Source organism: Diplotaxodon limnothrissa, linkage group LG20 (assembly GCF_057381915.1).
Source record: "Diplotaxodon limnothrissa isolate DT_005_m linkage group LG20, D_limnothrissa_male_GT1.1, whole genome shotgun sequence".
NCBI classification, from domain to species: Eukaryota; Metazoa; Chordata; class Actinopteri; order Cichliformes; family Cichlidae; genus Diplotaxodon; species Diplotaxodon limnothrissa.
The window spans coordinates 2529330-2652759 of NC_140615.1; the positions used below are offsets into that span (position 1 = coordinate 2529330).

General features: G+C 42.9%; 3 protein-coding genes across 3 annotated transcripts in view; 2 read left to right on the top strand and 1 right to left on the bottom strand.

The window, feature by feature from the left end:
- Window positions 1–7866, bottom strand: part of csrp1a (cysteine and glycine-rich protein 1a) — an 8980-nt gene extending 1114 nt beyond the window's left edge. The window contains exons 1-5 of the mRNA XM_085343954.1: window positions 7591–7866; window positions 5160–5269; window positions 3389–3557; window positions 3178–3307; window positions 3002–3098 (exon numbers count right to left, since the gene is read on the bottom strand). Coding sequence (XP_085200080.1) covers window positions 3002–3098; window positions 3178–3307; window positions 3389–3557; window positions 5160–5268 — 505 coding nt within the window. The 5' untranslated portion in view covers window position 5269; window positions 7591–7866. The remainder of the gene's footprint in view (window positions 1–3001; window positions 3099–3177; window positions 3308–3388; window positions 3558–5159; window positions 5270–7590) is intronic.
- A 6425-nt stretch (window positions 7867–14291) lies between these two features.
- On the top strand, window positions 14292–97053 carry nav1a (neuron navigator 1a). Its single transcript, XM_085343809.1, has 31 exons — window positions 14292–14351; window positions 18680–19551; window positions 20104–20195; window positions 32724–33548; window positions 45122–45224; window positions 46684–47010; window positions 74192–74330; window positions 79225–79528; window positions 82734–83553; window positions 83646–84167; window positions 84947–84988; window positions 85244–85392; window positions 85504–85686; window positions 85799–85875; window positions 86261–86338; window positions 87214–87297; window positions 88169–88277; window positions 88365–88486; window positions 89423–89607; window positions 89699–89861; window positions 89946–90144; window positions 90232–90320; window positions 90417–90512; window positions 90634–90805; window positions 91565–91830; window positions 91920–92071; window positions 92164–92235; window positions 92321–92526; window positions 92627–92745; window positions 92845–93033; window positions 94497–97053. Exons 2-31 carry the CDS (start codon window positions 18686–18688, stop codon window positions 94590–94592), a joined length of 6846 nt encoding a protein of 2281 aa, XP_085199935.1. The 5' UTR covers window positions 14292–14351; window positions 18680–18685; the 3' UTR covers window positions 94593–97053.
- A 266-nt stretch (window positions 97054–97319) lies between these two features.
- mybpha (myosin binding protein Ha) lies at window positions 97320–116615 on the top strand. Its single transcript, XM_085344539.1, has 13 exons — window positions 97320–97605; window positions 99881–99946; window positions 100867–101001; window positions 101424–101591; window positions 105245–105333; window positions 105457–105652; window positions 105963–106102; window positions 107450–107609; window positions 108007–108143; window positions 110598–110784; window positions 110948–111004; window positions 116092–116125; window positions 116290–116615. The coding sequence occupies exons 1-11, from the start codon at window positions 97320–97322 to the stop codon at window positions 110980–110982; spliced, it is 1599 nt and encodes a 532-aa protein (XP_085200665.1). The 3' UTR covers window positions 110983–111004; window positions 116092–116125; window positions 116290–116615.
- The last annotated feature ends 6815 nt before the right edge of the window (window positions 116616–123430 follow it).

Sequence of the window (123430 nt, forward strand, 5' to 3'; positions counted from 1 at the left end):
AAAGTTTCTTCAGGATTGTTGGTAGAAGGACTTTTGACTTCCCCCTCAAATGTTTTTTTTATCCCATGCTGTCTTCTGGATCTACAGACTCACAGATTGAGTTAGCATTAGCTCAAGCTGGTGTGCACCACTTAGCAACGGCCTTAACAAATAAATTTTACATATGAGCAAACTAAAGAATATATTGCACCACAGCTCCCATGCTGGTTCTTCTATATACAGACTATTTCATTTGTGCGCCTCTAAATGCTCAGTGTTACCGCTCAAGTGCAGATTCTGTGGCGTGTTTCGGCCCTGAAACATGATACCAGCGTTAGATTTACACCTTTGCGGCTGTTAGATTGCAGGAATGAGTAAACACTTTAATTCAGCAGTTTAATTCTGAACTTTGTTTGCTGGGTCTCATATTCCTCAGCTACATAGCCCATACTGAGTACCTGAAAAACGTGTTTCTCTGTATGTGCCTATACATGGGGCTGGGTTGTCCCAGACACAATAAAGGGGTTAATGTGCCCATATAACAGAATATTGAGCTGAAAGGTGTTGGACCCTGGGAGCATTGATAAGCTCCGCTATTCATCACCAGTGGGTTCAATTTACAGTACACACCTACAAGGTATTGTGACAAAATAATAAAAACGAATATGAGCCTGTGATGTTGTGTTAACAACATTGTTGGATTATACACTTGCCGGCCACTTTATTAGGTACACATGTTTAACTGGTCGTTAATGCAAATGTCCAATAAGCCAATCACATGGCAGCAAGTCTGTGCATTTAAGCATGCAGATGTGATCAAGATGACCTGTAGAATTACTATGGGGAATTTCAGAAACTGCTGATCTACTGGGATTTTCACACAGCGATCTCCAGGGTTTACAGAGGATGCTCTGAAAAAGAGAAAATATCTAGTGGGTGGCATGTATCTGGAAGAAAATGCCTTCTTGATGCCAGATGTCCGAGGAGAATGGCCAGACTGTTTCAAGCGGATAGCCAGGCAATAATAACTCAAATAACTACTTGTTACAACCAAGGACATCTTTCTCTGACTGACCTCTGTCTCCTTTGTCAGCTAATAACGGCACTGAGTGTCGGGATCCTGGGTCTTTTTGACCCAACGTTTTGAGTTTTACTTTATTTTGATGTTTATGATTCATGTTTAAGTTCATTGGGTTTTCTAAGTTCACTTGTTTATTAGTTTCCCCTTGTGTTTTCAACCCCTGTGTTAAGTCTCTCTTGTCCTTTATATGTTTCATGTCCTTTGTTGTCAAGTTCACGTTGTCACGTCTGCGTTTCATTATGTTTCCTGTTTTATTTTGAAGAGGTCCCGTGTTCCTGTGTTCAGTGTATTCAGCTTTATGTTTCCCCTGTGATGTTGTTATGTTCCTGTGTGTCAGCTGTTTCCCCCTGTGTTCCCACTTCCCTCATTAGCCTCCTGTGTGTATTTAGTCCGTGTTCTCTCACTCAGTCTTTGTCAGGTCATCTGTTGTTTCACCGTGTTTCCAGGTCTGTTGATATCAGGGTTTTTCATGTTGTATTTTAGTTCACCTGTTTAGGTTAATGTTTAGTTTGTCTTTGCTCATTGTTGTGTCTTTTTGTCAGCCTTATTAAACGGCTCGCCTTTTGTTAATATTCAAGTTTTGTTCCAAGTTCGTTCATGTCTGCATTTTGGGTCCACTCTTCACAACACATACAGTCTGCCTCAGCGAGACTGTGACACTGAGGCTACTATGTGCAAACATTCAAAATTGGATGATAGAAAATTGAAAACATGTTGTCTATCCTTAATTTCTGCTACAACGTTTGGATGGCATGGCAGGGTCAGAATTTGGTGTACATCCTGCCTTTTATCAACAGTTTAGACTGCTGATGGTGTAGTTGTGTAAGAGGTAGTTTCTTGAATCACTTTGGGCCCATTAGTACAGCTTGAGCACTGATTAAACACAAACAGCCTACCCAAGTGCTACTGCTTGTCTTCAGATGGCTTCTTTCAGCAGAGTAATTCACCAGATCATCTCAAAGTGGTTTCCTGGACATGACAGTGAATTCACTCAAAGGGTCTTTACATTCACCACATCCCAATCTAATAATTCAGTTCATTTTGTTTATGTAGCACATTATCACAAAAACAGTTACCTCAAAGCCCTTCTTACTATAGTTAAAGACCCTACAAAAATAGAGCACTTTAGGGATGTGGTAAAACCGGAGATCTGTGTCATGGATGTGCAGCGGACAAATCTGCAGCGACTGCGTGATGCTGTCATGTCAGCGTGGACCAAAATCTCTTTCCAGCACCTCGTCTAATCGGTGATGTGAAGAATTCAGGCAGTTTTCAAGGCAAAATTGGTTCAAGCCATTACTAGCAACGTGTACCTAATAAAGTGGCTGGTGAGTGTTTGCTGGTATTTATTGAAATGAGTCAGAAAGTAATAGATAAAGTTATTTTTTCATTTAGCACATAGCTTGATAGCTATACAGTGCATAGTTTGTGTAATTAATTTATAATAGGCTTACAGATTTTGATGAAGAGAACCTTTCGGAGTCATTGTTTAACTTGTTGCAGGCATGAACTTTGAATCCCAGGTTTAGAGTTCAACTGAAATCATAAAACTTCTATTTTTCTGAGTAACTGCACCCTCTGTTGTATTCTAGGGTTTATTACAACTCATTTGGCCATTCTTATAAAAAAGGAGTTCGTTTTTAACCACAAGCCTCATTTATAAAGACTTTTTTTTCTTTCAGCCCAAGTTATATATATTTAGTGTTCCTATCACCTATATTATCTGTTTCAGATCCTTCCTGGGCCTGAATGGGTTAGCTTTCCTAGCTTTGCGCCCATGGAAACACATCTTAATTGTGACAGTCATTGACCCATGGGAAATGTTTGAAGTTTGGACCCAATGTGGAGGTATGTTACACCTGCATTCTTTTTAAAGGCCAGCAGGTGGCAGTAAGTGCTGTTGTCTGGTTCTATAGAAGTCTTTGAAAGAGAGAGTTTTACCTTTGCAGTAGATTTCCCCTTCCTTATCAGCTAGTGTGGTTGATTCAAGGCTCTTCCCACAAGTGGCGCATGTAAAACATCCAGACTTATGCCATGCCTGTAAACATATACAAGCCTCGTTTTAAAGCAGTTGTGTTTTTCTTGCATGCGCGCATATATGCTTGTGTTTTGCTTACACTCCCAGCTCCCATCACTTTCTCAGCAGCGTAGACAGACTTGCCACAGCGAGGGCATTTGTCTGATCCTCCAAACTTCTGAGCTAGCTTGGAGGGGTTTGGGTTGGTGGTAGGACGATGGGGACCGGGTCTGACGGGTAAAGAAGGCAACAAAATGTGGATAAGGAGCCTTAAAACCATCAAAAAGTATGCTTGCCTGTGTGTTACTCACTCTTCAGGTTTAATTCCCAGGGACTCTCCTTTGTCCATGCTGAGGGTTCCTGCTCCTTGGCCATAACCATAGCCTTTTGGCCCATATTTCTTACCATAGCATGCCTTGCAGTAGACTTCATCCATATGAACAGCAACAGTTGTGCTGTCCAAATTCTTCCCACACACCACTGTACAAAGAGACACGTTATTATTGTTTTGCATACCTTTGCACTTTTCGTTGAGTACGTTCATGTGTTTATAAAGGCTCCCAACTGTTTGCCTTATAAGGAACATTTTGTTTGAAGGAACATGTTCTCATCTAAATTCCATCACAGGAATGTTTGATTGTGATGCGAGAACACAAATAACTCCTCCAAACCCCATGAACCCACATTTCTTTCAAGATATCTAATTTATCATTATGAAAGATTTACAGTACACAAGAGATGAATACTTGTATGTGGAGTGGTCAAAATGTTTTGTCTGATGTTTCCTTTTTGAATTGCTGTGAGCATTTTAGCAATCCTGCTAGATTGTATCACTTCCATGAAATCCTGTTTCCATTACTCGCAGATGCATATTTGCAGTTTTACCAGACAGCTCAACAAACATCAACTTGTTGACCCAAGCTGACCTAAACTACATGTTGGGGATCATAACTGGTGAAGACAAACCCAGCAAGTCAGTGTACTCTTAGTTCTGGGCCCAAGCTCGGACAGATGGGGATGCATGCGTCAGGATGGGTATTTGGTATAAAATCGTTGGCAGATGAAATATGCAGATTGTCAAGAATTATATTTTCTGGGTTAACAACTGCTATCGGTGCAAGGCCAGTAACTATAGTACTTTTGACTAGGATAGGGTTTGCAAGAGTTCAGGAGAGGTGGAGGCAGATGATTGGCTATGGCAACACCTAAAGAGAAAAGCCAAAAGAAGAAGAACAACTAAAAGAAAGCTCAAATAGACACTAAACAGTGGTCTTCAGTGTGAGAGCCATCAGTGTCCAAGCCAGAAAAAGCCAAAAACAGGAGCACCACTAGGAGCGCAACCTGAACCAAGATGGCACCCGGGGTTTACTGGGTTCTCCACCTTAAATTCATCGCTGGTAGTTCTACCATCCTGATGCATATTAAGGAGAACATTCAGCATAAACAACCTGAAATGTGCTGCTATTTCTTCCTAGTTTTTGAAGTGGACTTCCAGGGAGTGACGCAGCGATAACAGGAATGGTCCCAGAGGTTTACAAAAAGCAGGAAACCAATCTAGAAGTCGATAGAGGCCAGAAATACACCGGCGTCCTTTTGGTTTTTTCATCGGCCTAGTTGCAGACTGTTTTAATCACATTTTATAAAGACACAGGACTCCTCTAGGTTAGTAGACTTTTTGCTCGTGCGACTCCTTGGAAGATAAAAAGGTTTTGTAGTGCTAACACATCAATGTAAATAACTGGATTTTATAAAGATACAAGACTTTTATATGAAACTGGCTAATCCTGAAATGTGTTGATATTTTTTCTCTCTGCAGCTCATCTGAATAGACTCTGACAGGAAGTTAGAGCGAAAGGGGAACTGATCAGCTTAAGGCTCAGTTTCTAGGAGACACACACACACAAAAATTAATAGACCAAGATGTAGTTCAAATATAGCTCAGCCAGACTTATACACCATTTTCTCTTTGTCTGCACATACAGACGGCTCATACACATTAGGTTAATATTACATGTGCCTGTAATACGTGCCAAAAGTTCACTGGGCTCCACAATCACAGGAAACAGCAATCGGTTAACTCACTGCACAGGAAGCAGGATCTATGGAAGCTCCGCCCGTCACAGAGAACCTCTTCTGCAAAGTAAACCGTCTTTGAACAGCGGCCACACTTGTTTCCTCCTCCCAAAGGCATCCTTTAGTAATCCATGTTACACAGACACAAAAACAGACATATTTTGATATGAAATGAAGCTTTTGGTAAAACAGACGGTAGAAACAGCTGGAAATGCACCAAAAGGACCTTAAAGGTGCTTTAATTAATGAGTGGAAAGGGCCCTGAATAGAAAAACAGATGAATCAGTGGACTGTTAAATAGAACCATCATGGAAACGCAAACAGTTATTGTTTTAGGAAACCTATTTAAACAGCCTTATTTGGTTGCCTGTACATCTGGCTTTGTAAGGCTAGGCTAGTAATTATGTTCCTGCCAGTTCTTTGTGGTTTCTGTAACGGACAATCAAGCCAGAACTGCAGTGGAAAATTCTAGAAGAGTTCTTTTCTGTAAAAGGGCCAAAAACGAAAGGTCTCTTTCTTAAAAAAATAGTGGAAGTTATGCGTAAGCATGATTTTCTGAGGAATGTTAAAGTCGATGGCATGTGAAAACCCTGCCATCCAGTCTGTTTCCCTCCCTGTCCATTCTTGCATATCTACTTCCACATTCCTGACCGTGTAAACCCTCCTCCCCCTTTTTCATGGTCATGTCTCACATTTATCATCATCTACAGCTTCAGCCCGTAACCACACAGCACCTAACACCTGCAGTTGTGTTTTATACGGCTCAAAATATGTCAAAAAAATTGACAACTCCATCAAGGTTAGCTTGCTTTTTCTAACTTAGATTACCTAAGACTTCTGGGCACAATATACAGTATGACTCACTCAGAAATAACAGGCGGTACCACATGGCCTCTGACTCTATTTGAAAATGTTAAAAATAACTTAGTACTTATACTTACTGTGAATATGAGCTCATTTCACTATGATACAGAACCATACGCTGCCTTTTTTGTCACTGTAAACGCAGTTTCTGTTAAGGGAACTAATGCAGTTTTCTTGGATGTAGCTGAGCCTTTAGAAAACTCTTATTCCAGTTTATAAATTATACGAGTTATTTATACATATCGTGTACAGTCACATGGATTCTTGTGTGTTAAATTATTCTGCACCCTACATCTTTCATGTAGAATTTAAAAGTGCTACTATCAATGAAAATAATTATAAAAACAGGGCTGTGTTGCTTGATAATCACTGATATTTGGCTTTGCTTTGCAGCTTTAAGTTGAAGCTCAGTCATATTGTCTTGTATAGAAATTGAAAAAGTCACAGTTACAACTCACAAAGAGACCACAGGCACAGCCACGGAAGTCTAAACTGTAAAGTTTAGGGAAGCAGTGGTGAATGAGAGTTTTGGATGCATAGCTCAGAAGAAAGTGAAAGGTCTGCATCGTAAATGTTTATATGAGGAAGATGGAGACTAGCTGGCATTTTCAGTATCCGCTCATAAAGGATGGCAGTTTGCGTAGTTTTACAGTCTTGGAACATTCCTCAATCCCACTTAAAGCAGAAATGCTGGGAATGTTTTTGGACCAAGCAGTGATGGAAACATTTTAGAGTTTTCCAGCTGCCGACTTTGGAAACTATGACTTGAAATCTCAAATAAATGTCTCAGTCTTCCATGTCATTTTGGAAGGGTGACCATCAGCATCAGTGGTTAAAAGCTTTTGTTGTTAGCAATGAGCCCGGCTCCCAGCTTCAGGACCGAGTATGTAGATGAGAAGGTGAGGAAAATGCTCGTGGATAATCAAGGCTATCAGTAATTGCTTAACTTTGTGTGGTGCTGTTGTTGATGCTTGTTCACTGATAGAATGGGACTGAGTTGACAGTCAGTTTGACCACAGGAGGGGAAATTCATAGAGAAGTGGGAGAATTGTCACTTGATGGATGAAAAGGTTACTGGAGACATTAGTTTTCCTTACATATACGTTACATAAATATTCTGTGTATCTGCTAAATTATTTCCATCAGGACGAATTCGAGCTCATGCTGATTGTGGTGGCTTTGCATGTTTAGACCTGCAAGGACACGCAGATATGAGAATGCTTTAGGGAAGGAGCAGTAAGGACTGGAAACTCCTACAAATCAGGAAGTCCACTAACAAATTTAATGTGACAGCATGTGATATCTGTGTGATTCAGGCAGAGCGTAATGTTGGTGAAAGTTAGTAGGAACTTGCTGTGCTGTATTTTCTTTATTGTGCATTACTATTCCTCTCTTGCGTTAATGTTTAGCTGCTCACTCTGAAACACTTTGCTGTAACGGAAACATAAAGGCACCCTGTGGTATTGTGGTATCATAAGTGTTGCAAGTGTCTTTCCCATCATGCATCAACAAAATAAGAAATTAGACAGAAGCAAACAGAATCCATCAGAACTCAAAATAAAAAATCTTTACTTACTTGCAGCAAGTAGAAGCTGTCAGTGAGGGATGATGGGCAGGAAGAGCTTTCACAGGTCAGAGTAGCGTAAATGGAGCTGTGTGGTATGTTCAGGAAACCAGCTGTCCACAGTTAACTTTAAGTATGCAAGAAAAATAAAAAGGTCAGTCCTCTTAAAAACCTGATTTGAACAACTTTTACTGTGTTGCTATCCTTCAGGAGAGTGTTGGTGCGCTCCTCTCCGCTTTAACACTGTTCCAGATGTGTCGAAAGGGAGGAGCTTCTGCTGTTGCTGCTTCAGCCTGTAAACTTAGTCTGTGTGGAGGATCAGGGGAGCTTACTCTCCAAGTGAGAGCAGACGCAGTGAGAGCGAGAGGTGGGGTTGAACAGGAGTGAGCCGGGCTTCAAAAGCTGTGTGCTGGCTCGCACAGCCGAGAGATTTTCTTGTTGATTGCACTCCGTGTTTTGCAACTCTCTTGCACAAGGGCTGCCCTTCAATTTGTCAGACAGCCGCCAACAAACACTGAACCGTGATACTAAACTACGTGAACTTCACACTGCTGAAAGACTTTTATCATGCATAAACATTAGTGTTCCAAACTGTGATCAGGGAGGATATTTTTTCTTGAAATGCAGACAGAACACAGGGCTTTCCTAGATTTCTTTAAGTTGTAATAAGAATGTGTAAAAGTGACCTTTGAAATAAATGCACAGAGAATTCGCTTATTCGATTATTGTTAATGTTTTAATACGGTGCTTAGCATTTTTATTAGACCAGCACCCAATGTCAGGTTTACCCCACAGCTGCCCTAAATTAACAGTATTATTATTATTGAGATGTTAAGTTACAGTTATTTACGTGTATTTCTGAACAGAAAAGATTTAGTTTTATTGGTTGAATGTTATGCTTGTCAAATTTCTGACTTTGCTGAGAAATGCAGTTAGCTGGCTCAGATTTATGCTCAGATTTGAGCATAAAACCATGAATTCGTTTTGTCATTTGCCTCATAAATAAAAATGTACGTTTTAGCTTCGTTTTTGACAGATTTCTAAAGTATTTGTGTCTTCGTGTTTTTGTGACATCTCATCTTAACAAGCTTCACAATCAGTAGACTTCTTACTCTGTTCTACTACCTGCTCACAGGTTAACCTTTAACAGCTAATCAGTTTGAGTTCAGCTCTCAGCGTGATGTAATTTCAGAGTGATTCTATTTTATTACCAGAGCATTTAATGACCTTTAGGCACGAGCAGCAAAAGGTCACCCTGATATGCTTAATGGATGAGAAACAACAGAAACAGATGTGAAAATGTGTATATGAAGCATCCAGCTTTAACCTGACTTCACGCTACTGCCATCATGTGGTTAAGATGGGTAATATCAGCAGGATGCATTCCTGATTTTAATGTTAGATGCTTTTTGGAAATTTACTGGGTAACTTGTGCTGTCATTTTCTGGGAATAAGAAGAAAAGGAGAAAGTTTTCAAGGCTTTTTCAAAACTAATCGGCTTGTTTATATGATACCCTTCAATGCCCGGGTGGCACGGTGCCTGTGATGTTGTCATTGTTGCAATAAAGTGTTTGAGTTCATTTAATAAAAGTTAAGTAGTACAACCAAGTGTTTTAGAGTACCACGGCTGACAAACCTAATAGTATTTTTCTTATTCATATGTGTAGAGGGATTTTTGAGGGCTGCAGGTGTGAAAAGCTGCCCTTTAAGACAGTCACAGCATCGCTTGGAGTTTAGAAGTGACTGACGTAGATCTTCATGCTATTTTAATGGCTTCTTTTTTGCCCGTTTTTCACAGAGAGACAAACAAACTGCTCCAATTACATTACCTCTTCCTCAGCTTTCACCTGAGCAGATTAATAATAATAATAATAATAATAATAATAATAATAATAATAATAATAATAATGTGGGCATTCCCTCTTAATTATGTGCTGAGATTATACATGGCCTAAAGTGAGAGTGTACTAATTTGCAGAAAGAAGCAAAGCTCAGTGGAAGCCACTTGACATTAAAGTGTGCAAGAGGAGCCCTTTAATGAGCCGTTTTCTGTTGGTGGCATTTGGTGCTGGCAGATTCAATGACAGGCAGTGTTGATGAATGCAGTCAGATTCTTTCAGTTCCCCTTTTCCATCAAGCTGAAGTGAAATGGGATTAGCTCGTGCAGCATGCATAGAATAAATGAGACTAATTGCAGTTCAGGACATCAAGTGACAGATTCATTATTGTCTTGTTGTGTGCCGAGTCAGTGCTCACGTTTTCATAGTGCCACTGACTTCAGGGCAGCCTCGCATCACCACATGAGCAGCATTCTGCAGTTTTCTATATGTCATTTATTATTTGCTTCATCGTTTGGTCATTAACATGTAATACAAATAAGGACAACTGCTGTCTGTGTTGTCCCTTATGCTAAGTTTACCCTGACACAAACAGCTAACGCCTTCAAGATGAACCCAACAGTATTCAGCGATCTGCAGAGCTGTGACTTCTGGAAAGTGTGTGCATGATGTTGTTGTATCTAACCTAAGACTTTGAAGGTTGCAGTAATGTTGCAACATCCACTGATCGTTGTCTGTCATGTAGTGAAAGAACAGCCTTCTTGTTTGTTGTGTTGTGCAGCCTCAGTCACTTCAAGGTTCCTTATATTGTAAGGGGAAGAAAAACATGGAGACAAAAGCTATAACGTGCCGAATTTGTTCAGTGAGATCACAGATCGAGTGATCAGTAGAAACTTTCTCGTACAGATTTAGTGTAAAACCAAAAAAGTGGTTGGATATTAGAAAGATTTTAGGCACTTCATTCTTGGTTTCATTTTGTAGACCCAGAGGGAAAGCCCAGTTTTTATATGCAGACTGTGTAACTGCAGTGATCAGTGTAATGATTTAGCTTTCATTTTTACAGCACCTCCTTTTTTATTTAAGTATTTCAGAGCTTCTTATTTTTTCTTGAGACATTAAATAAATAATAATAAAATATAGGTAATGCATGTCATATTTATTACCATATTTAACAATAAAACATAATATTAGCAGGTCTGCCTTGATTCTGTACCTTCACTAAACCTTCTGGCGTTGTGATTTACAGCTTTTCCACCGGTTAGACTTTGCTTGAACTTGCTGGTCTCAAACTAACATACTGTAATATGAAGATGATACTCTGCCACCATCTAGTGGCAATCATACATTCAGACAAAGCAGAGTCATAAATCCAGTAGGAACAAGCTCAGATGCTGAAGCACTGTTCTAATTAGATGCTGTGTACACTTTCACAGAGAACTATGAACTTCCCCTCAGCTGCAATAGCTCTGTTTTTTGTTTGTGCTTCCTTCCTTCTTTTGTTTTTCTTAATTTCATTTGTCTCGGTCAAGCTGCCCATCTGAGGCTCCGTGTTCCAGACAGCACGGGGTCAACATGTTAGAGCGGGGCCCCCCTTCCACCCCACCGTATGCCCCTCAGGGTGACAGTGACACAAGTGTCTCATTGTCATAACAGCGTCTGTCAGGGTCTGTCTCTCGGGGGGGGGGGATACATGCCTTGGGGAACGTCAGAAGATTAGCCGTGACATTAACCCCCACCCAAACACCCATCACACACACACACACACACACATATGCACGCACACATGCATCAATGCAGATGGCTGCACACTCCTACCCATAATCCTCAGTCACAAGTCACTTCCCGTTTCACGATGAGACAAAGCAACAGATCATGTGTTTGTTTTTTTCTGCTTTTGGCTGACTTTGTTGGAGAAGTTTCGCACACTTTAATCTTTTCTCTCTGTAGCTGGAAAGCAAAGGAGCAACCGTGGCATTAAAGTGAGTATTTGGAGGTCAGCAGTAAAGTGATTGTGGTCGAAAGCATGAAGGGAATGCTGTAGTATGTGCCTGTAGTAGGAGGGAGGGGGGATGTGTGCAGTATGCATGTGTTCTAATAGCAAACATCCAGTTATTGTGCTTGGTTTTCATTGTTTATGCATCTCTCAGCATGCAGAGCCAATTCTTGATCAATATGTGATCAGCCATAGAAGGCTCAGGTTGTATTTTCCTGCCAAAACAAGACTATAAACAACCTAACAGACCCCAAAGTCTCACCCATAGTTAGAAACTCTTAAGACGTAACCAATAACTGAAGCTGATCCATAAGCTACTTTGTAAAAGGGAAGGATGGGATTCTGAATTTGTTGCATGTCACAGTCTTCATTAAATATGCAGCACTGGCTCTTATAATAGTGGCTCGAACTCTTGGCCAGCACAGCAGAAATATGAGCAGAGATGCAGAGAGAGGCACAAATGTGGCCGATGATTACAAAAGGTAACAAACGTAGAATTATCACAATAAGAAGTGCTTTTTTTGATAAATTCATAAGAGTTTGTGAATAAATTGTAAAGATGACCAGAGAGATGTTGCCCAGCAGTAAAATGACATAAACCAGCAGTGATTTAACCGCATTTGTCTCTCTGTTGATGTGATTGTTTAATTCAAGTAGACCTCCTAATGTCTGATGAGATCTTTATAGTCCTCATAGTTTATGAGTATTGAAAAGTTTGGAAGACAAGCTCAAGGTCAGGTATCTGGGATGTTTTTGTAATGTTACTCCGAGTGTGTCACCTGGGAAAAGATGCGAGGAAAGGGTTTACTCTGCACATGCTTCTTTCTCCATCACACCACCTCCTGCTCTTCTTTCCTCGCCTTCGTTTGCATCACTTATCTCTCACTCTGTCTCGCCTCCCCTCTTTTCATTAGAAGCGTGGGACAAATTAGAGGAGTGATGGATGAGCTGCCCTCCTTCACGATGCCGGTTCATTCAGGCATGCACACTGATATATAAACAGATACAGAGGGCGGATGTGTGTCTATGTGTGTGCCCGTTTGTGTGATTATGTGTGTTTATAGTGACGTGCACATTCTCATTTGTCGTCAGAAAATCTGTCATTAAGGTGGCACTTTTTTTTTTCCTGTCATCCTGATTTCCATGACCACCAATTAGGTCTAGAAAGCCAGATGATGGGTTTAGGCTTCTCACATTTGTGGCTACATCTGCTTAATTACCATGTATTACTCACACTATAGAGGCAGCCGTGATTGCGCTCGCACAGACACACAAACCGCACTCATCCGGCTAATGGACCAGCCGGGTCTTTGCTAGCTGGGCTTATATTTCACTCAGGGAGAGGGAGGGAGGGAACGAAGCCAACAGGTCCATTATTGAGAGAGAGCATCATAGACAGACAGGGGGAGAGAGACCGGGATGAGGGGAGGAAAAAAGGAGGAGATGGGGATACGGCTGCAGGCGTACTGCGGCAGCAGCAGAGCGGCATGACGTGATAGGGGAGTAGAATGACGGACACACAAACACACACACACACATGCTTGCAGCTCAGAGGCCAGCCAGAAAAAGTAGAAAGGAGCTGAGGCAGGGATTGAGCCAGCCACGCTCTGCAGCATACAGATCCGACTCCAACTGGAGACTGAGGCAGGTGAGTGAAGGCTCGTGTTTACTTTAGCTAGTTAATATTTCAGATCCTTCTCTAATTCTAAGTACATTTTTGTCTTGTTTCCTGATGAATCTGTGTCTCTTGTTGAATATATTTCCTGTTGATTCTAAAAGCGCAGAGTTACTAAACTCTAATACGAGGACTATGTTCATGGTGCTGTGACAGTTAGAAAAATAAGAGAGAAAAGATGGGCCAGTGAAGACGAAAAGAAAGAGAGCAGCAGTATCTACAGGATGAAATGATTGGCAGTTGACCTGAGTCAGCAGCTTGGATGTATGACTCAGTAAAGCATGTGTGGTATACATATTGTAGCGTGTGGTACATTTGGTTGATATTGAGAAGAATGGAGGCAAACTGCTGCTCCCATGGTGATATTTATATTGCCAGTAGTCGGGTTATATTTTCTCCTGTTTACTTTGTGGGTGCGTGTGTTTGTACCCTGGCTTCTATAATAAGAGCATGTGCAGAGGACGTGTTAGACAAAGATCTTTTTTTATTTAAAGGAGTACAGCAGCTATCCTCAGTACATTAAATACTCACACAACCCATTTTATCACACCAGGTCCCAGCGAGGCTCATTTACTTTACTGTCCCAGTGCAATTTGGAGACTCGAGGTTCGGAGATGACTTTGTGCTGTGTTGTGGGATTTCTGATGGTGACACATTATGTGTCATTTTGGGTAACTTCATGCCAAATACATTTCCATTTTGGTCAAATGAGTCATGATAACATAAACACTCTTCAGTTCTTGTGTGTATGTGCGTGTGGTCCAGGTAGTACTCACAGTGTGTGAGCTTAACCCTGTTTACGCCGTCACATAATGATGGTGTGTTTCTTTTGTTTTATAATGGGGACGAAAGCTGTTCCCCAGAGTGTCAAACACGATACTTTACAACGAGAGCTTGCTGTTTAGAGTAAGCCTCCAGAAAATGAATCTAGGTTAGTGTAATGCCCTCTGAGGTCGCAGATACGTGACTGTGTTCTTTGAATCTATGTGCCAAATGACTTTTTTTTTCCTTTTGGCGAAAGGTTAGAATCAAAGAAAGTCACTTTGAAAATGAGTCACCTCGAAAGAGAGGCCCCTGATTGGCTGAATGTGTCATTCCTGTTTGTTCAAGCTTCCTGTCTTGGTGAGGAGCTGTGAACCAATGGGAGAGCAGTGGTGAGGATGCAACTGTGATCCAGGAAAAAACAGCCCATTGTTCCTGGGACGTCAGAGAAGTGTGACCTGCTTCTGGCCGGCTCCGTCTGCTTAGCCCAACGGCGCACTGACAGGTAAGACTTTCGTGCGACACAGCAGAGCCTTGAAATTGACTCGTATGTTCTTTTTGAGCTAAAAATATTGCCACGTTTATCTTATGATGACTTTCTTTTAAGAAAACTGCCTTCCCAGGAATTTGTTGTACCACTGGGTGTCACTAGCTTCTCTGCTCCACGGCAGGACTTTACTGCTGTTGTTCTGGCTGCTGTCATAGTGGAGGTGATTAATTCAATGTACTGTAGTTTCCAGCCTGTGTGACACACAGGCACTGCTGATGCCCTTCACAGACAGAGAGGCCTGTGTTACCAACTCATGTATTGATTTTGTGATGAGTCAGAGGGTGTTCATCACGAGGGTGAGTGTGCATGTCTGTGAGAGAGGATATACACGCTTTTCTCATAAGATATAGAGTAACTCAGGTCAGCCACAGGCCGCCATGGGAAAGCTGAGCGAAATCAGTGTAATGTTATTAAATTACACTGTTAACATGTAGCATAATGCTGGCTGCAACGCTATCCTTGTTCTTCTGTCCTTCAGGAGATAAACCTGATATGGCTGATGTTTCTGATAAGTGTAAAAGATGCTATTAATAAGCCTGCATAATTCACCTCGCAGCTATAATTAATGATAATACGGGACTGTAATGAATGAGACGCTGTGCTCCTGCAGTTGCAGACAGTACCCAGTAGATGTCAGCACCACCCTAGCAGAGTGAAGGAGAGACCGTAGTCGGTCCATGCAGTAACCCACACAATAACTACACTGATCTGTAGCAAAACCCCAGTTTCTCTGTAGGCTTCTGTGCTGTGTTTGCGTCAGTGTACAAACACGATGATGTCCTTCAAAACCTCAGGGAAAAGGGTTTTATTTATTTCAGCTGGTTTAAGTATGAAAGCTAAATCATGATGTCAGCCCCGAGGCCCGGGTCTGCAGAACTAAAGACACAGTGACTGATAGTGATGGCAGACTGATTTATGATTTAAATTCAAATCAAAAGTGATTGATTGTTCAACTATTTTGTCACACAATAAGATATGTAATTATGTTTTTAGCTATTAAAGTGCTGTTTGCAAATACTATGAAATATTAAACTAAGGTGAAGCTTTACAAATATGTACAATGAAGCTGATTCTGATGCTAATGAAGCGCTAACTGTCAAACTAATGAGCAGCAATATAAACATGGCTTCATGTTTTTGCGTTTGCACGTGCCTCAAACAGTAAAAATAAAAACGCTTCTTAGACCAAACTCATTCCTTTAGACACAGACATCACATGGAGTTAGACGTACAGTGAAAGGAGCCAACAGACGGTGTATTGTAAAGTTTTTTATGTGACAGGATGATACAGAACAAACTTTGAAGCCTGTAAGTCTGAACACATGACAAATACAATGTATCCAACACATGTAAGACGTTTGTACTGCAAACTATCCTATAATAACATAACTGAAAGAAATCAAACTAAACTAGATTATTTTCCCATAACTTACAGCTGTTGGTTTCAGTCACCTTATTTGTATTTCCTTCTTTTACACACACACACACACACACACACACACACACACACACACACACACACACACACACACACACACACACACACACACACACACACACACACACACACACACAGCCTGCTTTCCCTAGCCCCGCCCAATAAACCTAACCCTGAAAAATGAATGCCTAAACCTTACTCTAAACCTAACCATAACCTTATTGTAACCCTGACACTAAACCACATTTTGACTGTGGAAAAATGCCTTCAAACTTGTAGGGACCAGGATTTTGGTCCTCATAAGTATAGTAAACTTCCCCTTTTTAAGTCCCCACAAAGATATGAATACACACACACACACAAACACACACACATCACCATCAGCAGCTGAGCCCCTGTATGTTCTTATACAGCCTGCAGAAGTGTTGGTGTGACCCCGGCATATCCCCAAGGGAAAATCAAATTTTCATACAGATAGACATCGAGTCAGCCCACACCTGTGCTCCTGGAAATCCTAGCAGGACCTACAGCAGACAGAAAGAAATTCTGATGCTCATTTTCTGTCTGGACCTCCCAAGAGATGGAGTGTGTGAGGAAGACATACAGAAACAGACAATGAGGAGGGGGAGGAATTTGTAGGGAGTAATAGGGGAAAAGGAGGATGGATGATCACATCTGTCTCTGTTTACCTACTGCTGCATCACTGCAGCTGTACGCTGCTGCGCAGGCCTACATTAGCATCAATCAAAATGCTGCACAGCTCTTAGTTGCTTGTCTTAGTATGTCTGATTCTATAAGTAGGTGGAAGGAAGGCCTCCTGCAGAGAATCCGTCCTTTTTCTTCATCGGAGTTTCAAGCTCAAGCAGTCACTCTTTCTCCTGCTTTTCTCAGACTGCTGGAAATGTGTGTCTGAGTGATCCACATGACACTGTGTGCAATGCTGTGACTAGATGCACTGTCAAATAATCCAGCACTTTATCCTTGTGACTTTGACGGCTTAATTTGATACATCAGTGCTTCACTAAAGACAGCTTCCCACAGAGTCTTCTGGCAGCAAAAGTTTTGCTTTTTTAAGACGGGGCAAGTAGGGTTAAGCATTAAATCTCTAGTATATTTCTAAGTATGTCTGCGTTTGTGTGTGTGTGTAATTATAATACACACACTCAGACCATTTTTTAAGTGCAACCAGGAAGAGAATCTAGAGTGAATTTGAACATTTCAATATATGCACTCACTGGACATTTTATTAGGTAAACCGTGCTAGTATTGAGTTGCACCCCCTTTGGCCTTAAGAACAATCGTCAGTCTTCCTCTTATAGATTCAACAATGTGCTGGAAACATTCGTCAGATATTTTGGTCCTTGTTGACATGATAGCATCAGGAAGTGGCTGCACTGTGGTCCTAAAGCGTGGTCAGTTACAATACTCAGGTAGGCCGTGGTTTTAAAAGATGCTTAATTGGTATTAAGAGGCTCAAAGTATAACAAGAAAATATCCCCCACTCCATTACACCACCAGCAGCCTGAACAGTTCATACTAGGCAGAAGGATTCATGCTCTCATGCTGAGTATGCCAAATTCGGACTCTACCATCTGAATCTTAGAGACTTATCAGACTAGACATCATATATTTAATCTTCTATACTCCAATCTTGGAATGTATGTGCAAGTTGTTGCCTCACGTTCCTGTATGTAGCTGATGGGAGTGGCCACCAGTGTGGTCTTCTGCTGCGGTAGCCATCTGCTTCAGGGTTTCACTAGCATCTCACATTCAAAGATGCTCTTCTGCTTACCTTAGTTGTAACGAGTGGTTATTTCAGCTACTGTTGCCTTCCTACCAACTCAAAGCACTCTCTATGACCTCTGCTATTAACAAAGCTTTTTTTCCTGCTGCTCACTGTATATTTTTCTTTTTTTGGACAATTCTCTTGTAAACCGTAGTCCTAGTTGAGCAGCAGTTTTGAAATGCTCAGACCAGCCCGGCTGGCACCGAGAGTCACGCCACATTCACTTACAGCCGCTTAAATCACCTATCTAACTTCAGCAGGCCGTCTTGAGAATGTCTACATATTAGAGGAATTGAGCTCCTGCCATGTTGTTGGCCGACACTTACGTTAAAAAGCAGCTGTACGTGCACTTGACGTTTTTTCCGCCTTTTTTGCCCTCCCTCCCTGCCTTTCTCTCAAACTCACTGCCTCCCTTTCCCCTCCCAGCAGAGCAGCACGAAGCAGCAAAATTATATGAAACGTTTCACTTGATCAGAATTAGCATAGGCGGGCTCACAAAGCTCAAGCAGGATTTCGTAGTTCTTGGAGGGTTTCTGTCATTCTGACACAGAAGAGAGTAAGAAAACCAAGGACAGTCAAAGCAAATAAGGTGAGCAACATCCTGTGCCTCCTCTGAAACTGTTATATGTATGCATTGTGCCGGGGTAAGTGTGATGTTGTATTGGAGTTCATTTTCAGTATTTGTTTTTCAAGAACATAAGGATCTACAAGCGTATAAAAAGCTGGCACGTGTGTGTGTGTGTGCATGTGTAAAAAGCTGGTTTTGTGTTTTTAACTCCTAGCAGGCAAATCTGATTTCTTAGAAACTCCATGCTCCGCTGAAAATAAGTTCACCTCGTGGTTTACCATGACTCATTTTGTCATATGTACTTGGCTCACATTGCACAGCTCTGTGAAAGGAAAAGCAAATTCTCAGCCTGATTAGATTAGTAGAACTTTAACACTGACTCTTAATGTATAACCAAACCCTTTGGGAAGGCTTTTAATGATCTCATGCTATTGTGAACATGCACTCACCTAACTTTTTAACCTTTTGTTGTCTTTATGTCTTTTGATTTAGGTCACAATGAGTGGGGGGGTCAACGTGAAGTCAGTTCCCCGTGGGCCTCCCTCATCAGGAATACCCCTCCCTCGCAGTCTTCTGCCTTCCTCTCCTAAAACAGAACCACGCCGCCGGGCGAGTGACCTGCCCAAGCCCTCGAAACAGACCCCTAAGCACACGCCAGCGAACACACCTGCACACTCCCCGTCACTTTGTCCAAGAAACTCCAGTATCCCTGGGCCTTCCTCCACAGATGCCCTGAGAGATGCCTGCCTTAAAAGTCAGCTCTTCCAGCGAACCGGAGCTCTTCCAATTCCCCAGGTGTCAAGATCTGCCTACAGCAGCCCGCTGACCCAGCGCCGAGTACATCCGCCACACTCCAAAGACACGCTAGACCTGGGAAAATCGCAAATCCTCTCCCAATTACCCCAGGATGGCAATCGCAACAGAAGCACCTTTGCAAATAAGAATCAAGCGTATGGAGCCGGCAACCTACGTCCACCGCTCAGTTTTAGCAGAGGAGACAATTCAAACATTGTAACCCAAGCAACGGCTGATGCGATACCAGGAAGGAAGGAAGAGCCTCCAAAAAACCATCCAGCCAAATCTGTCATACTCAGCAACTGTAACATTCGGCCCACTCTTCTTTACTCAAACCAGCACACCATCAGAGATCATAGTGACTCTGGCAGCCAATCAGATGAGGAAATGGGAACTCCTGAGGATAGCAGTCCAGCTTCCTCTCCTCTTCCCTTACCGCTGCCAGCTATCACATTTACCATGCCAGTAACATCCAAGCAGGTTGTTGATACACAGGATCGGGAGGCAACATCTGAAGAGACACACATACCCAGAGTCAACATGGCTGCTGTGGCTCCCTTCAGTCACAGGTAAGGGGTCTTTCATCACACAAGCACAACTGAAGCAAGAGTTATAAAGCCTTCCATTATGAGTCCTTTACCACTGACCCCCCCTGTAATTATCATGTGATCATTTTCTTTACACATAGAAGTCATCCTCAGGACACTAAAGACCTGCCACAGAGGCCTCAGTATCTTTTCCTGCAACACACACACTTGGAGATTTTCTGGAGCAGAGCTGATTGTTAAAGTGTCTTCTTGTAGCCCCTGGGCTGACACCGTATACTCCCATGCACACAGTTTTTTATGTTACTAGAAGCACAGTGTACAAAATCTACATTTAATAAAACATTTGAAGTTTCTTTTTTCTTTATTAATGACAGGATTATACACAGTTCTTTGCACATAACTGTTTCAGCATTTTTCTGTTTATATGATTTGCTTTTGTGGAAATAATTGAGATGGTCATCGCCTCTCTTCTTCTACTGTCATACACAGCAGGTTATGCATTTGATTGTAAAGGATATGATTTGCATGTTCAGTAACAGATGTGTGATGGCTGTGTTTGTGATGTGTTGACAGGCTGCAGGCACAAGTGAGTGAATTTTCTGTGGACGAACTGAGTGACTGCTCATCTGGATCCATAGAAGTCTGCTGTGATGACCTGACACCAGGTTAGACTCACACAGCAGTAACACACATCTCCTCTCCTTTCTCCCTTCCCTTAGCTAAACAAAATTTGGTCCAGTTTTTTCTGCCTCGTTAATATTAAGGCACCAAGATGCCAAGAGCACTTCTGGCAGGTACGAGTGATGTGTGCTTTCTGGCAGCCAGACGTTTACTGCGACAGAGTCATAAGTGGCGTCAGACACAACAAGCCAGTGGCTGACCTTTGGCTCTCATTGTAGAACCTGAATAGACTCAGTGAAAGGGACAACCAGTCTTTGTCCAAATGTATGTCTGTCACGCTGCAATTCATCAGTCGTCAGGAGCCATGTCTGAAGTTAGGTGGTGTAGTTTTCTGTGTGCCTGGGGTTCTGCTGAGTACCGTAGTCCCTGGATGAAGAGATGTGCTCAGGATGTTAGGATGAAGGATGTTGACACTGGTGATGTGGGTCAGTAATGGGATGAAATGGGGCACTTCTTAACTTGCTGCCAGGCAGCATTATATGCACATTGATTTCATATTCATCCAAGAGCTGTTGTAGAGTTCGAACCCATTCTTCCCTCTCACAGTTCCTCTTTTCAGATTTCGTTGACCTAAAAAGCCACAGTCCCAGCATGACCCCATCCCTGTCCTGATCCTGTGGCTTTTGAGTAATGGTTTGCTCTGTACGCACGGCTATAGTTACGCATTGTAGTGGTCAGTCTGAGCCCAAGAATGTCAACGTGCTTCTGAGAAATGACTTTTTCAGTGGCTTAGTGAATCATTCCTTTTGATGTGGTGTCAGTTAAACGGAAAGAAGATCAACTGCTTTTTAGTTATTATATGTATGTTAAAATATGCACAGTGTAGTCCGAAATAGTTATACTGGGTTTACATATGCATCACACTGTGCCATATATTAGGTGAATTACAGCTGTTTCTATATGTAATGTCTACGTTCAGGGACAATATAGCACAGTGTCAATTAATTAATAACTTAAACCTGTAAAGGTACAGTCAGTCATTAATTAGTGGAAAAAGAAAGAATATTGAATTCATAAATCTGAGCCTTTCTTATACACTTAGAGTTAATCCATAAAAAATGGACAGGAGTGGGTACTGGTTTGTGCAAACCGCCATGCTGACCCGCCATCTTGAACACAGTGGCTGACATGGAGATCGCTGTTCTCCTTACTCATGTTTTATTTATGCAGCTTGAGACTGGCCACATAGATAGTAGAGCAAAGGCAGAGGAGAAGATTATTTGTAGGCGTTTGCGTGCTGTGGAGGCAAAATCTAATCAGTGTCTACACCTTCAGGCTCAAGATATGAAGGAAATGAAAATGCAAAGCAAAGATGCGACTGGTATCTCTCAACCTCTTCCTCCTTACCCCAAGCCTCATTAACTGAACTGAAGTTAGAGCTCTAATGCACAAAAGTGCACAAACATGCTTATTTATTCCCAATATTTTTGCCTTGTCTGGACAGCTGACTAAATATTGGCTAAACAACAATAACAGCTGGCTGTAAGCTAACAATATGTCAATTAGTCTTAAGTGTCCTAAAAATCACAGTTTCCCTGTGAAAGCAGTTTTGATTACATTCTGAGTGTCACAGTGATCCACCAAGAATATTTCACTAAGAGTGGCTAACAGCAGCTAACAGAGGCTAACAGTAGCTATCAGAGGCTAATAGCAACACTTAACAACAGAAAAGTCAACAAGTCACCTCAGTATTGCTGCCATCGAACAGAAGCGAGCTTCACTGGCTCATCAACTTGGATTGGAGTCCTTTCACAAATATTTACGGCGTCCTCTAGACTCACCCAGAGTAAATACACATGGATACCTGGCAAGCAACAGACAGACAGCCTACATTAGCTAAATGCTGGATGCCTTCATTTCTTGCAGCGCATGCATCTCTACAGATAGCTGTAAAGTACAACTTGGCTGCTTGGCACAGAACTACAAGCTCAAGGCAGTAGTTTGAGTTTGAACATACATTGTGTCACAAGAATAGAGTTATTTGCAAATGAAACCTTTATAAAACCTTTAACCATCTGGTTGTGGAAAAGGGGGATGGGAACTGGTGGTGGACCAGCCCTAGTCTTTAAGGGCCTCTTGCTGTCTTGGGGCTAGTTTTGGCCTTTTAATTGGTGCCTAGCAGGCGTTAGAAACAGAACCAAAGCATCTTTGACTCCTCTGAAGCTGCATTTACATGGATGGTGGGCTGGCACTGTAATAACTGTAATTTAGCAAGTGGAGGAAGGGAGGGAAACGGGGTGGAAAGCAAAGTTTGTAGGGAAGGAAGGAGGGAGAGGAGTGAGAGATGAAAGGAGAAGACCAATGAGGTCAGTGGGTTGATGAATTTCATTTTGTGTAAGGAGGACAGAGAATAAACAATAAGTGTGTGCACTGAGATGAAAAGACAGATTATTAAATGTTGGTTAAATTTTTACAAACTCCTGGTGGTGAGCAAACACGATAAAGCCCAGTTATTTGATGTGGGACTGGCTGCTCTTTGTGGCGAGAGTCGATCTCCTTAAATGTAATATTCTCTATATGCGTTAGATTGAATCAGGGAAACGCGATCCGCTCTTACATCTTTTAACTGATACCCTAATGAAGATCTGAACGTTTAATGTGATTGTAGGACCATGTGCTCTTTCAATTAGACCCCAGAACTCCTGACCCTATTACTCTCTAGAGAGGTGTATCTGAGAATGGGCTTTTATCCGAGGCTGTGTGTGTATGTGTGCTGATGTATGCACAAGTGACAGTGCACAGATGGCTTTTGAAAGATAAATGTGACGTGGGTTGTGTATCATTTTTCATCCCTGCAATATTTTGTCCTAAAATTCCCAATGGACAAAATGTCGCAGTCTCAAGTACACACACACACACACACACACACACACACACACCTACAAACACCATTCATATAGTGAAGGATATAAAACATCACACATCATCCCACACAGACCACAGACACCAGTACATGTAGGAAACAAAAAAGAAATCGAGGTATGACTGGCTAATTTTAAAATACATGGCTATAATTTAAGAATCAACATATCAACATATAAGCTTGCATAAACAAATATGGTATATTAGGGCTGTTCGATATAACGATATATATCGGATGACGATATAAAAACGTCTATCGTTTCATTTTACGCTATCGTTTGTTTCGTGGTGTCGCAAAATAAACTGTTTACGGCAATATGTTTTCATGGTTTTGATGGTCACTGTAGTGGCTATATTCATTTCTTAAAGTTCTCTCTTTCTCTTATATTTAATATCACCACACTACGGACGGACAAGCGCCTGTTTTTATGGGTTGTCGTTAGCAACAACGACGGTAACACCATCGCGTGTCCGCTTCTTTACGTTCCACATAAACCTTTCACAATAAAGCTCAAGATCCTGTTGAGACTTTTCAAAATAAACTGAATCACGTGAAAGAGCAGATTATTTACGGATGAGAAGCAAAAAAATAAACCTTAGACTCAAACGTTAGAACAGGCTTTTCCCCGCAGCAGTAATAAATACTCACAAAGAAAACGGCGGCCGTTACAACTTATGTTAGGGCTGCTCGATTATGGCAAAAATGATAATCACAATTATTTTCACTGAAATTGAGATCTCGATTATTTGACGATATTTATTTAACCCTTTAAGACCTACCATAGAACCAAGTCCGCCAGAGCTTATATTATATGTTTACATGCTGTAGTGCCATTTGTGGGAGCATTTCAAGTTGCTATACATCAATACAACTGTTATAGCCCATATTTTAAAAATATGTATGCATTAAGTCCATAGTAATTACATTAATTGCAAAAAAGTGCAATAAACTACAAAAAAATTGAAAATCATTTTTGTTTTTTTTACATATATTTCTACTTGGAGAAATTTAAGAGGCTTATCCCTCAAAACTTTAAATACAAAAAAGTTGCAAAAAATAGTTTACAACAACAGGAAATTTATTTTGAGTGTCTTCATAGTTTTATTTTGGAGATACAGCAATTTTTATATACTGCAGGGAAAAACAAAAAACAATCCTATGATGCAAATTTGCAAAGAAAACAGCATCAAAATAAACTATTTCCAGCAGTGCAACTCGAGTTTTAAGCATCCCAGCAACTATTCAGAAAAGTCAAACATGACTTATAAAAACACCAGTATAGGCTTTTAAGGCCTACAAGTAAAAAACTACATTTTCCGCGAAATGACGTCACTTCCGGTTTCGGGCAGGAAATGGCGGACATGCATAGTTAGGGTGACGTCTGTGTCAATGTGGGAAGTGTTACGAACAGCTGATCGGATCGCCAAAGCGTGTTTCTGGAGTATTATGTTTTTGTTGCTGCAAGCGCCTTTTATGCAATTTTTGCAAAGCTTTATGGGGAAGGAAACCGTGACCGAGGACAAGCTGATGACATAAGATGTAAGTACAACTCCTCTGGCTTCATATGCAAAACAAATTATTGCGCTAGCTTACACGGTTCAGGTTCTACAGGGATTTAAAAATAGTCACACAAAACGGAGCGTGCTGCTCTGACCGGCTTTAAAGGGTTAACAATGTGTTGAATAATGACTTTAAAAAATAATATAAAACAGTGTGCAAATACTGATAACAGTGCAAATGTTTGCAATATAAGAAATCAATGAAAAATGTAAACATCTATGTTTAGTGAACTTTGCAGTGTTGCTCTGTGGTGCAGCTACGACACCATAGCAAAGTTTACACACTGTGTCTACTTGATCCACGTCTGACTGAACCCATAATGTTTCCACACCACTGAAGTTTTTTTTACCTCTTTTTAACCAACGGCAGTCACTCTCCTCTCCAAATAACTTCTGCTGAGCTTTCCGAGCTTCCCTCGGGTCCTCTTAATTGTTGTGACGCGTGTTCGAAATGCAGAGAGGTGCGCTCGATTTGCCACACGGAGCAGGGCGAGAGTAAAGCATGAGGGAGGGGCTAATAATCGGCTCAGTCATTTTTAATGATCGTTGAAAGCCCAGATCGTAATCGTGATTAAAATTTGATTAATTGAGCAGCCCTAACTTATGTCTAAAAATGTATCGTTTCATGCATCGGTTAAAACACTCGACTCCAGCTACAGGACGCCCAGCTGGAAACACTTCACGCAAGTCGAGCTGCCCGAGATTCACAGAATTTACAGAAAATGTTGCATTTTTGTGATTTATATCGTTATCGGACGATAGATGTCTTATATCGGGATATGAGATTCTGGTCATATCGCACAGCCCTATGGTATATCTTTATTTACCCTCCTGCAGGTCAGCGTTTTTCTTTTTTACCTCAGTTTGGGATTATCTCATTTAGCAAAGTAGATGTTAAAAACCCCTCAGTGCCTTTCATTTTAAGCTAGAAACAGGGAAATCTTTAGTAATGAAGGTTTGAAATCAACTTACTGTTTATAGATGTCATGCTTGCCATGCCTTTAATGCCCCTGGACAGTCAAGCGAATAGCATTTTGGTAAACCTGACTGCATCTACTAGACAGTGCGTAATCCTCTTTGGCCAATCTAATCGGGGAGACATATGCCGAGTTGGCGTTGGATAGTGATGAGTGGTTTAGTAGCTTTAGGAAGATGATCAGACATAAGAATGGACTAGATTATCTCCGTGCTCATCGCCTGCAGTGAGGCAGCAATCACTATTTATGGTTTAATGTCATGCCTTACTTTATATTTGACCCAAACCTTGAACTTTCAAGATGTCTGTTGTTCACTGTTGGGGTATAATGATAAAAGCCTCCAGTTTCAACATATCTCTTGGAGTAGTTGTTGTGCAATAGGCAGTTGGTTTATCCCTCTCAGGCTCAAATTAAACTTTTTGTTGCTAATGCACAACCAAGTCCTGCAGTGGTACTTCTGAATAAAAAAATCTCATAAAATATGTATGTGGGGTGATCAGGTTGTTAGTTTTTAACTGTTGCAAATCGGCAACGCCTGCCTGGAGAGGGTTAAGACGCTACGCTGAAGACTAAATGCCACTTCTCCTTGTTTTGACTTCGCACTACGCACCACTACCATACAGTTCCCATTGTTCTAAGAGGTCTTAAAGTGTTAAATTGCTTTAGCATAGCATTAGCCTCCTAAGACCCGAACTCTTCCTCGGCAGCATTTTTAATTTCTCTTTGATATTTGGGCACATTGGGGCCCGATGAATGTAAAAACAAAGAATTACCAGATTTTTTTTAACCTTATTTTTGTTTTTTTTAAAAAAATAAGAGCCACATATGAGGATATTCATTTAAAATTTTGATAGAACAGTAGCAGTATAATGTCCTTGTAAGTGGATATCAGGCCCTTGTAGAACAAAATTTAGTATTTTGGTCTGAATAACCCAAAATGTGATGTCCACATATGTGGACGCAGGTCCCAGGAGGTTAATATAATTAGGGAAAGCTCCATGTATGGTTTTGTAAGTAAGTCATAAAAATCTTAAAATGAATTTAGTGACTTAGGGCAACAAATGTAGAGACATAAGAACTACAGTAATATGGTCCTTTTGGTGTGAACTGTCTTTTAAGGATGCCATCTATTACAATATTCCGTTTTACCAGAGATAAACCATTTTGTCAAAGAGGACTTAAGTCGTGCACGGTGGCACGGTGGTGAGCACTGTTGCCGCACAGCAAGAAGGTCCTGAGTTCAATTCCACCATCAGGCCGGGGTCTTTCTGTGTGGAGTTTGCATGTTCTCCCCGTGTTTGCGTGGGTTCTCTCCGGGTACTCCGGCTTCCTCCCACCGTCCAAAGACATGCAGCTTGTGGGGATAGGTTAATTGGATAATCCAAATTGCCACTAGATGTGAATGTGCGAGTGAATGTGAGTGTGAATGGTTGTCTGTCCCTATGTGTTAGCCCTGCAACAGACTGGCGACCTGTCCAGGATGTACCCCGCCTCTCGCCCTATGACAGCTGGGATAGGCTCCAGCGCCCCCCGCGACCCTGAAAAGGATAAGCGGAAGCGAATGGATGGATGGACTTAAGTCTGGTTGTGATTTTAAGATGATAAAATAATAAAATGTTTTTTTTCTTGCTATTACATGACTGGTAAACTTGTAATAGTCAGTTAATACATGATGCAATGCTACATCTTCAAAAAATCAAAATGAACATCATCTGTCTTACATGAACAGGATATGAAAATCATTTCCTTTAAAAATAGGAATCGAGCACCTGGCGTAGGGCCTTCAATAGACCCGTCTACTGTTCACTAAAACCTCACCAGAAATGGTCTCAGTGAAATGTGCCCAAGAGTTTGACTCAGAATCAGTAGCAACGGGTTATATGGAGTTAGGGTTTTTAAGGGAAGCATGTAGAGGTCAGCAGATAAGAAGCCAAGGACTGATCCCTGAGAGCCACTGCAGGTCAAAGGCATGTGTTTTGAGTTACCGTTGCCAATAGCAACAAAATAACTGGTCGCATTCAGTCAAGTGATATTTCCAATATTTTTAAAATCCAGAAAAACAACCCAGTCTTCAGTTTATGTCAGAGTAGCCACCTCCTGTTGTCTGCTCCCTCCCAGGGTCATTTCCTCACAATGAAGAGGGAACACAATAATGCACAGCTGCATTACAGAGCTGGAGATGAAGGAGGAGAGAATGGAGGGAGAAGAGTGAATTGAGGAACGGGTGAATGAGTGCATACGCAAGATGCTTCTTGACCTGTGGGGTGACTCCTAGCCCAGGGAGTCAAGTTAAGTCACTCATGCGTGTAACCTGTCTATGTTGGAGCACACGCCCACGGACACAGGAATGAAGTCACAAGTACATCTAATTAATAACCCGCGGGGAATCAAAAAACACGCACATACCAGCATATAAACACACACTGTAGCTTTAGGAGGTTTCAAATTAATGTTATTTATTTATTTTTGGCAAATACTACTGTTCGTCTACATTTATATGCATGATGATCCACTATTGCTTGCACACCACGCTGTAGCTAGGCAACCACACTCAGGAGCAGATCATTATGGGATACTCCTGGGAAATGTGCTGATAATGTCAACATTGGGGCATGTATGAGGGAGCGTCTACAAAGAGTTATACCTTTTAAAACACACAAATTCTCCCTTTTCACATCCTGCAAATATTCCCTGCATTTTAGTTGGTTTAGCGGGAGATTTGACCAACGTCTGGCATTCGCTCTGGTGGTGTTTTCGCTGGATTAGCTGACTGATGCACTCACATTATTGTCACTGATAGCTGAATTTCCCAAATGCTCAGGCCAGTGACTCATGCTGTGCATCATCAGCGCTCGATAAGACCACTAAAGAGGTGTCATTGTGAACAACTCGCTCCCTCATTCACGCAATTCCGCTAGGAAGCCACACACTGTATGTATCAGTCAGATTGCCGTTTCAGTGTTTTGTGTGTAAACAGGACATTAATAGCCATGTCATTGTGTTTGCGCTGTACCAGCATGTGTGTGAGTATGAGCTGTCCCTCGTGGAGAAGTGTGTCATGGTCTGGTATTCTTCTGTGTGTCCTGTGGACCCCACGCGTTGGTGTGTTAGCGGACAAAAGCAAATGTAGCAGGAGTGGCGAGGCAGCGAAGCAGGATATCCCCTCTCTGTCTTACAGACTTCCTTTGCTTCTCTGGCAAACACACAGAGATCCTTCCTCACCCGTCCTCTTCCTCCTCTTCTCACTTTCTTCATTGACTTGCTTTCTGGGCTATAACTTGACTGTTTTTTTTTTACTTTTCCCCCACTAATATCATCTGCTAGGCTTCTTTGATGCTCTCGGGTCTCCCCTTGTTTTGACTTGCTCCGTTTTTCTGCATCTTCTATTCTCAATCACACTTCGTCATTTTCTTCTCACGTCCTCACTCCGTTGTTGCATGCCTCATCTTCATAGCAACTTTTATTTTTACTCGTGAAAACAAACTCAAAACAAGAGGAACCTAGAGGGAGTGCGTGAGAAGTGAGAACACATGCCATCTGCTTAGCCTGAATGGGAACTGTTCCTCTACAAGTTTAGGGGTCCGCGTTACATGCAGTTGCACCTAGATCTGCAGATCTTTCCTCTTCGCAGTATTTTTCCTTTAAAGGTGGAAATGTTGTGCAAGTTTGTAAACATGAATATAATGTGGTACACAGTGTCTGTGAGTAAGCGTGTCCTACTGGCTGCTTCACATGACTCCTCCATCAGAGTAGTGGCGGATCTGTTTAGAGATGCTAGGCCAAGTATATTCATGCAAAGCACTGAGCCAGTTTCCTTCTGTCTGTGTCTGTCTGCCTCTCTTTCTGCTTCTGTTTCACCCTGCTTTCAAACCATCCTTTCACTCTTCACACGTTATTCGTACTTGTCTCTCTTGCCTTTGCTTAACTTTGCTTAAAAGTCTCTTTATATTGGAATTAAACTGTTTGCCTGATGTCATAAGAAGTTTCCCAAGGGTTCAGACACTGTGGTCAGCCTCCGTCTGCCTGCCTCCACATACGCGACCACACACACACACACACACACACACACACACACACACACACACACACACTACGAGTCTGCTCCGTGCTGAATGTGTAGCCTACTGCTGAACACTGGCACTCATCACACTCTGAAACTGCCAGTGTCTTTGATGTCAGGCCAGATTGCTCAGGTCAGTTAGTCAGGGTGCACAGACTGTGTGTGTGTGTGTGTGTGTGTGTGTGTGTGTGTGTGTGTATAGAGGGAGAGAATATACAGCATGTTTACATCAGCCATATAAAGGTGATTAGACTGTGGAGCCAGAGAGACCAGCACTGGAACAAACAAGTGGCTGTGTGCTGCCAACACTTTACCTGCATGTATATGCTTTCAAGAGCAATGACGCGTATCTGCACCACACGCATCTGTACACCACAGACCCGCCTTGTATGTGGTCACTCACTAACCTTAATCCCTCATCAGGGAGGTATAAGAGCTGACGTACAGCACCTATTAGCCTTAAATTACACTCCTCATTCGCACTGCTGGCCTGCTACCTGCCCCCAGAGCCCCCATAACTGTCTCCAGGCACCTCTGGCTTCAGTGTGGCATAACCACCTCAACATTGGCCCTTTATTAAAGTTTGCTGCCTCTAATTGATGGCTATAGCTTTTTCACAATAAAACATCCATAGAGCGTCTGTATTTTTGTATGTACTCAGCTACTGTATTACACACACACACACACACACACACACACACACACACACACACACACACACACACACACACACACACACACACACACACACACACACATTCAAGGCCAAATAGTTTTTAGGCTAAGGGCGAGCACGCACACTAAGAGCCTGTCATCGTCACTTTTAGGTTCGGCTGGCGCCAGTTTGGTTACTGATAAAAAACGAGCCGTTATTTAAAGCGCCTCTCTAATACTGCGTTTGGAAAGTGTGCAAACAGGACGTTGCTTGTTTCCATTCGGGTTTAGTGTCAACTGATTTATGCAAATGTAACAGAAAACGGCCTGCTTGTTTGAATACTGCTCCCAGCAGTTTGAGGCCTGATAACGTCATAGCTGCAGGCACTACTGCCTGCATATTACAGAAAATCGACATACAGTAATGGTAATACGCCCAGACCCTAAACACTCCACTCTGAGAACCAGTTTTCAGACAGGATGCATTGCAACGCAAAAATAAATGATGGCGCAAACAGCTATATTGATTGTTAATGGGTTATGATGGACTTGAAGTTCGTTTTATAACCTGCTGTCATTATTACCTGTAATGGGGAATTAAAACAAATACATCACTGTGCTGTATTATCAGATCTCAAGCAAGTCCTGTGTGTTACGAGAAATCAGGAGAATAGATTCTGCAGGTGTTTGAAGTGAACAGTGACAGGCATGACGATGATAACTGCTAAACAATAAAATGATAAGGTGGATGAGGAAGAAGAAGCTCTTCTTGGTCCTTCTTTGATTGAAATGCCATGTCTACCGCAATCAAGTGACATAGCTAAACGTGCAAGAGCGACCCAAGGCCCAGAACCGGAGCTTCGGCTTCTCTGGGCCTGTCTCATCGATGTGACACACTCATAGAGAAAAGCCCACGCACACACTCACACACGCACGGGAAGACGGACAAAAACAAAGACGTCAACATCCATTCACTTTAGCCACGCAGGCTCATGTGCGCTCGCTTTAAACACTGAGGTATCGTCGGATGGATTTCGAATGTGATGAATCTGTACCCTGAAAACTTAATTGCGTGTGCATCTGATTTAACTAGAAGGCAGGGAGGGGGTGATGCTGGAAACAAGGAAAGGAATAAAGGGAAATGAGGAAAGAGCGATGGAGTGGTGTGGTGATATGTGGCCGGTGGGGAGGGGGCGTTTAGCTATATGATGACCATTTGGGGTCTTTTAGCTACTAATTGAAGCGTGTTTAGTGGCCTGTGTTGTTGTGTATTAAGCACTGACAAATGCATATCCTCGTCTCCTTGGCTGATCCTGCAGTCATGGCTTTCCCCCCCCAGATAATTTAAATCAGCTTAATCACGGGTGGGCCTCTGGTGATCAGGGCACGTAAGGAAATCTAAATATGAATGGATGAATAGAGCAGTTAATGTGATTATGAATAATTGCTGAGGGGTTGGAACAGTGTGTGTGTTTCTTTGGGGTGGTGGGGCATGTTTTGATTCAAAATTATTTAATAACTTCAAAAGCATTGAAGTTATTAAATAACTGGGCCTAAATATAAATGGATGGGGACAGTAGAATTCAGCGTTCGCATTCAGAGCATCCCTCCCTCATGAAAAGAAATCTTTTATTACAAAACAGGAACAGCAAAAAGCTGAGTTTATGGGAAATGCTGGTAATTTGTCGTCAAGCCCTTGTGTTTGCACTCACTGGTGTGCAGCATAACGCAGCGTATGCGGCGTGTGCTTGAGAGAGAGAGGCAGTGAATCAGCGAGTGGGAGGAGAGAGAGAGACAAGAAGAAGGAAAGAAGGGTGGAAAGGGGAGGAAGAAGGAGAGGGAGGGTGAATGAGGCAGCAGGGGTAGAGTGAGCAAGGCAGAGAGTGAAGGCGAGTTAGAGGGAGGAGAGAAAAAAGGAGGTGGGGGACGTCGCTGCTGCGACCGTTTCTCTTGTCAGTCGGCTGCTGTGTGCCTGGCGAACAGGAGGGAGCGCAGAGCAAGGGAGAGAGGAGCAGAGGGGGACACGGAGAGAGACGCTGGTCAGTGCTGTGCTTTATTCTGGCAGCACTATTGTCATCTGTGCGGCTCCGGGAGCTGCAGACATGCTGTGAGGGAGTGGATTTAGGCGCTGGACGCAGATCTGCAGATCCATGGATTACCAGCAGTGAGTAAGGCTGTCACTCTGCTAACCCACTCATCATTTGCAATAGAGGGGTGAAGCCACAGTCTCTCACTACGGGGAGTCTGGCTGTCTTGACCCTGGAGTGAAGAGGGAGTGCAGACCAGACAGTCTTTGTCTTGTTTTTTGGCTTCCCCTTCCTTCCTCCATGTCTTTCAGTGTTTTTCGCTTGTGTCTGTGTCAGAGTGTATCATTGATGCTGTTGCTTGGGTCTCTGCAGGAGGGATGCTGGAGGCTAATGTGGCTAACATTAGCATGACGGCTAAGCCCAGAGAGCTGGACCTCAGGTCTGCTGCTGTCCCCTGCCAGGATACTTCATCCCAGGCCATGGCATCAAGGAAACCACCCGCCAAGCCCTCTGCTCTGCCCCAGGGGCCTGTGCGTCCCTCTGGGTCAGAGCTCAAGGTCTACCGGCCCACCTCCGGATCTATCCCCATTCCAATCCCCAGTCAGTCCGGGCTTCGCAAACAGCGTTCACTCAGCAACTTGTCTGTGCTCACCGATGCTGAGAAGAAGCTGCACCTGTACCAGTCTACCAGGTGGAATGATGACACGAGCCGTCCTGGCACTGTGACCAACAAAGCGGGGCAGAGTAAGGCAGGTCAAGCTGGTGGTGGGAGACCACCACTGTCCCGGACACTTTCAAAGTCAGAACAGTCTCTCTTTCAGGGGAAGCCAAAGTCTTTCTGCTCCCCTTCTGTGACTTCTAATATAGGCAAGCCAAGTCGAATCCCTGCACCTGGCAAACCACGGGGACCTTATGCTGAGGTCAAGCCAATTAGCAAGGCCTCTGAGACAGCCCAGAATGCAGATACAGACCCAGCTGATCACCCAACCAAAGCAAACTCCAATGGAGCTGGGACTACTGGAACTAATGGCAAGAAACTAGGGGAGAAATCCAAACCTGCGGCTCTGTCAGCGGAGGAAAAGAAAGAGAGGAAGGGGATGGAGGGTGAGGACGATAAGAGCTTTTTAAAGGTGGATCCAGAGTTAGTGGTTACAGTCTTGGGAGACCTGGAACAACTGCTGTTCAGCCAAATACTGGGTGAGTCTGTGATTTCTGTCCCAGTTTTTTGGTTACTTTGGGTTATTTGTTCTCACTTACAATTGGCTGCAAAGATGTGAGGTTAATTACTGTTTTAGTGGAAACTGAAACACAGAAACAAACGGTGAAGCATTGTGACTCTACACACTGAATATCTCTGCTCTTCTCTCCTTTCCACACCCAAACCTTTTCCTCCAGCTCTGGCTCTAGCACCAGCATCAACAGTGCATTTTAAATGAGTCCAGTCTCTATTGCAGCACACTACACTGTGTATGTGTATTTGAGTGTGTCTGTGCTGTTTTATTTTAGTGCTTTTCACTATAAAATAGTGACAGCCCTTGATCTGAAAGTGGTGAATTTCCCCCTGTTGACAACACTGTAAACAGTTACACAAGCTTGGTTCAAATGTGCCAAATCAATCTTGTGCCGTATGCATTTGTGTCTGTACGTGTGTGTATATGTGCATGTGTACAAGCAGTGTGTGCTCCTACAAAGAAGCTGGAGTAAGCATTCCCAGGGCTGACATTGTTGTGTTGTTGATAAATTAGTCAACATACGCTGCAGTGTTGCCTCCTCTCATTTGACCCACTGCCACAGTGTGCTAGATTTACATTAATGCACCATTATTCCCTGATCTCTGTGTATGTTTACATCTCTATTGCAGCAACCTCGATAGCATGGGAACGTATTCTAAAATTAGCAGCACATTTTAACACCAGCAAGCGTATGTATTGGCTACTGCATCACTGTATGTAAACGGCATCTTTCTGCCGGCCTGCCAAAATCGGTCAGTCGTTAATAAAGGCCGTGCGAGTGGGACTGGTGGGAGTGTTGTCCTTCAGTCTGTAAATAAAACGGCCGCATATTGAGCCAGGCTCCGGTCACAGTGGGCCACCTATTTAGCCTCGCACCACTCCTTCGCTCCCTCGACCCCCTCACCCCCTCTAGTTTCATTGATCTCCGGGCCACTGACAGATGGTCACTATCCACCCCCACCCCATCCCCCTGTTACCGGGGGCAACGTGCATGAGGAGTAAGGGGAAAGTGAGTGGGTGGCGGCATGGGCAGGTAGCGTTCGAGCATCCGCGCGGTCACACGTGTGCTCAGATTGTCCATGGCAGCGCTGGGACACATTATATATTCCAAGTTCTTGCTGCTGTGGGTGTGCCGTGACGATGGTGACTGAGTTTGTGATTAATAGGTCAAAACAGAGTTTGAATCTGCACCTTTCATCCATTATTCATTCACACACACACAAACTCGAGAGCATTTCTCTATTGCTCCTTCTCTTTCCATCCCTCTAGGAGTACCAGATAGCATCAGAGAACGTGTGAGATGAGAAGAGGAGTGCAGTAGGTCGTAATATCTCGCTCGATGCAAGGAAGTCATTTTCTGCTCATCATCAAACCTTTATCTTTGCTCCACTCTCTTTCACTCTACACAAGCCTGCATCCTGCAGCACGGCCCCAAATCGCAGCATGTTTGACCTTGCCCCAGCAGCCCTGTGTGTGTATCTACTGTACATGGTGTGTGTGTGTTGTTTGTATCATCTGTGTGTGACCTTGTTCCTTGTTGTGATGTTGCTGGCCACACCTACACTGAGGCAGCCAGGTAGGGAGGAGGGAGATAAAAAGAGAAAAGGAGGATGACAGGAAAACCTGGTAATGATGGAGATTAGCGACAAAAAAAATGGAAAGGGTATAATGTGATTCATGGAGTGAGACAAATGAAAGAAAGAGACACCCTGAAGGAAAATAATAGTAATAGGCGATGACCTATATTTCTATCTGAGATTGAAATGACTGAACGCAGTGTAGCTTTGGGTCATTACGGTCTCTTCTTACCTGCCAGAGGTTTATTACTGAAATGGGCAAGTATGTAGGGTAGCTTTGTGTGCATACTCATGGAAATGTGTGTGTGTGTGTGTTGTGCTTGTATGTGTGTTAGGGAGAGGTTAATTGTAACTTGCCCTGTAGCTTGCAGCCGTGGGCTCATCCTTTATCGTATCTGCTTCTCCATTTCCGATGGGACGCTTGGCTAATTGGTTTCTGCTCCATGTGCTCTGTCATGGAAGATAGATTATGGATGTTCAGTGGATCATTCCCAGATATCCACTCTTCTTCCTATATACAGTCTCACCTTCTGCTTTTCCACGTCCTGAAGACACGAGCCTGATGGATCCCTGTAGTGTACCGTATTACGAATTGATAAATGAACCTTAATTTGGTCAAGGCCTTGTCGTTATGGAAGCTATGTGCTAGCTTTGAGCTACTGCGAGTAAAATATGTGCTTGTGTCTTGTGCATGTCATTTTACATGACATCAGACCACATGCACTGAGACGCTGTCCTTTTGAGATGAGCCTACAGTAACAGGTAAAGATAATGAAGATGCCATTGAACTATAATGAGGATGTGTAACCCAAGACCATCAGCTGTGTGCTTGAAAGGGGTAAACCCCTCCCACACGCCAAAAGAAAGAGGAAAAAACAATCCGGATATTTCAAGGTTTGGCTTTTATGTTTATCTTGTGAGGTGATTTGGGATTACTGTTCGCATCATCTGTTTTTCTGTAATCGGACATACATGTTTAACCACTGAGTGATGAAGCGCTTTACACTAATTGGATTTAGAGAATTACTTGACTTGCGTGTCCACGGACAGCAGCTCTGGACTTGTAGAGTTAATTCCCCCCAAATGCAGCTTGTATTATATGATATCTTGTTAATAGCATTAAAATGAAAGTTTGACACGCAAGTTGAGAATTATAAACATTACTTTCAGTGAAATGTATCGATCTGAGCGGCACTGAGCAGCATAGGTCGCCAGAGTAATCCAACGCACTGAACCTCAGATGTCTGCCACTAATGACACCTCCCGGTCCCATCCAGCACCCATAATGAGGTGTGTGTGAGAGGGTAAGCCCCTAAAGCAGTGGCCTTTCCCAGCATGGGGTAGGCATAGCCACAGAGAACCCAGCCTAAGACAAGAACCAAGCATCCGGATTAAACCTCGCATAAAGATAATGAGAAGATTCAACCCCGTTCCACTAATCGCAGATCTATCACCCTAGAAAAGACCAGCTATAAAGACTAAAATGAATTAAAGATTAAAGCCCTCAGGGCATCTGTTTGGTTAGAGATTTGGGGGAGTTTTACTTTTCGGATGGGATAGGGAATATAAATGTAGGTTAGAAGATGCTGTGTGGTCTTGATTTTGGCCGAGCACGAAGACTCAGCAGAAGGGAACTTAACGTGACTCGGTGACACATGGATGCTCATTAATGCGGCCTTAACTACTGGTGTGATTTAATTTTAGTTTGGCATTCTCTTGTGTATGAGTGTGTGGGCAAGTTTGTGTGGTTGATGGTTCCTCTTTGTGTGCTCATCAGCTGTCTGAGGAACAATAAACCCTACAGAGAAGTCGACAAAGCCTGAAATGGAAGACACACAAACCCAAACGAGCACACAAGCCTTCAAGAGAACTTAAAAGCGCCGCAGGAAAAAGTGTCAGAGCAAAGCTTGCACATGCTCACACATGCATATTCCAGATACGCTCTCCTGTCTATACTCTGCCGTATTCATCCGTTCGGCTGCGGCAGGCTATTTTTCATAATCAGTTCCTCCATTGTGATGGCAATGCTGAGTCATTAATGTCATGCGGGTGCGGTCGGATTGCTGGTTACACCCCGGGCTTTGCTGACTGAAGGATTCAGGGAAGTAGTCCTCCCGTTGAGGAGGTGGCAACGAAGCAAACAAACACAAATGCCTAAGGAAAGTGAGGAATAAAGCATCTGTCCAAATCTCTCGCTTTCTCCTCCTCTTTTTCAACTCTGATGCGAGTTGACGGGCAGCAGTGTTCTGTCACAAGTCAGACAGCAGAGAGGATATTTGTGGTACCAGTGTTTCAGCAGGAGGACAGAGGACATCTTTTTAATGTGACAGCGAGTATTCACAGAGGAAAGGGATGTTTCTGCATATAGGTTCTTGTATGATTATGCATTTATTCTCATTTGGTGTGTGCGCATGTTTTCAGTGCTCTGTGGTTAGCGTCTAAAGACCTAATGCAGGAGCCATTGCATTAGTGCTGTCTGCTTCCTGCCGTCCTCCTCTAAATCATATTAGTACTCACTTTGTTTTTGTCTCATTTGCTGTTGCACAACAACACACAGACACACTGCCTATCACTTAAAAACAAGTAAGTTATTGCAGTGATGCCATTATATCATTTGTAATGTACCATGCTGACAGTGGCAGGGGTGTATTTTGTTTGACTTGTGTTGTTAAAGATTTAAGTGCTCATTGATCAAATTGGAGCACTTGTGCTCAAACTTAACTTAAAATATAGAATTCTTCCGTGTGTGTGCGTGTGTGTGTGTGTGTGTGTGCGCGCGTGTGTGTGCGTGTGTGTGCGTGTGTGTGTGTGTAAGACAGAGAGCAGAAGATAAAGGCAGAGGGAGAGTTAATGCATTTTGCCTTGTGATGAGAAATACTTAGTACTCATCTATTTTTATTCTGTTTATGTTTTCCTCTTGTGAAAAGTCTCAGATAAAAGTGCCCATTGTTCCTGTCACAGCTCCTGGCATGTTCTAGCTGCTTTAAGGAAGTAGTGTCAGCTGCACGCACACACACACACACACACACACACACACACACACGCAGAGTGTTGCGACAGTATTGCATTTAGCTTGCACCAGTGAGTAATCTAGGCTAAAGCAAAACTAACAAGGGGAACCTCCACTATATTTGTTTAGCTGAATATGTCAGAGTTCATGTCAAACTAACCATAAATCATTAGTTGGTTAGCTTTTAAACACTTTAGCACTTCTGACAGTCAGGTATGGTAACATTCAAAAACATCTAGTCTAGATTTATAGATCTCTGATTCCTCTGGGAGTTTGGACATCGACAGGCTTGAACTGGAAATTGAATTTTGTACGGTCTCGGCACAAACAGAGCTGAGAATACAGAAGAAAAACTGGGTGGGAGAGCGAAGAAAAAAAAGCTTGAAGCCCCAAATGTCCTGTAAATACATGCAGTTAGAGCTGAGGAATACAAAGTTTGTCAGTTGTTGGATATTTTGCAGCGTTACACAAACTGCGATCACCGTCCTCCATCTCTGGGGTTTATTTGGCTTTCGTTTGCTTCAAAACATCATTTGATTTGTGTGCATGTGTGCACTTCATGTGTTGCTTTTTGGAACATTTTATTGGAGATACTTACATGTCATCTGTTCTACTGTTTCAGCGATCGCCTCATTAACCGTGCGGGGGATTGCACACAGAGTGCCGACTGTCTGTGTCACATGTGCAGCAGCTGGCTTTAAGCACACTGTAAAAATAAAGTTTAACAGGAAACAACTCTGTCAAACAGAAATCCACCCAAACACTGCCATGCATTATGGGCCGCCCTGGCACACTGCCTAGATTATTTAGCATGTGCATAAATATGTTGTTGGGTGCTTGCTTGAATGTGTGCGACATAAAAGCAAAAGCTGAAGAGATCCTGCTAAGATAACTTCTAGATTTGGCTTCTTTTATGCTTCACACACAAATGCACACGTCGACCTAGATGATTGTAGCTGATTTTTTTTAGCCTCATCTGAACACCGTGTGTGTTTATATGTGAGGTTTCTACTAGAGATGGACCGATCCGATATTACGTATCGGTATCGGTCCGATACTGACCTAAATTACTGGATCGGATATCGGAGAAAAATAAAAAAATGTAATCCGATCCATTAAATATCACGAAAGCACCTCACAAAACTTGCAACACGCCGTAACTCACCTCAGAACGTCGGAGCAGTATGCATCACGTGATAGAGCGGCTGTGGCATGCGGGACCTGTCGGTGGTCTGGATAGCATGTGGAGCTTCGCTAGCAACCCGGCATTTCATCTCCGACAAAGTTATCCCCGAGAGAAGTAAAGCAAGTGTGTAAGTCCATCTCTGAATGTTTGTAAAGCATTCCTGCGTTAAGCTTAACAAGCGACTGCCTCTCCGGCTGCTACTTCAATCATGAAACTGCTAATGATCAGCTGATCGGCTTTTCTGTCGTGAGTCCGTGTCTCTTGTTTGTTTTTGGCCCACTTTGCGCCAGAAAGAGGAAACCAGCGGCTGAAAAACAGCAGCACGTTTAAGCTCGATCAGCTGTTGTTAGAATGTATTTAATATTACTTTCTACACCAGGATCTTTTTCTACGTAGCTGACGGCTGGTAACTGTGCAGGGGCGGATCTAGCAAAGTTTAGCCAGGGGGGCCGATAGGGCATTAACAGGGAAAAGGGGGCACAAAGACATACTTTTCTTTCTTATTCTCATTTAAAATGTCGAGTTTTTAATAAATAATTATCTGACACCCAAAGTTTTAATTTGATGTAAAATGAATAGAAGTCAATTACTGTATATAGTGACTATTAAGTCTAATATATATACCCTAGTAAGCTATAGTACTTTTTCCTTTGGGAAGGTACCATCTGTGCAGTCTGCAATTTTGTTGAAGAAAGATGTTGAATCTATTTAATATTTCTTGAAAAATAATTGATTTCTGTGTATTTTTTTTTCACACTGCATCAAATTAAGGTTGATTACGTTGATTTAAGCATCATGAGGTGGAGCGTGAGGGGTGGTTCCCTATTTTTTATTTATTTTTGTTGTTGCTGGGAGTTGGAACCCTATTAGTTAGGTTGCTTAATATTTACGCTAAGTACTCTTTAAAATACCAGAATAGGGAGGATGGTGTAGGTTTAAGTTTATTAGATTGATCAGTATTGCTGAACTATGAAATTTTTTTTTTTTTGCATATAGGTATAACAGAATAGCTTTAGTGTAGTTGTTGTTTTAAACTTGAGTATGAACTTACACAAAATGCAGCAAGATATTTAAAAAACAGTTTTGTTGATTAAAAAACACTATATCGGATTCATATCGGTATCGGCAGATATCCAAATTTATGATATCGGTATCGGACATAAAAAAGTGGTATCGTGCCATCTCTAGTTTCTACGTCACTTTTAAAGCACCTCACACACTCACAGCAAGTCAGACATGTTTACTAGCTCAGCACAGAGGAATACACACGCTGTCCCTCGTCTTTGTGTTTTAAACTTTAATCAGAGGTGAGATTCTCTGAAGTTCTCTGAAGTTGCTTAGAGCTTCCTCATCTTCCTCTCTAAGCGGATAGGGTGGCGACTTTTTAAGCAGATAGTGCAGTGGTTAAGAAAATATGCCAAGTGTGTTTGTGTGTTTGGGTCAACATTAAGAGAGCCAGGTTTTGGTGGACAGGATGGAAGACAGAAGTTTGGAGGGTTTAACATAAAATCCGTGGATTTTCAGCCATCATGTCCAAACTTTTCTGCTGTTGCAGGCGTGCGTTTTAATCATCCCCTCCGCCCTTCTTCTGGAAGCTTCACCTGCTTATGGATTTCTGACTTTTTTTAAGTGGATTTCTCAGTCAGCTTATTGAACTGCTGCCGACTGACTCTCAGGATTTTCCCCGTTCTTTACACAAATGTGTACTGACACACTTGTTGTACTGTGGTGCATCAGTTACAACACTTGAGTCAGAAAGCTGCTCAAATTTTGTTCGCACAGATGCCACATTGAGATTTGACAAACTCATTAACCATTCATGTCACATATCAGACTTGATCTTCAAGGACTCTAATATCCTGTTGCAACATCCCAGTGAAGCAGATAAATGTGTGTGTGTGTGTGTGTGTGTGTGTGTATGAATGCATGAAAGCACATTTGTGTGATTTAGCATGTGTTTGTCCGTCCTGTCCAGATGTGCAGGAATGGCTGAATGTTGTAATCCTTCCTGTTTTGCAAACCGTCTGGGGTCAGCCGAGGGCTGTAACGTTAGGCTGAGTGGAGTCGGAGCTCACAAAAAAATAAACAGGAGGGGGAACAAAATACAAAATAAATGACCGTCTCATTAGATTGAAAAGTTCTTACACACCTGTTTCACATGTTTTGCAAGCATGCCCTAAATCTAAAAAAATTTCACAGGTTTTATTTGCATCCTGTTTGTTGTATTTCTGCATGTCACTTGTCAGGAATGCTATAATGATTGTCTTTGCAGCACACAAATAGGCATAAAGCCACCACTGGAAGTACACACATTGCTGTAAGTACAGATATTTTACAGTGTAAAACCAGTGACGCTCAACCACACCAATATATCCCGGGACAAGCGTTTCGTGGCCTGAGGAAGGTTATCGTGGCTGTAACATGTGTGCACGCACGTGCACAGGACAGAGACAGATGAACTCCGGAGGGAAGGAGGAAAGAATAGAAATGGTAGTCATTACTCTAACCTTCATTCATATTCCACAAAAGTGAATCCCTTCACTGGTGACGACACACACACTCTCACACTCGTGTGCCAGCAGATACACAAACCCTCATTTTACAGCCACGACACAGAAGCACACTTTCAAAGAAGGATGGGATGTTGCCACACAAACATACTCACACACACACACACAGAAAATAGCAGAGCACTCCTGCAAGGACGGAGCCATTAGTGTATCTGTGGGGAGTTTGTTTGTTTCTAATGGAGAGGGGAGTCAAGTCACTCAAGAGAGAAAACCAAGTGGACGGCAGTTTTTTCCTCACTTTTCTCACTCACTGCATCTGCTGCCCGTCAAATAATCACTGCGGCACTCCTACCTCCTGCTCTTCTTTTCAAGCTAGCGACATTTTTGTTTTTCACCTTTGTGATTCTCATAAAATATAATCAAAAAGACAAAAAATTGAAATGGATTCACCCACCAGCTCCTTCCTCGTCCTCCGCTGCGGTTATAAATCTATTAAAGAAAACCCATAAATGAGTCACTGTTGCACTGAGTGTCGGTCTCTATCATTAGAAGTAAAGACAGGCACTGCGATTCATTTTGAGTCGGTCCTACGTACACGGCTCTACAGACCCACTGAATATTTGTGTGCAGCTGAAAGCAGTCTCCATCCAAACCACTTGAAGCCCTGAGGACCGTGTAAACATCTGGCTTTGCTGCTTTTAAGGGTCAGGAACGTGGCTCCTGAACAAATCTGACAAATCAAAGGGCAGAAATTAATTTTAACAAGCTTTGACCTGACCACACTCAACGGGACAAAAAAAACTAAAAAAGGGGGCTTTTTTGCGTATCGATGTACATTTGTGTTGCCTTACCATCTGTCCTCTTGTTGTGGTGCAGTAGGCAGAGTATGGCTTCCAAAAATAAAACGCCTGCTCACTTTCCTCCTTCGTACCAAAGCTGCTTTGAAGTCTGTCAGTTTGTTTTGTGTCTCTGACTGAGAGCAGAGTCGCATTAAGATGGAGATACTGGCCTGTGTGTGCACTTACAACAACAGTCTCGCTCAGACTCGCTGACTCTCATTTCAAGCGTCTGAGTGGGCCGTTATGAAAGGTGCCTCGGCCAGCTCTTCAGAGCAGGAGCGTGTTCACGAGTGTGTCGAGAAGAGGCAGGTGGATCCGCACGCACTCAGTGTAAACCAAATCAGTGTAACTCATCTGCAGCCCTGGGGAGCAGCCAGCCCTGACAGGGATATTTGCATCCCTAATTCCCTTAACGCTACTGCCTCTACGTCCCCCCCCACACGCCAGCTGGGACCACCGAGGCCAGGGCAGAGGCAGGACAGGAAGTCACACACACGCGCACACTCACACATACACACGATAACACAGACCGTATCCAATCAATTTGACGCCAATGTTAAACAAAGCTCCCATTTAAGGTAATTAAAATCGCCCAATTAAAGCCTGCAGTTGTGTGTTTGTGTCTGTGTGTGTGCGCGCGCACGTGAGCCTTTCAGACTTTTTTGTTTGCATGTGTTCAGGCTTCTTTGTTCCTGCTAAACCTTTTGTATGACCGCATTACCTAAAACGAACATTTTGAGGATAAAAAGTGTCTTCTTACAGCTCGGATTTCCTCACAGCTTTCACACGAGTGCTCCCACATAACAAAGCCGGACTATTTTTGTGATTAAACATTCCCAGTGTGTCGGTGTGTGTATGTGAATGTGAGCCGCAAAGGTTTGCATCTCAATGACTCCACATTGAGCTGCCCGTCCCCAGGGCCCTTCCAATCAATTGTCTATGTGGCCGTCCTGTATAGGAAAAAGCAAAATCAATCCAGCTTCATAAATCTGCTCTGACGTTTTCCTCACTGTGTCTCAGTGTGTTTGCACGTGACGAGACGCAACGTACAAATGTACGTGTTCATTCAGCAGCTGTTGTTGAGAGTGGCAGTTAATAATTAGCCCCCCCTCACTCATTAGCATGACCTCTCCACCCCGTCACCTCCTCACTAACCAGCTGGACTGATTCCTAGGAGTGCCTGCTGTCTGTGTGTACGTGTGTGGCTATTTTCAGCAGCTAGGCCCCGTTTGCTGTAAATTTTAATGCAACAGTCCAGCTGAAAAAGAAGCTACTACTACAGTAATATAAGCAACTTTAAATATATTGCAACAAAATGTATATGTAAACATGAACACGTGAAGCGTAGATATCACGTATTTGCTCGGCCAGAACGACTCTGTGACAGTGATGGATGTACTGATCTGATGTTATCCCTCATGTGCTGTGCGTGCTTAGGAGCCAGCTGGTCAGTTCTAATGGTCTATTGAACTGAACCTCGGGGTGAACTGAGTGCCCCATATCTGCCACCATAACACTTTTATTACCTTCTCCTCATTCGACACAAAAACATGTCAGGGAGTCGGAGAGAGCAGGGGTCAAAGCCAGTGAGGCGTCTTTGTTTCTGGCTACATGGAGTAAAAGTGGAAGCAGTTTGACACATTTGAGTAAAATTAGGTTCAATTAATTAGTAGTAAATTCCTAAGCATAAATACTGGATATCTGCATTGATTTATTAAGAATTTTCATCCAGTTTTATCTGCAATCACACTCACACATAAACACATACGGTACATGTACACATGTGTGAAACAGCAGTGTAGCTACACCACTCAGCATGACGCCACGTGGCGTAATCTCAGTAGATTATAGCATATTAGGAAGGGGTGAGACAAATGTCAGTATGTCCCTTGATGGGATGAAGTGTAAAAGGCTTTTGATTTATTCTGGCAGTGACAAAGTAGAGGGCAAGGAGGCACTATGAAATAAGCAAACACCAGGGCACTGTGTTAGAGCTGTGTGGGTTTAAAGGCCTCCTGTTGTTTCGTCTGTCTGCATCATATTTAATTTATTTTGCTCCACTACCATCTGGGGAAAAATAAACCTGCTTACTCTGCATTCTCTTATCTGGGAGTCCTTCTAGTTTCACCATTTAAGTCCATAGTTGTAGAGTTTTTTCTGGCTTTGTTTTCATTATTGCATGCAATCCTAGATATTGCCACTGGGTGGATGAATTGAACATTGAATGATTATTAGCCTATGCAGTCTACTGCAAGCATTTCTAATATAGAAAAACTTCACTGATTGGGTTTCAATTAATATTTTATTGTGCATCTGTATTCATTAAGCTCCTGTTCAAACGCACATGGACATTTTTAAGTTGCAGCATGACAATTTTTTGTGGTTAAGATCACTCACGTGTGTGTACCCCCTGCAGACCCAGAGTCCCAGAGGAAAAGGACGGTGCAGAATGTTCTGGACCTTCGACAGAACCTGGAGGAAACCATGACCAGCCTGAGAGGCGTGCAGCTCAGCCACAGGTCAGCAGTGTCAGGGTTGTTTCTCCTCTCTTCACATGAACTGAAAATAACTGATAGTAGCACAGATGCCGGGAAAAGGCTCATTGTGCAGGTGAAGTAACAACATCATTTTTGATTACTGAGAAAAGTATTAATTTGGAACAAACTGCATGCAGACAAACCGGTTTCCAAAGCAAAGGAAAAGAAAAATAGCAGGTCAGAGTAAAAAATAGTAACAGGTAGGATGGGCGGGTTGTTGTGTGTTTTGGGGTGAGCTGGTTGCATGAAGGCTCTGAGATCAAGATCGGTATTGTGAGTAAGTTAGTGTGTAATTTCCCACCTCCTTGCTCTCTTTGAGTTGGTTGAAATGGGAGAGAAGCAGGATTAGCTCAAAGCTGGCTTCAAAGCAAACCCTTCCAATGCACACTCACGACTCACATCTACACACACAAGAAGACGAGCAATGATGCGCTGATTAATTGCACCGGTGCTTCCTCTGTTTCCTGGGCTGGGTTCTAGTTGAGTTCGCCATATCCCCACACTTTGTCCTTGAGAGCTTCCGTCCGCCTGTCCATGAGTCTCCTGCTATGTGTCCTATCTGTGTCCCTCAGTGGGAGTCTCCCTTCATGTAAAGTAAATCAGCAGATGCTTCCCTGCTGGAATACATTTCCTTTGCCATTCATATTTTTATTTCACGGTAATAACGTTGAATCTCTCCCTGTTGTGCCAAAAATGGAAGATTCACGTGTGAGCGTGATGTCGCATATCCGGTGAATAAAGGGTACTTAGGAGGGAACATTTATATGAATACAACAAGCGGATTAGTGAGCAAGCAAATTGTTTTCTTTACACATATTATACTTGATATACTGAATAAACATAACAAACAGAAAGCCTGTGAAAATCTGAGTGGGCACGGCTCCACTTCCTTTCTGCCTGTTTAACATTAGCACTTTTAAAACTGTCTTTATTATTGGCTGGTTCCGCTTTGTTCTGTATCATGCAGAGAGGATTAATTTTAATGTAGCAAGCAAATGCATGTGCTGCCACACAGTTTGAGCGCTAGCAACTTTTAATATGCTAATTCTCATCACTGTCAGTGCAGACACTAAGCGTCGATGTGCTGCGCTGGCTTGGAACAGGACATTTATGCACTTTGTACACATTTATACAAATATATGCCTGCATAAAGTAGGCACGTATTTACGTGGAGCATAGAGCAACACAAAGGAATGTGAAAACACATGCACCTCACATATAGCTTGCATGTGTACATATATGCAAACATGCACATCTCAGCTCGTGCATGCTTTTTAAATCGTGATGTTCCACTGAGAGAGGAGGATACAGGGTGGGGAGAGATTGATTGAAATCGAAGAGGAAATGAAACGCAGATATTCATTTCCTGTCTGTTAAAAATGTAGCTGTGAATAATTATTTTCATCACCTAAAAACTGTCTTTTTGTTTGTCTTTCCACAGCTGTGCAGAGGGGACTATGTGCTACGACAGCGATGAAGCCGCTGCCTTCTCAGTTTCCAGTCTGTCAAATCGTTCCTCTCCGCTGTCATGGCGTCAGGGTCAAGCTAGCCCTCGTCTCCAAGCTGGTGATGCTCCGTCCACGGGTAACGCCCACTCAGAAGTGCCCCTCAGGATCAGCCACGCATCTCGTATCCACCTTATCGAATCCCTGGACGACTCCAACCCGACCCTCCTGAAGGGAGATTACCTCAGCGACAGTGACCTCGGCGGGAAGAGCCCAAATGAAGATGATGACGAAGATGATGATATTGATGATCTGGGCAATGGGTAAGTTATTCTTTTATGTGGACAGCACATGGAAAGCTAACTAAGAAAACAGGCCACATTAATGGTCTTAGCATTTCTTGTGAGGTGAATCCTGCCACCTGCCAGTTGTTACAATCCTAGAGCCACAGACAGAAGTGGAGTTAGTGGTTTGCCAGCACAACAAAGTCTTGATGAGCCCATCTGCAATGAATCACAAGCCCTCTTTCATAATGCCTGCCATGACATTGTCAGCTGTAGCCCCCCTCGTGCAGTTGGCTCTGCTATAGTCAGAAAGCAGCCCTGAGGCAAAGTCCGAAAATGATGTCAGCATTATGGAGCCCCTCACAGAGATCATCCTGTCATTCAGCTGCAGGCCCACTGGCTTCACCAGCAGGTTTCCATGTGCAGGACCCTTAACGACGCTGGCTCACCAGAACCTGCTGGCAAAGCTGGAATGCAAATGTCTTTGGAAAACTGGTCACTAAACCTGCCTAGCCAATGAGAGCGCAGCCAGAGCTCGTCATGGCCAGAATAGTTTTTGTTTTGAAGTAGCCATGGATTTCTTGGAAGAAATGATTAAATTTTGTGGTGAGGTCACATCATAGAACAAAACATGAGCTCCAGAACTGTTCATCAGCATGTTTGTTGTGTCGTGTAGCAGCTTTAACCCGGGGAGGTCCACGCAGTCGAAACTTTGTTTCTCTTTTCTAATAGAGCTCGACAAAAAAAGAGTATTTATGATGTGAGACAAAACCCCTTAGAGACCACAGCTGGCTGTTCCCCGTGTTTCTGTGGCAGCAAATACTGAGCAGTTTATAAGAGGAGGGTCGCTATGTTCGTTTGTTATCAGCCAGACAATTAGACCAGAGTGAAATAATCCCAGTCAGATCGAGGTTAATGAGAGTGCTTTCGGATTTTTGCGCTGATATAATTACTGACAAGATTGCGTGTTGTTCCTCCATGAACTCGAGTAGTTCTTCGAATTAGATGGACGGGTCATAGGAGTGACCATCCTGGCGATCGTTACCTGGTGACGCCATTACCAGTCGTGCAGAATTACAAGACGCCCAACAATTCACCAACAGAAGAAATCAAGTTTCGAGGATTTGCTAAAGAATGACCTAAGCTGTGTTCTCTGGACTTTCTCGGTTAGTTTTGGACAACTTGCAGCTCTTGCCCCACTATGAGCAGATATGACACAACAGTTTTAACTCAACTGTAGACGCGGCGTCGCATTTCACTGGCCAGCTCTAAGCACCGTGAACAAAAACACATTATCTTATAAACTGTGAGTCTGGCAGTGTGGGTGTAACCTGCAGAGCTTGTCCAACTAAACCTTTTTTTTTAAAAAGAGCTTGTCCTGGCCACACTTTGACATCTCCATAGTAACTGCAAAAATGCACCCCAGTCACCAGGAAATCAGTTGCGACACAGTTCACATCCCTTTATTGCGTTACTGGGGATCTGGTCATGGTTTATGTTGTGTTTTGTGTTAGGAGGCTAAAAGAGGAGCAACAATAGTTGGCAGACTAAAGGAAAAAGATTGAGAAACAGAGGTGACAGCGGTGACAGAGTAGGCTCACAAACTCATACTGAGGCAAACATAAAGGGAAAAACAGCCTTTTTGTTTGTGCCTTCTGTTTAACATAGAACTGTGAAAGACAGAAATACAATAGTAATGATTCAGGGTTGATCCTCTAAACTTTAAAGCTGGGCTAAACACTGGTTTCTAGCAAGGGGGTAAAGGTAGTGCTGACACATAGGCTCTAACTTATTGTCCAAATGTAGGTTAAGATTTGTGAGATTTCGGTTCTGGAGATTAACTAAGCTTTATTTTATTTTTTACGGTTGGTTAATTTGTATTGTCCTGAATTGGAATCCGATGGATGTTGGTAAGAGTCAAACTTAAAGAAAAAAGCTTCTTAAAACAAAAGTTATCAAAACGTTTCAGCAGTTTTTCTGTGTGCGATTCTGTACGTGTTCTGGTGACCATGTTTAAATGTGTGCTTCTATAACTGCGTAAATAAACACCCAGTGGTATTACCGAGTCCTACAGAGGGGATGAAGCCCTGAAATGTTCATCTTTATCTTCTTTTTTTTCAAATAACTTTTACATGACCCAAGAAGTCTTGTCTGGTCGTGCCTAATGCTCCGTTATACTGTAACCTGTGTAATACACAGGTGTTTGCTTGCTGCGGTTTTAAACTACACACCTAATATATATATTTTACCACTAGAGGGCAGAATTGTCTTGTTCTGTGCTGGTCCCTCCACCCTTTGAGCTTTGAGAGCCCCAGTGCTCCATTTCTCCCTCTTAGCCCATAAGTTATTACACATACTTATCCATTATACATGCAGACACCACCCTGTCATACAGAGGTCGCACTACATATCTCCTCCTGTATATAATACACAGGATTTCCCCTTATGCATTATGCATTGTTTGGATTTTGTATTTCTCATCTCTTTGTTCTTTAAAATGAAAGTGAAACAGAAGCAAACAAAATTCTTTCACAACATTCTCATTTTTGTCCTTAAACATGTACAGATGACCATGTGACTCACCGCTGGACTCATCATGGCTCACATGAGTCACATGCACATACTAAGTTTACCGTGACTATACGTGGCTGAGCACAGACCCCATGTACTCACGCACACACGCTGAGTCATGATCCCGTCACTCAGTTATCTGTTTCCTGTGCTTTTCAAGCCTGGGCCTCTACTTACATCTGGAGCCAAGTCCCCCTCCCAGTATTTCCCCTGGACTCCCACTCATGTACGCGTCATTCAGATTTGTTCAATTGTTGCAGTGATTTACTTTGTGTAACCTGCACAAATATAAACGAAAATGCAGATCAATAGCATGTTTGCATATATACAGCCACGGGAAGCATTCATTATTTGATTTTTACTTTAATTCATTTAAGTAAAAATACAGTTGGACAATAATATAAACTTGAGAGTTTGTGCCATTTTTAAATTAAAGGAAAAACAGCTTTTTGTTTTCTTCTCTCATAGATTTTATATTCAAAGGTAAGTTGCCATTTAAAGGCATAAAAAAATATCATTACATATTCATCACAGTGCAAACAGTCCGGTGTGCAGAGAGGCACCAACACCACAAAGAGCAATGGGGTCGATTCTGTACTAAGTATTTGAAAATATTTGAGCTGGAGCTAAGATATTGTGCTCAGACTAGTTCTAGTTTGTGTGTGCATGTGACTATACGTGCATGACCAGTGTGACTGTAATGAGCGCGCCTGTGTCTGAGCATCACATTGTTGTGATGGACAGCGTTAATTGTGGTGATAATTGGCCTACATGCGCAAATTCACGTGTTAACAACTGGTTGAGTGTGCGCTGTTTTCCACCCTGCTGGGTGCAGACACTTTAGCTTCTGGGTGGAAGCGACCTCCCATTAGTAAACGCATAGTCTCCATGGTTACACCGCGAGACAGGCTGGCTCAGTGCACTAAATGTCTGAATTATGAAAACATCGTGGAGCAGGACAGACACACACACACACACACACACGCGCGCACGCACGCACGCACGCACGCACGCGCGCACGCGCACACACACACACACGCACGCGCACACACTCGCGCGCGCGCACGCACGCACTCTAAGCTCCCTGAAGCATTTCTGTCTGAGTGCTTTGATTTAGTGCCACGTGCTTTCTAAAGCAACAGCAGTGAGCTGGCTTCTCTGTCACTTCAGCTACAGAGAAGTGAAACACAAACAGGAATGTTTTAATAGAGAAGTAATGTGTTTTGAAAACCAGCGAGGCCTGGAATAGGCTTTGAGATCATCACTGGTTACATTAGCCTTGTGACGGCGACTAAATGTTTGGCCTCACAGACACTTTAGAGGTAAAGTTAAATCTAAAGCATTATTAATTTAGTGTAATTCAATAGACCTTATCATTGCCTCTGATCCTTATCTCCTGTGTTACTGGGATGTACTCCAAACTCCTCTACATGTGTACTTTGAGTGGGTATGAATGTTATTGCAGCTTAAATTTGTTGGTCACCAACTCCATCTACTGGCCAAAAACAAGTACGTGTCACATATACATGTATTAGCATGAAGATAGACACATCCTGAACCTTTTGATTCATGAATTCTTTTTCTTGCATCTGGTTTTGACCTGGTTACTAATTCACTCTCAGCCATGTAGGTCTTCCTTATTGCTGAGACCCCGAACTTTTACACTGTGACTCACACTGAGGTCCAATTACAAACCCCTCCCAAAATCAGCACAGCACTCTGCTCCACTCTAAATGTTGTTATAACTTCAGCTGTGATTAAAATGAAATATAGTGGGAGAAACGTGGAGAAAACACATTAAATTCAATGGTTTTTTGAGGGGTTTTTCCCTTCTGAGCATGAGCACAGTTGTGTTCACATCTCTCCCGTGTTAGGATGTTAAAGGTGAGACGCATGTATGGTCAGAAGAATCTAAAGAAAAGAGACCTGAATGGCTTTTAAGGCAAGTTTTGAGGCCTTCTCTTGAGTTTTAAAGATGATGCAGTTGTAGTGTTTATTGCAGTGAAGTTAAGTCACGTTTGCATAAATATAATATTTTAATTACTTGTTGATATTCTGTTAATTGTGCTGAAGTATGTGTGAAAACTTAAGACTGAAGGACTTTAAGCTGAACAGCCGTGAGTCGATAGTGAAAGTGTCAAGAAATTCTGAATGTCGACTTGATGCTTGTTGGAAATGTTGGCAGTGTCTCCCACGATTTTTGCTGCCTGTTTGCTTTTCATAGTTTACATAAATTATTGGCTAAGGAATTAGGAACTGGGGATGCAACATATTTAGGCTGATGCTGACGGACATTTTGACCGACAGCTGATGCCAACAGTGAATGTTTCAGTCTGTTTTGTAAAAGAAAAGATCAGACTGTTTTTTGTTTTTTCAGAGAAACAAAGAAATCTAAGCCTGTTTGCATATTTTATGAACATTTAGTCGTCACAGAATTGACAAATATCGCCTGCAGATCAGTAAATGCTGTCTTCTATTTGCCCATATCTGTCCATAACACCAATAAGATGTGTATCTCACACAGTATGAGAACGGTACAGGGCACAGATGTGTGTATTTGTGCACCTATACTTTAGTATGGTGTTGTGTGTCGGAGGCAGATTCACATGAAAAGTTGATGAGAGGCAGATTGAGGTGTGTCTGAGGAGGTTGGCGGGGCGCGCTGTCTTACACCACCTACTTCTCTCTCTCGGCCTCTCTGCCTCTGTGCCATGCTCCTTTGGCTCTGTTTGCTCAGCGTGGCGTGTAATCAATTACTTTTTCTGTCATTATGGAGGGGACTTTCTTTTGTTCCAGCACGTGCGGCCAAACACTAGCGAGAACTCCCACGGAGAACACACACAGAGACGGCCAGAAACACCATCTATTAATTAATCGCAGCCATTTTGCTTTAGGATAGATCAACAGAGTCGTATGGAGATTTCTAACCACAACAGCCGCACTTTACTGTACAGGATAATTCGATTTAACTCACATCTAGCTGAATTTGCATTTAGCTGCATTGTGCATCTGCCGGACTATTTTTCTAAGGGGTGATGTAACCACCTCCAGCTCTAACTGCGGGAGGTTGCTGACAAACAATAATGACATTAATCTGTTTGTCTGTTAATATGGGACAGATAAGCATCCACCCACACATCTAATCATATGCACACATCGAAAGAGACAGACACCAACCCGCAAACACATTAAAAGAATTAGCGGAGAGTAACATATGGGGCTTCATGAGGGATTTGCAGGCCTAGAAACCCCCCTGACTCCTCCTATTTCGATGCAAACAATGCCCTTAACTCATGTTGTACTCTTGTGTGTTTGCTGAGGCTGTGTGAGCCTCACGGTTTTATCATTAACCTTTTTATTGCCCTGCATTATGCGACATTGTTTCCTTTAAGACTAAACAAACAAAGCACAAACTGAATGAATGAACATTTCTCTCAGTTCAGTTTAAACGGTACTCAAAGTATTTGCTTTGACCCTTTTTTCTCACCACTTTCTCCTTTTCTGTTCTCACACATTTACTCATATCCACGTACAATTACACACACATGCTGGTGTTAATGTTCAGCTAGGCTGGACTCCTGCTGGTCTCTATGGATATGTTTAGTTTGGCTACTTACCATTTCATTATTGTGAAACATACTGTTGAGCAACAAGCACATGTTCTGGATCGGATCTTGGGAGCTACTCTTACATCGCCCAGACAGATTATTCTCACGTTCTCCCTGAGAGAAAAAAACTTTGGGAAAGTCAGTGACTCAAAGAAAAAACAAGGTGCATCTAGATACTTTTCAGCCATGCTGTGAAACTTCCCTTTTTCGACCCTCCACCCAAGCAAACTCCAAAAACCACTGTCGGAGCTACTGTTGCCTGGACCCCCCACCCCCCCACGCTGAGGCTTGGTAAACCCCTATGGAGATGCGATGGCAAAGTCCCTCCTAATCCTTGGCTTCCTCTTATGGCAGGGTTCAGAAAAGCAAAAGAGGAGTGAAGGACTTGGTCAGCAGACTGCAAGGATAAGGGGGTCTGTGTGAGTGTGTATGTGTGAGTGTGCAGGACCCCCGCATAGTTCAGAGGGATGCATTACCATGACAACAGTATAAGCGAATGACGAGAACAGTTTGTGCGCGAGTCATTCGGCTTCTTAACTTACAGAGGTCAAAGTGTCACGGCTTCACCCATTGACCAACTCCACTCCATTTCCTTTAAGGAAAGAGATGAACGCCACTCTTCCTGGAGGTGTTTGAAATTCACTTTTTTTCTTATGACGTAGTCACACTCGGCCTACAGAAGAGATGAAAAGAGGCAAGTGACCTGAAAACAGTGAACATGATACTAAAACAACAGCAGCCGACTTTAAACCACTTAACCCGCCAATATATCGGACTTTTTGGCAACAATTTTAATAGAAAACATATTGCTCAACCCCAACACATTGGAGACGATGGTGCTCACTGCATTGAAATGTCGTGTTAAGTGACCAGCAGTAATTATTCAGAATCATTTCTCTTTGTATTATCACAATAATAACTAGCAGATGTTTCTTGTGTCTTTTCTTTTTCTGAAGTCTTGTGATGAGTTCAGCAGGAACATGTAAACTGATTTTTAGGATCAAAAGCAGCTGGTCGGCCACTTTTGTCTGCTATGCAGAGTCTTGCCAGTTAAGCTTATAGTTAGTATAGCTGGTCCTGTAGACTTTCTGTTGTTCCTGCTGCTGTTTCCATTTTGCCCTCAGCTGTTGGTGGTATATTCTGTGGAACATCACAGTAAGAAGGAAGTGACAAGGATACTGTTTATGGAAACAGAAATAACAGCAGAATTTTGTTTTTGCTTGAAACTTGTTGGTTTTTTTAATGCTGTAAGCAGCATATGGAAAAAAATCCATTCACTTTCATTAAATCTGGAATGGCAGTAATAAACATGAGACATCGGAAACTTTAAACAGCTTGTTGTGAAATGTTGTTCCCCTTTCGTAACTTCCAAATGAGTGGTTTCTGTTATTTAAAATAAAAAATGTTTGAGGAAATTGTCAGGTTCATTCCTGAGAAGATTGGTTCCCACAGTAACCCCCCCGATCCCCTCCATCCACACACACACACACACACACACACACACACACACACACACACACACACACACACACACACCCTCTTGCTAACCTTTATCTAACTCATTCATGTCCTCCCTTCACATCCACAGAGCCTGTAAAGAGCACGCTGGGTTCATCTATTGGGGGTAAATGAAAATGCACGGTTAAGCTTATTGAGAGCTTTTCGGTCTCAGACCTGCGCTACAAGTGCAGTCTCACTCTCACGCATACTTGCAATATATGCAGTAAAGCCCAGTCTTGGAAGTGTAACAGCAGGGTGTGACGGGGGTTGGTAATGCGCATAAGAATTAGCCTTGCTTCCCTCCCATTGACTCCTACCGTGTTATTCTCTGGGGCTGTTTCCACGTTAGTCACACACTTTTCTTTTTGCCCTCCTGCCATCATTTTCCCTTCCTGTTCACTTCATTACACTGTGTCTTAATCTCTTTTCAAGCACGCACCACTTCTCCTGGTACTGAACATACCCTCATTAGCAGACTCGGGCTAAACTGGCTGCACAAATGTTTTGAGCTGCGTTTGAATTCTTTTGGATTTTTTTTTCTTCCCCACCTCGTTTTCTTTTTTCTTTTTTTTTTGTCTCTTAAGAGGGAAAGCATCTTTGAAGTCAGGAATAGCATCCTCTCCAAGCAGGTGCCTAATGAGGTTCTTTGACATGGAAGGTCCAAAAGTTAAGCACAAGAAATGCACTCTGTGGTAACTGTGAGTGCATCATAATGGAGTTCTAACCAGTTTACAGACTTTTTGCAGGTTGGTATAAAAAGTATTGGTTATTAATTTGTCTAATATGTCTAAATATAAATAGTATATAGGACTTAGTCTATGACCATGTTGGAAAACACTGCAGACTGCAGGAATACTGCACCACTCTTAAGCTACATCCACACAAAGTAGCACGCAGTCTCAGTACAAACTAAATGTTTCAGAGACCAGTTCAAATATCACATTTCAGAGTCATTTTTACATATCTCACAGTCAACAAACTTCGTGTATTGTTGTATTGTTGTATTGTTAAACTTATAAAAGAGTTTAAAAATCAAAAGCTCTTAAACCGCTGCTCATGGACGTCGTGGTGAGATTGTATTTCAAACTGAAGGTTTCCCACTTCACATCTAACGCTGTCTGAGCTTGTCTGTCAGGTCCCAGTGAGCATCCTGGTTACTTTCCAGGAAGAGTTGCTACAACAGTCTTGCTAGGTCAGATCTCGAAACTTTTTACATCACTTTCATCGCGGTACCAGTCTGTATTGCATGCATTACCTTAGTAGCGAGGCATGCACAGGCTTACAGTTGCACTCTGTGTCTCTTCCATCTTTCTTTAATCTCAACAAATCTTTTGCCAATTTGCCGTACGGTGCATTTTGAGCATGTAAGCTTACGTGCATGGGGTGGCAACAGGCAGCTGTACTTAACGTTATACGTCAGACATGCAGCATAAACACACAAAATATCACAAAAAATCACCACTCTTAGTAAAAATGGGAGAAACGACACATTCTAATACATGGTTAATCATCAGTGGAGGCAACAATGCCACAAGTACAACCAGTATTTTGTGCATATGCCAAAAATCACGACCATACAATGGACCTCTCCATCACTGTAGGTGTAAATGTGCCCCGTGTCTAAATAAGAGCAGGAAGTCACTTTTAAGGGATGATGGAGCCAGTTATGTTGTCTACTGTATGTCATGCTTGAAAGGGGCTTTAGGCCTCTTAGTTCATTGTAAGAAGTTCACTGAGAACAACTCAGTGCTGTTAAATTAAACGCATGCTAGAGATATTCAAAATGACACTCGGCATTTAAAAGGAAGCTGGCTAGGAAATAATTACATATAGATGTGTTTTTGAGTGCAGACAGGAAGAGAAACATAAAACCAGGTAGGAGTGAGAAAGCAGACAACTGAAACTGAAACAAGGTAAAAGAGAAAGCTCTGTGTAATATAAGAAAACTTAGTTTTTCAGTATGATCAAAGTCTGTGAGGGATTTAAAAAGTGTGTTTATATTCATTACATTGCTGTTTCCACATGGAAACATACAACAGCCCAGCTCATGGATACACATCATGTCCGTGTGTGTTCCTGCGCTGATAAGGGGGATGAGTTTTCCCAGGTCTGTTGTCTCTTTCATCAGGAGGGGAGTGACCAGTTCCCAGGGTCGTATGGATGACCCTGTCTGTACACTGTCATTACATAGTTACATCACTACCTAATTACACAGGTTTTCCTGCACCAACACAGACACACAGGGTCTTGAAAACTTGAAAACAAGCACTGTGCTCTTAGGTGGTGGGTGAAAGGGGGGTAGCAGTAAGAAAAAAAATAGGAAAAAAGAGACAGAGTGACTGTCTTTGATGAGTAAAGGCAAATAAACAGGGAGAGACAGAGGGCATGTCTGGACATGAGTCAGTGGTTGGAGTAAAAGCTGGCCAGCCACTGAGAGCTGTCCAAGTAACCCTTCTGAGAGCTGACATAAATAAAAGCTAATGCTGAATGTGGGAGTAGTGTTGTGCTTTTGTGTGTGTGCGTGTGTGCGCACATAGCAACTGTTTTCCTTTCTCTATATTAGTAACGCTAGGCAACGACGATGGCAGCGGCTTCACACACCTGCGGTCCAGCATGCCAATGTGCCAGTCACATTCTGCAACACACACCAGCGCTGTGTGCCCACCTGGCCCTGCATGGGACGGGCGAGCAGGGCCCTGAAGAATCCTGTCGTTGTTCCTGCTGCACTTAAAAACAGGGTGTTAATGAGCTCTTGCTTTCTCCCGCTCTCTCTTTATCCCTGTGTTGGGATTTTCCTCTTTATTTCTGACTCTCGCCTTTCTTTCTTTGCCTCTCACACATTTTCAGTGTCCTGATTTTACTGAAATGACACTGTTAATTGCCTTCATTTCCCCCTCCTCTGACTGTCTCTCTCCTTTTGCCCTTCTTTCACTTATTGAACAGCAGACAGACAGATCTATTCACTGGGGTCCACTCAGTACTTAAAGTGTTTAAACACCACTGGATGTTGTGAGGGGAGTGGATACACAATACAAGTCTATTGCTCTGAAAGTCTCCAATAGCAAAAACACACAGTGCTACAATAGAAACATAGTCTTTGGCCTCAGAGCCAGAGCCAGTGTCTTTTTGATCATGTAAAGAAAAAAAAAAGAAGAAATAAAGAAAGCCAAAGAGCTGTCAAACCAAACTCTGCTGTCGAAGACACACATACCCCAGGCAACTGATGTTCTATAACGCATCAATAAAATATGTGTTACAGCTAAGTGGGTTGCCAAGAGGTACTAAGTCAATCCTACATTAGTGCATCAGGATTTAAAATACAATTCTGGGGTTTTCATTGGAAGTAGCCTACAAAATCATACCCCAAAGCATAAGACCATGTGCTTTCAGCTGGGAAGAAATCTGGTAAATACTGTTAGAGAGTCCAGCAGCTCAGTGCAGTGTAGTGGAAATTTTTATTTTGTGTCACCGGTACTGAAGGTAAAGACTTTTTCCACCGACATTTGCTGTTAGAAGACGAAAACAAATTCAGTTCAGTGGAGCAGAGACTTGCTGCTAGACCGGAGTCAGGGGTTTGTGTATTGTGCGCCGATTAGAGTTTTGAAGAGTGTGGAAACGTCTTCGACGTGTGGCTTCGGAGAATTTGATGGCTCCGTGGTTGTCCCACGGCTCAGTGCGTGTTTAAACCTCTGCGCAGCTGGTCGCGATCAGTGAAACGGGCCGGAGGAGGAGGAATTGGGTGTGTTGCCTGCCTTCCGTGCCTCCCTCCCTCCATGAGGGGGAGTGTGTGTGTCTGTGAGTGGAAGCACTGCGGGAGTGGGTCAGTCAGTCAACGCTGCTGACTCTTACAGGCGGTTCCCTGGTTATCAGAGCTGCGGAAAGCACCGGGTGGATTCTCTTTGGCCTCAGAGCTCTGGCAGCGGGATATGTTTAACGGGAACAAAGCGGCTTGAAAGCTGGACGGTTGTAGAATGAGCGGACGCGTGCTACACGGCAAAATGCTGCAGCTCCCGGCTCCGCAGCGCGCAGGGAGGACAATGCACTTTCTGTCAAGGTAATAAATGAGAATAGAACCTGCATGTGACTAGTGGGGATGCCGGATAAGAAGCTAATTGACACACACGTGTGCGGTTGTGTTTCTTCGTTAATGACACAAACTGGCGGTGCTCGGTCGTCGCAAAAGTGCTGCAGAGGCTCCGGCGGAGCCTGTGCGTAAAAATCGGCAGCATGTCTCATTGATAAAAGTCCAACAGCTGCGTGGTGGCACGTTTGAGTGTGCTGAATAGATTGCGCCGGGGCTGTTCTGGGATGGTATGTATCAGTCAGACACCTAGTAAAGAAAGGGCTTTGATCCCCGTATAGATGGAGCTGCCTCTTTGCCACGCCGTTTATAGGCAGACCTCAATGCGCAAAGCCATATGTTGAATCAGCACTGCCTTTTATTGTTGCTGCTCGTAGACCAACTGATTTCAAGCAGCAGACTCTGCAGCCTGAATCCATATCTGAGGAGAACATCTAATTACAGCGCTGAAGAGTGGATGTGAATGCAGCATAACTGCGCGCGCGTGAAGTGCGTGTTGGCCTTAAGTGTCTGTATTTTGCGGTCTGTTGTTTCATTGTGGATGTGGATGCGATGACATCTGCTTGACGGTGTTCTGTGGCTCAGTCACTCATCAGTGGCAGGTAGCCTGTGATGTGAGTGGGTGTGTTCATATTGATCCGCTGCGGGACTGGACCGCATTCTACAGAACAGCTGACCTACATTCTCAGCTGAAGCGTTCTCGGTGTATCTTCTGTGATTGGGTGAAAATCAGCAAGCCTCCTCCATATCATCTTTATGCCCACACCATGTGAGAATTCTCTTAGACTATGTCTGAATGTGTGGGCTAATATAGGCCACTTGATAGCTGCAGGCTGTTAATGGTGAAGAAAGAAATGTGGAGAGAGATGCTCTTATTGAAAAAGCGACAACGACTCTGAAGTTGACTTGATTCACAGACACATTTGCCAAGATGCTCTGATGGTATTGATTCTACTTGTGTGGCTGTGCGTGGTGGTGGTGGTGGGGGGGGGTGTAAATGGAGGTCGACTTTGCTCTTTTTGGTCAGTTGACCCCCAGAGCTTCTATTGAACCTTTATGTAAACCCATTAGAGCATTAGAGTGACTTTAGTTGCACACATAACAGACACACACACACTGTCCCACCGGACCATCTAGTGGGTTGAGTCAGTGTGTTTGACTTGGGCACGCAGGCTTAAACAGACTGGCTGTCAAAAGAATGATAAACCTACAAATACATAGAAACTGACAGGAACACACTTAAAGCTTTCAGGCAATCACCAAACTGTATGATTGATGCCAGAGACGGTGGTAGTGAGAGTGTGAGTCCAAGTATGTATATGCCAGGGTGTGGGCACCAGCGTGTGTGTGTGTGTGTGTGTGTGGACAAACATTAAACATGCGCCATTAGCCGACCACTTCTGGCCAACACAAAGATTTGCTCAACTCTGTTAGTCACATTGTAGTCAAGCCAACATCAACTTAGTGTCACTTTGTGTGTTTTTGAATGTGGTGTCATCTGAAAACTATACAAATAGCCTTCTCAGCACGTCTCACCTGCTGGTTCTCAAACTCAGCCAAATAACTCATTCCCATACTAGTGATGTCACTCTTTAGTGTGCATCACTCTGAAATCTTCCCAGTTTCTTATAATCAAATAAAAATGGAACATATGTCACTGTGATGCAGATCAGGCTCTTGCCATAGCTGATGTCAGTTAGCTGCAGTGGGGTAGTCACTGGCTAAGCAGCACATATAACTGGGCTTTCAGAGTTAAGAGTCCCAACTGCTTCATTGACTCAGTGTTACACTTTCCACATCTGTGCGTGCGTTGGGATCTGACTGACATAAATACCTTCATCAGAGGTGCTATGTTGGGCTCTATGAAGTAAACCCCATGTAGACTTGTACAGACAGCAACCACATAACAAGGGAACTGATTCGTGCTTGCTTCCTCAATCTGCAGTCCAAGTACACTAAACAGTAGTGTACTAAGAACAACCTCATGTCCCTGACGTCTGCTTCTGTCTCTATTTCTGAAACCAAGTGTGATCTACACCTTAGAGGTACGATGTAGTAATTAAAAATGATATCTGTAAAGATTTCGATCACAGCCACAGGCAGGAGGAGAACTGCAAAGTTACCGTGCTGATGGAAATCCTGAATACCTTTATCGCTTTGCACGTTTCTGCTGACATTGTTGGTGCCCTTCAACTTTCATATTTCAAATTCCTATAGCAGAGCCTAACTGATACAGGATTTTGAAGTCTAACAGTAATATTTGGTGAGTTTAAAAAGTCCCATATGTTGGCCGACATCTTTATTTTTTTCTTCAAACATACGAAGCATAAATAAGTTAATCTAAAATTTGCCATGTGGAGCTGTTTATTTACTCATTTACGTTCTGCCTGACTTACTTGGGTCAGCTGTTGTTGTGTATGTGTCTAAACACATGCTGTCAACAGGAAAGTTGCTGAGAGCCTTGTGATGGACAGAGTGTGCAATGTCAGCACTTGTGACAATATTGTAAGGTGTTTTTTTCCTATTCTTCTTTATTTTTTCAGTTTTCATTTGTCTGCTGATATAAAAGCCGATACTGAAAGTCTGTAACTAGCTAATGCCGGACGATAATATTGGGACGGTGATAAATCGCTCAGGCTCTTATTTCATTTCTGTTCCTATCAAGAGCATTTATGCTATATCACACACAACTATAGGAAGTTTGCGACTTTTGCTTTCAAACAGCCCCGTTTCCATTCCACACAAACAATTTCTTTGTGATTGTGCTGGATTTAGGGACTCAACGCAAGATGGATTAAGTTGTTTTGGAAACGCGCTTTGCTGACTCAAAACTGGATGACTGGGATGCGACAGCTGCCTTACACCCTCGTGAATCATAGTGTATGAACAGAACTTAATACTGTTAAACACACAAACAGGTCCATCCATGTCAAACGTATTGTTTTCTTAGGGTGTCTCCATTTACAGAGTTGGTCAAAATATTTAAATCTCTCCTTCTGAGCACATATAGGCCTTCTTATTCAACCAGACAAACCAGTGGCACTTTAAACATCAAGGAACGTTTCTTCACTGTTCGCGGAGTCACCGGCCTAATTTGCAGTGGTTTCAAATCCTGGGGCACGGATGGAGGAGCAGAAAAACACATGACCTGAGTCTTTTCGTGCAACCACTGACTCGTGATGTGCAAATTAGTTTACTGTCCCTGCCTACCAGGTCATTAGAAAGACCTGTGAGCGAAACAACAGATGCTTGTAACCTGTGCTTGTAAGACATCCACATACGCTTTTTTTTTATTATACACACGGGAGCCAGTGTTCACGACCAGACCTTGTATTTTCTCGAGGTGGTCCCTCCTGTGGTTTAGTGAGTTCCTCTGTTACTTCAAAGCCAAAGAAGAACCTATAGCCAGACAACACATGCACACATGCCGCTTCTGCCTGATAATGAAGAGTAAAAACCACAGTGTCTTATTTTGAAACTTCCAGGGGTTTTTCTGAGTTCAGTGGAAAGTTAGGTGGTTCCTCTGGCTTGCACTGGAACTTCAGGCTGCAAATTACAGTTTTAATGAAACCTCTGGAACTGTCATTTTATCCCTGTGTATGTCTGCGCACTCGTGCTGTGGTATGCATATGTGCGTCTGCATATGTTGAATGATTAGGGAGTGGGACCCCAGAATACACTCGTTGGAATGTGAAGTGTGTGTTTTGAGTGGCCCGCGGGGCAAGGAATGCCTCCCAAATTCACTGTAACAGCTTTAAGTGGCATGACCGGAGTGTGTGTGCTATAAGTTGACAGCAGGTGATAGGCGTGGGCTCCTGCAGGGTGCGCCCTTAGGCTCGCTGGTCACTGCCACATGTGTTCACACATGCAAGTACACAAACAAGAGCACTAGAAATGCACACACAAGCTAATTCTTAAAGAAGTTGTGACAGTCTAAAATTTAAGTACAGCAGGATGCTGCAAGTTTGTAGAAAGACCATATGGGTTGAAGCTGCACTGTATCCAAGTGTAATGTAGACCTGTTGCCTAACAAATCTATCCAGAAAACATTAAAAACCCCAGTGACACCTCAGTGCCAACCATCACACCACCATCCTCCCCCTAACAAGTCGAAATCTGCAATCATATGTCAAACAATGAGGAAGTATTTTGTTACTGAAATTACCATAATTGTTACTGAAGAAGAAATAGTTCAGCACACTGGTAAACATCACCCTTTTTTTTTGCTGGCAGGAAGTTCAAAATAAGGTTTCAGTGCTAGACTTGGTCTTATTTCCATTAAAGACGGGGTTAAATAATCTGTTAATCATAAAGTTTTGCTTCTTGACTTTTCAAACAATGTCCCAACTTTTTTTCCAGACAGGTTTTACAATGACAGGTCTGTCCCCTTAACAGCGTGTGTGTGTGTGTGTGTGTGTGTGTGTGTGTGTTTTAATAGGTGTCTGTTTTATATCAGGCAGCAGAAGTGAGAAAGCATATCTCCTCGAGTCAATGGACCTTTCATTCTTTTCCTTTTTTGTTCAGGTGGTGTCTGCACGACCTCCAGCAGGTGCTCAGTGGTGTTCTGTTGGTTATGTAGTTTCTTTGTGCAGCTCACTGTGAACAGAAGTTATGAACCATATTTGATTCACTTTTTGCTCCCTTTCTTTCTCTCTGTCCATTTTCAGTTAATGTTTCAGTTATCGAATTAACTGAAAAGCTTGAAGAGAGCTTCATCCTTTATCTGACGACCCAGGACAATGTAGGCAGAGGAGGAAGAATATATTTTAAATAGGATTGCTTCTTGTGTAGAGGCCCTCTGAAAATTTACTTGGAAATCTGTACCAATTGTTCTGGCTGAGGCATTGGTAACCCTGTTGAGACACAATCCTTTTTCACTTGAACACAGACTCATATCACGCTGACATCGTAGTTCCTACATATGTGTGACTTTTCAAACATCTTGAACCCCGTCTCATTGCAGCAATAATTCTTCATGCTTGTTTAAGTTGTTTTCTTTGACATTAGCCGCTTTGTCACTCATTTTCAGTCCAGTCCTTATACCAGACATTTTCAGAGGCATGTTGCTTTATTTGATAAGCAAGTTAAGACTGGCCTATGAATTGATCAGTCATAAATGATGCTCGTAACCCAAGAGATGAACCAGTTTTGTGTCTACACATCTCTACACAGACAGCTCTTGGACAGACATATCTTGGCATGGTATGTAGTGTGTGCATAAAACCTCTGAGGAAACTGGACAAGTGGAGGACAAAAGAAGAAATGGCAGGCTCAACAATATCTACAGTAGAAGAACAGTATCGCAAAGCCTCATTAGAAATGATCTCAGTGGAAGTGTGGCTGTCAAAAACCCATTCTTCAAGAAGGTCAACTGGGAGAAAAGGCTGAGGTGTGCCAAAGTACAAAAACTGGACTGAAAATCAGAGGTAACAGGGCTTATAAAGGGATGAAACCACATCTGATAGTTTTAGTTCATATCCACATCAGTATGCAGAGAGGAGGTCAGGAGAGAGGTGCAACAGTGAGTGTCTGTAGCTATCTATGAACCCCAGTGGAGATCTTGAAAAATTGATAGAAACATACCATCAGATTTTGATCCACCATACGACACCATCTGGAAAGAGGAACGCTATCAGTCATGGATTGAACTTCCCAGTGCTCACGCTGTTGAAGCAGTGTGGGATCATCTCGACAGAGAATGAAACAGAAGGCGGCCAATGTCCAAAGAAGAGCTTTGAATGTTCTTCAAGAAGCCTGGAGAACTGACGAGAAGGGACAAGGAAGCCTGCCCAAGAGATTTCATACTGTGTTGAAGAATAAACACTGGCTCTAAAGCTTGTTAGAAATGTACAAACGCTGCTGTTTCTCTATGCAAGTTTACACATTTCAGTAAATCACTACAGCCTTCTTCCATTTTTCCAGCACAATGTAAAGAAATGACGGGTGGCTCGAGACTTTTCCTCAGTCCTGACATTGTAGCAGGATGGTTTTAACACTTTTAGGTAGCGCTGCAGACATTTGATCTTATCACCTTTTCTGTAAATGAATACCAAACTTTCACTATGCGGTTTCTCAGTTGCTATCACTGTTTGTGCAGTGTTGTCCCTTCCCAGAACCAACGGTTAGCAGGTATCATATTTCAGTGTTTGTTGTCAGTGCTTTTGTTTTTGGCAGGTTTGAGTTGTTTTAGCTCTTCTTCTTGTCTGTTGCCTGGTTTAAGTTCCTCCATGCTGTGTTACTTGACAATATTTTCCGTTGATCAGAGGGCAGTTGCCAGTGGAAATGCTTTTGCATGTATGTGTTTGTGCTTTCTGCTCATGTCTGTGGCACCATCTTTTGCACAGCTGCTTCAAGTTAAGAGTAACCTGTAGGAAGCGTGCTTCATTCAAAAGTAGTACCACCCTCTCCTTCTCTTCCTCCGTTGCCTTCCCTTCCGCTCTCTCACTAGTCCCCCTATTTCAAACCAAAACATCCCCGTGCGCCGTTATTTCACAGCCGTTAAGTCAGCTGACATGTCTGGAGGGAGGCCTGAGGTAATTCTACCCCAGGATCCAACCCCTGTCCTGGGCCTCTGCGTGCTGGGGTTCCCCTTATGAGCTCCTCCCTGGTTCTCAGCCATTCAGTTGGGGCTGGGAAGTGCTCCACACTGCACCCCAGACTGAACTACTTATGAAGGTGATTTAAAAGGCCACCTTATCCCAGGAGTGCTGTCCCTCTTTTGCTTCCTGTTGTCTTGTGAAGAAGAGAAGGACGGTCAGAGGTTATTTGGTCAAAAGAAAGCTCGCGTTCAATATTCTTTTACTAAACACTCTCTGACCCGTTTTGTTCCGCTCTCTACATGAGGAACACAAGAACACTTTGGGGAGAAGTTGTTTAAACTTCCCCCCATTCTTGCTGAGCAGTTATATGAAATATGTTTCAATTAGTCAGTGCACTGTTTTTATCTGCACTGCATTCAAATCCCTAAAGCCACTTTTTTCAGACGCAGGTCCAGTAATGTTCCTTTTTTAACCCTGTGTAGGACGACTAAGGAGATGACAGACAATAGTTGATCTCTTGCCTTTCAAGGAATCATCTTCACACTTCTCCTAGCTCCTACTCTTTTCCTTTTTGGGGCTGATAGCACGAGGAGCTCAAGATGACCCTGTCGGTTTCAACATGAGCAGTCACACGATTTTTTTTTTTTTATTCTTCTTAGCCGTATATGAAGGTTGAAGCTATCTACTGTTTCAAATGTCCTGTTTTATTTCACCAGGGCTGAAAAAGTGCAGAGCCAGCTCAACTCTCAAATGCAGTGTGTTGAACTCTGAGAAAACTTTATCCATTCTGGGGAGGTCATAAGGACAGACGAGATGCAGAGATACATTTGCTGTCTGAGGAGGATTTTGCTGAAGCAGTTCCCCCTTTTTTAAACTGTTTCTGTCCATCGATCTCCACCTCCCTACACTCAGGGAAAAAAAGAAAAGAAAAATTCATGGGGAAGGATTTCTGATGCTTCCAATCGCTTTTCCTGAGCCTTTTCCATCCAGAACATCCAAGCATTTGTAGAATGTGTCCCTCATCTTTGCAAGGAAAAACAATAGCAGTCTGAGAGTGCCTGCCTTTGCCAACGCTCAAAAATCTCTCCAAACCATCCATGGATTGAATCTCTGGATCAATTTGCTTTATATTAAAATGTTAAAGAATGCTTCCAAAAATACACACATCGAGATTCAGATCTGGATCAAGTCCAGGGGTTACTTCTAAGTCGAGTCACACCCTATAACATTCCACCTTCATAACTTTCTAATCCAAACGACAAAGAAACAAACGGAATAAATCCTGATAAAATCCTTTCTGACTGTAAAATATTGATGTAGCTCAATAATCTTTTATACACAGACACACCTTGAGACAGTAACACACACCCAGGCTGTCTTTGTTCAACCCTCAGTAGATCTGTGTGTGTGTGTGTGTGTGTGTGTGTGTGTGTGTGTGTGTGTGTGTGTGTGTGTGTGTGTGTGTGTGTGTGTGTGTGTGTGTGTGTGTGTGTGTGTGTGTGTGTGTGTCCTAACCCCTTTGGCCATTGCTGTCAGCTTTATGCCTGTCAAAGGCATAAAAGGATTCCTCTTCTGCATTGGCCATTTAGGGATGTGACCTCCTATTTCTTTCCATGGTCACACACACACACACGCATATAGATAGAGATATATATGTGTACCTTTAGCTGGGACCTCTGGCTTGCTCTGATCCTGGTGGTGCATGGAATTAGCAGTAATTATGAGCTCATTAACTCCAGCCTGTTCTGTAATCCCCTTTAAAGCCCAGATACTGCAGTTTCTTTGTCTATGTGGATGCGTGTGTCCAAGCAGCTATCACACACACAGTATGCCACTCCACATCATGAAAACAGGACAAAGAGGAAATGATAAATAATACTGGAGACTTACTTTCTCTATTCAGTATTTAGCCAAAGACGGGCTGCTTGCACAATCTAGTTTTTAATTGGGTCTTGTCAGTGACTTACTGTGAGTGTTTAACACTACAACACAACGGAGAACCTGCACTCAGCAGCTAATTAAAAGCCACTTTTAATGACAGATTTATTGTTAATTACTTTACAAGTGCCTCAACTCCCAGACAACAACATGACATTGTTAAAAAATGGCAGAGGCATTTTATTTATAGGTACGAGGTAATGTCAGGACATCACGTGGCATGTAGGGCTTCTTTTATAAGAACATAGCATGACTCCAGAATGCAGCAGATGGCTTATCATTAATAAAGGTAACTAGTGCAATAACCAGTAAGACTGCATCTTGAGTAGAATTATTGGTAATGTGAAGCTACAGCATGTCTGTAATGAGTGGATATTCACGCCATGCTAAATCTGTATGGCTTTATGTGTCAGAGGATCTTGAAGCTGTCAGGCTATAGTAAGAGCCTCGCCTGCAGAGCGAAGTCTTTATGGCCCTATATGGTGCTGCAGTGATGGATTATCCGATGGCAAACGCAGCATGTTAGGAACCTTTGTAGTCCGTCGAGTGTTTTAAAGGTTAAGCCAGCCAAGATGAATCTGTGCTCTCAGTCTGTGCTTTTTAAAACTATTTCTGTTGGAAAATTATTATTGTACTGCCGGGCTATGATATGCTTTGTTCCAATAAGGTACTTCACAGATCTGTGTGAGAGTGTGTGTGTGTGTGTGTGTGTGTGTGTGTGTGTGCGCGCGCGCTTGTTTCCTGGTGATAAGCTGCTGAAGTGGTCCAGGGACACATATTGTAGGCCATCTGTGCACAGCAACCACAGTCTTCCTTTTTTCCTCTTATCAGGTAGATTCCCAGCGTCACATCTTTGGTGGCAGGTCATGCATGCAGTCAGCCTGATTTTTATTGCAAAATTTCTCACACTTGAATCTTCCATCCATCATTTAAGATTTCTTTCTCACACGGTCAGAGCCACCGTAGCTACGCTCGAGATATGAAACGCTGATACACTGACACTGGGTGGGGCCAGTCATGCTGGTTTTTCTGGAAGTGAGTCATTGTGTTTTGCGGCAGTGTGTGTGGGTATGTGTTTATACTAGTTTGATTGTGGGTATTTGTGCGAAAACAGTCAGTTGGGTTTAACATGTCCTGTTTAACTTGTACAGACACAAACTGTACCGGATGCCACAGCAGACAGTGAGCTGCTAATGATGAATAGCTTGTTCTCTTTTGGGTTAATCCTTTTCTTTTTCTCGTCAGCTTTTGTCTGTCTAACTTTATGAACCTACACCTGCTGCTCCTGCTCTTCAGGCTGATCTGACCTGTATCTTCCAACTCTGAGCTGCACAGAGAGAGACGCACGGGCAAAGCATCACGCCCAGTTACCATCGCTCATCAGTCATAGCCTCACATATTTAAACTTTAGAGAATGTAATGCCTTCAACAGCCCTTTCATGCTTGCCCCCTCTGGTTTCTTAGCTGACTGCCCAGTGCCAGTCTGGCAGTGCCCCACTTTCCATTTGTCTGAAAATGCATCACTTTGACCAAGAACAGGTCTGATTTAGCCATTTTGGGTTTTGACATGTGACTCTGTTCATTTTTAATAGGAATGGAAAGTTCCAGTCCACCGAGGGACTGCAGAAACATTTTCCATGCATTTACACAAGCGGTGGAGACAGTGTGCAAATATCACCCTGGATAAGACGTGTTTAACCCCATGAGGGAACAAAAAGTTGAACCATTATATTCAAACTGCATCTGTGTTATATTAGTCATAAGCTCTTGAGTCATTTTTGTGTTCTTTTCCCAAGCTGACACCTTCCAACTGATTCCTGTCTCCTTATCTTATCTGCTAAAATGTGGTCCGGCTGGTTTGTTAGACACTTCCCTCCAGCTCCCAATGGGCCTCGCTGCTTTTTATTTATCGGCTACATTGACAGTACGAAGCATTCATAATAATTTCATGTTGCTTCTTCAGTGTAATGTCTGCTTTTGTTGCAGTGTAATTAGATAACGGCATTTTGTTGTCGACTTGCTGTTTGCTTTGGCGCAGCTGAACTACTGCAGACAAAGCAGCAAAGTCAAAAATTAAAGTTTAGCTGCTCCCGACACAGGATCAGCAAATATTTATCGAGATGAAAACCTTAACATCGCACCATTTCTGTTGGCTCTGTCGGGACTTCAACTCCCAGCAAGCACTGCTCTTAAAAACAGCCAAAGCTGCTTTGTCTCTACATTTGTCTCACTGACTTTTTTTCCTCCTCCTCTCACTCAAGATAGCGGACAAATGAGTGGGACAGGAGATGAGACCAGGGGAAGAGAGTGCAAAGCTCTTATAAGGAGCGGCAAAAAAGACCATTCACATAGAGATGAGAGCAATTAGCTCCATAGTCTGAATAGAGGGGTTCAAGGGTGGGTGTGTGTGTGGGAGGGGGGATGCAGAAGCCTCTTAATAAAAGCTGGCTATTTAACTCAGCAGCAACTATTCAGCTATTCTCTTGATAGCTTGTGAGGCTTAGTGTTTGTGTGGGTGTGCCGGTCATCTATGCAGAAAACGAGGCACAAAGAAATCATGTTTCTGTGAAAGGAGGATGTTGTTTACAGTGACCACCATGACTTTTATTTATGCAGCACATGACAGACAAATATCCAAACCATTTAAATGACTGTAAATGCTTGAAAAGTTCTCGCTTTACAGAAGATGATAACATTTCTCTGGACAGACCACAGGCTGCAGAGTGCCTCACTGTGGCTTCTCCTGTCAGGGTGAGTACAGCAGGAAACCACAGCTGGCTCGAGAGGACGTGCACAGCGTGTCCATGTGATGTAGTCGTTACTCTGCCCGGTGCTTTGGCTTGCACATGACTCAAATTGTCAGGTGGAGGTGAAGAAGGAGCTTAATCAAGCACAACTCAACTTAATAGACATTTATTGCAGCCTAATTGAATCAGCATTGATATTCATTTTGCTCACAGTGTTACTGTTGCAGGATACCATTGTTCAATATCTTGACCACTGTGCTTCCCACCAGCTGTGTTCTTGAAGCCTGGGATCAGTTTGGAAGTCACAGAAAACCAAATTTCTTTAGCGTAATAGGCGAGACATCGCCATTTTTGCATTCATTCGGTTTTATATAAGCATACTAAGAGTTATCATTTGTTACATATTGGTGGAAATTGTAACATTTCTAGTGTTACCTTGCTTGCGAGAGGAACATAGTTAACTGTAGTTAACAGATAATTAAAATAAAAAGAGCCGTTACAGGCAAGTGGCATGACTAAAGCAGCGCTTCCTGCTCAGCACTAATCTGTAAAAGTGTTGATGTAAATGAAGGGGGTGCTAATATCCCTCAGTCTCTGCAGCTGCTGATGGTGAATGTACAAAGATAAGGCGGAGGGAGGAAAGATTATGAGTGTGAGATGATCCTCTTCACTGAGTGCATCATGTCCTGAGAAGCTGAGGAAGTTTTAAGCATTAACAGCTCTTCTCTTTCCACTAAAGGCCCTGTCTTTTATACGTGTCCTTTCAGTTCTTTCTTCTCTCTGCACACGCCACTTTACCCGCTTCTCTTGGAGTGTCTTTGTATTTCAGACCGCTCTTTTCAAGTTCAGGTTTCATTACATTGAACTTTTAAAAAGAGAGAGAGGTGCAGCTACTTAGAAGTTTTGACTTGGAAATAAAAAAAATGTTTCATATCTATAACTAGAGATAGATATAGGTAGGTATGTATGTGTGTGTGTCTTTTATTTTTGGCATCGTAAAGAAAAGCTTTCAGTAGAGAGTCTCTGTTAATATCTGTTATAGAGTTGAAAGTTTCATTTTTCAGCAGCTTGTAACTTTCCACAATCAAGATAAAACTTCTTCTTTTTTAAATTAAATCATCAGCTTCAAATTTTATTTACTTCTACACTGCATATAGTGCATTTAATGAATGCTTTTGGTAAAGTTCAACCTCTGACCTTACCTCGCTTTTCTGTGGGTTTGTATTTCCATATCTGTCAGCTGAGTGACACCAAACCCAGCACTGGCTGTGTTTGTTCTGTTTTCTGGCACGTCTGAATTATTCACCATAGAGGTGTGTTATCTTTCAGTGAAGCGCTGGTGGACAAGCCGATAGCTTGAAGCGAATAATGGGATATGAAGGACAGCCTAGCGTTTCCCGAGAGCTACAGATGGTTAACCACAGCTGTCTATCTAAAAATGTTTGCGTTTCAGCAGTGAGCTTTTTTTAATACCTTGATTTCCTGGAGGAACATTTTGCAGTTAATTGGCAGCAAGTCAGTAACATGACTGGTTATAAAAAGACCTTAGAGAGGCAGAGTTCCTCAGAAGCAAAGATGGGCCAAGAGTCTACCATAAACTATGTGTTCTTACAGAAGACTGAATATCTCATCTACGGTACATAATATCATTAAAGAATCAGAGAATCTGGAGAAATCGCTGCAGGCAAGGGACAGGGCTGAAAGTCAGTGTATGGCCTCAGGAGCACTTCCAGAAATCACTGTGAATACAGTCTGCCGTGCAATCCACAAATGCCAAATCCACAAGCACCAAAGCTGTTTCAAAATGGACTGTGGCTAAGTGGAAAACTTTTCTGTTGTCAGATGAGTTGAAATTTGTACAACAGCGTGGCTTGGCCTGCGTGCAGTCCACAACGAGGAGAGCGCAAAGGTCTGTGGCTAACATCTGGAAGACTATTCCACTTTTTTTTAAATGTTGTCTTGTGCAAAGGGAAACATAAATTTTTGTGCAAAATTTGGCAGTTTGATAGTCCAATAAGTTTTCTTTTTTTCTTATTATTTAAAAAAAGGAAGAATATATACAATCTCTGTACAAATTCATCTCAAATAACATCTGAATCAAAATTAGACGTCCTGGGTGGCACAGGGTTGCCTGAGTTGCCTCACAGCAAGCAGATTCTCAGGCTGGTTTTCTGCCTGCATGCTTTCCCCCGGCCTCCTCCCACGTTCTGAGCTGTTAGATTATTTGGTGATTCTCAGTTGGCCGTGGGGGTGGATGCAATATAGATAAAGCACTTAAGTGCATAGAATGAAGTGCTGTTTGAATATGTGTGAACAGGTGAAGTGGAATACTTGGAGTTGTCACTAAAATTAGAAATACACCATATAAGTGCCATAAAATGCTTTTAAATGTGAAAATGCACCAAAATCCATCAGTGCATTGTTGTTTCTTTCTTTCTGTTTTCTTAACAGTAACATTTGCTTTGCTTTTGCTGCGTTTCCCATCGAGCCACAAAGTATCGGTCAGATCTCTGGATGTGTCTGACTCAATCTTAAACTTGCCCTTAATCTTACAGCGGCATATAGACAGCAGCATGACAGCCACTCTCATTGGAAAATCTGATCTGCTTTTCTTTGTATCCAAGATATCCACGGGCCAGACGGGGAGGGCTTTCCATTTTGCCCCACTCCCTCTCACCCCCACCACCATCTCCCTGAGGGTACAGTGTGACCCATACAGGCACCCAACTGGAAGGATCATACCGCTTCCTTTGCCTACACCACCCCCTGCACCCCGTTATATCTGTCCTTGTTAGCCCATCACTGCCCACTTAACTTGTTTTACGTTATTACATGACATCAGTCTTACTTATTGACCTTAATAAGAGGAAAAATCGAACCCGTATACTTCCTAAACATGGCCTATTTCATGTATACGAGCACATGAATCTATAAGCTGCCGATTCAATTGTATCTCACGTACGTGAAACTCATAGTGTCAGCATTATCTGAAGTTGAAATAACTTTAAAGTTGGATGTTTGTGGATTTTTTTTATTATACCTAAATAAAGCAAGAACCACCCACAACCTCTCTGTCACACAGGAAGGCTTTTCACTGGGAAAAGAGACAGCGAGGTAGATTTCTGACAGGGGACTTCATATTTCTGATGCAGTCCTGTATGCACTCGTGGGTGCATGCATCTTCTTCAGTGCTATTTTTGTGTGTGTGGGTTGAGAGGATGTGATGACGAGTGCTCCAGATTTCAGTTTGCCAAATGTTTCAGGGCAAAAGTTGGGTATTTAGAGCAGACGGTGCTCTAAATAAGGTTTCTGTCGCTCTGAACATTTAATCAAAAGACAAATTAAGAGACACAGAGCTGAATGAGCCCAACCTCAGGTGGTAACCGAGCTGATGGAGCTTTGGTAGTTGATGCGATAAATGGATTCAAGGCGATACCAGTGAACTGACACAGATTGCTTTCTTTCTGTTGAATGTGTGATACATGATTGGCCTTACAGGGGCAGACGGTAAACCACCGCACAGACTTGGAATGGTTTGCTATCTTGATCAAGGACACTTTGATAAAAGTGGAGGCTTGATGCCTCGGGGACTTAAACTCTGGCTGACCAGGTGAAGGAGACCAGCCCACATTTGTGAAACAAAAATAGGAGCGCAGCGTTTAACCTAGTTATTGTAGCACAGTCACAGACTTGCACTTAATAAAGAAAAGCTTTTGTAACGATGATGAAATGATCACACCTTTGATCACAGATGATGGTGTCTTTAAATGATGGGCTCCTTTATCACACTGTTCACAAGCACTTCTTAACTGACACAGCAGCTGTGCTCGTTTAGAATGAAAGTCACCTAAAAATGTCAGGACAACTTGTGGTAAAAAAGAAAAGTGACGCATATTTTAAAGTGCAAGACAGTAGAAATAAACCCCGTCTGTTTTAACATTACAAAATTGATGTTTATTATATATATTTAGAAGATACAGGGTTCATTTTTCTCTTATTACATATGGCTTCATACGGTTATTTCATGTAAAAACTATTGAATCCTTTACTGGAGCTATTTTCAAAGTGTCTGCAAATATTGTCTTTAAAACAGTTTTTATATTACTTTTATGTTTACTGTTGCTGTACGCTAGGAAATCCAGATCCTCTTCTCTTTTTATTTTAAGCATTTAAGAAGGGAATTACTTTACACATTAATGTTAGCTGACATATTTTCCTTGTCATGATCTCTTTTAGTTGGGATGAGAGCAGCTCCATCAGCAGTGGACTGAGTGACGGTTCAGACAACCTGAGCTCTGAAGAGTTCAACACAAGTCCCACTCTCAACTCTCTTCCTACCACTCCCATTGGCTCCCGCAGAAACTCAAGCATTGTGGTGAGTGACACACAAACACACAAAATAGAGACGCGCAACTGTTTGACACAGACGGATAAGAAGTGCGTGCACTGATTACAGTAGTATTGATTAAGCTGTTAATCCACAAAGGTATTGAATGCACACACTTTGTCAGTGTACAGAGGAGACACACACACACACACACACACACACACACGCAGGCAGCAGGACCCTGGCATCACAGACAAAGCCTGATTAGTTATTCTGCACACGCCCATAATATCTGTCACATCTGCAGCAATCAAAGTTTGCCGCAAACTCACTGCACTGCTCCGTGGCGTCTCTCTTTTCATTACATATATATGAAGATGTGTATATTTTCAGAAATGTTTGAGCTTAAGAAGTGCTCACTTGTTAAAAGCTGAATTTTTCAGATACATTAGGAACATGTTCAACTAGTGGAGGAGTGTCAAATTCAGTTTGGGTGGAAAAAGACAACCTATTAAATGTTTCCTTTCTTTTAGGCTAACCAACAACTAGCTAGTGTACTAATCTGTAATAATTTTAGGTATTCTAAAAATCTTTTAAGTATTGTACTCAAATTATGAGCTAAAATAGTAAGATGCTCATTGCTAGCTACGATTTTAAATCCACTGGATCGAGCCGATTCTGTAGTTGTGGCTTAGTTCAGTGGTATATTCAGCTTGGAGGTAGAAGTAACTGTTGTGAGTGATCGTGGTTGTTCACGCTATGCATTTATATGCTGTATGTTTGCTGCAGTCCTTAGAATTTATTGCGGTGATGGAAGCATTTGGGACCAATGACCTCTGCTTAAAATCCTGTTTACAGCCTGGCTGAGTTCGTCAAGATCCATCTGTAGCTATATGGGTTCCAACTGTGTGTGTGTGTGTGTGTGTGTGTGTGTGTGTGTGTGTGTGTGTGTGTGTGTGTGTGTGTGTCTCCCCGAGTGTCTGATTTAGGTCACACCTCCGCAGTGTGGTTTATGTGACTGAAGTGGTGGGTTTTTAGAGGGAGCGAGACAGCGAGCGAGACAGAGGGAATCAGTGTAACCATAGCAACCAAAGTGCAGGGATGCTGAGAGCAGAGGCTTTGTCTTTACCCATATACTGTAGGACAGGTCTAAAGCGAAGCCATCTGCACATACACACACATACAAGCAGGGCCATCTGCAGTCCTGCATCCGGGCCAGCGAGGCGGAAGAACCGGGGCGCCTCCCTCCACGCCTAATTGCAAGAGTCATAGCAACCATTACACCCCATGGCATCATTACCATGGCAACCAGCCATCACCCATCGTCATGCACCCCACATTGTATAATGCACATGCTCCGTGCCTTCTCTGCATTCTCAGCTGATGCGTTTCTCTTGGTCTTTGTGTCCCATTTCTCTGTCTCCCTGTCTCCTCTCCATCACTGCATCCTGTCCTTGTTTGTTGCTGTTGTTTTTAATTTCCTTAAAGACAAAGGCAAATCCATCCCTCATCTCCCTCCTACATATTGTATAACATCCTGAGCAGAGGCATGGGGGCGGTAGAGAAAGATAATCTAGGAAAGGGGGCACAAAGAGAGACTGTGCAGAGTTAGGCTGTATTATATGTAGGTAGTAGAAAAACCTGGAACAAGACCTCAAGTTAATGCAGTTTTTCCTCATGCCTTTGTGTATTTGTGCATGCTCCTGTCTGCCTCACTGTCTGCCTGTTTGTCTGTTAATCATTTGGTCACAGCTATCTGACCAGATGTGTATCTCACCCGCACTACCCCAATAAACAAGGAATGTGTGTGAGGAAATGACAGTGTTTTATCAGCGAGGTCTTTCAAACAGGATACACACGTGTGTATATACAACACACAGTCAGGCCGAGCTCCTCCTCGTGTCATGCAAACCTGCCCATGGGGTCTATTGGTTTTAATAAAAAATGGAATTCAGCATGAGTCCTCATGAGAATCAGGTGCAATGTCCCAAACACACTCTCTCTCACAGAAACACACTTTCTAATCCGTTGTGCAACTGGCGACCTCCTGCAGCGGGAGAATAATCTGTAAAAAGTGCTGTTGTCATAAACCTTCACACACAATAGACCTTGGTTTTACAACGGCCTGATTTCCACGTGTCCTTTAGTTTGACATTTGACATTCTCATAGTTACGCAGTGTTGTCTACTTTCTTTGTGTAGATACAGTGGGGCAAAAAAGTATTTAGTCAGCCACCGATTGTGCAAGTTCCCCCACTTAAAATGATGACAGAGGTCAGTAATTTGCACCAGAGGTACACTTCAGCTGTGAGAGACAGAATGTGAAAAAACAAATCCATGAATCCACATGGTAGGATTTGTAAAGAATTTATTCGTAAATCAGGGTGGAAAATAAGTATTTGGTCAATAACAAAAATACAACTCAGTACTTTGTAACATAACCTTTGTTGGCAATAACAGAGATCAAACGTTTACTATAGGTCTTTACCAGGTTTGCACACACAGTAGCTGGTATTTTGGCCCATTCCTCCATGCAGATCTTCTCGAGAGCAGTGATGTTTTGGGGCTGTCGCCGAGCAACACGGACTTTCAACTCCCGCCACAGATTTTCTATGGGGTTGAGGTCTGGAGACTGGCTAGGCCACTCCAGGACTTTCAAATGCTTCTTACGGAGCCACTCCTTTGTTGCCCGGGCGGTGTGTTTTGGATCATTGTCATGTTGGAAGACCCAGCCTCGTTTCATCTTCAAAGTTCTCACTGATGGAAGGAGGTTTTGGCTCAAAATCTCACGATACATGGCCCCATTCATTCTGTCCTTAACACGGATCAGTCGTCCTGTCCCCTTGGCAGAAAAACAGCCCCATAGCATGATGTTTCCACCCCCATGCTTCACAGTAGGTATGGTGTTCTTGGGATGCAACTCAGTATTCTTCTTCCTCCAAACACGACGAGTTGAGTTTATACCAAAAAGTTCTACTTTGGTTTCATCTGACCACATGACATTCTCCCAATCCTCTGCTGTATCATCCATGTGCTCTCTGGCAAACTTCAGACGGGCCTGGACATGCACTGGCTTCAGCAGCGGAACACGTCTGGCACTGCGGGATTTGATTCCCTGCCGTTGTAGTGTGTTACTGATGGTGACCTTTGTTACTTTGGTCCCAGCTCTCTGCAGGTCATTCACCAGGTCCCCCCGTGTGGTTCTGGGATCTTTGCTCACCGTTCTCATGATCATTTTGACCCCACGGGATGAGATCTTGCGTGGAGCCCCAGATCGAGGGAGATTATCAGTGGTCTTGTATGTCTTCCATTTTCTGATGATTGCTCCCACAGTTGATTTTTTCACACCAAGCTGCTTGCCTATTGTAGATTCACTCTTCCCAGTCTGGTGCAGGTCTACAATACTTTTCCTGGTGTCCTTCGAAAGCTCTTTGGTCTTGGCCATGGCGGAGTTTGGAGTCTGACTGTTTGAGGCTGTGGACAGGTGTCTTTTATACAGATGATGAGTTCAAACAGGTGCCATTCATACAGGTAACGAGTGGGGGACAGAAAAGCTTCTTACAGAAGACGTTACAGGTCTGTGAGAGCCAGAGATTTTCCTTGTTTGAGGTGACCAAATACTTATTTTCCACCCTAATTTACGAATAAATTCTTTACAAATCCTACCATGTGGATTCATGGATTTTTTCTTCACATTCTGTCTCTCACAGTTGAAGTGTACCTCTGGTGCAAATTACTGACCTCTGTCATCATTTTAAGTGGGGGAACTTGCACAATCGGTGGCTGACTAAATACTTTTTTGCCCCACTGTATGTTTTGGGGTTTTTGTTTTTAGCGGTTTCTGTTCCAGCCGTCTCAGTCCACTTCTCCTTTTGAAGTTTTTAAACAGAGCTTACAATAGGATTTAGACGGAGGGGACGAGACATCCATATGTCGTTGGGTTGACGGAGTTGTGCACTGTCTGCTCAAAGGGCTTTAAGATGAGGCGAAGTGTGTGGATCTGTCTGAACGTCACATTTCTCCTTTTTGCAACCAGTAATGCACCTTCTAAGAGGTCCTTCACTCCAGTGTACCAAGCCTATTTTTCACAGTAGTTGCAAGAGGAAGTATATCGTAGTTCTGAGGTTTAGTCTGAAGGACTAGGTAAAGGAGTAAGGTTCTTTAAAACTGGTGTCAACTTGGGTTTAATGTTTAACTTACTCTTCAGTTTTATTCATATTTATTACACAGCACCAAATCATAACAACAGTTGCCTCCAGGCGTGTGTTATGTGTTACATTGTCCACCAAAACTACCTAAAAACATGTAACAACTGCCAAAATGCATATAATAGTTAAAATGTGAAAGTGTAGCTTGATATGATTCCACACACAGCAGATTTTTCTATCATCAGTTCTTTACACATAGGCTCAAATGGACACTACACAGGCTTTAGGGTAGAGAACCGTGTGAGTTTAATATCCAGTCTGACTGCTAGAAAGCTGCAGGGCCGTGGTACATATCTGAAGACCAGAAACATGACAGTTACATGTAAAAAGCACGACAGGCCATGCATTGGGCCAATTATCCATGTGCAGTTTTCTGAATAGATTTAGCTTGTGAGGCATCTTTACTCTATTTTGTGGGATCTATTTTTTCATTTTACTGTCTTTACATTTAAAACCATGTTGTTGTCTCTTATTTTTTTCATATTTAAAAGTGTGACATGATGCAAATGTGGGTTTTTTATATACATTTCTTTTCCAAACCAGCTTTCAGACGATCAAAACGCTCATAGATGAGCCTCAGAAGCGTAAAATTGGCAGCGCAAATGACTCAAACCTGCTAGATAGGGAAAGTAATTGCTGTGTACGTGTTCTGTTGGTCAGACTGCACGTGCTGGCTATCCAGACTTTTTTTGACGCAGTGTCTCAAAGCATGCGTCTGTCTCTTCTCTACTCTAGATGCGTACAGATGCAGAGAAGAGATCTCTAGTGGAGAGCGGCCTGTCCTGGGACTCCGATGATAACAAACCCAGCCGCAAGAGCCAGGGCAGCAGCATCTACGATACAGGAAGCCTCAAGTCCGAATCCGCTAATAAATGGAAGAAAACCCGGCCGCAAGGGGAGGGGCCGGAAGGTGGGAAGGGTGAGCTGAGAAAACCTCAAACCCTGGGTCAAGGAAATGTGTTGAAGAAAGGAAGAAACCCACCTGTGGGAGTCACTTCCCCAATCACACACACCTCTCAAACTGGGCTGAAAGTGGCAGGTGAGTGGCAAAACACAAATACTGTGTGTGAAATGTATGTATAGAACATATAGTTTTACTTGAAATGTTTCTTAACCTGACACGTCTCTCAGGCTGTCTTTAAATAGTCCTTTCTCTCTCTCACTCACACAGTCACAGACACACTCTGTTTCTGTCACACACTTTCATCCACAGCTGCAGCCCACCCTCCGGGCCTTTAGAAAGTGGTGCCATGTATCAAACACCCATCACCACCCACACCCTTGCTGCCTGCCAGCCAGTGACTAACACACACACCACACACTGACCAGCAGTGTTTTTCTTCCTATAGCTTCTTCCTAGCCAAGCGTTATTTTTGTGTTGAACAGAGATAATTTATAGTGCTAAAATAAGGGCCTTTATAAGAGCGCGTGTGCTTCTAATAATGTGTGCTGTGAGTGCAGCCATGACTGAGATTGTGCCAGCCTTAAAGACTGTCACCCATCACACTTAACACACACTCGCACAGAAAGAGCACAATGGTAGGGATTGTGCAGCTGCCTTTTGGGCACACCATCTGTGTGTTGTTTATGTATGCACACGCATGCACACGCACAGACTTGCACACATATAGACAACCGAAACAGCAGGATATTAGTTGCGGTGTTATGTGCCAGTCCAGATAGCCAGGGGTCTGTGTAAACAGTCCTGTTTCTGTGGAACGGTGGTGCGTTTGCACTGCCAGCTGTTGAAATGACAGATGTGTTGAACTCGCCTGTGATCTTTGTGCCAGGCTGTTATTGTTATCGATGTCAGCAGTATGAATCTGCTATCTGCTCGATGCGCCACCGAGTGTGAGGCTGTAATAAATCAGGCGGTGAAGTCGAACAAAAACAGATTTGGAAAAAAAAAGTTTGTTGTTGCTTGTCGGTGTGCGGAGAAGCTCCGGGGTTTAGTCACATGAGAAGCAGTCATTCTTAGAGTTTCACAGAGCGCAGTCTATCGCTGAGGCTAGGAGGGTGCTGTGCGTCACGGTGTGTGCGCCCCGTTTGTTATGCGTCTGCATTTTTGTGGAATTGTAGGAGACGCAGAGTGTGTGACTCTGAAGAAGCGACAGCATGTTGGGATGAGCAGTGTGATGCACTTCCATACTATCTCTGTCTCCTCCATGTGTCTGTGTACAGCACAGACCATACTTTTAGTAAGTGCAGAAGATAAAACAGCAGCTAAAGATCATTTTAAGTGTCATTTCAGCTGCTGATTATTTGTATGAGACAGTTGTAAGCAAATAGTTCAGAGAGGGTCTAATTTGTCAGTGACCTACCCGTGTTATCCATAAAACTGACGTCATATCACATGTGCTCTGTTCGCTCCCGTTCTCTCATATTGCACTTTTGCAGGAGCTACTTCTCAGAAAGTAAACATCTCCTTTACTGTGTCATCTCTAAAAATAAGACGGTGCGTTGAAACTGTGAAGTGCTCACAGATGAAGTTGTGAATTGTCTCCGCATGACTGATATAGAAATGAAGACTTTATTAGTGGAGCCCTGGAGCCTCGGTTCGCTCACAAAGGGCATCTTCTCTGTTGTCCTTGTGAGTTATGGTGTACCAGGATCTCACAGTAAGCAAAATGATTTTTTTTTTTAAAGTCTGAGCACACTGCATATTTTCAAGTGTTCGTCATTATGTTATCGCTGAGCTGTGGACAGGTTGTATGTCTTTTTCCCTCTGTCACAGGAGACAAACTACAGCTAACGTTCGCCAGCCTCTTACGCACACACAAATAACTACTGATACTGTATCTTAACAACAACATATACGTGGCCACACATGGTCTCGGTGTTATGACTGATGAGAGATGATTTCAGCAGATTTTTCAAGTCTTGCAAAAAAAAGTGGTGAGTCCCGGGAGACTGGTATTATTGACAAATAAGAGTATTAGGGTGGGTTTCCATACGTAGCGAGCGCAGCATAGATACAATCTTTCCCCTTTACCAAAGTGGCATTCAGCAGATGAAGGAGCATTTACACGTGAGCCACTTTCCTTTAAGAGCCAGAGAAGCCAGTTTTTGATGATTTATTGAAAAAGGTTTCTCTGTCTGCCAGTCGCTCTGAATTTGAGCGTTGTGCTCACATCTCCATATCTTCAGACATGTTGGCCTCTTGTGCTGAGAAACGCAGTGATTCATCACCTCTCCTACGCGCTTACCGTGTGAAGCCGTGAGCTTCACTGTCTCTACAAGCCCGTGTCGGTAAATCAGGCTTCATTTGTGTCACAATTAATACAATTGCCTGAGTTCATGGAACAGGCTACGATGCGGTGACACAAAGGATTGAGCTTTTGATTTGACATGTAAACCCAATTTTCACTTATATGAAATAACCCAGTGCTTTCTGCGAGATCCAATCACTAAGAACTGCAAGTGTGTGTGTGTGTGTGTGTGTGTGTGTGTGTGTGTGTGTGTGTGTGTGTGTGTGTGTGTGTGTGTGTGTGTCTGTCTGTCTTTTGCGGGTTTATAAATACTCTTAAGTGTCTCCAGATGTCCCCAGGCAGCATGCCGGTAGGTCTCATTCAACAGCGGTTCTTTGACTCTGTTAATGCCTTGTATATAAACCTCACATAACTACTCCCATCAGATGCACATTAAGAGAGTGTTGGTAGTGCGGACTTGTGTGGGTGGTGCATGCAGTGCACATGTGTAATAGACTTTTATTCTCTTAATAACTTCCAAACAAGTCCGTTTAATTTGCCAACTGGGACGTGTTCAAATGGGGGACCCTGTTTCACTAAGTTGCCTCACCTTTCCCCAGTGAGCCTCCAACATGGGGGAAATTCAGTCGTGTTGGCTGTTTGATGCAGTTTAGTGCCTGCAGACATGCTTCATGAACGTGAACAACCATGCTGCACGTGTTCATTTTGCCACTCTACAGCTGTGACGTCACTGTTCACTGACTGGAAAGCTTAAAAAACTTGCTGGAAGAAGGAAACTTTTTCAGTTCATCAGGATGGAAAAGAGGAGTAACTGCCTGATAACAGCACATGTGAGGGTTAAGCTGGCTGTGAGTCTGGTCTACAAACTGTCTCCTTGCTCAGACAGGGATTTATTTTTATCAGCTGACAGTCAGACATCGTAGGTGTGTAGATAAGATATTGTCTCCTAATGTGGCGTGCTTAGTTTCAGTCATCATTTCACACTACTTAACTCTGTTCAAGCTGCTCATCAGGGTTTTTTCTTTTCTGCTTTAGGTACCGTGAAGTCTGATGGGAAGCCCATGGATAAGTCCCGTTTAGCAGTGAAGACTTCAAGTCTTCAGCGCTCCTCCTCTGATGCTGGTAAAGACCATCGAAATGGCACCGGAGCTGCTGAGCAGCGTAAACCTCCATCCGGCCTGGTCAGGCCCTCCACTGGTGGAAACTTTGGCTTCAAGAAACCAGCAGCAGCTACCAGTAATAGCACAAACAACTCAAGTCCGCCCAGTGTAACAAGTGCAGTTAGCAGCGGCATACCCAGCGGTTCTGCAACTGTAGGGAAAATTCCCAAAACGTCAGGTATCCCTGTGAAGCCAGGTGCTGGTGGTGGAGGACGAAAGACAAGTCTCGATGTTTCGAGCAGCGATCAGAGTGGTTTCCTGTCTCCAAATGCCAGAACGTCTCTGCAGTACCGCTCTCTGCCCCGCCCCGCAAAAACGAGCACCCTGACTTTAACACGGCCGAGCTCAGCTCGCCCGGTGAGCACCACCATGGACACCGGCTCTGGACTCATCAAACCCTCCGTCGCAGCATCACAGGGCTCAAGGCTCAAAGAGCCGGGCTCTGGACACGGTTCTGGAACAGGACTGAGTAAACCAGGAGGACGTGGCATCCCCAGTCCTGTCAATCAAACAGACAGAGAGAAGGAGAAGGAGAGAGCCAAAGCTAAAGCTGTGGTTTCTGACTCTGAGTGTGGGGGAGGGTCAATGAAGGGAAGTCCTGCTCAGACCCCATCAGAGAACGGAGGGAAAGTACAAGGGCTGAGGCCCCCCAGCAGCAGCAAGGGCATGGATCTCCCATCTCCCAGCACACACAGGTATCAAAACTCATTAGCTTCCATTTCCACATAAACAGACGATCACATCTAAAATACACACTTGCTTCAACATTGTCTTTCTCTGTCTTCAGGTTGTCTGGAGTGCGTAGCCTGGCAAAGCCTCCATCGATGGCTCAGCTCGACAAGCTGAACTCAAACAGCCTGGACACTGAGGTTCGGGACACTTTGCCTCCTAAGATTCCTCCTTACTCTAAGCTTCAAGACCTCTCTGGTTCAGCAGGCAACTCCACTAGTTCTTGCCTGACCCCCAGCCCTGCCCCTGTACTAAATGTGAACTCTTCAGCCTGCTTTTCCAGTTCTGGCATAGGTTTGGGTCCCAGGCAGGTCACTTCCCTCGGGGTAGAAAGCAATGAAGGGAGAACCTCTCCCCTGCTCTACCCTCGGATGTCTGGGCTGCATCGTAGCTTGGAGTCTCTGCCACTTCAGATGAGCCTGGCCCCAGAGCCCCAGGAGAGAGAGGAGTATAAAGGGGGGGAGAATTTGACGAGAGGCTACACCACCTTAGAGTCCCGAGTCAAAGATAGACACGATGACAGCGGCCAGCCCTCTAGCTGGACACCCGGAAGTAAAGTCTCACTGACTCCCACAGACAGGTCAGTTCAGTTCTACTCAAATACGATCCATAATGCTGCACACACTGCATATTCAGCCGAGTCTATCCCAGGGTTTAAATAGAGGGCAACCGAGTAGCTCCACCTTTTGGTCAGTTGAGGAAGTGCACCAACTTTATTCACTGCTCAGGAAAGCAGAAGGGAAGAGCTTTGATAATCTGCAGTTTCCCCCCAGAATCGAGCAACCAGGTAGATGTCATACAGACAACGGGCATTTATAAAAACCAAGAACAACATGACGAGGAGATCCTTAAAAATATTGAAAATATTTAGCAATGCTTGCTTAATCATCCTGGATGATGAGTGCTGATGGTGATGATGAGTTTTAAACTAGCCCTCTCTGCAGGAGCCCTGTGTGGATATGAGAACAACACAACATTAGCTCTAAAACGAATCGTTCTGAATGCGATGTTGAATATGACAAATTTAGAGCCCTAAAGTCTGCCTGATAATTTGTCCCCTTTCTTAATGAGAAGGATGAAAATGTGTTTTTCTTAAACTCAGCCAACAAATAAAGCAAACAGTGCACACACACAGACACACACTAAAGCAGAGAGAGATATGCTGAGGCTTGCTGGGCTGTTATTACTGCAGGGCTGTTATCAGTGTTGTACTAGCCCTACTGACTGAAGTCATAATTACTAGCTGACGCTGCCCATCTTCCAGTCTTACTGCGTTTCTTTGTGCCTGCTGTCTGTGCTTGAGACTCTAATAACTCCCTGCACTAGTGATTAATTAATGACACTGTTTAATCTCCACAGCTCTCAGAGAGACAGAAACACGCTGCCAAAGAAAGGTTTAAGGTAAGTAGTTCCACACACAAACTTTAAATGTGTGTTTTTTGTTAAAATTGCACGCACAAACACAGAGATTGATTGATAAGATGCCCTTTGTGTGGCAGATTATGTGGATCTTGCCCACAGCTCTATGAAACATCATTCCTGCTGCTCATTTCCCTCTCAATGAGCCCTGCCAGGAGCATTTTGTGTGTTTTGGTCGTCGAGATATTCAGCTGACTTTTACCACTGCCAACACTGACTTGGTCCATTAAACTGTAGTTTCAGCAGTGCCTCCCAGATCGAGGAGGATGGGAAGGAGAAAGGAGAGAGGAGGCACTCTCATACTATTCTCAGTATGACCGACTCGCTCGCTCTTCCACTGCTGTCGTCACCCACCTCCCTGCCCCGAACCTCAAAGACCAGCATGGGTGCGTAGATACACAAGCACACACACTATGATGGCAAATGATAAATGCTGACACGCATACATTTGTTTGATGTGTATTGCAGAGCATTGGTAACTCTATTTCTTATAACAGTGCCGAGCCCGGTGGGCGGCCCGCCGAGGATGACTCGATCCAACAGCATCCCGACACACGATGCCTCTATGGAGCTGTACGGGGCATCGCCTCTGGGCAGCACGGTGTCACTGGCTGAACGTCCCCGCAGCATGGGAATGGTTCGCTCCGGATCCTTCAGGGACAGGGAGTCGAATGAAGATGGTGATTTTTTCTGAACGTTTTTGTCATCTGATAAGTAGGATCTGTTTGACTTCATCTCAACTCTAATGGATTTGTTTTTCTTTGTGTGTGTGTTACTCTTATTTATGCTCAGTTCATGGCTCTGTACTCTCCTTGGCCTCCAACTCATCAAGCTACTCTTCGGTGAGTTTGGGCAGCATGCAGACTCAGGTAGCTACAGCTCAGCGTATGCTGTATGTGTGGATGTATGTTGGTGCAATGACGCTTTCCTCTTATTTCACGCTTTAAACACTTGAAACTGCGGCCTGTACCTTATTAGGCCCCACTCCTCTCGTCTGTGTCTTTGCTAACATCTTTACTCTTATCCCCTATGCTGTCCAAGGCTGAGGAAAGGATCCAGGGAGAGGTAAGTGTTTTCTGCCCAGCTCTTTCTACTCAGCTGGTTTTTTCCCCCTTTCCCATCCACTCTCATCCTTGTTGTCTGTGGGAGAACAAGCCTGTCAGTCGTCATCTGCACCATCCACTCACTTGCATAATGTCCGGTTTAGTGGCCTCGGCCGTCTTATAATTGGAACATTCCTGCTTTTATTCACAGCAAATCCGCAAGCTGAGAAGAGAGCTGGAGTCATCGCAGGAGAAGGTTTCTAACTTAACGACACAGCTCACGTCAAACGTATGCACTTTCTGTCGATGCTGCTTTGCACAAAGCATGTTAAGCTTTTTTTTTTTTTATTGCGAGACTTCCTTTTTGCATATCACACTACTCAAGTAATTGACCCTTTATAGAAAAGCGAACAGAGAGAGAACCTGTGTCATGTCGGTCATAGATCATCTCTCTGCACTTTCAGGATGTTTCTTATCTTTGCTGAGTCTAAGTAATGCTAATCTTCCCCTCTAAAAAGCCACTTAGCTTCACTACGCACACGTACACATGTGCCTCGCTCCTCCTCCTCCCTTGTTTCAATATAACTATCCAGTCAGCATTTTCAATGCGTCTGATTGCGGCAATAAAATGCAGGAATTATGCACCGCTTCATGCAGGAGACATCAATCAGTGCGTGTGCACACCCCCCCTTTTTTTCACATTGTTTGACCTTCTCATGTGAGGGCAGTGAATGTGCAGAACAGATGCGCGACACACAGCATGATTATGTGCTGGATTAATGACTGGGCTGAATCCATTATTTTACTGTGTTAATACATTCTGTAAAGGAGAATAGAAAGTAATTTTCTCTCCCTCCTCTGGGCTAAACTGGGTGTGTGTGAGGAGATTAGGGAGGAGGGGGATTTTGCACAGACGACATCCTGTTCAGCCTTTGTGCCTCATTCAGCCTTTTAGCACTTCTTATGCAGGGATAAAGGGTCAGACAAAATCCATTCAATCTGTCCCTCTATGCGTAATGTCTGCTTTAAACGATGCTCTGTCGAATCGGCCAATAAATAAATACCAGTTCATCTACACGTTGATGTCCTGATATAGAGAAATTTAAATGGAAAAATTGAGTTTAATCTAAATTGTTGTTTTTGTCTCTCGTCTTTTCTAAACAGGCAAACCTGGTGGCCGCCTTTGAGCAAAGTTTGGCACTGATGACAGCGCGGCTGCAGAGCCTGTCGCTAAGCCACGAACAGAAGGTAACATCCCAGCCCCGCTTTCAAGCACAAACAAACAAAAACCTGAGCTCCAGCTGCGTTTCACCACCGCAAATTTCTCATGAGCACTCGGCTAAGAGCTAATACGGAGGTGACTTTGATCGAATCCTGCAGTGGGAGCTGAATCTAGGTTAGAGGCCCCTGGCTGCAGTCCTGCAGGGTGGCTCGGTGTGAAAGGAGGAGGATCAGTGTGTTAAAAATCTCTAAAGGCTGAATGATAAGAAAGACTCAAACAGTTTGCATGTGCACCTAAAGTAAACATCGCATTCCTGCATTCTTCTGCCTTTGTGTGTTTTGGTGTAAAAGAATCGATCGGTGCCTGAGCTGTTTAGTGTGAGCATGCGTGTGCAGAGTCTTTCTCAGTGCTTCATGCCTTGCTGCTCCCTCTGAAAGCCCTGTCTAGACCACTCCAGGAAAGGTCTTTGTTGTTTGTGCCAGTGCACTGACCTGTGCAGTTCAGCCCAAAGCACAGACTCTTTAACCTTGAGGAGATGGGCCGGGCGGCTCTATTTAGAGTGGAGTGGCATCGATTTTAGCAGACAATGAGCGGCACTGTTGTTCTTGTCTTTTTGAACTTTTCACTTTGCATTGGTTTGAGTTGAAGTGCATTACTAAAAGCTCACTCCCACTACATAAATAACATATTCAGTTATTTAATGAAAGTATTCATGACTTTTAAATAAAAACCTTTTTCATTTATTACAGCACAAAATCCCCAGTTATAAAAAACAGTAAAATGAAAATGCAGCATTTTTTGGATGATAACTAGACGAGTACAAGCTATCACTCGGCTCGATTTTCAAAGCAGATACAAACAAGTGTTGCTCAAACCATTTATTTAATGTTTGTGCAGGACTCTGAGCTGATGGAGCTCCGGGAGACCATTGATTGTCTGAAGACCAGGAATGAAGAAGCCCAGGCTGTCATACACGGAGCCTTAAACAACCCAGATAACAGCAAAGGTCTGTAAACTATTCAGGTTATCCTTTTATCTCTCGCTCACTCCACAGCACTTTTATTCAATATTTTCTCTCTTTATTTTTTTCCAGATCTGTGTATCAGACGTCAGAACTCCTGTGAGAGCATCTCCAGTCTGAACAGTTTGACCAGCATGTCCAGCGTGGGCAGCTTGAAGGACCAAGATGCTAAGAAGAAGAAGAAAAAGAGCTGGGTAAGAGCTGTTTGCGAGGCTTTATGTTATTCTCACTGCATGGTCTGTGTCTGTTCTCCTTAATGAAAATGACAAAGCAGCGTGGATGAAGTATGACCAGTCTTTCCCTCCTTTGTGTTGTGCTATTCTGCTCTTTTAGGTCTTCGAGGTGAGTTCAGTCACTGTGTTTCTATAAAACCTCTATTAATTTCCTGTCATACAGCATGATGGACCATCTAAAAGTGCAGCACAGTCCTCGAGTACCCTCCATCTCTGCTGATTGGCCTCCCACACTGCTGATTGGCTGCCTCATGTGACCATTTAATTTGAATAGATGGCCGTAATTCGGTTAGAGCGGCTGGCAGCAGAAATGATGTTCCGTAAGAAGCGAAGCGCTCAGGCTTAATCGAGTTTATTTAACGCATCTTTCAGTTATGTTTCTCCCCTGCTACATCATACTTTATCCTGTATTTTGTCCCTGTGTAAGAGAATACATGACTTTTTCTTTTACCATGTAACCCTCACTAAACCAGCTGCTAAATCTAAGTGCAGAAAACGGATTGGAGCTTGGACTCAGTGCAGAAAACGACTGAAAGTTCAAAGCGGTAGTTTGTCATTTTGGGGAAGGCTCTTTGTTTTTGATTAACACCAGCTGCTTGGTTTAAAACAAAGGTACAAATATTCTGCTCTGTGAGATTTACAAATGCACATGATGATATCTCGTTTATTCATTCTATATAAAATGAAACTATACTTGACAGATTGGGGGTTTTGGCTTTTATCTGCAGTGAAAAATGACAAACTATTCCTTTATTTTTTATACTCTTTGTACTTAGCATGTGTCACATTAACAGTTCTAACTATTCCCTCTTTTTTTTCTTTCCAGTTATGAATGCAGTCATGTGAAGTCATCGTTTGACTGTTTTATATCGGTTTATCTCTTCTGTTTCTATGTAGCTGAGGAGCTCCTTCAACAAAGCATTCAGCATTAAGAAAGGCTCCAAAACATACTCTGACATTGAGGAAATTGCCACCCCCGACTCCTCAGCTCCTAACTCTCCCAAGATGCCTCATGAAGGGGGAGAAGGAGGAGACGGCATGCTGCCTTCCCTGAAAACCTCAGCTTCAGCCACCTCCTCTGTGTGAGTACACAACACCTACTCCACCGCACAGCTCAGCAGTGCAGTTTTCGTCTATGAAAATTTCTTATAAGGGCTCCTTGGCTTTTTCCAGGATCATGGAAAGTACAGAAGAGGGAGACGGCGAGGAAAGCGCCGTATCAGAGTTGCGCTCAGAGCTCTGGGTGAAAGAGAGGGAACTGACAGATATTCGACTTGAAGCCTTAGACTCTGCACATCAGCTTGAGCAGCTCCGAGACGCCATGAAAAACATGCAGGTTTGTTTTGCCTACTGCACGTGTCTTTGTTCAGTTACCTGCAAAGCTGTTATTACAATTTAAAGCTTTATGCTCATGTTTCAGTCGACGGTGGAGAACCTGAAGGCAGAAAATGTCAATTTAAAAACAGGAACCCAGCATCACCTCCCTGCCTCTGGCCCCACCTCCTCCACATCCCAGCCTTCAGGCCTGGCGTCCCTCCTGGGGCCCTCTCTGAGGCAGCCAATGAGCATGTCCCTCACCAAATCCTTCAGCCTTAGTCTGAATGATTGTAAAGATCCAGGTCAGAGACTAACAAAGCCTTAAAACAATGTTTACCTCATAAAGAAGTGCAGCGTGCATCTCCTCCTCATTTCCTCCTCTCTTGCAGAAGCGTCTCAAGGTGACACGCTAAGCGTGTCTTCTCAGCGTGAAGAAGTGTGTGCACGTCTGCTGGTCCGTATCGGAGACCAAACAGAGGTAGACGTGGAACACTTTTATTACTCACAATGTCCGATAATGTCAAGAGCTTTAACTGGACACTCTGGAAATTAAGCGTCTGTTTCTTCTCTGCAGGACAAACAGCAGCAGGAGTACTACCTTGGCTCAGTGCTGATTAATGCGAGGACTGACTGGCCTTGTCTGGACTCCCTCATAGCCGAGACCTTCAAAGTAAGTCTTGTAAATCTGGTCTCCTTTTTTATTGAGTGGACATTTGTGGTTCAGTAGCCCGGCTGCGATTTGTTTGCTCAACCGTAAACTTTTAACTGTGATATATTTGTTCTTTGTTTAGGATTATTTAAGTCAAGTGGACCCGACAGCCAGCTTGGGTCTGACCAGTGACTCCCTGCACATGTACCAGTTTACCCAGGGCAGGCTGAGGGTGATTGGGGGGGACAAACCCCAAGGCTCACCTTATCGATGTCTTGGCAATGGTCCCGCTCGTATTTTTGTCACCTTGAAAGGTTAGCAGATATAAGTGCATTCAGTGCATTTTTTTTTCCATGTCCTGTCTCTCCCCCCCCCCTCTCACCAGCGGATGGCTGCCCCTCCCAGAGTTGGCTGGAGTGGAGTGGTCAGAGTTTTTCCTGTGCTCGTGCTTGCTTCACATGGAGTTTTTTGATTGTTTGGGTTTATTTGTATTGTTATCTTTGAATACAAAGCAGCTCGAGGTAAAAGTTGTTGCAATATTTGGACTATATGAATAAAAATGGAGCTGAAAACAGTTTGTTTTGCTTTGAAACGCTGTATTCAAAACTCTTATTGACGTCTATTTTCTTAAATGAATTACATGCAGCTTTTTAACTTTTACATGGTGCTAGTCTCCAGGAATCTTACACATATTTTGAGTGTAATCTGAGGCCTATTTTGTAAATGAAAATGGTTGGCTCGAGGGTCGTGGATGCCAGAGTGCTATTAAATAGCCACAAGACAAAAGCAGGACTTTGGGAATGTAATGAAAGCATGTGATGGTTTATCTGGGCCAGGGTTTGGCAACCCAAACCTTCACTGTGGTTCCTGCTTTGACAGAAAAAAGCTCCTCTTCTATTGTTAGGTTGGGGGGGCTAAAATGACTATTTTCATGTTGGTTAAGCCCCCCGAGACCTAGACCAACTGATGTAATTTAAGTACTGGATCTAGTATAAAATTAGACAGTTTAGTTATTCATAAATGCTACATACATCGTCTTGCTCATCCTCCCCTCTGTGTCTGAAACTCTTCAGGTCTCCGGGAAAAATGTGTTGACTCACTGGTGTTTGAGACCCTGATTCCTAAGCCCATGATGCTGCACTATATCAGCCTGCTGATGAAGCACAGGCGCCTTGTTCTGTCTGGGCCCAGCGGGACAGGAAAGACTTACCTAGCTCAGCGTCTGGCCCACTACCTCCTGCAGCGCAGCCGCACTGACTCGACTGAAGCCGGCCACGAGCCCGGTCTCCTGGGTCGCAGCCCTGCTATCACCTTCAACATGCACCGTCAATCACAGAAGGTAAAACCTGATTAAGGATTTTTGGTGGTTTTTTTTGTTTCTTATTCTTTCACAAGCAAGTATGAAAATATGTATTCACCTTTTAACAGGAGCTGCAGTTGTATTTGTCAGATCTAGCAAATCAGATTGACAGAGAGTGTGGAGGGGAACTTCCCCTGGTCGTTATCATCGATGATATTAGCGATTCAGCGGCCATCACTGAGCTTGTTAATGGAGCGCTCACCTGCAAGTATCACAAATGGTAAATGACTGAGAATTACTCTGTTTCACCAAAGAATTCAATAAGATTTGTTTAATCGAAGAGTAACAAGATTTTCTCTGTTGCTGTGTCAGTCCGTACATAATTGGAACGACCAATCAACCTGTGAAAATGACGTCTAACCATGGGCTGCACCTGAGCTTCAGGTAGGCAGAGGACTGGATGAAGCATACTCCGTGACCCTGTTTAACTCTTACGCAGAAAGTAAGTGTTTCTTGCATGTGGCCACAGGATGGTGATGTTCTCCAACAACGTAGAACCAGCAAATGGGTTTCTGCTGAGGTACTTGCACCGTAAAGCTGTAGAGGCTTACCAGGACCAGGAGCAGGACTTGGCACGCCACCAGGAGCTCCTCCAGGTTCTCGACTGGATCCCTCAGCTCTGGTACCATCTGCACGCCTTCCTGGAGAAACACAGCACTTCAGACTTCCTCATAGGTGAGATATTAGCAGACAGAGTGAGCAAAGTCCGACTTGGATACTTGGGAGAGAGTTGTTATGATAAAGACCTGTTAACAAAAAACCCTGCCTCCTCCAGGTCCCTGCTTTTTCCTGTCATGCCCAGTGTCAGTGGCGGAGTTCAGGCAGTGGTTCATTGACTTGTGGAACCACTCGATCATACCGTACTTGCAGGAAGGAGCCAAAGATGGCATTAAGGTGAACATGCACACATTTCCAAAATATAACAGTAGTGGAACAAACAATAACCCCCTCTATAACAACACTGTTTTCACTATGGACTTGTCTTCCTGTCAGGTCCATGGGCATAAATCAGTATGGGAGGATCCGGTCGAGTGGGTGAGAGGCACCCTCCCCTGGCCCAACGCACAGCAGGATCAGTCCAGGCTCTTTCACCTACCTCCTCCTAGCATAGGTCCACTCAGTGAGGAGAAGAAGCCTCCTAAAGACACACCTCCACCCAGCACACTGGAGTCAGACCCACTGGTGAGTGATTGTGTGGATGCCTATTGAGATCCTCTTTCTTTATTCTGCAAGTTGCTTCCGTACGTTTTTTGGACGTTAACTACTCCCTCAGTTTTCAGCCGATTTTCTCCGTTCAAACTTTAAAAAATTCTGCTGTTTCTGCTAATGGGTGCTATGACTTTTGGTGCTCATAACTTCTATACTTTTTGAGATATTGAATTTTTTTTGCAATATTTTTTGCCCATTTCTGCCACATTATCAGCGGCCTCACTGATTTTCCTCGCCGGGTTGACCTGTGTTTTAGCTCAGTGAGATAAGCGTCCGTTCTCAGACTGGGAGGCCCGGGTTCAAATCCCGCTTATGGCAAAATTTCTTTCAGTTAACAGTTAAACTTTTTCACCCCTTTTCAGCACAATTTTAAGTTTTTTCACCACTTTTCAGCTTTTTCAGCTGCTGATTGAACTCTTTTCTGCAAAACTTTTAGCCTTTTCACCTCTTATCAGCACAATTCTAAGCAGCTTCTGCTAATTTCACCAGAATTGTCAGTCTCTCCACCTCTTCTTTGTGAGAATGAGTTTGGCGGAGTGAGGTGAGTCGCCGCCTTGAAACCAAAAGGTTTGAATCCTGCTCAGGGAAATGCTTTGTTGTTGTTTTTTCAACTTTTTCAGCTTTTTTCAGCCGACATCTTCAGCGTTAAGGCACCCACACAGCATTTTCGCAGGAAATGCAAATTTTTCTAGTTTTTGTGCCTAGATGTGCTTTAGTCCATTTTGATTTGCTGAGAGTGGAGAATATTGCCGGGAATACAAACAAATTGACATTGTTTCAATAAGACTGTCAATTAATTGAATTAATTGACCATGGTGCAAAAAAAGTTCATGTTGCGAAAGGTGTGAAGAGTGTAGAGCAGGGGTCCCCGATCCCAGTCCACGAGGGCCGGTGTCCCTGCAGGTTTTAGATGTCTTTGATCCATCACAGCTGATTTAAATGGATAAATTACCTTCTCAAAGTTCTCCAGAGGCCTGGGAATGAACTAATCATGTGATGCAGGTGTGTTGACCCCGGGTGAGATCTAAAACCTGCAGGGACACCGGCCCTCGTGGACTGGGATTGGGGACCCCTGGTGTAGAGCCTGCAACACCTCATCTAGCAGCTCACTGTAACTGGGCCATCGTGCTCCATACTCACAGGAATGTTTAAAACTGTCTATCAGTACTAAATTCTCAATAAATGTACTGAATTTCCTGCGATTGTTTCCTCAACTGAGTCCTTTTATTCTGACACAGAAAATATATCTTTAGCATTAGAAACACATAAGAAAGGAGAGCCTGATTACAAGACAGTCAAAAACGCTGGCAGAGCAGTTATTGGATTAAACGTAGAATAACTTAATCTAGAATAACTTAATAACAGAGAAGATTGCTACACATGTAGCAATCTTCTCTGTGGCTAACTCTTCTTCTGTGTCTCCTCCTGCTCCACAGATGGCCATGCTGCTGAAGCTCCAGGAGTCGGCCAACTGCATAGAGTCTCCAGAGAGGGAAGGCAGTCTTGATCCCACTCTGCAGGCTACACTCTGAGTAGACTGTCGATAAAGCTAAGGAACTGTCGACTCTACAGCGCGGCTCTCACAAATGCAGTTCAAATGAGAATTTAAAGACTCCAAGATGAACTTTAATGTGTGCTCAGTGAGCAGTTACAAAGCTAATGTAAAGAATCTACAGAGAGAGGGAGTAGGAGGATTATGGACAGTGGACAATGGGTTTGCTCCTCCCGGATATCTGAACATGGGAAAGATGATGAAACCGCTTTGACAGGAAGCTGCGATGATCACGGCGGGGAAAGATGGTGTCTTTTCTCCCTTCTGCTCTCAGCTGGTATCAGATGGGCTGTTGTTGAATCTGCAAGTGCATGGTGACCAAAATAGTATAAAACAAAATATTACCTATAACCCCGTTGAATATTTGTTCCCTTTGTTTTGTTTTTTTGTTTTTTACTGCCGCAACCCTCACAACAACTATTGGTGCTTATAGGTTTATTTTGGAGGCACATGCGTCATTTCAGGAATGCAGACTACAGAAAAACAGTATGATCACTCCCCAAAAAGTAGGACCAGCACTTGACTACAGCCAAAATGCACTTTATTTTTTTACTTGTAATAATTGGATTTTAGGAGGCCGAGTCAGTGACTGTGTATCAAATGGGGGGATCGGCTTGGCCAAATCATGCAGTTCACTAGTAAATCCTCCAGATGGCAGCATCTATTGATTCCTGCCTCTCTTCTGTTCATGGTGCGCTTTCAGTCTCACTAAAGGTGCTTGGTAGAACATAACGCACACTCAAAAACACAACTATGAAAAAGGCCTTGAATGTTTTCTTCTTTTCAGTTCTGCTATTTTGTCATTTATCGAATAAACAGAACTGCGAAGCTGCAAAGAGCAACGTGCATGAGGTGAAAACTGAAACGAGTGATGATTTCATTTTGGGTTGAGTCTGTAAAGAGAATGTCATCATACGTGGACTCGGTAACCAGTGTTATGCTGATATTATAACCACAGGAAGTCAATGTACTGAATTATAAACACAGAGAGAGAAAAAAATTGAAGAAAAAAACACCCACGACCTGCTTGTTTATTGAGCACCGTTTCTGGCTATGCTTGCGTATACTCTGTATTTAGATATCAGTTTTAAAACACAGACTTCTCTTGTAATAGCTGACGACACAGCTCTCAAAGTCTTGATTTTGTAGGATTTTTTGTACCGAGTCATCTTCAGTGATCGCCCGTATGCCGACGTTTATCACCCGTGTCATCATCCCTGAAGCAGAAGCAGAAAACTTTAGCAAAAAATAGCCATAACATTTTCCTTCCTCTTTCCTTTACTTCCATCTTTTGATTAAAACGTGACTTTCTGCTAATTGTCAGTTTCCTTTTCTCACATGGTTTGAGTTACCGTCAGAAAAGACTGATTAATATTTAAATGTGACTTCCTCCCGTTTTGTTTCTTCATTGGTTTGCACATGAAATATGCTAGAGGTAGTAGATGACAGTATTTATTGCTCACATCTTGACTGTTAACTGAGATAAAGTGAGAAAGTATAAAGAGCGGTGTAAGAGGAGGGAACTGTAGGTTGCTGGGATACTCTTAAACCCCTTAGCTTGACCCTGAAGTACCTCAGACTGCCATACTCTGCCCACATGTTCCTCTACTGCTGTAAAGTAGAGGCACGATGCCTAAGTCTATCTGTGCCTGAAACACAATTTGGCCTAAAAAGCTGCTTTGATCTACCACACAGAGGCCTCGATCTAGAGGGAACATAACTAGTTCCACTGACCTACTCTGATGTCACTTCCATGTCATCACTTTAATGCCCAAATTTGGGTTTCGAGTGGGTTATCGATATATTTGGAGCCTTTGACAGGCAGTTATGTGATAAGCTGTAAGTTAAGATGATGTGTGTGTCAGTAAACTGCAGTTAATGCGAATGTGTATCATGACTAGGCTGCTTTGCACGATTTGACACCATCTTCAACTTAAGCTTGAAGGTCTTGTCGTCATTGGGGAGTTGCCTGAGAAATGGGAAGCTGCGTGAGAACAGATGCAAGCCTAGAGATGTGATGTTGATGCATGTATCCCTGGTGTGTTCCCAAAGTTTCCTTTCATTGGACCTACCGCACTTAAACCTTATCACGGGAGGGATTTTTAAATAACTGGATATCTTCCTCTTTTTCACATTGTTTTTAAGAGCAGACGTGGGGGTTTTTGTGTTTTTTCTTATGCAAATATTTGTAAAGATGTTTTGTTTTTCCTCTTTTGTACATTACATCACTATTGTAAACACTGTAAATAGTCACTGCGTCTGCGACAACAATCACTTAAGGGATCTAAGAGAAAGTTGGGCCCGCGTATGCAGAAAATGAGCGTCCTCTGTGGTTGTATTGTCTTCCTCCAGCAGGAAGGAGCACTTGGCTTAAAAGTGGGCTCGGTAAAGGTTGTATGGCATGTCTCTATAACCACATTAAATCCCATATGTCTAACATTGAGCAGTTGTTACAATAAAGTCATGCCATGCATCACATCACTACCTGTTTTTTACGTGTTTCTTTATAATCCACTAGGGGGTGCTAATGGGCCACTACTCAATTAAGTTGAAGGACCGTATTTGATGGTTTCTTAATTATCAGTTTAATTATCGACAGGTGTGTTACCTGAGTTAAAGGTACACAACTTTTTTTCTCCTTATATTTCTTTACCTTCAGTCTTCCCATAGAAGATGTGGCTTAAGTGGGTAGGCGGGTGTAGAAGTCATGGGAATGGGTGGAGCAGCCCACCAGCCCTCAGTATATATGTTACCTAAGACTCTTCCACCGCCTCATCCCGAGGAGTTCGCGTCCGCCAGCAAGATGCCGGCCAAACCTGCACCTATCAAGAAGTCACCAGTCAAGAAGGCTGCGGAGAAGGCACCTGAGCCCGTTCCACCCGTGGAGGCTCCACCTGCCGAGGCCGCACCTGCTGAAGCTCCTCCAGCCGAGGCAGAAGCAGCTGCCGCCCCTCCAGCAGAAGACACCCCCGCTGCTGAAGGAAGCGCTCCCGGTATCTCGATAGACTCTTGGGAACGGAGTAGAGTTGCAAGCTAATATTACTAACCGTGACTATGCGTGGGTAGCTCTCGTGTTTAACAGTGTTTGATTTAATTAAGAATATAAGCAGACATTTTCTCCCCCAAGTTAGGAAGTTCTACGCTTTTGTTGCATCAGACAGCTTTGAAGCATCCTAAAGCCAGTGATCAAAACTAAAGTGAATGCAGTGCAACAAAGTGCTTCCTAATTGTATCAAGTGAGTAGTAACAGTACAATTGTCATTAGTTTTTACAAGTACTTACTTTGAGCAAGGCTGCCATAATTTACTGCCTGTACTAGCAGTGGATCCGAGTACACGTGCAACACCCCCACTCTCCCCTTTCCACAAAGTTGGGATGTGAATTCCAGGAAAACTTAAAAGAAAAACCTGAACGAGACCAAGCATACCGATTTAGAGCAGAAACCTTCCCTTTTAAGCAGCTCTCTCTATAAGTGACAGGGAACTGAGAAGACCAGTTGCTCTAGTTTTAATGGTTTTACAAGCCACATGGTTTCCATTCTTACTTGCTGTAGGATTTCAGCTGTTCCACAGTTCAGCATTCCTTTGTCATATTTTTTCTTTCATATGTTTTAAGTAGGTGACAGGTGTGGACTGCTGGCATGGCCATTTGGGACCCTTTAATACAGAGCTATGCTGCTGTAATATGTGGAGAATGTGTTGCCGACATAAGCAAGGCTTTCCCTGAAAATGATGTCATCTGAATGGCAACATTTGTTGCTCTAAATCTGAGTAAATTTTAAAAATACTCATTTTAAAAACAAAACAAAAAAACAAAACCCTCTAATCTCAGTTTGTCAGGTCACAGATAAAAGACCTAAATGTGTCTGAGCTAAGAAAACGCAGCTGAATTTCTAGATCTTGCATTTTGTTTTGCATGCGACTTGAATTTGTTGGCATGGTGGCATTTTTGTGGAGAGCCTTATTAGTTGGGAGATGTCCCTCCAACAAGTTACACGAACATTTTTTTCAAAAAGCAAACGGATTTCTTATTTTTTTACATTTAATATGTTGTCTTTGTACTATTTTAAATATAATTTAGTGTTGAAAGGATTTGCAAAACATTGTGTAGTGTTTTAAATTTTACTTTACAATCTGAAACTTGAACACTGTAAACTACAGTGTGTGCTACATAAGCAAAGTACAACACATTTCTTTAAAAACAAATCTCTCATGCTTCTACTCCTGTTCAGTAATTTACCCCAAGTTGACCACACATTAACTGTAAACACCAGCGCTTGAAGCCTTTTTGCAGACTGAAACGAAAGCTGGATCACAAGTTACCCTCTTGTATCAATACTCTAATAAAATGAAGAATTGGTTCAATGTGTTTTTGGCTTTAAACCTCGACACATGACCCTTAACCTTAACTGATGGCAATATGACAGAAGACAGAGGAGATTGAACAGCTACTAAGAGTAAACTTACACCACAGGCTGTCTCCACACATATGCAAGCTGATATGCAACATGTGTTTGTGTTCCACTGTGCACTTCTTGTGTTTCTGTCTGTAAATGTGTTTGTGTGTTCATCTTCCGCCTTTCTTAACTGCTGAGGTTTTTGTTTGTGGACATCTGGTCACCTGTTTGTTCTAACACAGCTGTACCCACACTGCTCTTTCCTGCTGCTTGCTCAGTAGAGTATACAGTGATGTGAAAAAAAGCTTTTGTGGGACTCTGTGCACTTGTTTGGAAAGAACAGTTTCCAAAGGAATGAAGAGGGTAAAGAGCAGCAGGTTTCTGGTAATCAAATGCTGGTTAACTGATCATTCGCAAGTCTGAGCACCTCTATAAAAGCAGCAGTTTTGGCAGCTGACTGGTGTGGAGCATTCAGATGCTTGTGTTAACACAATGCGAGAATCGTCTCACGAGTGGATGCCAAATTCACCCCAAGGTCAGACTGTGCAATTCTTAGATAAATTCCAAACAACACATTAACATATTAAATGTTAAAGTTCATGAAGATGCTGCTGCTGCTCCTGCTGCAGATGCTCCGGCAGACGGTAAACATTATCGTTATTACAAATAAGTACTTCCCATCATGACTTTCCCAATCTGTGAGAAGGTAACTTCCTGATGCCTTTTTCTCTGCAGTAAAATAGTTTTTTTCAAAGGTTTGGACATTTGCATCGTTGAATGCTGCTGTATAGAAAAAATACTGTGGATAAGTACCAGGTTTTTTTTCTTGTATTTGCTTATAAAAATTTAAATATTCTCCTTTTTCTTGCTAGCTGCTCCAGTGGAACCTGCTGTAGTCGAGGAGCCACCTAAGGCCCCCACACCACCACCTCCTGCAGGTAACACTAACATCTGATCCTGCTGTGTGTCAGATGTAGCATTAATCTCCTAAAACAATTATATTCACTTTTACGCTGCCGCTCGCCTGTTGACCGGTTCAAAAAAAAGAGACCACATCACTCCGGTTCTCTGCTCTCTCCACTGGCTCCCAGTTGCTTTTAGGATTGATTTTAAAATCTTACTGCTGGCTTTTAAGGTTTTAAATGGCACTGCACCTTCTTACCTGTCAGAACTCCTTAGTACTTATCGCCCCAGGAGATCTTTGAGGTCAGCCGATCTGATGCTTTTAAATGTTCCCAGGTATAAATTAAAGACAAAGGGAGAGAGGGCGTTTGCTGTGGCTGCACCCAGACTGTGGAACAGTTTACCTCCTCACGTCAGATTCTCCAAAAGCCTAGAAACTTTTAAAACTGCTCTTAAAACTCACCTCTTTTCATTGGCTTTTAGAAAGGTTTAATTTATTTGTTTATTTATTTTTTTATTTGATCAGCGAGGTGTTTTACGAAATTGTGTTCTATTGTATTTTTATCTGTATTTACTGTACAGCACTTTGGTCAGCCTTGGTTGTTTTTAAATGTGCTCTATAAATAAACTTGACTTGACTTGACTTTATCTTGTATGTAAAGAAATTAAAGAAAGAGATCCTCTTATTTAAAAAGCTGGAAATGATAAATGAATTTGGCTTTAAATCAGATCTTGTATCAACATATTGTTTGACTGTTTTTCTAATGCTTCATTGTGAAAATGACAAAAATCTTCCATAATAATTATCAATAAAAATAACTGAGTTGCAGCTCCACATATTTATGCATTAGAATGTAAAGTATCTTGCTAATTTTCCCATTATGTGTGTACTTTTAACTGTTTTGTCTATATTAAGAATGCTTTATCAAGCTTCACTGCACTAAACCTCTCACAGTCCCCACCAGTGCTCCTTTGGACGTGTCTGTGGATGATGTTAACGACTCCAGTCTCACCATTAAGTGGAAGACACCAGAGACCATCGGAGACTCGGGCCTGGATGGATACGCCATCGAGTACTGCAAGGATGGAAGTAAGTCTGCATATGTGTGTCACATGTATGTGAGAGTGTTTGCTTGCACCTGTCCCCAGCGTGTCAGAGGGCAAATATACTCATTGCTGGGTCCGGGCCGTATACGGCAGGCATCAGTTTACCGGCTGTCGCTGTATCTCCCGACACCACTTTTAGAAGCACTCATTTGCTCAGATGACGGCATGCCTTCTGAGATTTCGTCACGGTAGCCAAAGTATACTTCTTATGGGCAGGTTGTTTGTAAACTGGTGTCAACAGGTGATAAACCAGTTAAGTTTAATTGAGGGGTTTTTAACATTCAGGAAAATTGCAATAAATAAAAAACCATCAGGAGAAAAAGCGGATAGTTTGCATTCTTTTCATAATATGGAATAATGACCCTGAAAGCCTCTCACTAACACAGATCCTTGGTTTCCCAACAGCAACAGACTGGGTCGTAGCTAACGAGGAGCTGACTGCAGCTAACCGATACTGCATCAAAAATCTGAAAGCAGGTGATTTGCTGCGCGTGCGCGTGGTGGCTGTAAACCCCGGTGGCCGCAGCGAACCTGGAACACTCGCTGACCCTGTGCCAATCCGCGAGGTTGTTGGTGAGTCATTATTGCACCTCACTATCAGGCAGCTTCCAGCAAAGTTGTCTTTTTTTGGACAGCTTTTTTTTAAAAAACAGTCTAAAATCACATAACACACTTACAAGTTAGTCTTCGTAGAAAGTGTCAAACCAACTCTAATTCGTCTCATAATTCCTAAAAGGTTTCTTCAAACCTTTGTTGCTAAGCTCCCGTGACATTATTCTGTTTGGAGAAGGAACCACGCAAAGCTTGCTTGCACAGTACAATGAGAATTTCTATTTCATAGTGAGAATTAACACAGAGAATATGCTGTTCATCTCTGCACAAGACGTCCCGCACCAGAGCCTTACTACGAAGCTCTCCGTTGCTGTGCAGCCACCTGGTAAAATGACTGTCTCCAACTCTTTATCAGGAGCTCTAACATAGTTGTAACTTATGACCTATCCTTAAAATACTCATGTTACAACCAGTGAGGTAGAGGTGGTATTAACTGCTGGTGCCTCAGATGGATTGCACAGATGCAAGCACATAAATCGCAAAGGTGCTGACAAGAGCTTTCATTAGCTGTAAGTCATGCTTTCATTTGCATGTACGCACATCTTCAGTCAAGACTGCTGGTTGGTACACTTTCAATTTACAGAATGTTCCTGTCATTTTATACATCCATGAAAATATATAACTAAACTAAATATAACTGAATAAATATAAAACTAAATTGCACTAAATCACTTTGAATCAGTTTGCAGCTTTGGTCCAGACTATAATATCACTTAATATACAGTAATGTACAAAAGCCGCCCCTTGTTTCTTTGCAATTTGCTAGGAAAATGGGAATTAGCTGCAGCATTTTATTGAAATATCCACACATACATGTAAACACTGCATATAAAGCAAAAACAGAGTTTGCACAATTCTAACAAGGTTAAAAGTCAGTATTTGCTATCAGCACCTTTATTCTTCAACGCAGCCTAAACTCTGTTAGGCGAACGTTCGTGTAATTTCTGTGAGTACTATTCAGGAATCCAGGCTTCTTGAAGGACATCCAGCTGTTCTTTGGACGTTGGCTGCCTTTTGTTCTGCTCTGAGTCAAGTTGATCACACACTGCTTCAGTCATGTTGAGGTTGAGTCCATGACTGAAAGTGTTCCACTGTCTGTTTTTCTATCCAGGAATGCTTTTACATTACTGGCAGTGCTGCCAGAGATGTTTTACAGATACTAATGTGTGATGGATCAAAATCTTACTAAGGTATCGTGAGAGGTTGCTCTCCATAAATCACCTTGTTGGTGCAAAAATACAATTTTATGTCTATCAAACTGTGTTATCTTTGACCTTTGTGTTACTTTTTGTGTCTTTCTAAATCTTTGAAAGACTCGATAATTATTGCTCAAGAAAGCAAACTGAAGGCTGACTCGAGATTTTTGCACAGTACTGTATTGCCGATACAGTTTGGTACATTCATTCATGAACTGTGTGTGTGAAACAGTCTTTCATTTACTTATCACTGGGTCACAGTTTACTCAAAAAAAGGCCAAACACGGTTATAGCTAGAAGTAAGTAGGCGTTTGCACCACGCCCAAATAGGCTCATTAGCAAATATTAACATGCTTGCCCTAAGATTGTTATATTAGCATGACTACCATGGGAAACGTGTTAAAGCATTTGACTCCAAGCACAAAAAGAGACTGCCTAGTACTATATAACTAATAATGGATGCAGCCTTTTTGCTTACGATTGCATCAACGACTATTCTTTCCCCTTTGACCAATGCGTTCTTGTTAAAAATGCAAAAATCTGGCTGATGGTTATTATGACCTTTGTAAAATTCCTCACTTTAACTGTTGCTTCACTATTGTGGTGTGCTGTGTACTGAGAAGTACAGCTCCAGAATACACAGAGACTCTCTTGTCACCACACTTCGCTCACAGTACTTTTTCTGTGGTTTAAACCACAGTTGGTTTATTTTCCGTAGTTCTGATTCTGAACCCACACACTGACGTAGTGCCGACCTGAGTTGACATGCCCCAGTTACCCACAGCTTACTGTCTCTAGGCGTATTTCCTGGTTGGTGAAACATGAGCCTAATTGTTGGATTCTGTATGGCTTGTTGAGGTTAAATTCAGCTGTGTGTCAGTCACAAGCTGTCCGGACCAGACACCCATCCACAGGTTTAAGCTTTAGAGGAAGACATGCTGAAAGCCCCCTACAAAGACATTTTATCCGGAGACAATGGCAGATTATAGATTCCTTGCAGGGGGGACTTACAGGCTGCTGGATGCCACAATGCCTGCAACACTTCGGGGCATTGCTGGGAAGTGTGCTGATTAGCAAGGATTAGTGTTTGAGCCAAATCTGGAGGCAGCCCTGATCTACTTGGGAAATGGTTGTTCCAGAAGCAAGATCCCATCCTGAGAAGCAATGATACGGTGACAAATGTAAGAACAGGAAGGCAAGATATCAGGTTAGATTTAGTGCATCAGAAGGAGAAGATGTAAACACTCTTATAGCTAGAAGAAGATGGAAGTGGATGTGGTGCCCAATGGGAGGGTAGTTTGAGTGGATTAGGAGAAGCAGGCTGTAGGGGGGGGGTGAATGAGGTGAGGGAGGGCAGGAGCCTGGTGGTTTTATTTATCCTCTAAGCCCAGAGAGCTTTTCAGACATTTGCTGCTTATGCAGAAACATGTGAGAGATGCTGTTCCTGATACTTAGCACTTGGCGTGAAGGAAACCATCCAACAGAGCCCAGCTAGATGTCTGCGATGCAACTTCACCTGTTTGATTTTAATTCACATCAGGAGTTGCTGCAGTCGTCTGCAGACGTGATATCGCAACCACTGCTCAGCTGAAAGCGTTGACATGTATTTGTGGTTCCTTTGGGCACGACATGAGGGCTGTGCTTTCAGGGTTCAGTCTTTCTTGTCACTAAAGCTATTTTAGGAGCTGCTGGTTTACTTGTTCGGCTCTCCCTGCCCAGATACTGCACTTTTCTTTAAGCACACACAACCTTTGTTTAGATTTCACCTCATTTTTTGTTTTGTTTGGTCCTGCAAAACTGGGTCATGAGGCATAAGCACTTAAACGGTGGCTTGAGTGTGACGATGTATCAGGTCTACTTGCATCAGTATGGAAAAGATTTCATGTTAGCTTGTTTTTTATGTTTTTAAGGAAATGTTTTACGTTGAAAAGCTGAAGTGAAAGTGCGACGAGCTGACGCTTTAAAAAATCTTTGATGATCAAGTTAGTTTTTAATTGTATGCGTTTCGCACACATCGCTGTTTCAAATTAGTTTGTTTTGTCCTGCTAACAGTGCATTTTCCACTTTATAGTCATTGCTCTTTCTAAAGTTAAATAGACTGTCAGCTTCTCGGCTGTTATGACTATTTTTCTGTCATGAATTTGCATTGTTAAAACTGTTGTGGGTTAATTTTAGCCTGTTCAATCATGTTCTTGTAGACTTTGCAGCAGCAGTAGCTGCTCTATTTAGATCTTGTTGACCTGCCATTATATGCATGTGTGACCACACTTTAAAGAGTCTGACAGGATGTGTATACACCGTGCTTTATGCTGTTAGCATGTAATGTTAACTGTTCAGTAAATCAGCAGCAAATCTGCTCAGTCAGACTGTAGAAGACGGACGAGGTGAAAAGTAAACATGCTTGATTTGACTTTGCAGACCGTCCCAAGATCCGCTTGCCTCGGGCTCTCAGGTCCCGCTATGTCAAGAAAGTCGGAGAGCAGATCAACCTCGTCATCCCGTTTCTTGTAAGCGGGCTAGTGTGCACGTTCACTGCATTAGTCAGTGAGGAAACATAAAAGGCTGACAGATACATTTTTGAACACTTCGGTTTATTTTGCTTTTAACCGTTCTCGTTTTCAACTCCTTAGGGAAAGCCTAAACCTGCAGTGTCCTGGCTTAAAGATGGTCAGCCTGTGGATACCAAGAAGGTCAATATCAGGAACAGTGACAAGGACAGCATCCTGTTCATCCGCAGCGCTCAGAGGGAGGACTCTGGTGTTTATGAGATGACCCTAAAAGTGGATAGCTTTGAAGATAAAGGCACAATTACCCTTCAGATTGTGGGTGAGTGACACATGAGACATAAAACAATCTCATTTACACAAAGGAATATGTGAGCGTGTCAAACTGTTGATTCACGCGAGGCCTTCCTGTTAAATCTGCTCAGCTGGCTTTGCAGCTGACGTGTTGACTTCCTTGTTTCTAGACTTGTGACTTTCTCTGGGTATTAGCCAACATAAATGACATCTCTGACAAAGATGCCAGAGTGCTTGAGCCTTGTGCCAGCTACTGCTTAAAATACATACAGTTTAAATAGATGGTTTTCTCATTATGATTGTAATACCGTGATACTTACAGTAATGTGTTTCATCAGAGCGCCCTGGTCCTCCTGCTAGTATAAAGCTGGTGGATGCCTGGGGCTTCAATGCTGCTCTGGAGTGGACTCCACCCAAGGATAATGGCAACACAGACATCACTGGATACACTGTCCAGAAAGCTGACAAGAAGACTGGGGTATAGTAGAGATTTACTCAAACTGCACAAAACCCATCTGTTACACCAGATCAGTAATGTTGACATGAATCTCACAAACCCAGAGCATCACTTTCTATTCATAGTTTGAGGTCGAGTTGCCCCACAGGTGTTGGCATCTTTAACACGACACAGAAAGATGCACATTTATGTGCATTTAACTCGGTTTTCAGTGTTTCATTCAATATGATGCAGTCAGAGTGAAGCCTTACTGCAGCATATTGGTCTGTTTTATAAAGGTTCTGTATTATTGGTGAATTTCAGATTAACTCTGAAGTCGGAATTAACAAGTTCCCAATAACAGTTTCATCTGGATTGTCTCCTCAACTGGGATTTCCAACTCGGAAATTCAGAGCAGGAGTTAACAATCAAAGATGGCGGCAGTGAATGTAACCAGTAGTGGATATCTAAATCTTTTCATTTGTACAGCCCCTGTTGTGTATTTGTGATTTGCTAATAAGACATTTGCAGAGCAGCCACTATTCGGGGATGTGCTGCAGCGGTGCTTTTCAGAGCAAAAGCACAGGTATTGTGCTGTATTGGTAGTGATGCATGAAAGACTCAACCTTGCTAAAACCAAAACAAATGCTTTTTCAATTTCTACAACAATTTCTGACATCCAGGCAGCTGGAACGAGGCATAAATGTTCCATTTACAGAAATGCACTAACCAGAATGTTTGTGAAAATGGTCTTTGTTGAAGTGTGTTAGTGAAACAAAGACATTTTTCAGCTGGAGTCGTATTTGTTTTACAACGAGCAGGATTAGAACTTACACAACAAAGCAGCCGCTGTGACCTGGTATGGTAAATGGCCTGTATTTATATAGCGCCTTACTAGTCCCTAAGGACCCCAAAGCGCTTTACATATCCAGTCATCCACCCATTCACACACACATTCACACACTGGTGATGGCAGCTACATTGTAGCCACAGCCGCCCTGGGGCGCACTGACAGAGGCGAGGCTGCCGGACACTGGCGCCACCGGGCCCTCTGACCACCACCAGTAGGCAACGGGTGAAGTGTCTTGCTCAAGGACACAACGACCGAGACTGTCCGAGCCGGGGCTCGAACCGGCAACCTTCCGATTACAAGGCGAACTCCCAACTCTTGAGCCACGATGGCCATTTATGATTAAATAAATGTTTAAATTGTGTGTGAGTGTAGGCAGGGCCTTGAAGGGACTTCACATATTACATGTGTAAGTATACTGAGTATACTTGAAAATTGAAATAATCTACACGAAATGAATAGAGATGAATTCAGTCCAGTAAGGACACATCATGCTATCATTTCACACGTCTGATCCGACTGTCTGCTGTCTCACGCAGGAATGGTTCACGGTGCTGGAGCACTATCACAGGTTAAGTGCCACCATCTCAGACCTTGTCATGGGCAACTCGTATTCCTTTAGAGTGTTTGCTGAAAACAAAGTGGGCATGAGCGAGAAGAGCACTGTCACAAAGGAAGTGGCCACCATCCAGAAGACAGGTGACCCCCTGAATGCACACAGTACTTTCATTTGTCTCACATCAGTTTGTTTCTGTTGCATAAAGTTTTAGTGGCACGGCTGCAGTACGAATGGATACTTAGATTTTATTGAGCTGTGGTTAGTTGCAAGAATCTGAAGTGGAGACTTGAGGAGTGGGAATGGCCTTGGCACTGCTTTAAACATAAGTGGATAGCTCTCTTGGCAAGTGCTCTGCTATTACTGAAATAAATTTAAATAGGCTGTGAAATCATTAAGATGATTACCATAGTTGTGTTACAGTGTGTTTTATTCTTTAAGCAAATGTGTGTAGTAGTTCCACTTTTAAACATAATGCAGTAAAAAAGAGGATCTGCACTATATCTGGCTCATAAAAGCTTAACGCTGCTTCCTTTACAGGTATTGTCTACAAACCTCCTGAGTACCCGGAGCATGACTTCAACGAGGCTCCAAAGTTCACCACGGCCCTCAACGACAGAGCCGCCACCGTGGGATACACCACCAAGCTGCTGTGCTCTGTTCGTGGGAGTCCTAAGGTTAGACGTGCATTACTCTCATTTACAGATGTCAAAAAGGTTTCATTCATATTTTTTTCTTGTCTGAATGTTTGCTTAGTATTTTATGATAGTTTGTCTTCTTAAAACATTTGTAATTAGACGCCTTAGATTTTAGGGAACTATTATGACAGTGGTTTAATATTAGAGCTCACATTTTTAACAACAAAAACATCCAAAACACCAACATCTTATATAAACAGCAGTGTCTATACAACAATTTATTGATACTAGATCTTATCAGTTGGTATCGTGGTGGTATCCTAACAGTTGACTGGATATTTAGAGCTCATGCTCACACTAAAGGTACAAAGCTAGGAGGACACATGGAAGCATCTGCTGGTTATAAATAGAACTGGCCTATTGAGATTTGGGGGACTTTCCATGTTACACAAACATAGCAAATGTTCCTTCTTGAACTGAAGTGGTCTTATTCTCACCAGAAAACCTCACAAATGCACTTTAAATATGATATTAGTGCCACAGTTAAAAAAGGATGCACTCTGGAGTTCAGGGAGGGCTTCCACTGGTATGTTTATGGGGATTTTCAGAATGTATCTCACTGTTTGGCAGCAACTGCTTGGGTTAAACTTATCTTTACAGTTGTCTGACAGATGCAGGCAGATTAAGTGGCAGTTCAGAATGGAAATGCAGTTGATTATTTGTCCTAGCTGTCCTTGGCTTTTCCCCAGGACAGCAGCAGTTAGTTGCCCTGTGCGTGCCGGTGTAGATGAGACAGAGCTAACAAATTTGGTACAGCACGGCACAAAAGCTGACGTTAGACAATGAAGAAAACAGGGATTGATGGGTAATTTGTTTGTAGCTTTGTGTTTGTTCTTTTTTGCAGCGTTTAGTATTTATTAGTCGTTTTATGACAGTATGCCACAGTTTGGGACAGTGAAACTTATCACAGACAAAGTCTGTAGCTGAGAATAATGAGAAAGCAATTTTCCTTCAAGTTAGTATCTACAGACTGAGAGCTGTCCTTGCCAAATAGGTCTTTCTTGCCTTTCCCTGTGGTGTAAAAAGATTTCTCCAAGTAGTTGTATCATCTGTATGTCTGCTTAACCATGCGTCCAACAATCTGTCGTCCTCTGCTTATCCAGCCTATCCCACTGGGCATAGGGCGGGGGCAGGGTACACCTGGTCATCTACTTAACCGCTGTATGACCGATACTTTAACTTCACGTCTTTACATAATCACTGTAAATTGAAATCTCTTATACTCCTGTAAGTGGGCTTGAAGTGTTTTATAGCATGTGTTTATCGAGCCACCTCCTCTTCCCTGGCATGGAGTTCAGTGTGGAGAGGTCCAGTACAAAGGCATGCTCAGTAGTGTGATAGCTTGTCCTGTTGTCTCTGATAAAGAGCTGTCACATAGAGTAGGGGACTGCATTAAGGGGGTGAGAGATGCGTGATAAGAAGGGCGGACAGAAAAAGAGACAGTGATAAGAAGTATAGATTGTTCTCCTTTCATGGGTGATTGAAGATGTGTTTGTAACACAGAAAGCACTATTTTTGCCGCCCAAACAGACCACAGCTGCAGAACAAGTTTAAATAGCTCACTCTGTACCAAGCAGACAGGAAAGAAAAACCACGACAGTTTAAAGTAAGAAATGTAAAACTGAAGTGGAAAAAAACACATCGGTGAAGCTACAGAGGCGGACCACAAATGTCAGTTTTGCCAGGATTAAGAGATTTAAAGACCAGTTTGAAACGGTAACATTCACTGACTATTGGCAGGGGTTTATTAGGCTTTACTGAGACGCCAGTTGTGTTTTGTCACACAGGACACATTCAGTCAAAACAGAATTGGTCTGAAAATCAACCTTTAACCTGTAGAAATTACTGGATTTCTTTGCATTTTCCCTGTTTCGCCATTTAACCATTTTTCTGGTGACCAAGTCCGTTGCCATGCCAACAGTTCTCTAAGGCTTTACATAGGTTAAAGAGCTAACATCGAAATCAGCATGTTCAAATATACACTATGACAGTGTGACCAATGTGTATATTTGGGAGGTTCGTCTAGTCTTGGGGAAATCTGAAATAAACCGAGGTGCACAGAACCTGGATGTCTTTAATTAACTTATTTAATTAACTTACAAACATAACCTGATCTTGATATTTCGTGGCAATCTTTCGAATAGTTGTTGAGTATTCAGCTTGGAAGTGGTAGACCAACTGACTACCTTAACCATGCTTCATGGCCAAAACTGTCACACACTTTTTCACGTGTCTCTATTAGTCATCGTGTCTTTACAGATTGGTTCCTGAATGTGTCCGATGAATATTCTCATGTTGCAGAAGAGATCAACCTTGTACATCCCAGCTGCTGTTATCATGATAATTCATGCAAGATGTTGATTTTCATTAACATCAGTCTTGGTAATTTTGTGGTAAAGTTAATTTATTTTGTACATTTTTCTTTCATCTCAGCCTAAGATCGAGTGGTTGAAGAATCAAATGGTCATTGGTGACGACCCCAAGTATCGTCAGATCTCCAACCAGGGCATTTGCTCCCTCGAGATCCGAAAGCCCTGCAGCTTTGATGGTGGTGTGTACACCTGCAGAGCTAAAAATGCCCAGGGAGAGGCCACCGTCTCCTGCAAGCTCGAGGTCAAACGTATGTATCTACTGTTGATCAAATGGGGAAATATTTCTACATTTACTCTTCAATTTTTTCTCCCTAAGCTGTTGTGAATTATTGTAACTATAAAAAGACATTTACATCAATTTGAAAAGCAGAAGTTTTTTTAACCACAGCTACACTTTTTTTTCCTAAACAGAGGTCATTCTTCCAGATGCTGAGAAGGGGAAATAAACTATTATCTAAACTTCTAGAGGTAAGTTCATTAGCAACTTACCTCTGTTCACTTGCCTAAACCCTCACTGTAAATACCTTAGTAACATAGGACACTGTGAACATCCATCTGTAAACAAGCAGACAGCTTTCCCCTGTGCTCTGCATCTACCTGTACTGTTTTGTTTCAGTTTGTTTTTATTGCTTTGTTTACTCTTCGAGGTGTCTCCCTATTTCTCTGTAGGTGGCCTGTACTGTAAGTTCTTGTGGTACCACTTGGCCATAAAAATAAAACCACTGCCAGATAAAATGGATGATTTTGATATGGATCATCATTTTAGCTCATCATGTTCCAATCCAATATTCTGCTTCCTGGCAGTCATGCTACTTAGACACATCCCACTCACGCTTGCAACTAGTGCAAAATGCCACGGCACGATTTTTAACTAGCAGAAGGAAATTCGACCACATCACTCCGGTCTTGGCCTCTACATTGGCTTCCAATGGAATTTAGGATCCGTTTTAAAGTTCTTTTATTGGTTTTTAAATCTCTAAATGGTCTGGCACCTGTTTGTTTGTCTGACTTGTTGAAGCCACATGTCCCCATTCCTGCGCTTCGGTCAGCAACTGTTGCTTTCTGTCCCAAAGTCACGGCTGAAACTTGGAGGAGACCGAGCGTTCTCTGTTGCGGCTCCGATGCTTTGGAAAAGCCTTCCTCTCCTTATTAGACAGACTACATCAGTGCCAGTTTTTAAGTCCAGATTAAAAACCTATTTTTATTCCCTGGCTTTTAACTCTGTGGGTAACTGGCATTTTTATTAATTTTATTGCTATGTCTGGTTTTTGCTATTTTATTCCTATATTTATATTTATTGTTATATATATAAGATAAGATAAGATAAGATAACCTTTATTAGTCCCACACGTGGGAAATTTGTTTTGTCACAGCAGGAAGTGGACAGTGCAAAAGTTATGACGCAAAAATTAGAATACAATAAGAATAAATACAGTACACAGCTGTACAGAATAGAATAAAATAATATACTATATACAGTAGAATAAAATAGAATAAAAATATACAATAAGATAAAAATAGAATACAAATGCTATATACAACTGAGTAAAAATACGATGCCAGAAAGGATTATTGCACTTAGTATTATTGCATATGTATGGATGTGTGTGCTTGATCAGTTAAAGTCTTTATTATGGAGTCTGACAGCAGTGGGGAGGAAAGACCTGCGAAATCTCTCCGTCCCACACCGTGGGTGCCGCAGTCTCCCACTGAAGGAGCTGCTCAGTGCTGTCACAGTCTGCTGCATGGGGTGGGAGACGTTGTCCAACAGGGATGACAGCTTAGCCGCCATTCTCCTGTCACTCACCACCTCCACTGGGTCCAGAGGGCATCCTAGAACAGAGCTGGCCCTTCGGATCACCCTGTTCAGTCTCTTCCTGTCCCCAGCAGAGATGCTGCCGCCCCAGCAGACCACACCATAAAAGATAGCAGAAGCCACCACAGAGTCATAGAAGGTCTTCAGGAGTGGGCCCTCCACCCCAAACGACCTGAGTCTCCGCAGCAGGTACAGCCTGCTCTGCCCTTTCCTGTAGAGGGCGTCTGAGTTATGAGTCCAGTCCAGTCTGTTGTTCAGATGAACACCAAGGTACCTGTAGCTGTCCACAGCCTCAATGTCCATACCCTGGATGTTCAGTGGTTGCAGTGGAGAATGCTTGTGCCTGCGGAAGTCTACCACCAGCTCCTTGGTTTTACTGGCGTTGATCTGGAGGTAGTTCAGCTGGCACCAGTCCACAAAGTCTTGAGTCAGACCTCTGTACTCCTTGTCGTCCCCATCAGTGATGAGACCGACTATTGCAGAGTCATCAGAGAACTTCTGCAGGAAGCACTGGGTGGAATTGTGGGAGAAGTCTGCAGTGTAGATGGTGAAGAGGAACGGAGCCAGAACCGTTCCCTGTGGGGCCCCCGTACTGCAGACGACCCTGTCCGACACACAGCCCTGAGTCCTCACATACTGTGGTCGGTCGGTGAGGTAGTCCAGGATCCAGGTAGTGAGGTGATGGTCCACTCCAGAGTTCTCCAGCTTGTCCTTCAGAACCGAGGGAAGAATAGTGTTGAAGGCACTGGAGAAATCAAAGAACATGATTCTCACAGTGCTTCCAGCGGTCTCCAGGTGAGCGAGGGAACGATGTAGGAGGTGAATGACGGCATCATCCGCTCCAATGCCAGGCTGGTAGGCAAACTGAAGTGGGTCCAGTGATGAGCTTGTTAGGCGCCGAAGCTGAGCCAGGACCAACCGCTCCAGGGTCTTCATCAGGTGGGATGTCAGAGCCACCGGCCTGTAGCTGTTGAGGTCCTTGGGGCGTGAAGTCTTTGGCACTGGTACAACACAGGAGGTTTTCCAGAGCTGTGGGACTCTTCCCAACCTCAGGCTCAGGTTGAAGAGGTGCTCCATCACCCCACACAGTTGGTCCGCGCAGCACCTGACGACCCTCGAGCTGATGCCATCTGGGCCCGCTGCCTTCTTGCCATTAATCCTCCTCAGTTCCCTCCTAACCTGGGTGGTTGAGAGAGACAGGCTGGAGCCTTGTGTTGAGTGTGTATTGGATGCTGTTGTTGGGGGTGGGGGGGAGTGAGCAGGGTGAATAGAGGTGGTGTGAAGTGTCTGAGGTGGAACAGCAGCAGTGGGGGTGGGTGAGTCTGCAGCCGATGTTGTAGACTGCCTCATGGCTGAGTCAAATCTGTTGAAGAAATGATTCAGTTCATTTGCCCATCTCACATCCCTCCCAGGCAGAGAGTTCTGCTGTTTGTGGCCCGAGATGGTTCTGAGGCCTCTCCAGACTTCACCAACGTTGTTTTGCTGAAGCTGGTTCTCCATCTTCTGCCTGTAGCTGTCCTTCCCATTCCTTATCAGTCCCCTCAACTCTCTCTGCACCCTTTTCAACTCCTCTTTGTCTTTGGATTTGAAGGCCCTCCTCTTCTGCTTGAGGACAGCTTTAATTTCTGGGGTAATCCAAGGTTTGTTGTTGGAGAAACACCGTACAATCCTGGTAGGTACGGTGTTATCCACACAGAAATTAATATAGTCAGTAATGCATGTAGTAAGGCTGTCGATGTCCTCTCCATGGTCGTCACAGATCACCTCCCACACAGTCGACTCAAAACAGTCCTTAAGAGCCTCCTCGCTCTCCTCTGACCATCTCTGCACTGTGCGGGTGGCTGGTGGCTCCCTGCGCACTAAGGGCTCATACACAGGGACAAGGTGCACCAGGTTGTGGTCAGATTTGCCCAGTGGAGGGAGAGGTGATGAACTGTATGCCTCTTCAGCATTGGCATACAGTAAGTCCAGTGTTTTATTGTCTCTGGTTGAGCAGGTCACATACTGGGTGAAGGTGGGCAGTGTGGAGTCCAAAGAGGCATGATTGAAGTCCCCTGATATTGTATATATATTCTTTTTAAAGTGCTATATAAATAAACGATGATGATGATGGCCTCTCCCTGTATGCTATGCAACATCACTATGACAAAGTATTTGTTATTAAAGCTTTCACTGGCAAACCCAGTTTACTGGCTCAGTTGTCATTGGAGATGAAATGGGACAGACTGATAAAACCTGCAGAGCCACTGACCAGCCATGAGCTGCAGTGACAAACTCATCAGTTTAAAAGCAACGCCGCTCTTGCTCTCCTCTTCCCTCCTCATGTCTCCTCTCAGCCTTTATCCTCTGTGCATTTTGTACATTGCAAGCCCTGCTTTTAGATGTGGTAATGTGGCGAGGATTAATGATGGCTAAATAGAAATACCAAATCTGATGTTTTCACTGCTTTTATTATGCTATTTATATCCTCACTCTTAGACTGCCACATTTGTGTTTTGGTGTTTTAATTACTCCAGTGGTGTAGAATTTCACAGGGAGTGCTAAAAATTTCCTTTTAACTATTAAGATCTGACACATCAGCAGATTCACATCCGTTGATAACTCACTCTGTTATTTTTGTACACAGCCTGTTGTTAAATTTCAAACAGAACGCTCTATTTATGTTGCTTTAGCCTGCCTAAAGTTTCATGCTCACCTGCAAGCAGCTTTGCAACCCACTTTCTTTTTATGCTGTATCTGACTTCATCAGTGTCAAATCTCTTTATACCTGCTGTGATGGTGTTGCTCTTTCTGCTATGTGCTTTCCATGGAGAGGTTCCAGAAAGCAGTCACAGCAAACAAAATCTTCTCAGAGTGTAGGGATCCTGACGAAACTCTAACTGATTATATTTAAAAATAACCACTTGTGATTGAATGTTGCTGTTCAGCTCCAATTACATTTTGTAATATGCAATATAGGAGAACAACCATTGTGCATTATTTTTGCACTTTGAACAGTTTCAGTGTCCTTCTTAGTTGTTTGACTTGAGGGAATAAAATAGTTGCCATGATACATACACACTTCAAACTTGACCTTGAGTGTGGTCAGGGACACAAGTGTCTTCACATCATGCTGTTACGTAAATGGGGTCACATACCTTTCTACTCCGAATGCAACTCCAGTGTGTTTGGATGGGTTCACACCTGTATTTATGTACAGCTGTCCTCTTGTGATCAGATTACTGAAAAAGCGTTTTCAGGCCAAGTGTAAACTGTGCCCTATAAATGACGTGATCCTGCTTATAGGTCTCTACAAGGTGTCAGTATGTGATCCCATACAGCTCAGCCTTACATGGGATGGCCCCGCATGGGGAGAAAGAAGGATTAGGCAGGATTGGCCATTGGGCGAGAGATAGGGGTGATGTCAGTGCGGCACTCGACAGCTTCTATAAATGACTCCAGATGATCTGACACACAGCCAAACTCTTCACATTACCATGAGTCAACAGGCCGAGTGCTGTGAGAAGAGGGGAGAATGGGCTAAGAGAGCAGAAACTGAGGCAGATAATCCCTGATGGAAAATACGCACTTAAGCAATCTCACACATAAGGACACACCCAGACCTACAAGACAGCAAGACCTTAAACGAACGGTCAAGCTTTCTGTCAGAATGTTTCTGATTAAAGTGATTACCAATATCTCATGATTCCATTTAATGTCTTCTTCCTTTAATTATCTTTCCACCTTTCTTTGGCTTTAGAGGACCAGCAGAAGTCCAGGTCTTATGTTTTAAGGTAAGAGTTTGTGTGTGTGTGTGTGTGTGTGTGTGTGTGTGTACATCATTCAGTTACCGGTAAAATAATTCATTAAATTAATGCACAATATGCCAATTTTATATCCTCTGTGGAAATATGACTGCGTGTGTGCAAACCTTATAAATCCCTCTTATTTCTTCCAGAGTGTTTGAGAAGGTGCAAGTTGGCTGTGCGGCAGTGTGTACATAATGAAGAAATGGGCAGAACACCATACCAACATCTCCATGTCTATTTCAAATCAGACACCCTGACTCTCCCTCCAGCATGCATGGAAGATCCAGCCCATCCCCGTTTGCCAAACGTTGTATGTTATTTCAGTTGGTGACATGTATGTAAAGCTATATTTACCATGTTTTTTCTGTTTGTTATAGTAAGTATATATAAGGTACATGTACTGCTCAATGAAACAGTAAATCCTGGGAGATGCGATGCCTGTAGGGATGTTAAATAAAGGTTATATTTTATTATATGTTATGTGATTTTCTTTTTAAAAACATAAATTTAAAGATGCTTATAATACAGTGTCCCATATGCTATCAGGTGACTGATTTGGCAGTTCAAGAATATTCCACTTCTTTGCTTTAATAAACTGTGTTGCTTTGGCTGCATGTTTTGGGTCGTTGTCCATCTGTATTATGATGCTGCCCAATCACTCTGACTGCATTTAGCTCAATTTGAGCTCAATTTGTCTCTGAACACAGACAAACAAACAAACACTAGTGCCCCAATGACACTGGCAGCCATGCATGGCCAAGCCATCACACCGCCCCGCTGTGTTTTACAGATGATGTGGAATGCATTGGATCATGAGCTGTCTCATAATTTTGCCATCTTGCCATCATTCTGAGAGACGTTGATCTTGGTTTCATCTCGAAAGAATATTTTTCCAGACCTGTGCTGGCTTTTTTGATGTTTTGTTTTTTTGTTTGTTTTTTAGCAAAGTCCAATCCAGCTTTTCTATTCTTGGGGCTTATGAGTGGCTTGAACCTTGCAGTGAACTCTGTATTTACTTTCATGGTTGGTTACTGGTACACCTACCTCCTGGAGAGTGTTGTTCACTTGGTTGGCTGATGTGATAGGATTTTTCATCACCATGGAAATGATTCTCCACCACTGTTGTCTTCCTTGGACATCCAGATCTTTTTACGTTGCTGACCTCACCAATGCTTTCTTTCTCAGGATGTACCAAACTGTAGATTTTGCCAATCCTAACACTGCAGCAAAGTCTCAGATGAGGTTTTTTTTTTCAGTTTTTGCAGCTTAAGCAGGCTCGTTTCACCTGCATGGAGAGCTGCTTTGACCGCATGCTGTTCATAGCAATATCTTCCAAATTCGAGCACCACAGCTCAAATCAACTCCAGTCATTTTATCTGCTTCATTAGTAATGAAACAATGAGCCCATCAAATAGCCTTTAAATCAATTGTCCAATTACTTTTGGTCCCTTTAAAAAGAGGGCGGTGCATGTTAAGGACCTGTACTCCTAAACACTTCATCCAATTTGAATGTGGATACGCTTGAATGAAAGCTGAGTCTGCATATTATGTCCATGTCCATTATGTATCAATAATTGGAATATGTTTAAGTATACAGGTAAAAAGTGTCCAAATATATATGGACCTACCTGTACGTATGTCAGGTTAACTGGTGGTTCGATGTTGGCTGCAGGCACATGTCTGTTTCTCTCTGTTAGCCCCTCAACTTCTGCCACCAAACACAAGATTGTCTTTGAAGCTAATGTTGTACAACATCTATTGTTTTCTAAAAAACAATAATGTTGAAATGAAATACTATCTGCCGAGCTATCTTATTCAACTGTACACTCTTTGAAGAGTTCCCCACCATTGCCTCTGTGAAAAAAACATTTAAGTTTGAAATGTTTTCTCGAAAATCCCCAGAAAGAAAAAAAGCACCACTTCATGATTCAGTTTTCAAACAGTTATTAGCGTTACTAGTATTAATATTTGTAATATTATTGACACTGCACCGGTGTTTCATCAGGAACATTGAGTGACTGTACATTATCTTTTATTAATAATGAAACAGTTTAACTGAACGGGACCTGAATATGAAGGTAACAAAGAAAAGAAGTATGCAGTCCAGATGCACAGCACAGCTTCCAGGATTGGCGAGACCTTAAGACTAGTGATGTGCGATACCACTGATTTCCTTTCTGATCTGATACCAAGTAATATTCAGGGTGGTATCGACGATACTGATCCGATACCGATACTTTGTACAAAAACTCATTTTATTTATTGTATCTCAAATTATAGCGTCATAATGATTATATCAGAATCAGAATCAGAATACTTTATTGATCCCTGGGGGAAATTATTTGGACATAGGTCATCAGATTACTTGTTCTTATCACTTAATAATGCAGAGTTCATCATATAGAAATAAAAAAACTTAAGTTGTGCGCTATTTGAACACCTTGCCTGCCTGCAGCACTAAAGGACTTCGTGAGAGACGTCTGTGTCGCCCTAGCAGCACCTGTCCCTGTCCTCCTCTTCAGTTCGTCTCAACATACACTTGTCATATCCTGTGATATGATTTAGGGGAGACCGGGGATAGTTGTAACATTTCTGACATTTCTGTCTGTAAATTGGAGCTCTTTTAAGGTAGTGGATTCAAAATGTAATGCAAAGTATTTACATGTCTCTGCTATTAAATAGTGCAGCTATTTTCTCTGCAGCACAATTACCCATTGCATGGTATGGCCTCAAACACGAAGAGTGAAATGTTACAATTAACCCCATAGTCTGGGTTAGTTGTAACACATCCTGGGGTAAAATGTAACACAATGAAATAAGGGTACTAACAAAACATTAACATGTAATCTTTGTTTATTCAACACATGAATGCACTTAGAGCCGTGTGTGTGTGTGTGTGTGTGTGTGTGTGTGTGTGTGTGTGTGTGTGACAGAATGCAGAAATCTAGCTTTTGAACATATTCCAACCCCCCAAAAAAGACAAGTTATGGAATTTTCTGCAACTGAATATTTCCTTAATTTTGGTTGGTCTTCCTTGAGTTTGGCCTCATTGGCTCAGTGGGCATTATAACCTACAACTCTTGCACCAATTTTGAACATAACAATGAAGCTGAAAAAATGTAGTTGTTCACCAGCATCGCAATTCCATTACTTTTTATCATGGCTTACCTTGGTGTGGTTTGCTTCAGAAAGATGAGGAAATCTGTTTCTTGCACCCATCCTGATTTATTTCCACTACCAGTACTTCCTACTGGTCCATCTCTGACACAGTGGTCTGCATAATGTATGTGTGGGAACACAAACAGTGGAGGAATTGTGTTGCCAATGGCATTAACCGCATATACAAATGCGACCAGTGAACCTCTCTCTGCTGATGTCGTTGCCCCAACTTGTTTAATATAAGTTAAAGTAATAGTGTGGTAAGTTGTAACATCTGCATTATTGTTACAACTGACCCAGACTGTTGCTGTTACAACTGACCCAGACTCCTATAGCCATGAACTCGCTAACATTACAGCCAACGGCTAAACATTAGCACTAAAGACCTACACAGAATATATCCCCATAGACATACAAATAACACAATTTAAGTTTGATGAGTTTAACTGCAAAGCAGATAATGCTATTAAACATTGAAATAAAGTAGAAAAACTTACTTTTTGGCATACAAATTACTTTTTTTGTGTTAAATTGTCTGTGTTTGACAAAATGTGCTGATTTTTCACATGTGATAGCAGAACTGAGTTGGGCATGCACAGGATGAGTCACATCATTTGAAACTTAGCCCTGATTGGAGAAATTGGAAGTGTAACTGACCCACGTTACAACTATCCCCGGTCTCCCCTACTCTGAGGTGTTTGACAAGGTTAGTGATGTTGCCACAACCATACATCCCAACCCTCCTGATTTTTCCGGGAGAATGCCGAATTTCAGTGCCCCTCCCGAAAATCTCCCGGAGCCACCATTCTCCCGAATTTCTCCCGATTTTCCACCCGGGCAACAAAATTGAAAAACCATATCGAGAATTCATAGCAGGCGCAGCCAATTCCAGTTTCCAACAACGGCGGCAGCTACTTAGTTTTAATATTACTCTTATTTCTCTTTCTGGGTCGCAAAGAAACTTTTTTTCTTTTCTTTTTTTTTTTTTTGTGTCCAGTTTGGATCTTTAGCCATCAGAATTGTTGTCTTAAGGCCAAGAAAGATGCCAAGCAGATTTATTTTACCAAGTGGATCATCATGGCCTTGCCATATTGGTCCATTTGATTGAAAACCAAAGGGGAGAAGAGACGGTGAGAAGGGGGGGGGGGGAGAAAGAAAAACCCCGCAAAACACCTGGATCACCTGTATGGAAGAAAAAAAACAGAAGAGAAAGCAAACAACAAAGAGCAACATAATAAAAATTAAAAAAAAACTTTTAACATATTTTCAGGTTTCAGGTTTTCAGAATGTAGCTGTGTAAACTTCAAATATCTGAGCCGACCGACGCATCGTCTTCAAACCCCCGCGGTCTTTCACCACTCGGGTTAAACATGATATATAAGTCACTTTGATAATTTAAAAATGTTATTGTTTGGCTTTTTCAGTGTTTTATTTGTTCGTGAGTAAATCGGTTTGGCTGAGATTAAAGTTATTAGATTAGATTAAATTAAATTTAACTTTATTAATCCCTCGGGAGGGTTCCTCCGGGGTTTTCACACAGCTGAATAAACATCAAGCAGAAAACTGATTAAACAGAAGAGTTTAAGTCAGCGCCCGGTTATATTTTAGACAGCAAGGAGCAGACGGCAGAGTTTCACTCCACCGAGGGAGCTTGTGACGGCTTTCTTTAGACCATGAAGGCCGGTCCTCAGGCGGAAGCAGCCTCTGAATTTGGACACCCCCGCTGTTTCTGGGCCGGCCAATAATAACGGTGACATTTAACGTATTTTCTCCGATAAACACTGTAAAATTTATTTATCACTCCCCCCCAACAGCCCTTTTGAATGTCTTCCTAATTCTGAGGTCTCAAGGTTGGCAAGTATGGCCACAACACCTCACTTTTTTTGCCAAATGTATCGCAAACCACATCTCAGCTGTTTGTGGAGGTAAAATACGTCCGCACAATTACGCTCAGCCATTGTTGTGAGTGCGCACGCCAAGGGGCTGCGAGACATTTATACAGCCGTATTTCGCACATGACTATGAAAGGCGGAAGAGGAAGTAGTTCCTTTGAATGTAGAAAATCCGAATGTTATAGTTTCTTTCCACTGTGTTCCTGTTAATGATAAACTACAATTTACCCTAAATTACTAAAATATCGATATTTTAATGTGAGAATCGATTCTAGAACATAAATGATTGGTATCGGAGGAATCGATATTTCAGGATCGATCCGCACATCACTACTTAAGACAAACAAGGGAAATACCACGACTCTGCCCATTTTTGTCTTTGCCAGAATCACCTGAGGTCCTGTTGGGGGGAAAATGTCAAACGAAACTGTACATACATCTGGAAGCATCTTTTGTTTAGCCTGTTTACACATTGATGACAGGAACAGTCCAGTTACTCATCGCTGTTTGCACGATGTTTGCGATGTTGGAAGTAGCAGTGTTGCCAACTCCTCAGTAAGGAAAATCGCTATTGGCCTAAAAGTCGCTAGAAGTCGCTAAATGATGTCATCGCCTAATTTGCATAATTGGTCATGCTAATGTAATTGTAACCTATGTTGTTGGAGAGAGAAATAACATCGTGGAAGAGACATAAAGTGAGTAAAAAACGTCCTAAATGCATTTAGAGTTTATTTAGAACTACAAATTAAATTTCTTTTAGCAATTATTGTTTTTTTAATGTCACAATTCCAACCCTGCTCCTTTACCCGGGCTTGGACCGGCAAAAGTGACCCGAAACAGGCGCTCTGGTGGAGTTATTGTTTGTGTGTGTGTGTGTGTGTGTGTGTGTGTGTGTGTGTGTGTGTGTGTGTGTGTGTGGTTTTAAACTTTGTGGTCCACAAAACAACATAACAGTAAAAGAAGAACTGACTGCGTTACAGTCAGTGCGGGAGCCCTGCCCTGATAGCGGCCTGTGAGCGCTTTGGCACGGGCGAGGTGCCCACCGCAGCACCCGCTGCTTATTGAGAGTAAAGTCGTCATAAATAAGTCTCTAATAACGCCAGAAAAAGTCGCCAGATTTGTCGCTAGTCGCGTTTCAGAAAAAAAGTCGCTAAGGTGGCCTGAAAACTCGCTAAATATAGCGACAAAGTCGCTAAGTTGGCAACACTGGGAAGTAGTAAAGTTTGGGAAAAGAAAAACTACGGAAATCCCAGTTTAGAAGACAGGAAGGAGACTGTGCGCTCTGGAAGTGAAACCGACCCGTGAATGCATCATTGTGTGTGACAGTAACGTTAACGACAACGTAAGTTTTACATTATGTAACTTAGAAAAAAAAAAAGATGTTTGCTGACGTATTAATGGTGTCAGAAGCGACACAACAGCACCGGTAACTTTTGATGTCAACTACACACTAACAACCGCTAAACTGCGGTTTTAAACAGAGCCGAGGTTGTTGTATGTGGTTCAAGCCACCGATAACAGTACCTGTAAGTGCCTGTTTATTATTGTTTGTTATTATTGTTATTATTATTAGTAGTAATAGCATCAATACCAAAATAAAACTACTCCAAAACATATGATTCACTAAATACTACTTTAGACAAATCATGCAGTTCCCCCCCCCTAATAGAAACATATATACTCAGCAGCCACTTCACTGGCTACACCTGTTCAACTGCCCATCACATGGCTGCAACTCAGTCTGTATAATATCTGCTGCCATAATCCACTATCTTCAAAGCAGAAGTTCAAACTCAGCATCAGAAAGAAGCTCAATTAAGTATTTTTGAACATGGCATGGTTGTTGGTGTCAGACAGGCTGGTCTGGCTATTTCAGAAACTGCTGGTCTTCTGGGACTTTTCCACACAATCATCTCTAGGGTTTGATGGTATCGTCTGAAAAACAGAAAATATTGATGCTATAAGTCAGGGGAGAATCAACAGAATGCTTTGAGCTGATATCAGAGCAACACTAACTCAGAGAACCGCTGATTACAACCAAGGTGTGCAGAAGAGCTCTGAATGCACAACTTGATGCAGAAGCAGCAGAAGACCAGACTGGAAGTCACTCATGTAGGGTGATAAGAGCACAGTGAGGCTACACAAATGCAAACACCAAAACTGACGCTGGAAGAGTGCAAAAAATGGTGGCAGGTGTGATTTATCTCGATTTCTCGTCCACATTCAATTCAATCGAATT

Bases quoted from the DNA above. Each gene is read 5' to 3' on its own strand.
- nav1a (XM_085343809.1), top strand. From the start codon at position 18,686: ATGAGTGGGGGGGTCAACGTGAAGTCAGTTCCCCGTGGGCCTCCCTCA. The intron at 84,168-84,946 runs GTCAGTTCAGTT...TAATCTCCACAG, and splicing joins TCACTGACTCCCACAGACAG to CTCTCAGAGAGACAGAAACA. The intron at 93,034-94,496 runs GTGAGTGATTGT...CCTGCTCCACAG, and splicing joins CACTGGAGTCAGACCCACTG to ATGGCCATGCTGCTGAAGCT.
- mybpha (XM_085344539.1), top strand. From the start codon at position 97,320: ATGGGAATGGGTGGAGCAGCCCACCAGCCCTCAGTATATATGTTACCT. The intron at 97,606-99,880 runs GTATCTCGATAG...TTTTCTTGCTAG, and splicing joins TGCTGAAGGAAGCGCTCCCG to CTGCTCCAGTGGAACCTGCT. The intron at 105,334-105,456 runs GTAAGCGGGCTA...TCAACTCCTTAG, and splicing joins ACCTCGTCATCCCGTTTCTT to GGAAAGCCTAAACCTGCAGT.